Genomic DNA, 144,179 nt, shown 5'->3' on the forward strand with positions numbered 1-144,179 from the left:
AAGTAGGAACAATTCAAACGTCCAACAACTGATAAAGAGATAAACAGAAAACACAGTCTATCCAGGGAGCTTCCATGGCTGCCCAGTGGTTAAGACTCCATGCTTCCAATGCAGGGGGCATGGGTTCGATCCCTGGTCAAGAAACTAAGACTCCACATGCCACCAGGTGCAGCCAAAAATATATATATAGTAACAAACTGTTATTCAGCAATAAAAAGGAACAATGTACTGATGCATGTCACAACACTGATGAAACTTGAAGACATTATGCTTAAGACAAAGGCCATGTATGGCCTAATTCCATTCACACGGAACAACAGAATACACAAATCTATCTATAGGAAATGAAAGTGGTGCCTGGGGCTGGGGAACCTTTCTCCCAGGGAGTAAACATAAATGACTACCCACTCTAGTATTCTCCAGTGGAGTTCTGCTGGCTATGTTTCTTTTGGAAATGATGAACTTTCTGATTGTGGTGGTTGCACAACTCTGTGAATCTACTAAAAGCCATGAGTTGAATGATCTAAACAGGCAAATTTGGAGGGTATGTGAACTTTGTCTCAATACAAGTGTTACTAAAAACAGTAAATGGTGTGGGGGCGGGAGAAGCAATCTTAAAAGGCATAAGCAATTTTAAATAATTTTGAAATGCTGAAAGGTAGAGACACAGATTAAACAACAAAATAAACCAAAACAAAAATTAAAACATTCAAATCTAGGGCTGATCTCTGTTTGAGATGCCATATTCATAAAATAGCTTTTGGTTTCATAGGGCACTGGGAACTTGCCCGGTATAAGGTTTCTGTGGTCTGAATGTTTGTGTCCCTCCCAATTCATATGCTGAAATCCGAAACCCCAAGGTGATGATATTAGCAGGAAAGGGCTTTTGGGAGGTGATTGGATCATGAGGATGGAGCCCTCATGAATTGGATTTAGTGCCATATAAAAGACACCCCATAGATCTCCCCAGCCATATAAGTACACAGCAAGAAGACAGGTATCTATGAACCAGGAAGCAAGCCCTCAATAAACCCTGAATCTGCCAGCTCAATGAACTTGTACTTTCCAGCCTCCCAGAATGGCGAGACATAAATTTCCATTGTTGGGGCTTCCCTGGTGGTCTGATGGTTAAGAATCCATCTGCTAATGCAGGGGATACGGGTTCGGTCCCTGGTCCATGAGGATCCCACATGCTGCGAGGCAACTAAGTCCATGCGCCACAACTACTGAAGCCTTAACTACCTGGGGCCCATGCTCAACAAGAGAAGCCACCACAATGAGAAGTCCCTGCTCTCGGAAACTAGAGAAAGCCCACCGCAGCACCTAAGACCCAGCAAGGCCAAAAATAAATAAACATATAAATAAATACACTTTTAAAATTTCCATTGTTTATAAGCTACCCAGTCTATGGTATTTTGCTCTAGCAGCCTGTATGGACCAAGACAGAGGTCAAGTATCATGCAACCATCCTAAGACTAGTCCCAGAATAAAGGCTTCCTGCTTAGGGACTTCCGAGAAAGCTGGCAGAAACAGCAGCTTTCCTAGGGAAGAGCATGCGCTCAGGAGGCCTATGCTGGATTGGGACATTCATAATGTTTTAAAGATGCATGAAATTTCATATCAAAATCTCATGTGCCTCCACCTTTCAAAAAAAAAATCCATATACCCAGATGGGATGGAACAGGGTAGCAACTGCCTCCTGTGTAAGGCATGGCTCTCAGATCTTCCACAGTGTCCCACCACCACTCTTACCTGACTCCTGGTGGCTACTTGCACTTGCTTTACCTGTCTGGCCCTAAAGGTGCATCCCAACCCCTCAGTTAAGGTTCATAATGGGAGTCGGCTCATCAGCTCAACTCTTTGTCTTGAGAGAGAGAGAGGGGATAAATCTTCCTGTGGTTTCTTTTCTCCTTTAAAAACTGTTTGGCCAGAGCTCTAATACAGAATTGTTGCATTTGCATTCTAGTCATCTTTATGAGCCATCTTCTCATTAGACCATGAAACCCTGAAATATCCTTAATATTCTTATTTAAAACTCTACATATTTTCTAGGCAAATATCTGCCACACAGTGTTAATCACTCAGTCATGTCTGACTCTTTGCGACCCCACAGATTGTAGCCTACCAGGTACCATGGGATTTCCCAGGCCAGAATACTGGACTGGGTTGCCATTCCCTTCTCCAGAGGATCTTCCTGATCCAGGGATCAAACCCAGGTATCCTGCACTTCAAGCAGATTCTTTACCATCTGATATTTTTCAAATCAAATTTAAAAAATGCTCTCTAATTCTTGGCTAAATTTAAAATGTGAATTAGTAAAGAAAAGGCTTAGTGGGGAGAGAGGCAAGGGGCAAAATTCCTCCCTGGAGGGAAAACAAGTCTAGATTTCAAAACTACTGGGAACTGGGTTCCTCGAGCCACCTTGGGCTTGAGCGTGCTACCAGAGCTGGGCATCAGTGAGGTTTAGAGGATACTTGAGACTTCCACCCAGGGCCTCCCTGTTGGTTCAGCTGGTAAAGAAACTTCCTGCAATGCAGGAGACCTGGGTTCGATCCCTGGGTCAGGAAGATCCCCTGGAAAAGGGAATGGCAACCCATTCCAGTATTCTTGCCTGGAAAATTCCATGGACAGAGGAGCCTGGTGGGCTATAGTCTGTGGGATCAATCGCAAACAGTCAAGACAGCACGAAGCGTCTGTCACACAGACCCCGCCCCGGTGGTGACCTGTGGTTGTTACACTTTGGTTTCAGTTTTAAGCACGTGGCTTAAGAGGGGACTTTCCTCATCAGAGTAGGAAGAGTTGACAATGGGAACAGCCCTACAGCAAGGACACAGGGAGCTGATTCAAACAGCTGGCGAGCAATAAGCCTGAGATGCTCAACTGTCCACACAGCTGCCAGCAGCTGGAACCAGCCAGGGGCCCCTGAGATCGGAGACTCAGGACGTGATGCAGACCAAACCCTGAGGCTTGTGAAAGCACAGAGCCTTTTATAGGGAGTGGAACAGGAAATGAAAGCTGACATTAGACTGAGCAGCCACGGGTAACACTGAAAGTTCAGGCCAAGTCCACGTGAAGAAAGATGCCCCAGGTGGCCTTTCTGCTGCAGAATAAAGCGATCATTGCAATAGACTCACCCAGAGCAATAGCTCACCCTCCCAGAGACACAAATTGCCATCCCCATTCCCGTCCTCACCTTAGGAAAAGAAGGAGAGGGGTGTCTTTTTTAAAAAAAAAAAAAGGAAAATAGACAATATATTGAAATTTTAAGTGATAAAAGTACACACTGCAGGCTTCCTTGGTGGTCCAGTGGTTAAGAATCCGCCTTGCAATGCACGGGACACTGGTTTGATCCTCAGTCGGTCCGGGAAGATCCCACATGCTCCGGAGCAACCAAGCCCATGAGCCACAACTACTAAGCCTGTGCTCTAGAGCCTATGCCTCGTAATAAGAGAAGCCACGTCAGTGAGAAACCAGTGCACTGCAACAAAGTGTAGCAGCCCCCACTTGCTGCAACTGTGGAAAGCCGATGTGCAGCAACGAAGACCCAACACAGCCTAAAATACATAAATAAATCTTAAAAAAAAAAAAGTACACACTGAAACTTCCCTCTCATTGTCCCAGTTCCTCTTCCCAAAAGAACTATGCTTCTTTTGTTTCCTCCTAGAGCTAGTTTATACATATACAAGACATATATATATATGCATATGATTTAATATACTTAAATATTTTTTTTTCTTAAAGGGTAGCTTATTATAACACAGTTCAGACACTTGCTTTTCTCAGTGTATCATGAAGAATGCTCCCGATCAGCACAAATACAGTTCCTCTTTGATTTTATAGTTGCATAGGATTCTTTTGTGTGGTTGCACCATCTCTTTTATTCATATTGTACATTAAGATTATTTTCAGTCTTTGTTATTACTGACAGTGTTACAGTGAAAAAACCTGTGCATAGGTAACTTCTTATGCATACAAAGAAAGGTACATTCCCGGAAGGGAAAATTCTGGGAAAATTTTTGCTCCTTACTGTCAAATTTACCTACACAAAATCCATGCCAACTTTAACCCCCACTTGCAATTCAGAGCACATGTTCCAGGCAGGAATTGAGATGATTTCAACCCCACTGTGCTGAGAACCTGCCCAGGCAACTCAGCCCCAGGGGAACAGGGGATTCCTTCCTTCCTAAACTCTTCCTTTATGCCTGGAATATTCACAGACATCAAATGCCAAATAGGGTCAGTCTCTCCAACTCTGGCCTGTGAACCCCACAAGAGCTAAAACTGGGCCTTATCCACCTTTGTGGCTCCAGGGTTTGGTCCTGAGCAGGTGATCAATAAATGTTTATTAGATGAGTGAAGAAATAAATAAATTGGGCTCCTAGCTTCCATCTAGGAAGAAGAACTGGAAACTGCAGAATAAGGACTAAAGCTGTATTAACCTTAAGAGATTTCTTGACTCTACAACTTCCCCATGTTTGAGGGTTTTGTCTTCGCATCTGTATTTCCCTGGGGAGATTAACATTTAAATATCAAAACCCCTCTATTTGGCTGTTGCTGAGTCACATCCTTTATAATAAACTGGTGGAGACAAGTAAAGTGTTAGAGATCTCTGAGTTCTATGAGCCACTCTAACAAATTACTGAACCTGAAAGGCGGGGTGGGGGCGGGTAAAAAGCCACGATGCATAGCTGGTTGGTCAGGCGTACAGTTGGGAACCTGGGCCCTGCTACTGGCATCTGAAATAGAGGCATGCTTGCAGGACTGAACACTTAACTTGTGGGATCTGACACTAACTCCAGGTAAGTAGTATCAAAATTGAATTGTTGGACACCCAGCTAGTGTCTGGAGAGCTGGAGAATTGGCTATTGTGAGGAAAACACCTACACACTGATGTCAGAGAACCCTAAGGGAAAAACAGCTCAGGCCTCCCCAACTCCCAAACCAGAAAACCTGGCATGATCTTAGGTGCCACACCACACTGCCCACCCTTACCACAAACCCTGCACAATACCTTGTCAAATTATACTGATTCTACCTCCCAAATATCTCTCATCTCCCATCTTTACCTTTTATTCATCGATTTACTTATCCAGTTCAACATTTACTAATTACCTTTTCTGTGCCAGTTTTTATACCAGGGATTGGAAACCAAAGACTAGTGAGACCTGGCCCCTGCCTTAGGAAAACCACACTCTAGTGATTTAGGAACAAAAATACAATCATAAAGCAACGAGTTTCACGCAGAAACAAAAAAATGCTTCAGGCCTCATGTAGCCCAGAGCAGGAGGCCGGTTGGGAGTGGTGGGGATGTCAGTGAACGTTTCTTTTCTTTTTAAATTATTTATTTATTTATTTTTGGCTGTGCTGGGTTTTAGTTGTGGTATGCAGGATCTTTGTGGTTGCAGAATGAGGGATCTAGTTCCCTGACAAGGGATCAAACCCAGGCCCCCTCCATTGGGAGTGCAGAGTCTTAGCCACTGGACCACCAGGGAAGTCCCTCAGTGAACTTTTCTTAGTAGGATGATACCTGCATTTTAAAAGTTTAAAGGAGAACTGGCTATGCCAAGAGAAGGGAAGGGGATGTAGTGAGTAGAGTAGGCAGCTTTGAGAATGGACCAGAGGTAAGGGCAGCGTGGACAAGAGATCATTAATGGATCTCCCCACCCATTCTCCTCCGCCAGAAAATCTCTCTAAAGCTCACATTTGACTTCCTGTCTCCCCTGCTCGCAACACTCTGCTAGTTCCCCTTCCTGATCTGTGGCCTCCTCTCAGCCTCACCTCTGTTCATAAAGTTCTCAGAGTGCCCTTGACAGTATTTCCTGTCTCTGGACCTTCACCTCTGCTCTTCTGTCTGCCTGGAATTTCCTGCCCTGCTTTGGTTGACGTGGCGAACGCCTATGCACACTCCAGAGTGACTCAGCTGTGACTCAGACGTGACGTCTTACACACAGATCCCCTCCCACTCGCGCTCACCTCTGGGGTGCTCGTATTCCAGGACTGCGAACCTCACTCATTCACGAGTTCTCCTTCCTGCTCCAACCGCGGGGGTACAAGACCTTCTGCAGCCACTGGCTGGCCCACAGCAGTTCTTCAGTGAATGAGGAAACAAACGAGGGCTTCTGATCAGTGAATGTGCAGCTGATGACCCAGAAAGCAGAAACTGCTGGAACATTCCTGAGACCGTTTAGACCTAGAAGAGGTTTGATGTCAGGGGGAAGCCGGGGACGTCGTGCTGACTAAAGGAGGCCTGAGCTGAGGCTGACACCTCGGTCTTCAGCCCTGTCTCACCGCCTGGCTCCAGACACAGACTGGTGCCTTCCTACAAAGGTTCTGATCTGTCTTCTCAACCAGCCTGCCTCCTCTTTGTCCATGGATCCCTGTAGACTCTCGTATATACCCATGAGATGCCATGCCTTAGACATATTGCGTAATGGAGATTGTGTGGTTACTACAGTTATGAAACTTATGTAGTGTACAACGTATTTGCATTATGACTAGGACTAGAAAAATTCTTTTGTTTAAAAAAAAAATCCCCATTGAATTTTACTTAATTACAAAAGCAAAGCTCTCTCAGCGCACAACTTTCAACAAAGTCAAGAGGGCCTTCCCTGGCAGTCCAGGGGTTAAGACGCTGAGCTTCCACTGCAGGGGGCATGGATTCCATGCCTGGTAAGGGAACTAAGATCCTGCATGCCAGGAGGTGCAGTCAAAAACAAATAAATAAATACATAAAGTCAGGAAAAGAGCTCATCTATTTTAACCTCCCACTTCCCCAGCCCTAATCACCAGGTGTGACAACTATTAACAGTTGGGTGTGTGTCTTGGAGACTTTCTGACCCACACAAAGGTGTGTGCAATTTTATCCCCTCTCCCCATAAAAATATACATGTATATATTTAAATAACTTGATGGAAATCTTTGTCGAAACACCTAATTCTATTTGATTCTCTTTAATAGCACATAGCCACATATCATATCAGACTGTCAGCAAACCGTGGACTCCAGGCAAAGACAGCCCAGCACCTAAATAAAGCTTTACTGGCATACAGGCAAGGCCATTCATTTACATATTGTTTGTGGCGGGCTTTGCACTACAGTTGCTGAGATGAACGGTTGCATCAGAGACTCTATGGCCCACAAAGCCTAAAACATTGCTATCTGGTCCTTTGCAGAAAAAGTGTGCCAAGGAATTCCTTGGTGGTCCAGAGGTTAGGGCTCCATGCCACTGCAGAGAGCACTGGTTCTATCCCTGGTCGGGGAACTAAGATCCTTCAAGCCAAGCAGCATGGCTAATAATAATAATGATAAATAATAATAATAAAGGGTCTCTGATTTGACAGACCAAGTGGATGGCATGAAACGATTCTGGGATTAGGAGTAATCGAGAGTCCTTGAGATCTTGTTTTCATGAAAAAGAACCAGAACACCCACCAAAAAGCATCAAAGCACCCTCCAGGGGCCAGGATTAGGTGAAAACTCAGGGATATAAGACAATGAAAAAGAGATACTAGCAACTCTTGGAGATGATAGAACTCTGGCCTACTCTTGGAGATGATGGAACATAATAGAGCCCAAAAAAAGAAGGAAAGAAAAAGAAAGTTAACAATTACCAACCCTACACCAGACGCAAGCTGAATACTCTATATACAGGCATGGTGATCCAAATATTAAATAACCATTATGGCATGGACATCAACCAACCAGAACAGACACAGACCTTGCTGTTGTTAGTTGTCTAGCCACTAAGTTGTGTCCAACTCTTTGTGACCCCATGGACTGAAACAAGCCAGGCTTCGCTGTGCTTCACAATCTCAAGGAGTTTGCTCAAACTCATGTCCATTAAGTCAGTGATGCCATCCAACCATCTCATCCTCTGTCACCTCCTTTTCCTCCTGTCCTCAATCTTTCCCAGCATCAGGGTCTTTTCCAATTAGTTGGCTCTTCACATCAGGTGGCCAAAGTATTGGAGCTTTAGCTTCAGCAAAAGTCCTTCTAATGAATATTTGGGGTTGATTTCCTTTAAGATTGTTGGTTTGATCTTTAAGTCCAAGAGACTCTTTCTTGAGAGTCTTCTCCAGCACCACAATTCAAAAGCATTAGTCCTTCAGCACTCAGTCTTTTTTATGATCCAGCTCTCACATCTGCACATGACTACTGGAAAAATCATAGCTTTGACTATACAGAACTTTGTCAGGAAAGTGATGTCTCTGCTTTTTAATATGCAGACTAGGTTTGTCATAGCTTTTCTTCCAAGGAGCAAGCATCTTTTAACTTCGTGACAGACCTTATTCATCAAGAACTGGTATCACTGACCAGTGAGAGCTGCTGAATATCACACTATCCATATTAACTCCAAATTTAATCCCCCAGTAACATGCCACCTGACAGCCAAGAAAAGCAACCTTGAGGAAAAATATCAACCCACACAAAACTCCTCTTCCTTCCAAGAAGCCTCAGGGATAATCCTTTTCCCTTGGACTGCCAATGAAGCAATTATCAGAAGTTGTGCACAGTTTCAGACTATAATGGGGAATATAAATATATATGTGTAGAGTTAAAGTTATACATTGTTATAGGTATTTCCCCACAGATGATATACTAGCAGCCAATAAATGTATGAAAAGATGCTCAACATCACTGGCAATTAAAGAAGTACAAATCAAAGCCACAGTGAGGTTTAGCTTTACACTCAATAGGATGGCTCTAGTAAAAAGATGCACAATGACAAGTGTTGGTAAGAATGTGTGGACACTGGAACCCTCATATACTGATGACAGGAGCATTAAATTGTGCAGCCATTGTGGAAAACAGTTTGGTAGTTCCCCAAAAAGATAAACCTAGAACTACCTACCATAAATGACCTAGAAAGCCTACTCCTGGGTATATACTCAAGACACATAAAAATGTGTCCACACAACAACTTGTACACAAATGTTCATAGTAGTATTATTCAAGTCGCCAAAAGATGGAAGCAACACAAACATCTAACAACATACGAATGGGTAAACAAAATGTGATATATCCACATAATAAAATATTATTCAGCCATAAAGAGAAACAAAGTCTTGATAAATGCTACAACAAGGATAAGACTTGAAAACACTGTGCTAAGTGAAAGAACAGACCTGAAAGGCCCCACACATATTGTATGATTTGATTTCTACGAAATGTCCACAATAGGCAAATCCAGGGACTGGAAGTAAATTATTGGTAGCCAGGGGCTGAGGGGAGGGGGAATGGAGAGTGACCGCTAATAGACTCAGGGTGATGAAATATTCTAGAATTAGATAGTGGAGATGGTTGCACAATTCTGTGAATAAGTAAAAGCTGGTAGGGTCACCTTTTAAAATGGTAAACTTCTTGGTATGTGAAGGAAATATTTTAACAGCTACACATTGTTAGATCAATAGACTTCATTGTGGATTTGCCGTAACTGTTCATGCCAAAGAGAGAATTTTGGTACATTCCACCTGAACCTTCAGTCCAGCTAATCCTGCTAGTTCCTTTATGAAACCAAGCTCTGTGCTCGGCCCTGCTACTAAAGGGGCCTGATTCAGCCTCTGGTTCTCCCTCCTGTGGGCCCCACGTCACACACATCAGGCCCAGCCCTCTGGCTTTCTTCCCGTACACAGCGCACTACTCAGCCAGGCTGCCAATCTGGTGGGGACAAAAGTTAGAGCCACTCCAGGATGGAAAATAACCTCATTAAAGAAAGAGACAGAGGGACTTCCCTGGCAGCCCAGTGGATAAGACTCTGTGCTTCCAAACCAGGGGGCCAGGGAACTAAGATCCCACACACCACGTGGCATAGCCAAAATAAATTTTAAAAAATAAATAAACATGATTCTAACATATGAACAAGGTCAATTTAAAAAAAGAGACAGAGACTGAGAGAGAGATTGAGGGGTAGAGGGAGATGGAGAGGAGGAGGGAGACAGGGAAGGAAGGTCCCAGGTTACTGGAAGCCAGATCTTGCTATGACTCATTTACTTCTTTGATTTGTTAGATATTTTCTTTTGTATTTTATCTTTCCTTCTCTCCTGTGAGCCCATCATCCATCCAGTCTGCATCGCTCTTATGGTCCAGGCACAGAACCAGGTCCTAAGGAAGCTGCATGAGTTCTCTTTCAGGTTTGCTCTTCCCTTTGGTGAAGCTTCTCCTCCTTCTCTCTCTCTCTTTTTGAACCTGCACCCCCTGCATTAGAAGCACTGAGTCTTAACCACTGGACCACAAGAGAAGTTCCTCCTCCTCAGTTATTCTCAGCTCACATCCAGGCTGACTTTCCCCAGTGGCCATGTGACCTCAACAGTGGTCTTTCTCCCTTCCTGGAATCTGTCAGCAATGCCTCAGCAGCTCCTGACAACTCGAAGACCATTCCTCCTGTCTTCCTATTTCAAGGCCTGTGTTCACTGGAGTCCAATTCTTGCCTGAGAGACACCTCTTTCCCACAGTCTATTTACAGTGAAAGAAGCCAGGGGATGTTAGGCGCTCTCCAAGTCACCAGCTCCTCACACTGTCCAAAGTCATTAGGGGAAGGACAATTAAGAATTTTCCGTCTTCAGACAGAGGATCGTCTGTAGTGAGGAAGAGGAGAGATGACTTCATAGGGGTACAGGATTGGATAAAAGGGTCATTCATTACAAGCTGAGAGCAAAGAGGAAGAAATAGACCAAGAGAGAGCACTTGGTTTGTGAAAGGCCGTTAGTCCTACAATCCAAATGCATGGAACATAGTTTGAGGCAACATGGCAGGGGTAAGGGGATGTCCAACTACCTGTGCAGTAGGCTTTTTTTTGACTGAGATGCAAGGCTTGAAGATCTTATTTCCTTGACCAGGGACTGAACCTCAGGCCCCAACAATGAAAACTCCGAGTCCTAACCAATGGACTGCCAGGAAGCTCCCACAATAAGACTATTATTATTTTTTAAATTTTTATTTATTTTATTTATTTTTGGCTGTGCTGGGTCATTGTTGCTGCACCAGATTTTTCTCTAGTTTCTGTAAGCAGGGGCTACTCTCCAGTTGCAGTGCACAGGCATTTCATTGAAGTGGCTTCTCTTGTTGCAGAACATGGGCTCTACGGCACATGGGCTTCAGGAGTTGCAGCTGCTGGGCTTTAGAGCGCAGGTTCAATAGTTGTGATACACGGACTTAGTTGCTCCAAGGCATGTCAGATCTTCCCAGATCAGGGATCAAACCTGTGTCTCCTGCATTGGCAGGCAGATTCTTTACCATTGAGCCACCAGAGAAGCCCAGATTATTATTTTTAAAATTAATTAATTTATTCTGGGGGGCAAGTGGTATCTTTGTTGCAGTGGGCAGGCTTCTTTCCAGTTATGGCATGTGGGATCTTAACTCCCTAACCAGAGATTGAACCCGTGTCCCCTGTATTGGAAGGTGAATTCTTAACAGCTGGACCACCAAGGAAGTTCCAGGATTATTAACTGCCATGTAGGTCTTCCTCTTCCGGGGTCAAGCCATGCCTAGTTTAATTATATGAGGATAATAACAACAACCTGGTTAGACGGTTAGGTAACATCACTGTTAATCATAATTAACAGGAGTCTGAGCAAACTCCAGGAGATAATGAAGGACAAAGAAGGACAGAGAAGCCTAGAGTGCTGCAGGCTGGCATTCATATTTAGGATTTGAAATAGCTCAGCTGGAATTCCATCACCTCCACTAGCTTTGTTCATAGTGATGCTTGCTAAGGCCCATTTAATTTCACACTCTAAGATACCCAGCTCTAGGTGAGTGATCATACCATCATGGTTTTCTGGGTCATTAAGATCCTTTTTGTGTAGTTCTGTGTATTCTTGCTACCTCTTAATATCTTCTGCATCTCTTAGGTCCATACTGTTTCTGTCCTTTATCGTGCCCATCTTTGCATTAAACGTTCCCTTGGTATCTCTAATTTTCTTGAAGAGAGCTTTCCCATTCTATTGTTTTCCTCTATTTCTTTGCATTGTTCACTCAGGAAGGCTTTCATATTTCTCCTTGCTACTCTTTGGAACTCTGCATTCAGATGGGTATACCTTTCCTTTTCTCCTTTGCCTTTCGCTTCTCTTCTTTTCTCAGCTATTTGTAAGGCCTCCTCAGACAGCCATTTTCCCTTTTTGCATTTATTTATGTTTTAAAATAAATATTCATATTTACTTATTTGACAATACTGGATCTTGGGGCTTCCCAGGTGGTGCTAGTGGTAAAGAACCAGCCTACAAATGCAGGAGACATAAGAGACTTGGGTTTAATCTCTGGGTCAAGAAGATCCCCTGGAAGAGGGCATGGCAACCTGCTTGAGTAGTCTTGCCTGGGAAATCCCATGGACATAGGACACTGCTGAGCTATAATCCATAAGGTCGCAAAGAGTCAGACACAACTGAGATAACTTACCACACACACATGTACTGGGTCTTAGTTGTGGCATGTGGGATCTAATTCCTTGAGCAGGAATTGAAGCTGGGCCCTCTGTATTGGGAGCATGGAGTCTTAGCTACTTGACCACCAGGCAAGTCCCCAGCATGATAAATTTAATCCACTTCTACATCAAGAGTTCTTAGGACTGCATATGGAGTAAGATTGGGGTCTATAGGTATTGGGGGCGGGGGGCGGGATGAGGCACAGATCTGGATGTAGATCAGAGACCAGGCCAGTATGGATTTCCAAGCCTGGCTTTCTCATGAGTTCTGACGTGGCGCTGCCTGGAAGAACAAGGGCAAGAGCTGATGGTGGTGTTCAGAGTACAAAGGGAAAACACAGGAGAGAGCAAGATGGCACAGTAACACCTTAAAAAAGGCCAAGCCCAAGGACGGGGGATCGTGGACAGGGCAAGAAGTGATTTCAGAAACACATAGGCACAGTGGGTGGCCGTAGGCCAGAGTTTCCCGGGGCCAGATTATTAAACAAAGGCAAGGGGGACAGCAACACAAGAGCTCAGGGAACAGCCCAGGGCTCAGAGAGCTGTATCTGCTCCTAATGTGTCCCCAGAATGAAGGTGTGCCCTGTGGGCTGCATAACAGGAAGGGACGAGCCAGAAACCAAGTATCAGAGAGCAGGACAAGGACAAGGACATTCTGAATGGAGAAAGGAGAGAGTCCTGGAGAAATTCTCCCATGACCCTTGGAGCAGCTCAGATGTGGTTGTCTGCCCCCTGGGAAGGGGGTTCTGATGACAGCACATCACACGCTGGTTCAGACACAGACTGGGTCTTCCCTCCCTCCTCTTTCAACCCCGTGACCTGGCCTTGGGAAGGACTGGCTCAAGAACTGGATGAGAGGAACTTTCCTGGCAGTCTGGTGGTTAAGACTCTGCGCTGCCAGTGCAGGGGGTGAAGGTTCAATCCCTGGGTAGGGGACTATGATCCCACATGTTGTGCTTATTGAGCTTTTATTGTGGACAAAAGTGGTGCTAAGCATGACTCTTTAATTTATTGTTGCTGTTTAGTCGCTAAGTCATATCTGACTCTTTGTGACCCCATAGACTGCAGCCTCTCAGGCTCCTCTGTGCATGGGATTTCTCAGGCAAGAATACTGGAGTGGATTGCCATTTTCTTCTCCAGGAGATCTTCCCAAACCTGGAATCAAACCTTCAAATCTGTGTCTCCTGCATTGGCAGGTGGATTCTTACTGCTGAGCTAGCGGGGAAGCCCGACTCTTTAGTTACAGTTCATCTATCCAGACTTTCCATTCTTTCTTCCTTAAATGAAATTCCCCTTTTACAATTTTTATCAACTACAACCTCTACAAGAGCCTTTGTTTTAGGCAAAATGACAAGCATCTGTTAATAGGGTCAGTATACGGGGGAGAAAAAAAAGTTAGGTTGGTTTTTTTTCTATTCTTAGGAGGAAAAAAAAATCATAGATACTTGTCAAGCACTTCAGGAGTGGGACCTTGGTATACTTGTTATTCTTTGTTCAATTTGGGTTTTGTAGGTTTCAGTCACTGAGATTTGGGGGTTTGTTACTGTGGTGTAACTGACCTTATCTTGATTGATCTCAGAGTATGGAGAAAGGACATCAGGACAGGTTTCACAGAGATGCTTGGTAAGATGAAGCCAAGGAGCAGCAGAAAACAGAGAAAGGGACATTTTGGAGGTGGGTGGGGTGTAGAGTCACAGAGCTACACAAGCCACGGAGTTGTAACGTGGCTGTTGTACAGGACACAGAGAGGAAAGCGAGTAGGGAGAGAGAGGCTGCAGGGAAACATAGCGGCCAGATGCCAACAAATTTTAAAAATACACAAAGGAGTTGCAGAAAATGAGGCTCCAACAGAGGTTTCATTGAGTAAAACCTTAGTAGGATCATATATGTTAGGAAAACAACTAGCTGCAGAATAGAAAGAGAATAGAGTGGGAGGAAGAGCAAAGACCAGTTAGGAGGTAACTGCCAGTTGAAAGTAAAGAATCCACCTGCAATGCAGGAGACACAGGTTTGATCTGTGGGTCTGGAAGATCCCCTGGAGCAGGAAATGGCTACCCAGTCCAGTATTCTTGCCTGAGAAATCCCATGGACAGAAGAGACTGGAGGGCTATACCCCATAGGATCGCAGAGTCAGACATGACTGAAGTGATTTAGCACAGCTCAAGTTGAGAGTAAAGTGATGAAGGTCTAGATTAGAGACTGACAACATTTTAAGCTTTGTTTCCCATGCAGTCTCTTACAGCACTACTCAGCTCTTCTGTGGTAGCACAAAAACCACCAGAGACAATATGTAACAAATATACATGGCCATGGGTTTCCTAGGTAGCGCTAGTGGGAAAGGATCCAGCTGCCAATGCAGGAAACAGAAGAGGCATGTTTGATGCCCAGGCTGGAAAGATCCCCTGGAGAAGGAAATGGCAACCCACTCCAGTATTCTTGCCTGGAAAGTCCCATGGACAGAGGAGCTGGTGGGCTACAGTCCAATGGGGCCTCAGAGCATTGGACATGACTAAGCGCGCGTGCATGCGTGTGCGCACACACACACACACACAGCCATGTTTCAATAAATCTTTATTTACAAAAAAGGAAATGAAGTGAAAGTCACTCAGTCATGTCCGACTCTTTGCGACCCTGTGGACTATACAGTCCATGGAATTCTCCAGGCCAGAATACTGGAGTGGATAGCCTTTCTCTTCTCCAAGGGATCCTCCCAACCCAGGGATTGAACCCAGGTCTCCCGCATTGCAGGCAGATTCTTTACCAGCTGAGCCACCAGGGAAGCCAAAAAAAAGGAGGTAGGGGCCATATTTGGCCCATGGGCCACTGTTTGCCTAGGCTTGACCTAAAGTAATAAGAGGACAGCTAGCATTGAGACCTACCATGTAGCAGGCAGTTTTCAAACATTATTGCTGATTCTCCCAAGCTTGCACAGAGGAATATTGGCTCCATTATAAAATGGAGAAGGAAACTGAGGCTGAGAGATGTCCAAGGCTGGTATATGGCAAAATTAGGATTCAAGGTCAGGTTCAACTCTAGAACCCAGGTTCTCATCCCATGTCACCTAGAGGCAGACAAGAAAGAAAGGGTAGGGGATAAACAGGACTTGTCATTTCCTTGCGCCTGAGAGACTTCATTCACGCAGTTATTCATTCATCCATTCATCCCTTCAATAGGTATTTTGCTTTATGCTGTTTGTGACAATTCCCTGGACTGCAAGGAGATCAAACCAGTCAATCCTAAAGGAAATCAGTCCTGAATATTCATTGGAAGGACTGATGCTGAAGCTGAAACTCCAATACTTTGGCCACCTGATGCCAAGAGCCAACGCATTGGGAAAGACACTGATGCTGGGAAAGATTGAGGGCAGGAGGAGAAGGGGACGACATAGGATGAGATGGTTGGATGACATCACCAATTCAATGGACATGAATTTGAACAAACTCTGGGAGATAGTGGAAGACAGAGAAGCCTGGTGGGCTGCAGTCCACGGGGTCGCGAAGAGTTGGACACGGCTTAGTGGCTGAAAAACAATAACAAAAAATTTAAGTACTAGGGCCAAAGTACTGGAGTTTCAGCTTCAACATCAGTCCTTCCAATGAACACTCAGGACTGATCTCCTTTAGGATGGACTGGTTGGATCTCCTTGCAGTCCAAGGGACTCTCAACAGTCTTCTCCAACACCACAGTTCAAAAGCATCAATTCTTCGGCGCTCAGCTTTCTTCACAGTCCATCTCTCACATCAATACATGACCACTGGAAAAACCATAGCCTTAACTAGACAGACCTTTGTTGGCAAAGTAATGTCTCTGCTTTTTAATATGCTATCTAGGTTGGTCATAACTTTCCTTCCAAGGAGTAACCGTCTTTTAATTTCATGGCTGCAATCACCATCTGCAGTGAAGAGTTGACTCATTGGAAAAGACCCTGATGCTGGGAAGGGTTGGGGGCAGGAGGAGAAGGGGACGACAAAGGATGAGGTGGCTGGATGGCATCACCGACTCAATGGACATGAGTTTGTGTAAGCTCCGGGAGTTGGTGATGGACAGGGAGGCCTGGCGTGCTCCGATTCATGGGGTCGCAAAGAGTTGGACACGACTGAACAACTGAACTGAACTGAGGGATTCAATGATGAATGGGAGGTGATTTCTGTCCTTGAGTATCGAAGAGCCTAGCATTTGAATCTATAACCAGATGTGAGTATGAAGAAAGGGAAGTGTGATTTATCAATAAGATCAAGGAGGTAAAATATTTAAGTCACTATCATCCTGGGCTGCTTCTTTCCTCTAAGCACCCTGCTACTGCTAAGTCACTTCAGTTGTGTCCGACTCTGTGCGACCCCATCCCTGGGATTCTCCAGGCAAGATCACTGGAGTGGGTTGCCATTTCCTTCTCCAATGCATAAAAGTGAAAAGTGAAAGTGAAGTCGCTCAGTCATGTCTGACTCTGCGACCCTATGGACTGCAGCCAACCAGGCTCCTCCGTCCATGGGATTTTCTAGGCAAGAGTACTGGAGTGGGGTGCCATTGCCTTCTCCGCTAAGCATCCTGAGAAGCCTCCAATTCTTTGGGATCAGAAACACCAAATATTTTTATATTCTAGCATGAACATGTAGGTGGTTTACCATGAAACTATCGAACCTTATGCTTCAGGGTCCCTGGGTTCCTAAGACCCTGTGTCTAATCTTGTATTTCATTCTTAAGAAACAGGTAGGCCTCAGGTTCCAAAATCTGGATCTGCCTTTGAGTGAATGTTTCTCAGAGCCATGTCTATGAAACACTGTTTTTAGGAATTACAAGCAGCTTAGGATCCTGGTTTGGGCTCTCAGGGTTTCTCTCAAGGCAACTAAGAACCCGGGGCTGCCCTCAATGTCACAGGTGTGGCCATTCAAAATCATTCCTATTACTTTCTTCTTTTTTTTTTTTTAATTTATTTATTTCTTTATTTTTTCAGTGGGTTTTGTCATACATTGACATGAATCAGCAATAGATTTACATGTATTCCCCATCCCAATCCCCCCTCCCACCTCCCTCTCCACCAGATTCCTCTGGGTCTTCCCTATTACTTTCATTCTTCACTTAATATCAGCTGGTTCGGGGCTCCCCTAGTGACTCAGTGGTAAAGAATCTGCCTGCCAGTGCAGGAGACAAGGTTCAGTCCCTGATCCGGGAAGATCCCCCTGGAGGAGGAAATGGCAGCCCATTTCAGTATTCTTGCCTGGAGAACTCCATGGACAGAGGAGCCTGGTAGGGTACAGTCCATGTGGTCCGCAAAGAATCAGACACGACTTAGCAACTGAACAACAACAACAAATAGCTGGTCTTGCTCCCTTTGCCTTTTAAATCAACCCGGGGGCGCTGGGGGGTGGGGTGGGCAGCAAGCAGTGGTTTCTGCTGGCTCATCGTTTTGGAATTTAAGACACCCAGTAATTAAAAAAGATCCTCCCAACAACCTCTTAGTGGGCCACTGGGGCGGGAAAGTACACAGGCAATCCTAGCGGTGCTGGGGGTGGGGCTGAGGCTGTGCGGGAACTGAGAGCTACTAAAGCCAGGCTGCTGGCCATCACAGGGCTTACCAGGCCAGGAATATTTGTCCAGCTCATCCACAGGTCCAGAGGAAATCAAACTCTGAAGAACTGGCTATTTTACTCTCATCTGAGTCACTGTTGTTGTTGTTCAGTTGCCCAATCCTGTCCGACTCTTTGTGACCCCACGGACTTGAGCATGCCAGGCCTCCCTGTCCCTCATCTGAGTCTAAGTGACTCAAAACTAGAATGTTATTAATGTGAGAACAGGAGGCCTAATTGCAAAATAATTGGCTCTGGTCATTTGCTCAGAGTTCTCTCCCCTTACCAGGCCAGTCCACAAAGTGTTCCTAATGACAGGCTGGGAGCTGAGTGAGTGAAAACGATGGTGAGACTCTTCAAGGGCAGGTACTATGCTTGTGCTGCCCACTGTTACGTCTCCAGCAGCTGGTATAGCCCCTGACCCATGGGAAGTGCTCCATAAAGACTTGTATAAAAGAAAGTGGATGAGCTGTTATCAGGGTATACACCCATTTCTCCTAAGATGAATTGGCTGTCCTTTGAACAATTCTCTCTAAATGAACAGCTCTGACCAATCAGAGCATCTTAGTCCTTGGACAGTATGGGAGACACACTATAATTTCTAACCTTGTGGTCACCCCTCTTCTGGATTCCGTGCAAGCCTTTTGTTATGACTCATTGCCTGCTGAGCACTCACCTTATTAACTGTTACATTCCAGAGCTCTTTTTTTTTTTTTTTCCATAATATGATATTATTTATTTATTTATTTATTTTTTTAAATTTTTATTATTATTATTTTTTTTTCCAGTGGGTTTTGTCATACATTGATATGAATCAGCCATGGATTTACATGTATTCCCAATCCCGATCCCCCCTCCCACCTCCCTCTCCACCTCTGGGTCTTCCCAGTGCACCAGGCCGGAGCACTTGTCTCGTGCATCCCACCTGGGCTGGTGATCTGTTTTACCATAGATAGTATACATGCTGTTCTTTTGAAATATCCCACCTTTTCCAGAGCTTGTTTTAACTCCTTGATGGGTATTGCGGGAGACAGGTGACACTCTTGAGAGGCCCCACCAGCGGCAGCAGGGGCTGACTCATCCCTTTGGTGTGGATTGCACTCACTTCACTTTCAAAGGGTCACATTTTCTGACTTTCCTTACAGCTACTCATTCTCTTGAAGTCCCATTCTTCCCAATATCTTCCTAGGTGAGTCCATGAGGTTTTTAGTTAGCATATGATTTTTTTTGGCAAAGTTGAAGCAGGAAAGGTTCTCAAGAAGCATTCAGCGGTCTGTGGGCATAAACCATGATGTGAGAGGAGCAAGTGTGGACCTGGGGATCAGGACACCTGGGCTCGTTTTGGACATATCAGTCGTTTCATAAATTAGCACCCAAAACCCTCCGTGGTGGCCAAGTGCAGGGCTGTGCTCACTCCCTCCCAAGGGTGGCAAGCTGATAAAAGGGAATAGTTTCATTCCAATTATAGAGAATTACAAAATGAATTGGGAGCACTTTGTGGGGCTAGTCTCCAACTGTGCATGATGGCCAGGATCCTCGTGGGTGTTCTTTCAAATGCAGATCCTTGGTCCCTACCACTCAGAAATTCTGCTCCAGTAGGTCTGAGCAAGTGTTCACCCCCACCCCCACCCCACCCCCACACACACACACAAAGGTGATTTTACTGCAGGTGAACCTAGGACGCCTGAGGGAAGGGGACAGGAAATGGTTCCCAAGGGCAGAGGTCTACTGTTGTTTTGCTGGTTTTGGCTGCACAGCAGGGTGCAGCTTGTGAGATCTCTGTTCCTCCACCAGGAATTGAACCGGGGACCTCGGCAGTGAAATTGCCCAATCCTAATCAGTAGGCCATCAGGAAACCTCCTCTTTGGCTGATTTTTAAAGGAGGAAGAAGTAGAAACTTACTCAGCACAGAGGCACAAAATGGTGTGATGTTACCTTTACCTTGATTTTGAGAAAATGAAGGCCAAGAGACACAGCTCTACCTAAACTGATTTAGTTCTTCACCTCGGCTCCTCCTCTCTCCCACTTAGGCACAGACAGGAACACACACTCACATACATACATCGTATCCTCTAAGCCTCTAAAGACACTGGAGTCTCCCCCATTCCCCAAACCATAAGAACTGCCCCTTTCACTCCGGACCCCTCCATTTACCACCTTCTAGCTCCCATTTCTTTCTTTTTAAAATATTTTATTTATTTGACTGTTCCAAGTGTTAGTTGCATCATGTAAATTCTTAGTTGTGGCTTGTGGGATCTAGTTCCCTGACCAGGGATCGAACCGAGGTCCCCTGCATTGGGAGTGCAGTCTTAGCCACTGGACCACCAGGGAAGTCCCTCCCATTTATTTCAGTGAGAAGCTTCCTTAAACATAAATGAAAAAAAAGAAAAAGAAAGAAACAAAAGGGCAGGAGGCAAAAGGGCCCTTCTGAGTCTAAAACCAGTACATGTTCACTTTAGAAAATTTCAAAACTCAGGGGGAAAGGCCCTTCTTAACCACATCATAAGCTCTCAAGACACTCTGAACACTTACAACAATGGCAATTCAATTTTTTCACTAGAATGTAAAGGCCTTGAGAATAAGGACATGATTTTCTTTTTCATCCTTGTATCCTCAGTAGACACAGAAGAATCCCAATAAAGGTGTATAAATTGAACAAATAATATAAATCATTTATATTATCCATTCAGTCCTTATGTATTTGCTTTACTAGAAAACAAAAATGACATCACGCTATATATACATCATTTAGAAGAGGATCAGTGTATGTTTGAAGTCTGATTTTTTTATTGAAAACATACCACAAATATATTTCTAGCTGCTTTGAGTTTGATAAATCATAATTTATTTAGGTTGTCTGCAATCTTAAATATTAAAAAGAACATTGTGATAAACGTCCTTGTATCTAAAATCTTTGCATGTATCAATCATGATTTAAAGAGACCAAGTGGGTCCAAGTGGGATTGCTGTACCAAAGATTGGGCAAAACTCTACAGCTCTTTGAAATCCTGTTTTGGAATGGTTGTAATAATTTATGTGAATTTCTATTAATAAAATAAATGAGACTTAAAAAAAAAGAAACCTGTGGTGCGGGAAGGACCTTATATCAGATAATGTGGTCAGGAAAGGATTCCCTAAGGAGATGACTTTAGGCTAATGCTGTTCCGAGAAGAATGAGGTACAGACATTCCAGGGACAGGAAAGAAAGGAAACTACTCTGTAGACAGATTGAGGACAACCTAAATAAATTATGGTTTATCCAGACTCAGAGCAGCTAGAAATATACTCGTGGTATGCTTTCAAACTGTCTAACACGAATTATATCGTGGAGGCAGACCCTGTCAGGACTTATACTTTGGTAGGAATCTGAGTGATTTTAAGAGATGAGAGCATTGAAGGTAAACCATTTGAAGGGCTCTAAGCTGTAGAATGAAATTAAAGGATGCTTGCTCCTTGGAAGAAAAGTTATGACCAACTTAGACAGCATATTAAAAAGCAGAGACATTACTTTATCAATAAGGTCCGTCTAGTCAAAGCTTTGGTTTTTCCAGTAGTCATGTATGGATGTGAGAGTTGGACTATAAAGAAAGCTGAGCACAGAAGAATTGATGCTTTTGAACTGTGGTGTTGGAGAAGACTGTTGAGAGTCCCTTGGACTGCAAGGAGACACAATCAGTCAATCCTAAAGGAAATTAGTCCTGAATATTCATTGGAAGGACTGATGCTGAAGCTGAAACTCCAATACTTTGGCCACCTGATGTGAAGAACTGATTCAATGGAAAAGACCCTGATGCTGGGAAAGATTGAGGGCAGAAGGAGAAGGGCACAACAGAGGATGAGATGGCTGGATGGCATCACCAACTCAATGGACATGAGTTTGAGTAAACTCCAGGAGTTGGCGATGGACAGGGAAGTCTGGCGTGCTGCAGTCCATGGGGTCGGAAAGAGTCGGACATGACTGAACTGAAGCTGTGGAATGGCTTCCCCAGTAGCTCAACAGTAAAGAATCTGCCTGCCAATGCAGGAGACATGTTCAATCCCTGGGCTGGGAAGATTCCCTGGAGGAGGAAATGGCAACCTACTCCAATATTCTTGCCTGAGAAATCCCCATGGACAGAGGAACCTGGTGGACTACAGTCCATGGGGGTCTCAAAGAGTCAGACCCATGACTTAGTGACCACAGCAACAATAAGCAGTAATATATGATCCATCTGTGACTCTGAACTATAGCTCTAGTAAGAAAATATATCATAATATAACAAAATTGGGACTTCTCTGGTGGTCCAAGGTTAAGACTCCATGTTTCCAATGCAGGGAGTGTGGACTCTATCCCTGGTCGGAGAACTAGGATTCTCATATGACGTGTGGCCAAAAATATATATATGTATATAACAATGTTTAGGCTTCCCTAGAGACTCAGTGTTAAAGAATCTGCCTGCCAATGCAGACCAGGGTTTGATCCCTGGGTGGGAAAGAGCCCCTGGAGGAAGAAATGGCAACTCACTCCTTTATTCTTGCCTGGGAAATCCCATGTACAGAGAAGCCCAGTCCATGGGGTTGCAAAAGAGTCGGACATGACTTAGCATTTAAACAGTATAACGGTGTTAACCTCTGGTTGGTAAGTTTCTAAGTGATCTTTATTGTTTTCTCTTTACACTTCTCTGTCGGCCAGAATTTCTCCAATGTGTATGTATTACTTTTATAGTTTTAGAAATTTAGTCAAAAATGGAAAAAATACTAACTGGAAGTGCAGATGGTAAAGAATCTGCTTACAGTGCAGGATACCCAGGTTCAATCCCTGGGTTGTGAAGATCCTCTTGGAGAAGGAAATGGCAACCCACTCCAGTATTCTTGCCAGAATTCCACAGACAGAGGGGCCCCTGGGCTACAGTCCATGGGGTCGCACAGAGTTGGATTAAGCGACTAACACACAGACACACACAAAGTGGTACAAAGGAGAGCAAGGGGTATGAATTTGTGATCAGGAGACAAGATTCACTCTGAGGCTCAAGGAGGGAGGGTAGCAGCCTTTAATGGTTTGATTGCCATGGGGATGAAAACGGACGGATATGACCAATGTTTAATGGGTAGAATCCACTGGTGACCAATTGGCCATGGGAGGTGATGGGAAGTCTAGATGTTGGCTGGATTTCATCTTGGGTGACTGACTAGGCTGATGGTGACTCTGCTTAATCCAACAAGAGATCCAGGAAGAGCAGAGACATGGGAGGGAAGATGAGAATAGTGTCATAGGAAATGAGACTGGCCTGCAGCATCAAAAGCCAAGCAATCAGATGAATCAGGTTATAAAGCTGAGAAAGAGGAGCTACAGCTATTTTAAGAAGCTTAACTATGAAGAGAAAGAAACAACTGGGTGGTAACCAGAGGGAGTTTTACGTTGGGGTGTTTCTCAGCCAAGGGAAGCAGACTAACCAAGGCTGAGTACGTGAAAGTATAAAAGTCAAGGAAGTGGCTGAAGGAGCCCAATCTGAGATGGTGTGAATTGGGATCCTAAGCAGAGGTGGGACAGAACTGGAAAAAGGACCTCTCAGTTCTTCTGGGATGGGAGTGACAGCATGAGGCAATAGGATAGATATGTACAAATTCCTTTGGGGGTTCACAGTAGGAGGGGGAAGAAGTTCTTATTCTGTGAACTGCACTCCCCCGATGAATTGGGTGAGGTTATCTACTGGAGTTATGGATAGGTAAGTAGTTGACACCAGCTGGTGAAGGTCTAAAGAAATCTGAGAATGACAGAGGGTGCTGATCAGATAAGAAGTACTCAATATATGTAACTCCATGGCTGATTCATGTCAATGTATGACAAAACCCACTGCAATGTTGTGAAGTAATTAGCCTCCAACTAATAAAAATAAATGAAAAAAATAAAAATAAAAAGGTGGGAAAAAAAAAAAAGAAGTACTCAATGGTACTGAGGTCAAACTGCAGCTGAATCCACTAGATTTTTCTAACAGCTCCGCCCTCCATTGTGCAACCCCTGGCTCCAACTCCATATCTTTCCAGCATATTTTACATTGTGTTCTGCATGCCAATCAAACATAGGTGGTGGTGGTGTGCGGAATCGTTGTGTAATTGATTCAGGATTGGGAGTTAACCATCTAAAGAGTTGAAGGTTATGAATGAGAAGAGTTTTAGTTGACAACAGGGAATGCACTGGTCAAGAAGAGAATGGGAAGTTTCCCTGGTGGTCCAGTGGTTAAGAATCTGCCTTGCAATGCAAGGGACATATTTGATCTCTGGTACAGGAAAATTCCACATGCCATGGCTTAACTAAGCCTGTGCAACACAACTATTGAGCCAGCACTTCTAGTGCCTGTGCTCCACAACAAGAGAAGCCACCACAATAAACCCAGGGACCACAACTAGAGTAGCCCCGCTTACCTCAACTAGAGAAAGCATATGCACAGCAACAAAGACTTACCACAGCCAAAAAATAAATAAATCTTTTGGGGAAAAAAAAGAGAATGGGGTTAAAAGGGGAAAAAAAAGTCAAGTGGAAATATCAAGATTGACGGCCTGAAGAAGTAAAAGAATAGCTTTAATTCAAGGGTAAGAAAACCAGGTAAGAAGGAAATGGCAACCCACTCCAGTACGCTTGCCTGGAAAACTCCATGGACGGAGGAGCCTGGTGGGCTACAGTCCATGGGGTCACAGAGTCAGACATGACTGACTTCACTTTCACACTTAAGAAAACCAGAAAAGTAGGCAGTCACAATAAAACAGGAAGTTGTATAATAGTGTCTGGGTGTGGTCCGGAGAGAGGAATGGGTGGCTGAAGTGCAGGTGCACGTGGTTAGATTGTTAGAAACCAAGGCATTGCAAGGCTGTGCTTGAAAATACTCAGGGTGGCAGAGTCTGAAATGAAAACTGGAAAGTTGGAGGCCTCTATGACTCTTGCCTAGACTATGAGGTCAACGGAGAGCACAAAGCAGGGACATACCAGATAGCACCAGCCTTTCCGCTCCTTCCCAGGCCTCTGTTGGCAGCAGGACCTCTGAAACACATGGGGGTTCAAATCCTGACTAGGTATGTGGCCAAGTCAATTGACTTCTCTGTGCCTTACTGGTCTTAGGAGTAAAATGGAGATATAATAGCACTGACAAGTAAAGTGCTTATCACAAGGCCTGCCACATGTACCAGAGCACTACTTGAATGTCAACATCATTACCATTTCCTATCATATCCTTGAACAAGGAAGAGGTTGTAACAGTCTCTAAGGCACAGGCTCTCAAATTTTTGGTCTCAGAATCCCTTTATGCTCTTAAAAATTATTGAAGACTCCAAATAATTTAAAAAAAAAACCAAACATGTATTATATCTACTGCATTTTAATGAAAATTAAAACAGTAAAAATTTGATCATAACCCATTTCCTAGTATTTTTAAGAAAAAATAATTTTTCCAAGTAAGAAGTATTTTACATCTTTGCAAGCAATATCTTTAATGGCTGGCTTAATTGAAGACAACTGGATTCTCTTAGCTGCTTCTGCCTTCTATTGAGATGTGCTGTCTCAAGTATTTATAAGAAAACCCAAGCAACTCACGGACCCTTTGAATGGGTCTTGAAGACCCCGGACCACACTTTGAGAACAGTTGCTTTAAGCTTTTATCCAACTTCATTTCTTAAATTTTGGCTGGGCTGAGTCTTTGTTGCAGCTAGTAGACTTAGCTGCCCCAGGGCTTGGTGATCTTTGGGGTTCTTAACCACTGGACCACCAGGTAAGTTCCTTTCTTCCTGCTTTACACCATTCATTCATTCACCCATTCAACACTACTGGATCCCAGCGACAGAAAGAAATCGTGTGACTTGGCTGTCTTGGAGGAGATTAGATAAGAAACAGATGAAAAACTAAAAATTATGTACAGCATAAGTGAGCATAGGGGAAGAACTTACTGGTGGGTCTGAGAGGCAAGGGAAGGCTTAAGAGAATACAAGCAATTTGAATTTAGGCTTGAATTTCTTGTGCTCGTTTAAGCAGAGGGAACAGCACATCCACAGGACCAGAGGCAGGAATCAAAACAGTACAACAAAGCACAGGTTTAGTTAGGTACAATTTACACAGAAGTAGAATGCAACAATCTTTTATGTTTATAGACCTTCAAGTTGTGACAAAGGTATACAGAAAACACTAATAAAACCAAGACAATATGCCAATCACCTCAGTAAGTTCTATGTAGCCAATGCCCAACCCTCACCTTCTCAGCTGCAGGTAACTAGTAATCTGATTTCTGTTTTTGGTTTGTTTTTTGGCCGTTTCACACAGCTTGCAGGATCTCAGTTCTCTGACCAGGGACTGGACCTGGGCCATGGCAGTGAAGGCCTGGAATCCTAACCACTAGGCCACCAGGATATTCCCTAAGTTTTTACTTTATAAAATTAATTATACACTCACAAGAAGTTGCAGAGAGCCCATATACCCTTACCCCAGCTCCATCCAATGGTAACATCTTACAAAACTACAGAACATATCAAACCAGGAAACTGACATTAGTGCAATTAACTACAGACCTTATTCTGGTTTCACCAAAGTTTACGTGCATTAGCTTGCTTTAAGGAACATAACTGGGTTTCCCTGGTGGCTCAGACGGTTAGGAATCTACCTGCAATGCAGAAGATCGAGGTTCAATCCGTGGGTCAGGAAGATCTCCTGGAGAAGGGAATGGCTACTCACTCCAGTATTCTTCCCTGGGAAATCCCATGGAGAAAGGAACCTGGAGGGCTTCAGCCCATAGGGTCGCAGAGTCAGACATGACTGACCGACTAAACACCAGGAGGTGATACAGGTGTGCTTATCTGGCACAGTACCTGTAACTTAAATTCAAGGAATAATTTCACCATTTTTCTTCTCATTATAAAGGGAAATTTGGCTGACCACCCCAACTTGTAAGGTTACTATAATTTTTGAACATGCCTGTCTTGAATGTTTTGATGTATGCACATTGCTTCCCTGGTGGCTCAGATGGTAAAGAATCCACCTGCAATGCAACAGACCCAGGTTTGATTGCTGGATCAGGAAGATCCCCTTGAGAAGTGAATGATTACTCCAGTATTCTTGTCTGGAGAATTCTATCGACACAGGAGCCTGGTGGACTAGTCCATGGGGTCGCAAAGAGTCAGACACAACTGAGTGAGTAACACTTTCAAGGAACATGTGAGGATGTGCTAAGTCACTTCAGTCTTGTCCGACTCTCTGCGAGAGGTAAGAGGTGGATTCTTTACCACTAGTGCCTTCTGGGAAGCCCCTAATATGGATTTAGACAAGGAAGAACTCAAGGAAGTGCAGGGAAAGGACTGGAGGAGATATTTCTGAAGAACAAACATCATTTGATGAACTTGGTAAGAACGTTAACATTAATCCTTTGGCAAATGGAGTCTCCTATATGGTAGGAGAGCAAGCAGGTTGTTTTAATTGAAGGGCTGACTCTAGTTGAACTGAGGAAATATTTCGTCCAGTTATGAAAAGCCTGAATAATCATAATATTCCTGCTTACTCTTAACAAAGAGAAAAAAATATATTATTTTAATCAGATTCTTCATTTTCTTACTCTTGCCTGATTGAAAACAATAACTGTCAAACATCTGATATCCCTTTCAGGTTTAGACAGTCATCTGTATGCACTCCTTAATAGGATTAGCTAACAATTTCCCAAGCAGAAACAAACTCTTACTCCTTCCTGGAGTTCAGTTATATTTCTGTCAGCTCCCCTACCTGCTCCAGCATTTTGTCTGACTATATTATTGATAATGCCTTAATCTCTATCACTTAATATATTTACAGGCATCATTTACTTATCACAGGATTATGGGGTGTTGCTGTTTTTCCTTTTATAGGCCAAGGGTACTAAGAGTTTGGTACCTTGGATCACACACACAATACCCTAAAATGCATAGAAAGTCACTGGCAGGAGACAATCGTTCAGTTAATCTTAGTTACCCTTGATGGAAGCCCTATTTTTTTTTTCCCATGCCACAGGGCATGTGGGAAATTAGTTCCCCAACCAGGGATCGAACCATAGCCCCCTGGCTTGGAAGCACGGAGTATTAACCACTGGACTACCAGGGAAGTCCCTGGAAGCCCTATTCTTTCTATCCCACCAAACCCCGTTATAGTTGATGAACCTCTTCAAGCTGTGCGGGACTGGACTTAGGCAAAAGCTCCATACATGCATTGGAAATATTTCTGGTGACAAAGTCCTCATTTAAAGCCCTGTTTGTTTAAACCTTAGTTTGGCTGATCATTAATTACCACCAAACACACACAAGCCTTTGAGTAGAGCTGAGTGACCTAATATTTATTTCCTTGACTTTAAGATGAGCTTTTTATATTTTTGAAATCAAGACGCCTCTTAAATCAGATTTAATACTGTAACAAACTGCTTTTACTGTGTCCCCTGTTAGTTTATATACTCTTTAGCTCTTAATTCACCAAATACTTGCTGTTATTATTATCATCTGTAATCACGCCCATTTTTTTTTTTAAAGCCCATTTTAAAGATGGGAAAAGCACAAGAAGGCTCTCATTTTATCCAGGTAACACAGCTACTAACGGTGGAAAGGAATAAGAATAATCCCAAAGCAATGAGTACTTTAGAATCCAATTTAGGTAGACTTAGCTAAAGGACACAGTTCTGGTTTTTGCACACGCGCGCGCGCGCACACACACACAAAGGAATTTCAAATATAAAAGGGTAAATTAAAATAACAAAAACCAAACAAAAGACAAAGAAACGGGGACTCAGCAAGATCAATGAACTTGTCCAAGGTTATACACAGGATATCAGATCCAGAATCCATGGCAGATCTGTCTTGATTCCAAAGTGCGGCTTCTTTCTACCAAACCACGCTGCCAACAGACACGTGGTAAGGGGATGCATAAATATTTGATGAATAATGCCTGAAAACAAAGTTGACAAGGATGGTGGTAAAAATATAATAGATTAAAAACAGAAAAGTAGTTCAGGAACTGGAAAAGAGAAAAAAAAAAAAAAAGAATCACACACACCCCAATAGTTTTCTAAACAGAGCACTCAGGCTGAGCCAAGATGCTGGAACAAACTTTGCGCGGGGGCCGCCGGACACCCGAGAGCGGAGTCTTCCACCGGGATGGTTCCCAAGGAGCCAGCCGGCCGTGGGGCACAGCAGCCAAGCCCAGCAGCCTCCCGCGCCTACGCCCTCCCGACCGCGAGTCACCGGGCCGGGCAACGCGGGATAAAGCCCGAAGGTTAGCCGCCTTTCCTGCCGGGCCGCTGGCTTAAAAAGAAACACAAACACGTGTCCCCGGCCGGTGCGCAGCCTCCCGTCGGGGTTGAGGGCACCAGGGCGCTTCCCGCGGTCGGCCCGGCGGCCAAGCGCCCGAAGGCGGGAGCCTCCCGCGGTCCCAGCTCGCAGCCGGGAAGCACCTGCCGCCGCCGTCGTCCCGGCCCAACGGCGGAGCGCCTAGGGCCCGGTTCCGGGTAGGCCCCAGGCCGGGCTGGGGGCCGCGCGGGCCGGCGCCCGGGCGCTTCCTCTTCCTCCCTACGCGAGGCGCGGCGGCGCGGCGGCGGCCAGGCCGAGGCCGGGCTCGGGCGCCCGACCGCGGCCTGCCGGCGAGTGCGACCAAACGCCGCGCCCCGAGTCGCCGCCGCCGCCGCCGCCGCCGCGGCGCCCCCGCCGCGCCCTCCGGCCGCGGGGCTCCGGGCAGCTGGGCCCGGCGCGGGCAGCGAGAGGCGGGGCCGGCGTGCGGGCGGCGGAAGGAGGCGGAGGAGGAGGAAGAGGAGGAGGAGGAGGAGGCGGCGGCCGGGAGCCGGGGAAGAGGGGCGGGGGGTGGGCCGGGGGAGGGGAGGAGCGGGGTTTGCGGAGCGCGGCGCCGCAGCCGGGAGCCGGCGGGCCCGAGAGTGACCGAGTCACGGCGGGCGCCGGCGGAGCCGCGGCGTCGGACCCGCCTCCTGGAGGAGCTCAGCCCCGGCCAGGCCCGGCCCCATTCCCGCCCCGCGCCGCCTCCCCGCCGCCGCCGCCGCCGCCGCCGCCGCGGGAGCGCTCCCCTGCCCACCCCGCCCCCGCGGCCGAGCCCGGGAGTCGAGTGGGAGTCGGCCGGCCGGCGCGGGCAGCGCCGGGACCCCACAGGGGACACTGCAGCCGGAGCCCGGGAGGGGCCGCGCCGCCACCGTCTGAACTAGGATGTCCCGACATGAAGGTGAGAGGAGCCCCCGCCCCCACCCCCACCGCCCGGGCCTCGGCCTACCCCGCCCGGGCCGGGCGCCGCGGAGGGCGGCCGGGAAGCGGCGGAGACTTCGGCCGGGCCCGAGCCGGGCCCGAGGCGCCGGGCCCAAGAGCGAGCGAGCGAGGGCGGAGAGCCGCGGCGCCACCGCCGCCGCCGCCGCCGCCACGGCCGCGGCCCTGAGCTGGGCCTGGTGCCGGAGGCGGGGCGGCCGGGCCGGCCGGAGGGTTTGCACTGTCATGGGGCGGGGGAGGGGGAGGGGAGGCGGCGGGGCCCGTTACCGGCGGGAGCCCGGTCCTCGGGACTGATACCGGACGCCGTGGCCCGGCCAGCCGGCCCCGGAGCCGCGGGGCCCCGGCGCGGCCTAGAGCTCCCGCCGTCCCGGAAGGGCTCGGCGCGGTCGCCGAGCGGGGCCGCGGACGGCGGCAGGAGACCGAGGAGCCGACCCGGGACTCGGCGGGTGAGTCCGGTCACCGGGAGACGAAGGGGAGTGCCCCTGCCTGCGGGCGACCGCGGGGCGGGCGGGAAGGCTCTGCGGCCGGAGGTCGGGAAGCCCCCGTCGCCTGGAGCCCGCCCCGGCCTCGCGGCTAGGCCTCGGCGCGTCCCTGGGCTCGGGTAACCCAAGTTCCCGGGGCGGATCCGGCCCGGCCGGGCGAGCAAACTCACTGCTCGGTCACTGGGTCGGAAGGGGACTCGCTCCCGGCGGGTGGCGGGCCCCTTGCCCGGCATGCACGGTCTTCTGAAACCAGGTTTTAGTAAATGACCGTGGTGAGGTCTGGTAGTGGTTAGGGGGCGTTTGGGACTTTGTTTTGTGATTTTAAAACATGGGGGTACAGTTGCAAATCAGCAGACTGTACTAGCCCGATCCCAGGGCACAAAGAGAAAAATGTTTAGGGCCGAGGTCGAGGTGTTGAGCTGATGAAAAAATAAGTTAACTTTAATTTACTGCCATATGGTTTAGAAAAGGGGGAGGGGGTTGTGTTTTCTTTGTTTCACTACCACAGGTCTTTAAATAAGTCTTACGAGACTTGGCGGAAAAGTTTATCCTGGTAACGTTAATGCACGATTGTAGAAGTGGCTTGAAGACATTTTGTACTCTTGATGTTAAAATCCTATATAGGTGATGTAAGAGTGGAGAAAGTTTAGTGAGTCAGATTCGTGTGTGTGCACCACAACGTTGCAAAGGTATTCTTAGGGAAATATAGGCCTTAGAATTTCAAGATTGAAAAACTCAGATTGATCAAAATTATATTTAGAGCAAGTTTTAGGATTTGCATTTCTAATTATAATGTAATTTGAGATTAAATCCAAGAATATATTGTGTCCAAAGCTTCTGTATTCTAAAATCACAAAACCAATAGGAAATAGACTGTATTTTCTTCACTTACTGTGTACTAGTGTTGGACAGTTTGAAATAATAAGGTACATAGGCTCATAGAAATATTTAGAAGCTATCTATGCCTATTCCCCCTCCACCCCACCCCCCTTTTTTTTTACTTAATGGAAACATTCCTGTCTTGTAATTTAAATTTAATTAAGGTGATAATCAAATTTTAATTTGGGATGTAAAGTTTATCTTAGAGTGAAGTTGTGTGTATATTGACCACCTTCAGGACAAAATGAAAGTGAGCAATGGCTGTAGGCTCTCTTACTCATAAGAACTGGGAGAGTTAGTTACAGATTTCATAGCAATGGAAGAAGGGTGTTTGAGACCCATTCTCTGCTTCAAGAAAATATCTGGATAGTTGCAGACTGAGTTTTGTAATTGAATGGTGTCCTGGGAAAATTCCTTTACCCTCAGTAATCCTTTAGAGAAATTAAAACCCCACAGTGTGAACATTCTTGAATGTAGCACAAATTCTGTACTTTAAGCCTATTTTCCCCTGTTTGGTCCTGTGGACAGACACGTGGTCATGAAACTTACATTTACCTTTTAGTTACTTGAATATTACTGAACCCCTCAGCACAGGAATAGCACACCTTTTCTGTAACTTAGAGCATGCCAGATGTTTCTGAAAAAGGAACATTCCTACCATACATCAGTTGAAGATTTATAGTACAGTATTTGTCAAACGATTACTTTTTAAGGGTCTAGCTAATAGCCTAAGGCAGGAATGACAATCTCCTAAAGAATCACATTTAATTCATTAGATATATGGTGTGTGGAATTTTAGTTGGGGCTGCCAGTTATTTTCATTGGTTAGAATTTAACCTATCAACAAATGTAGAGATTGACACTCGGCAGTGTCGTTCTTTTCTCATCCTTTCTTCTTTGGGCCAGCTAATCCCATTTCTTTAGTGGTGGGATTTTTGAGCTCTTTTAATCATCTGTCCACCTCCAAATTCTCTGGAGTTCCCCTTTCCTTTCAGTAGTATGACCTAGAACTGGCTGTAGTAGTCTGGGAAGAAATCTGAACTGTGCTGCCCACCTCTAACCTGCTTGCGCTGTGCTTCCGCTTCAGTGCCTTCTCCATGCCAGTGCTTTGTTACTTTGTCTTTGGGCCCACCCTAATGAGTTGCACTATATTGTGTGTAACGATGTAACTTTGGACAACAGGACCCCAAGGTGGACATCTGTCAAGCTTTAGTCTATATCTTGCAAAGCAGTGGACTACCTCAGAGAAACAAGGTGCAACTGGAAGCACAGAGAAATGTTCTAGGCATGTTCTAGGGGTCAGCATGCTTTTTTTCTGTGAAGGGCTGGGGAGTATATATCATAGGCTTGGCAAGCCTATGCCCCCTCTGCCGTTGTAGTGTAAAAGCAGACAACATGTAATGAATGAGCACAGCCGTGTTCCAATGAAAACTTTATGGGACTGACATTGAATTTCATATAATTTTTATGATTCTTTGTTTTTACCATTTAGAAATGTAAAAACCATTCTTAGCTTGAGGGCTGCACAAACACTGGAGATGGCCACATTTGGCCCATTTTGGCCTGCAGGCTATCATTTGCCTACTTTAGCTCTAGACTTTAGTTTTAGAGTTGATTGAACTGGAATTGTCGAGAGTCCAGAAAGGGCCCACTCTGGTATTCCATCATTTCCTTTAGGGTATGGGGAGTGAGTCCATGGTCTGAGCCGGTTCTGTACCTGTTTCCAGCAGCACTATATAGATTGTGATCAAATTATTGTTCCTGTGGCAGGAGAAACAGACTCCCCACCCACCTTTCCAGACACTGCCGGAGTGGAGTTGGTGGTACTCTACATTGTCTCCTGCTTGCCAATCTTGACTTTCACAACCAGAATTCCAGGGCCTTTTAAAATTCACTTTGTAATGCTCTTGTCACATCAACAAACATTTTACAATGTCAGTTCCTAGTCACTTTATGTTCAACCTACCAGCACCATCTAGTTCCATGTTATACACAGTGAAACCCATCATTTTCTATTTCATTGGTAGGTTTGTTTTTTTTAATGTTTCACTACATGCTTTCTTCTTAAATACATTTAGAGTATAAATGTTATTCAGAGCTTAAAATCCATTTAATAGCTTTGCAAATGTTTTTAAGAACATATCAAATTACTCTGCTTATTAGCTAAAATGAAATTATAAATGTTCTTGCATGAGTTGGAGCCTAATTGATTACCTAGTTAGGAATATGTTTTATTGCCTTAAATCATTCACCCTTTTTTCATTTGCTGCTATGTATAAGGCCCTGGGCTAGGTACCAAGGATGAATGAAGCAGAGACAGCTCCTCACCTTAAGTCTGGTGGGGAAGACGGAAGATGCATGTGTGCACAGCTTCTCAGCACAGTGAGACATGCCATAAGGAAGGGATAAACAAATTGATGACAATATAATTACCAACTTTTTTCTTACTATTTTTGCCCAGTTTCAGAGAGAGAATTTGTTGTGATTTCTAACTCCTTTTCTTGAGTGCCTCCTAGCTTCATTTTGGATAAAATCATTTGAGCTTTCAAATAGAGTTCCTATTTGAACTAATCTCTACTTGATTTATATTTCCCCTAAGTTTTTGAAGATTTCCATATGTAAGCAATGACACTGAATAAATGGACCAGTGATCCTAACATGTTATTCTCAAAAGCATCTGAGACTATTTTCAAAATGTTAAGTACAACAGTACTTACTCTGTCATTACTCTGGTTCTTGAAAGGTGTACCATTTTTTGAAGTTGTATCACTTTTTTGTTAGATTTCTATTCTCTATGAGTGCTATCTAATGCTATAAATGAACATGCAGACAGTCCCAGCGGGAATTGCAATAGTTTTGTTTTCAGAATTTGGGGACTGGAAAGCCAGGATTGGCAATTAGCATGGGATTTTTAACGTGGTGACTCTTGCCTTCCTGTGGCAAAGTAAATTCACTCCCGCTGAAAAGTTCTTTGCTATCATGTCGGACAACTTACTTCACCAAGTGATCTGTTAAAAAGATTATGACATTCTTGCTTGACTTTAAATTTCAGTGAATCATTTATTACATTTACTTTGACTTTCAATAAAGGATAGAACATAAATATTTTAATTTCTGGAGTCTTTGATTCCATGATTTTGTATAAAGTTGATTTTGAAGTCCATTCTCCTCATCTGTTGACATCCATGTGTGAGTTAAAATATAGCAAAATATAACTTCCTTGTTTTATATTAGAAATTTAATTTGAAAGGAATTTCTGTTAGTCTTAGAACTTTAAGCGTTTATTAACAGGAGTCTTGTTTAAAGATTGAGAACTTTTTCACTGTGAAAATTAGGAAGCTTCTGATGTGAAGTGACCTTCACATTAGGTTTGCAACATTTCAAAAAAGAAATCCATGTCCTTGTGAGTAATAACTTAATTTTCAAAACATCAGCTTTATAACATCTAACATATATATCTGCTGAGGTTTGGATTTTTTACAGTGGAGGTTCCAAAAATTGTTTTTAGTGAAGATTAAGGTATCATTTAGGATATATTATCCTAAAAATAGTATGTTTTTAATTTCATTATAAGTACTGCTGTGGGGCTTCTTTCATGAATACGGAAGCATTTCCTAACCTTCATATTCATAAAATTTAAAAGTAGTGCCATTAGTAATTAAAGTCTTTGTTGGTGAAAGTTTAATTTCACATTAATTTGAGTACTGTGCTAGGAGCCATGATGTTTTTCATTTCCTTAAAATAGTATGGTATACTTTTTAGCCACTGATAGACAGTCCGTGGGTTTGCAAAGATTGAGCAACTAACACACACACACACATACTTTTTAGCCACTAAAGTTATTCATTACAATTGAGGAAAGAACCTGTAAGAGATATATAGATCAGAGCATTTTTTTAAATGTCATAATTTTTATATATTATCTGTGTCCTGATTGATGATGGAGATGTTGGATAAGGCAGACGGTTTCCAGAGGAACACATCACTTATGTTCCATGGGAAGGAAGTGAGTATTTTGTGTGAAAAGAGGGTTTGGGCAAGGGTGAGGACAAGAGACGAGGAGAGTGATGGCAGAGGAAAGTTAGGCAGGGTAGTCATGAAGCTTGGGAATGATCTGTAGCCACAGGAAGTCAGAAACTGAAAACTCTCATGCCTGATGAAATGTCTTAAGAACTGGGTACCAGGAGGTAAAAACAAGGTCCTGTGAAACTAGCAAGAGATGAATTGCTTGTTAGGCACCTTCCCGGGTGCCATCCTTGCTGCTTTTCTAACTGCCCTCCCACATGTTCGTGAATCCATGTTTTTAACTGTCTCTCTGAATAGTACCAAAGCAGAGTGTGGGTCCATCCTATTCACATACATGGTCTGTTTATCTCTTCAGGGCCATGGTACCAACTTTAGTCCAGCAGACTTGGCCAGTAGCCACAAGAGGTATCAGGGAGAAAGTATGGATGGATTCTTGCAAATCCATCACTACTGTGAGAAAAATCCAACTGAAGTCAATCACAGGAGTGGGTCAGTCAAGTCACCTTCAGCTTAGAGGGACAGACATTAAGTGGGTGAAGCCTCTTGACATCATGACTAATTAGGTTTGCACATTTTCTTCTGCTGGAATGTGTGTGTGTGTGTTTTCCTTCTCTTGCCAGTAGTCAGTGCCACTGTTATGAACTTCAGATTTTCTATAGTCAGAGAATCTTCATTCAGAGAGCCATTTTAGAGTGCTAACTTGATGAGTTGACCATTAGAACAGTTGCAGGTATATTAGACTGTAATTTTTGGTTTTGACTTCTTTTACCTTGTTCCGTAAGACTCTGTCACCCTCCCAGCCCACCCGGCAAAGTTAAGTCCTTTCAATAGCACTCGTGCATCATTCTCCAGGCATTTTTTTATGCTGTAATTGTTCACTTGTCTGGCTGCTGCACATAGGTATAGTGTTATACTTATATCTTTGTATGCTACCACCTAGCATAGGTCTGGCCTTTGGGAGGCCCAGTGAACATTTGCGAGTGACTGTTAGAGATGTTTAATACTTGTCTTAAAAAATGGTAAGACTCGAAAGTGCATCCCTGCTTTTATATGGGGGAACTGGTTAGGAGCAAAAGAAATTGTAGGAAAGAGAACTTGGAATTTTCATAAAAGTAAGAGGGGATGAATAAACTATGTGTACATAGAATGAAAATAACTTAGGGTAGCTGACTCCTTAGGGAATGGCCTGGGACTGTACACCAAGGTGCTGTTTTGTTCTCCCTCTGGCTCTGGTTTCAGAGTAACTGGCTGTGAAGATCTGCATGCTAATTGCACTGTGCGTGAGTTTCCTGCTTCATTCAGTCTTTCATTCAGAGAGTATTTATGGCTACCTACTCAAGTACCACTCGATGTCATCTCTAGAGCTGGCCACAAGTTGTTGACCCTTGCTGCAGGATGATAATATTCAGTGGGTTAGAAACACATGTGGGGGAATTAAATTCTTTCCTGTTGCATAGGTTGTGGCTCTTTTCCAGTGTGCTCGAATTAGTCCTTGAAGTTTATATTTTATGACAGGGTAATTAAATCATGTAAGTGTTTTAATGTTTTGGCAATATTTGTGCCCCCCTCCTCTTTTTTTAAACATTATTTTCATTCAAGCTTCACAATCACTTCTAATTCTGCCCAGCAGTACATTTCTTTCTCTAACAACATTATCCTTAAACTTAAGGTCTCAACACATATCTGCACACGTAAGTATCTTTTTGATACTTAGCAAAGAGAGCTCAAGGTATTAAACTTTTTATATCCCGTATAGTGGTTTTTTGTTGTTGTTGTTGTTGTTGTTTTTTCTGGCATCCTTATGGTTATATAGCAACTGTTGGGGTGAGTAACTGGACCCTACTTCCCTCTGGTACTCTTCCTCAACCAGCATTCTGCTTTGGTGTTCTCTGTGATTGTCGAGTTTTGACAGTGAGTGCAAGGAAATGAGAAACTTTCTAAATCTCAGGAGTTAAAGACACTGAAGTGAAATGGGCAGGGATTATATAAAGGAGTTGTTAGAAATGTGTCCCTTCTCTGTTAGAATGAAATACATGTTGGGAGGTGGGGGGTGGCAGGAACCACGTAGTTTTCATAGTCAGAGATCATGTTCGTTCTTATTAATACTGCTAGCGATTCTGATATAGTTAATTGCAATTTGAAATGAATTTCATGTGTTTGTATAGCTACAGATATGAATATACATAGTAGTCACTGAGTGCTTCCCTGGTGGCCCAATGGTAAAGAATCCACCTGTCAGTGGAGGAGACACTGGTTCGAACCCTGGATGGGGAAGAGCCCCCGGACAAGGAAATGGCAACCCCCTCCAGTATTCTTGCTGGGAAATCCCACAGACAGAGGAACCTGGTGGGCTACAGTCCTTGGGGGGGTCGCAAAAGAGTCAGACACAACTTAGCGACTAAACACACATGGACCGTAGTCGCTGAGGTGGAACTGGTCTTCCTTCCCCTGGGAAAAATGGTGATTAGAACCTCAGGTTACAGTGGATGAGCACCTGGCCTGAGGTGATCCTGTATTAGGCCAGGATCAAAGAACTTCACTCCATGTCAGACATACTGCATATCTGCATGCTTATTCCCTATCATTTTCTGCAAGCTTTTTAGAAACTACCCAAAGGGAAAAAGAGATAGCAAATCTTCTTGCACAATTGGGCTGCATGATCACACTGTCTAAGAGAAATCTAGTTTCAAGTCACATGTAATTTGAAATTCTCTGGGAGCTACAGTAACAAAACTGAGAAGGTGAAATTAATTTTAATTTAATGCTTTAACTCAATATATACAAAATAACAGTTTATCATGTAACCAATGTACAAATTGTGTATGAGTTATTTTTATGTTCTTTTTTCTTTACAACACTAAAAGTCTAGGATATATTCCACACTGAAACTTTTTAATTCAGATGCTAGATTTTCATTAAAAAAATTACTTGGTCTTAGCTGAGAAACACTTTAGACTTCCAGACACACTGGAAGTCTGCTAATTCATATTTTGATCATAATACTGTCTCTTTTTGTAAGTACATGTTGATGCAGTATTGCCATCTACTTAATTGTCCATTCATGAACATTCTTGATTTCTGTTTCTGAATTTCTCTCCTAAGAAGTTAGATTTTACCTTATTTTTTGACCTTAAAATTATTCTTAACCTATTCTTAACCTAAAACCTGATGGTTTTAACTACATAAAACCATCACAATACAGACTTTTGGACTCTGTGGGAGAAGGCGAGGGTGGGATGTTTCGAGACAACAGCATCGAAATATGTATATTATCAAGGGTGAAACAGATCACCAGCCCAGGTTGGATGCATGAGACAAGTGCTCGTGGCTGGTGCACTGGGAAGACCCAGAGGGATTGGGTGGAGAGGGAGGTGGGAGGGGGGATCGGGATGGGGAATACATGTAAATCCATGGCTGATTCATGTCAATGTATGGCAAAAACCACTACAATATTGTAATTAGCCTCCAACTAATAAAAATAAATGGAAAAAAAAAACCATCACAGTAGAAATCCATGTTATAAACAGTTACAAATGTATATAAATTCTAATTCCTTTGAGGGCTGTTCAGATTGATGAGGTGTAAGTAATGGCTTTGGGGTGGTTTTAATGTGAGTTTGAGGGGTTATTTTGAAGTCCCTGGAGTTGACAAATGTAGAATTTGGAAAAATTGTTGCTAGTCCATTTCAAGTTTTATTATGGTGAATTCATCGTTTGAAGAAAGTGACCCCTAGGCTTGGTCATTTATTGTTCATGTGTTTGTTGGGTTTCCTGGTGGTTTACATGGTAAAGAATCCACCTGCAGTGCAGGAGACGCAGGTTCAATTCCTGGCTCAGGAAGGTCTCCTGGAGAAGGGAATGGCTACTCACCTCGGCATTCTTGCCTGGGAAATCCCATGGACAGAGAAGTCTAGTGGGCTATAGTCCATGGGGTAGCAAAAGGGTCAAACACAACTGAGTCACTAACGCTTTCACTATATAGATTATATACCCAGTATCCATCTCTAAAAGGCTCCTGGCATCTAGCAGTAGAAAGACAGGTGGCTATGATTCTTCTTTAATTTTAAGGATATTGATTATGGAGCCAATGGAGAAGATAATCCTTAGCTCACTATCAAGGTTAGCCACCCACTGGTGGTGTCTCTCTTTTACCTATTTGGCTTATTGTTTTAGCCAGTTACAGCTAGATTTGCAAGTGAAAATAAGAGTGTTTGGAAGACAGTCTGTTAAAAATTAAAAACCTAATGTTTTTCTGTCTTGATTTTACTGGAGCAGCAGTTCCACTGAGCTGTCAGTTTTATGTTTTTGTTTTTCCTTCAGTCCCCTTCTAGCCAGATCACTGGAACATCAGGAATCTGTGGCTCTTCCCTCCCCCTCCCCATAGTATAAAAATGCTAGTACTGTTGTTTGGGGGTCTTCCCTGATGGCTCAGCAGTAAAGAATCTGCCTGCATTATAGGAGATGCAGGAGACACAAGTTCAGTTTCTGGGTCAGGAAGATCCCCTGGAGGAGGAAATGGCAACCCTCTCCAGTATTCTTGCCTGGAGAATTCTGTGAGCAGGAGCCTGGCGGGCTGCAGTCCATGGGGTCGCACAGAGTTGGACGGAACTGAGCAGCTGAGCACTCACACACTGTTGTGTTGGGACACTGTCATCCAGTGTTTCTCAGCGTGTGGTTCAGGACCAGCCTGTCAGCATCACCTGGGAACTTGCTTGAAATGCAGATTCTTAAACTCTACCCTAGACCTACTGATCACAACTTCTGGGGGTGGGGCCCAGCAGCCTGTGTTTTAACAGACTCCTTCCTGGACCTGGTTATGTAATAAAAGGCATTGTTTGCATGAGGTGGTTATTGCTGGTGACAGGCACACTATGGTTGTGCGACCACTTTTCGTGGTGTGATACTAACCAAACGGAAATGGAGCTGATGACCTTGGCCTCATGCTCCTTTAATGTCATGCTGTTGTCACCTGAGAAGGTAGAAGAGGAACATAACTCCCCACTCCAGACTAGTTCTTTTTACTCAACACATATTTATATATTGAATGTGTACTTGGGGCCAGGCATTATTCTGGCCACAAGGAAATCTTAGTGAACAAAATAGAGAAGCTTCCTGTTCCTCTGACACTCACACTCCATTAGAAGGAATATGCCAAGGGTGTATGGCCTGTGACTTGGCCCACTGCCTGTCTTGGTAAATAAAGTTTTATTGGAGCACAGCCGCATCTCCTCATTTCCATATTCTCAAAGTTGCTTTGTGCTACAATGCACAGTTGAGGAGTTATGACAGAGAAAGTTGAACATGTTTACTGTCTGGCTCTTGACAGGAAAAGTTTGTAAGTCCCTGAGAAAGACCATAAAAGAATAAGGAGATAATAGAGTGTTAGAAGGTGACAGCTGGTACAGGAGCCCGTACTGCAGACTGGGAACAGAGAATGGGGGCCTACTTTAGATAACGGTGGTCAGGGAGGGCTTTTCTGAGGACGGAACTTTGAAAGAGAGAACTTGAAATAAGTGAAGGATGTGAAAAGGAGGATACAGCAAGTCCGGAGGCCCTGAGACTTGGAATGTTCTGGGAACAGCAGTGAACCCCCTGTGGATGGAGGACCATGGTTGTTGGAGAAGAGGTAGGAAATGAAGTCTGCGTAACTAGTCCAGACACAGCATACTCTGTATTGTGGCCTGCGGTGAGGATGTTTGATTGTGAGTACTTGAAGAAATAGGCTTATAGAAGCCCTTCTTTAGAGGGATCTTTTTGGCTATATGTGGCAGAGACTGGAAGCTGAACACCTGATGTAGCACATCCCAGCATCTCTAAGAACTTTATGAACTTTCCCCAACACTCTTCACTTCAGGGATGGCCACCAAGTAGGAGAATGGCAGGGGGTAGACTGCAGAGCTGAGAAAACAAGAGCATGTTGAGAGAGGTCTGTGGGACAGTACTGAGAAGACCAGCGTTTCTAGAATAGACGCCCATTTGTGAGTCCTGACTTCTGAGTCAGTGCGAGAAATCTGTTTTCTGTAAAAGAAGGATGCAACTGCTGCTTTGGCCTCTTTCCAAGGGTCGCTGTGGAGATGAAATACCAGGGCATGTAGGGATGTTTTCTAAGTTGGATGAAGCACTGCATAAATATAAGATGATGGCTTTTTTTTTATTATGGGAGATAAGATTAGAAATGAAGACTGGAGCAAGGTAGATAGGGAAGGATTTGATTTGCAACACTAAGGTCAGTCTTTTCCTTTTTCCATAGAGATTATGGGATGGAAAAGGGGTCAAAGTTTGAAGCAAAGGAAGAGCGTGATGAGTATGTTTCAGGAAGATTAGCGTGGTAGTGTATGTGGAGTAGATTGGTGCTTGTGGCAGGAACCATTCAGAGACTGGGGGCATGAGCTTGAAGTTAAAAGGACCTGAATTAGTCAATGGTGGTAGGAACAAAAAGACAAAAAAAGCAACACTATTTGAGATAAAGTCTCATTGCAAGAGAACAAGGACTAAAGTATAATTTCAGGATGACCAGTCAACATGCTGGAAGAATAGCAGGCACTTAAGGGCATCAAGATTGCTGGGAGAAATATCAGTAACCTCACATATGCAGATGACACCACCCTTATGGCAGAAAGTGAAGAGGAACTAAAAAGCCTCTTGATGAAGGTGAAAGAGGAGAGTGAAAAAGTTGGCTTAAAACTCAACATTCAGAAAACTAAGATCATGGTATCTGGTCCCATCACTTCATGGCAAATAGATGGGGAAACAGTGGAAACAGTGGTTGATTTTATTTTGGGGGGCTCCAAAATCACTGCAGATGGAGATTGCAGCCATGAAATTAAAAGACGCTTACTCCTTGGAAGGAAAGTTGTGACTAACCTAGATAGCATATTAAAAAGCAGAGACATTACTTTGCCAACAAAGATCCGTCTAGTCAAGGCTATGGTTTTTCCAGTAGTCATGTATGGATGTGAGAGTTGGACTGTGAAGAAAGCTGAGCGCCGAAAAATTGATGCTTTTGAACTGTGATGTTGGAGAAGACTGTTGAGAGTCCCTTGGACTTCAAGGAGATCCAACCAGTCCATCCTAGAGGAGATCAGTCCTGTGTGTTCATTGGAAGGACTGATGCTGAAGCTGAAACTCCAATACTTTGGCCACCTCATGCGAAGAGTTGACTCATTGGAAAAGACCCTGATGCTGGGAGGGATTGGGGGCAGGAGGAGAAGGGGGCGACAGAGGATGAGATGGCTGGATGGCATTGCCGACTCAATGGACATGAGTTTGAGTAAACTCTGGGATTTGGTGATGGACAGGGAGGCCTGGCGTGCTGCGATTCATGGGGTCGCAAAGAGTTGGACACGACTGAGCGACTGCACTTGAATATTAGGGAAGATAGGAAGGGAGAGGTGGGGAAAAGAGTAATTTTTAGCTTTTGACATTTTGGATTTAAGGTGATGATAGGCCATTAGGTAGGCTTCCCTGGTGGCTCAGATAGTAAAGAATCTGCCTGCAGTGCAGGAGACCCCGGTTCAATCCCTGGGTCAGGAACATGCCCTGAGAAGGTAAGGCCATTAGGGAGAAATCAAAAGTTGAGAAACACAGCCCCCTACATTGAAGTCAGATAGGCTAGATTTCTGAGGAAGAGAGGATCTCGAGAATAGAGGCTCAGAGCGTGAACACAAGGTTGTTATGACCCCCTCAACATCCCCTTAAGGTATAATTGCACTTGTCATGCAAGTATTGACTTACTCCTTTAGATCTAGGCTCTTTTGAATAGGGCTGAGAGGCGGAATAGAAGAGGAGGTGGGAGGGGAGAAACACTACCAAGCAAACATCTGCTGTAGTAACAGTGATGTTTATGGAGGGCTTACCATCTGCAAGGCCCTGTTCTCAGCATTTCACAGGTGCCAACTCATTTAATTCTCACAACAGTTCTGTAAGGTGTATATTATTAGTATTATCCCAGTGTAATGAATGAGGAAATTGAAGCACTGAGAAGTTCTTCATCACACAATCTGTAATGGAGCTGGAATTCAAATCCAGGCCTGGTTTCTCAACATTGTTGTTGTTGAGTCGCTAAGTCATGTCCGACTCTTTGCAACCCCATGGACTGCAGCATGCCAGGTTTCCCTGCCCTTCACCATCTCCCAGAGTTTACTCAGACTCATGTCCCTTGAGTCAGGGATACCATCTAACCATCTCATCCTCTGTCATCACCTTCTCCTGTTCTCAATCTTTCCCAGCATCAAGGTCTTTTAAGCTGTACTCTGTACCAGGCATTTTATAGACTGGTTCCTATAGCAGGGATCTCATTTATGAGGCTTAGTAAAATTTCAAAACAATCCAGCAAGATATGTTACCATATTCTACAGATTTGGAATTTGAGTCTAAGCAAGAGAGGTTGACACAACTGAAGCACCTTAGCATGCCCCCACATGCAAGAAAGGTTAGGTTGTTTGTCATAGGTCATGCGGGGTCAGTGGTAAAGAATCTGCCTGCCAGCACAGGAGATGCAGGTTCGAACCCTGAGTCAGGAAGTTCCCCTGGCGGAGGAAATGGCAACTTACTCCAGTATTCTTGCCTGGGAAACCCCATGGACAGAGGAGCCTGGCAGGCTACAGTCCCTGGGGCTGCAAAGAGTCAGACACATCTGAGCAACTGAGTGCACACACATGCCAGGCAGTAAGTGGTAAAGCCAGGACTTGAACTGAATTCTGTCACATCCAGATGTCTGTGATTGTTTTATTTCATTCAAGTCAGTACACTTTCTATACAGGACTAGATAGCAAGTATGACTTTGCAGGCCACATGCTCTCAACTGCAACTACTCTACTCTGCTCTCCTGATTTGAAAGCAGCCTTAAGACTAAATGTAAACAGATAAGCTTGGCCATGATCCAATAAATCTTTATTTGTGGATACTGAGATTTGAATTTCATGTATTTTTCAGGCATCACTGAATATTCCTTTAAAATTTTTCTTCTTTAAACATTTTTAAATGCAAAAACCGTTCTTAGCTCACAGATTGGACAAAAACAGGTGGTAAGCCAGGTTTAGCCCATGGGCCATGGTTTTCTGACTTCTACTTTCATCCATTCATTTAATAAATATGCGCTGAATACCTTCTCTATGTGGAGACATTGTGTTGGGACTTGGGACAAAACACAAAGGGGATTCCAGTTCTAGCCTTCTAGGATAAGACATGTAACTTGATTATAAAGCGTGAACTATAATCGTATAGTTCATCACAGTATGAACTATAATAAATTTGTACTCGCAAGGTACAGTGAAGGAATTGATATGGGAGGCTGCTCAGTTTCATGGACAAATTCATGAACACATCCCAAAAGGAGTAATGTGTTTGTTTGAGTTGTCTCTGATGTTGGGGAGAGTATCCCATGGACAGAGAGATGAGCAGAAAGGATTTTCCTTTGAGGGGAAACCATAAGAAATTTAACACTGGAGCAAAAATGGAGGGGCTGATGCCAGGAAATGAACCTTGTCAATAGGGTAGAAAAATGGAAGTGAGTTTTTAAGAAATTTCAAACCAGTATGATTTTTGTGTTCTAGAAAGAGATGCTGTGAAGGATGGATTTGCAGAGGGCAGGGTGGGGAGATGAACAGGTAAGTTACCACTAGATAATTGCTGTAATGAGTGCAAATTGGGTCACAAAGAGTTAGACACGACTGAGCACGCACGTACACACATGCAAGTAGGAGACCTATTTGGTGAACAGTGAGGCATGGGGATTTAGGAATAGTGAAATGTCTAAGAAAACTCAGGGTTTGGGCTTGATTAGTCGGGCAGTGCTGTTTATCAGAATGCATATTGAGGACAAAGAAACGTGCTTTAAGGGTCAAGGTTGGAAGCAGGGAAAAGTGAAGTGACTTCCATTTTTAGCATGTTTTATTTGTGGTACCTATGGGACATCCGGGTTCAGATATCCAAGGACAGTTGAGCATGTGGATCTGGAATTCAGGTGGAATAAGTCTGGGCTAAGATAAATCCATAGTAGTAGAGTTGATTGCTCAGGGATGGTTAGAACCTATAGATTACAATGGGGAGACTGATCATTAAATTTAAGGATCAGGAGAGACTGGCTGAAGGGAGTACCTGGAGAGTAGAAGGACAATCAGGAGAGAGTATTGTCATTGAAACTTAGGAAGGTGATTTTTCTGGAAGGAGGATGTAGTCAGTATTGCTGCAGAAAGGTCAAGAAGATAAGGAGTGAGTGTTCTTTGGCTTTGGCTATTAGAGTGAGGAGGGTTGTAGAACTTAATGAGCATAGACTAGAACCCAGATTGCAGTGTATTCAATTCCAAATGAACATGAGAAACTGGGAACACTGTTACAGATTTAGCTGTGAGGGAAAGGAGAGATGTGTGCCGCTCAAGGGTAGATACTACAGACTGATACTGAAGACTGGGAAAAGTCATTCCCTCAATAAATAATGTGCCAGGTACTGGTGTTGAAACTGGAGCTAGAGTAATGGAAGGTAAGAAGGAGTTCTTATTGTAGAGCTTACATTTTAATGGGGAGGGTGTAGATAAAAGAAACATATGATTTAATTTTGGTTAGTGATAAATGTTCTGAAGAAAATAAAGCCGACTAGAGGATTAAGGATTGACTATGATGGGAGGTGAATGAATGACCTGTATGTTTATTTTTAAAAGAGTGATCACGAAAGCCTTCCACAAGAGGTAACACCTCTCAAGCAGAGGCTTGAGGTATAAAAGCTCTGGGGTCAGAATAAAGCAGGTTGTGTGAGGAACAGGGTGGCTGGAGCTGACTCAGCGAGGAGGAGGGCAAGTGAGGTACAGGTGGGGCTTTGTAGGCACTGGTGAGGCCTGGGGTTTAGTCCTCTGAATTACGCAGGATACGCACCAGCCCACTGTGTGAGAGGAGGGCCATTTACTGAGATGCAGAGGGGAGGTGCATTTTTGGAGACAGAAGTCAAGAGTTCTTTTTCAGACATATTAGGTAAGAGATGTCTGTTAGATGTTCAAGTGGAGATGTGTGATGAATAAACTGGAGCTGGTTGAGTGAGTGTGAACAGACGCACACTCAGCAATATCATTAGGGATCTTAACATCAAGACTTGATGTCATTCTGCTGCCCTTCTTTACAGTTTACTGTGGCTTGAGTCCCCAAACCTTTTATTAGGTAAATGTCTGTGTGGGGGCCTGTGAACCTTGTTTTCCTCCCCAGAGTGCCACGAGAGAGGGAGCACAGAGGTGGCAGGCTCAGCGAGTGTCCTGCGCCAGTGTTGCAGTGGTACCGGGCCAGGCCGGGAGAGCTCAGTGTGGGAATTAGGCCAGTTTGGCAGTTGGATAATTAATTTATTTTAGTCTTTTTCTCTCCAATAAAATCAAGAGAAGATAGAATAATAGACCTTTTGGTCCAGAAGGAAGTCAACCTGCTTTTTTTTTCTCTTCCAAATAAAATTGCAGTCTAGAAAGGCTGAGTCATACTACTTGAGATCACAGGGCTAAAATTCAGATCTCATGACTCTTATTCCAGACTCCTTTTGTATTGTCTATACTACTGAAATGAAATTACCCCAGACAGTAGGATCAGAGGGTTTATTAGTTTATATACTTTGAGGCTAGATTTCTTCAGTGGATAAAATTTTCTGTTTACTCAAGTATTCTCCTAAGATGCTGAATAGTAAATTCATCAATGAGACTTTGGAGCCAGACTGCTGGTGTTCAAACGCTAGCCTGGTCACTTACTTTACAAACTGTGACCATGGGTAAGTTGTTGACCTCTGTGTGTATCATTTCATGATGAAGGCATAATGCTAAGGTGGTTGTATTTGATGGTTATTATATATGTTTACAATAGTGCCAGGCATATGGCAAGCATCCATTGAGCCATCATTATCATTTTCATCTTGGACATACAGAACAGTTGTCTACCACACTTTTGTGTTCTGTGCATATAATTTGAGTGTTAATGTTATACAGAATATATGAGAAGATACAGGAAGTAAGGTAAGATAAAGTATATAAGGTAAAATAATGTCCCTGCCCTCAAGGAATTTGCATTATAATGGAGAAAGAAGTCTTACAGGCCAGGAGGCATTATCTATTTTAAATGATTTGACAGTGAAAGCTATGAATGGTCTCTTACCTTCTAACCTGCTGTGAATCTGAGGATTCAGAGGAAGGCAGAGGGACTAAGGAGAAGAGGTCTGAGCATTTTGTGGGTAAGGGATTTGTCTGGATAGAGTAGAAGCAGATATTCTGGACCAGTGGGATGGGCAGAGATGAGTGTTTAGTAAGGCCAAGGTAGGTAAACACAGGGGAGAATTTTTCAGCAGTAAACAATTTCGCTAGAGAAAAGGCCTGTGAGAGATAATAATGATTAGGATACATTGAGGATATATACCAAAACTAAGCATACCAAACTTACCTCTTGTTTGCTTGGGCTTCTAAATTAGTATATCAAAATGTTACCATAGGCACTATCTTTCACTCAGGTGTGTAAAGACTGTCATTGTCATTGTGGACAGGATATTTAATATATTAGATGATGATGTCAGAGGAGTGCATCACTGATGGAGTAGCTCACAGTGTTGATCCATAGGTTAGTGGCAACCTAGAGTAAAGAGGGGCTTCCCTGGTGGCTCAGATGGTTAAGAATCTGCCTGCAGTGCAGAAGACCCAGGTTCGATCCCTGAGTCAGAAGATTCCCTGGAGAAGGGAATGGCCACCCACTCTAGTATCCTTGCCTAGAGAACTCCATAAACAGAGGATCCTGGTGGTCTACCATCCATGGGGTCACAAAGAGTTGGAGATGACTGAGCGACTAGCACTTTGAACTTTTTAGAGTAAAGAGAGGACTAGGAGGTGATTTCTCTATCTTTTTCTGTTTCGAGTTTTTTGTTTTTTTTAATTGACTGAGATTTAACTCGTTGGTAATGTATTCTCCTGTTCTATTTCCCAGTTTCAGCATATCAGCATTTTGCCATTTTTATATCAGTTTCCTACTCACTTCCTTTAGGAGGGTTTGAACATTTTTAAAGCAAATCTAAGACCTGTGTTTTATTCTACCCACAGATATTTCAGTATTTATCCCTAGTTGCTAGGGATGCACTACACAGGCACACAGGTGCCACCATATCATTGTCACTCCTCAGAGAGTTAGTAATTCTTTTATATCATATAGTACCTGATGGTTCAGTTTTCCCAGTTGTCTCAGAAATGAGTTAGTTTGTTAAAATCAGTATCCAAAAAAAGGTCTACATAGTTATATTTGATTGTTATGTCCTTCAAAGTCTCTTTATAACGGTCTTTCCCCCCTTTAAAAAGGCTGTTTATTTGTTGAAACTGAATCATTTCTTTATGGTATTTCCTACATTCTTGTTTGCATTTTTATGATGTCATGTTAGCATATTTTTTCCTTCCCATATTTCTTTTAAGTGGTAATCAGTTCTAGAGGGTTGATTCAGATGTTTGCTTCATAGAATATTTTATAGGTGCTGATTATTTTATAATACTTATTACTATATCCTATTAAGAGGACCATAATGACTGGTGGTCTCGGTGGGTTCAAATGTCGAATGTCCCTCCCTCCATTCACAGTTACTAATGTCAGCTGGTTACATAGTGGTTGCAGGGTGTCGATTTTTCCATTTTTATTTTTCCTATGTTTATTCATTGTTATTTATAAAGAGCTCTGATTCACATACTTTCAAGAAATCACTATAAGACTTCCTTGGTGGTCCAGTGGCTAAGATTCCACATTCCCAATACAGGAGGCCCGGATTCAATCTCTGGTTGGGGACCTAGAACCTGCATGTCACAACTAAGACCTGGTCCAGCCAAATAAATTAATTAAAATAAACATTTTTTTAAAAGTAAACAAAAACCATCAATGATTAAAGTTGTTTAAAAATCACTGTAATGCCTCATAAAGGAGAAATAAAATGAAGTAATTTATAATGTTTTTCAAGATGTAAATTCTCAGACATAATTGAATTACGGGAGATAAAGAAGAGGTCAGATACTTGTACCTACATGTGACTCACTGAAATGCGTGTGTGTGTGTGTGTGTGTCAGTCGTTCATTTATGGCCAGCTCTTTGCGATCCCACGGACTTTTTGCCCGAAGCCAGGCTCCTCTGTCTGTGGAATTCTCCAGGCAGGAATACTGGAGTGGGTTGCCATTCCCTTCTCCAGCGAACTCACTGAATACCTAGCTTCAAATGCTAATCCATAGTAGACATGTTGTGTTAGAGATTGAGGTCAACAATGTTGCCATCAGTGTTTCTTTTGAACAACTCTTGGTGTCAGGTTTTAAACAGTTTACCCAAACAGTTGTATTACTGGGGATTTCAGTGTGTGTATTAAAAATCTTAAAAAAGATACTTTGTAAAATTCAGTTAGCTTCTAAGTTTGGTCACACTCTCTACACTGAGTGTCATTGGTTGAACCATCTGCCTCCTTGTCTCTGTTTATTAGTAAGCTTTTTATTTTGCAGTGATTTTAGATTTATAGAAAAGTTGCAAAGATAGGCTTCTCATGTATGTTTCACGCAGTTTCCCAAAGTGTTGGTGTGTCCCCTTGACACATTTTTGTCCTAAGAAACCAACATTGGTATATTGTTACTCTGGAAACTATAGACTTAGTCAAATTTTACCAGTTTTTCCACTTATATCCCTTTCGTGTTGTGGATCCAGTCCAGAATGCAACGTTTCTCTTTGTGCCTCTTGGTTTGGACTTGAGTCTCTGTGTGGGAAGCAGTGGGCTCCTTCTCTGCACTGGATCTGTGCAGAGCCAGCATATCCTCTCCACACTGCCTGCCCTCTGCTCTTCTGCCCACTAGTTTCTAGATCTTTCATCATTCTGCCAATATGCTGTATTAGTTTCTCCTTTTATTTTTAATGTATTGGGCTGCATCGGGTCTTAGTTGTGGCACCCAGGGTCTTCCTTGTGGCATGTGGAATCTTTTGTTGTGTGCGGGCTCAATAGCTGCCCCAGGACATGTGCAGTCTTAGTTCCCAGACCACGGGTTGAACCCTTGTCCCCTGCATTGGAAGGCGGATTCTTAACCCCGGGGCACCAGGGAAGTCCTCTCGTTTTGAAACAGGACACCAAGAACTGAATGCAATTCTTCACATGTGGTCTGACAGGAGCAAAATATTGTGGAAATGCTGCAGTTGTGTATCTTGCATGACTGTTAGTGTAGCCTAAGCCTGTTTGTTTATTTCCTGCCTGTTTTTTTTTAAAGCAACTGCATCCCATATTGATCTAACACTGAAGTTGAAGTTCTGCTTAGTTAATTCACCCAGAGTTTGTTTTTGTTTTTATATCATATGAATTGCTCTTTAATCCAACAGCAAGACTTTATGTGAATCCCTTTAAAAATTCATCTCATTTGTTCTGGCACACCCATTCGCTTCTTTGCTTTTCTATTCTGTCCGCCAGTGTTTTACTGATTTCTTTTATGCAAAGCTTGACAGAAAGTATGCTTTCTGTCATTTTCTAAAATGCTAATAAAAATATTGCATAGAGCAGGGTCAAGTCCAGGACCTTACCATGGCACAAGATGGCAAGTGAAAAGAAGTTACAGCAAGTATTTGACTGTATGAGGAAGCTAAAAAGTGCTGTTACCATAGAGTGAAGGCCTTGATTCAGTCTTCCATGTCAACTGGGGTGGTGTCTAAGCTAGAGAACTCTTGCAGAATGAGAGCAAATGAATTTTGGGAAGGTCAGTTTTACCTTTGGAGAAGCCAGCTGTGATTCATAAGATTGTTAGCTTAGCTTTCATTTAACTGGACATGCCTGCTACTTCTACTTTAAGATTGCATGAACCTTTCTTGAATCAGACCTTTTTATGAATGGAACTGAAAATTTTGGAGGGCTTTAGAAGCACTTTTTTTAAATTACCAGGGATGAATTTGAATGATACTTCCTTTTCAGTAGAGCCCAAGTCATATATCATTTCCCATTTTTCTTTTTTGTTTTTCATGTTGGTCTTTTTCTTAATCTTTAAGAGCCCATTGTTTGTTGTATCTGTTGCAGATTATCTTGCTCCATCTGTTGTAATTGACTTTTTTCTGGCTCTTTTTCATTATTTAAGTTTTGTAATTACCTCTTGTCAAATTTACATTGTGCTTCCTTGCCCATTTTATGGTTTCAAGTGTTCCCTGTATTAGAAAGTTCTCACACAGCAAGAGGTAAAATAAAAAGATCCTCTTATAGTTTCTTCTAAGAAGTTTATAGCTTTTTCAAAAAATTGAAACATATTTGCCATTTTTAAGATATACGCCAACCACTCAGTCCTTTTCTTTGAGAAAGAAATTTTTATGCATGTGTGAGAAATGTGTCATGCATTCAGAAGTATGCAGTATGTCTGTATTCACTAAAAAGACAGTAAATAATATCCATCCATATTAAAACATAGACCATCTCACAGAAATGTCCATAACCACTTATGTGTACCTTCATCTTAATCATCCTCTCGCCTTCCTCTTTAGTTTTACCCCCAGTAAGTCCCTTCCTATCTCAGCAGCGTAGCCTTTAGTTAGGAAACACAGAGGGGCAGATTCAGAGTGCACCCCGGGAGGAAGGGGCAGTGTGCACCCCGGCAGGAAGGGGCAGTGTGCACCCCGGGAGGAAGGGGCAGTGTGCACCCCGGGAGGAAGGGGCAGTGTGCACCATGGGATGCGAGCTCATAGGAGAGCAGAGGCTGAGCCCCATCTGCTGTCTGCCTCCCGCCTCCTGGGGAGCTTCCCAGAGACCCTTTGCAGAAGTCAACTGGGCGAGGTCACCAGTGAGCCTTGAAAGCTCAGGACCACCACACGGGGGATTTGGCTGGGCCTTCATGTGGACCAGGATGGATCTCCAGCAGATATGTGGTCAGAAGAAGCTGCTCCTCTTGGCCAACCCCCAGCTCTCAGGAGCAGGTCAGAGCAGAAGTGTGGGGGTGAAGCGAGAGTCCTCAGCTGAACCTCCCTCCTGAAGGGGAGAGCAGGAACTTCATCAGCCAAGTTCAGGGGAGCAGCAGACCCTGGACCAGACTCCCCAGGCATCCTCTGTCCTCGTGTCAAAAGGCAAATGTGTGATTGTCTCTCTCTCTGTGTAGTTGATTTTTGTTATTCTTGGTAGTTGTATTCTCTAAAGTTGTCATGAACACTGAATTAGCAAATACTGAACCAGAGCTCCTAATGGCGATATAGGACTGGGTTCTTGTGAGCCTTTGGTCACACTTTCATCAACAGATCAATACATAACCTTGTTTTCTATGTGTTTCTGTTGAAAGATACCTTGTTTAATATACAGTTGATTCTTAAACATAAAGTCATAGCTAACAGCACTGTACCTCATGGCTAAACAGTCTATCTATCACGTGTTGTCAGTTTTTTGGCACTTAGAAACACTAGGCAGCACTTCAGTGCTTCATCTGGGGCCATTTTAAACAGTGCAGTCACCTGTAAACAGTACAGAAAGTTGAAATGCATGACGGTACATAGACCATGAAAAGGATGTTTGTTTACAGGATGAATTGAAACAGGAAGGCAGAGCAGCCGCTTGTCTGAGCTCAGCTAGGAAAGTGCCGATTGGTAACTCAGATGTGCACAAGTGACTGAGAGCACCGCCGGTGTTGCTGTGTACGTGTGCGTGTTTATATATGTGCACACAGGGCAGGGGAAGTTACTCCAGGGTGTTAGATGCCAGGGTAGCAACTTGGGGTGGTTACTAGAGGGGGCATGAGGGAGACTTGTTCTGTTTCTTGATCTGGGTGTTGGTTACACTCTGTGAAAACCAAGCTGTGTGTTTATGATTTGTGTACTTTTCTAAATGGTGTTTCACTTTAGTAAACAGCGTAAAACAAACAGTGCTCTGGCCCCAGGGTCTGGGTGATGACCGCTTAGTGTGCATGGCTCTTGAGTGTCAGCACTCTGGTGTGGACAGGTTGTCCTCGGCTACAGCGTGGCTGTCGTTCTGGCGGTTCCCACTTCACCGTCTTCCTGGTGATTTTAGCTGCTTCTCTCTTATTTCGGATCTCCTGTTTTCCTAGATTCGATCTCCCCCATTATTTCCTCCTCTTACTCTTCATTGTTTCTGAAGAAGGGTTCACTGGGAATAATTTTTTAAAACTTAGCAAATCTGAAGGTACTGTTAACACTGTTGTTAACACCTCATACTTGAATAACAACTTTCCAAAGTATATAATTTTAATGTGGAAGTTCTTTCCTTTGGAAGTTTGATGACATTAGTGCATTACCTTTTACAGTCCAGTGTTCCTGTTGCACATATCTGATTCTTGATCCTGTGTAACCTCTAGTCCCTCCTTCCTCATTAGTGTTTTTGTTTTGTTCAGCTAATACTCAGGAGTAGAATTGCTGAATTGTATGATAGTTCTAATTTTAATTTTTTGAGGAATTTCCATACTGTTTTCCATAGTGGCTGCACCAATTTACATTCTTACCAACAGTACATGAGGATTCACTTTTGTCCCCATCCTCACCAGCACTTATTATTTGCTGTGTTTTTTTTTAAATAATAGCCATAGTGACAGATTTGAGGTAATCTCATTATGGTTTTGATTTCCATCTCTCTGATGATTAGTGATTTGAGTGTTTTTCTTCATGTCCCTGTTGGCCATCGGTATATCTTCTTTGGGAAAATGTCTATTCAGGTTTCAGTCAGGCTTTTTTTTAAAAAAATAATGTTTTGATGTTGAGCTGTATGAGTTTTTGGTATGTTTTGGATATTAACTATCTATCGGATATGTCATTTGCTAATATCTTCTCCCATTCCCTAGGGAGCTTTTTTGTTTTAGTGATATTGAAAGAAAATGAAGTTGCTCAATGGTGTCCGACTCTTTGCGACCCCAATGGCTGTAGCCTACCAGGCTTCTCCTTCCATGGGATTTTCCAGGCAAGAATACTGGAGTGGGTTGCCATTTCCTTCTCCAGGAAATCTTCCTGACCCACGGATTGAACCCAGGTCTCCTGTATTGTAGGCAGACGCTTTACCGTCTGAACCACCAGGGAAGTCCAGTGATACTGATACTTTTCTTTGTTGTGCATAAAAGCTCTTTAGTTTAGCATAGTCCCATTTGTTTACTTTTGCATTTGTTTCTCCTGCTTGATGAGACATATCCAAAGAAATAAGATTAAGACCATTAAGACCAGTGTCAAAGAGCTTACTGCCTGTGTTTTCTTGTAAAAGTTTTATGGCTTCAGGTCTTACATTTAAGTCTTTAATCCATTTTGAATTTATTTCTGTGTAAAGTGTGAGAAAGTAGTTTAATTCTTTTGCATGTAACTGTCCACTTTTCCCAACACCGTTTATTGAAGAAGCCATCTTTTCTGCATTGTGTATCTTTGCCTGCTTTGCCATAGATTAATTTCCTGTATTTGTGTGGGCTCATTTCTGGGCTCTCTATTCTGTTGCGTTGATCTTTGTGTCTGTTTTTCGTGCTAGTACCGTACTGTTTTGATTACTGTGGCTTTGTAGTATAGTCTGAAGTCAGGGAGCATGATTCATCCAGTTCTTTTCTTTCTCAAGTTGTTTTGGTTATTCAGGGTAGTTTGTGTTTATATATAAATTTAAAATTATTTTCTCTAGGTCTATAGAAAATGCCAATGGTATTTTGGTAGGGAATGCATTGAATCTGTAGACTGCCTTAGGTAATGTGGTCATGTTAGCAATATTAACTTTTCCAGTCTATAAACACAGTGTATCTTTCCATCTGTTTTTGGTGTCTTAAGTTTACTCCATCAGTATGTATGTAACAGTTTTCTGAGTACATGTCTTTTACTTCCTTAGTTAGAGTGATTCCTCGGTATTCTTTTAGATGTGGTTTTAAGTAGCATTGTATTCTTAATTTCTCTTTCTGATGATTGTTAGTGTATAGAAATGCCAGAGGTTTTTTTTGTGTCCTGCAAATTTACAGATTCATTGATGAGTAGTAGTTTTTCAGTGGTGTCTTTAGGATCGTCTGTGTGTGGTATCATGTCATCTGCAAAGAGTGACAGTTTCACTTCTTCCTTTCCAATTTGGAATCCTTTTTTAAAATTTATTTATTTATTTATGGCTGTGCTGGGTCTTTGTTGCTGTGTGTGGACTTTTCTCCAGTTGTAGTGCACAGGTTTCTCATTGTGGTGGCTTCTTGTGTTATGGAGCACAGGTTCTAGGCATGGGGCTTTCAGTGATTGCAGCATGCAAGCTCAGTAGTTGCAGCTCCCAAACTCTAGAGCACAGGTTCAGTAGTTGTGGTGCATGGGCTTAGTTGCTTCTCAACATGTGGTATCTTCTCGGACCAGGGATCAAACCCACGTCCCCTGCATTGGTTCAGTTCAGTCACTCAGTCGTGTCCAGCTGTCTGCGACCCCATGGACTGCAGCAAGCCAGACTTCCCTGTCCATCACGAACTCCCGGAGCTTGCTCAAACTCATGTCCATCAAGTTGGTGATGCCATCCAACCACCTCATCCTCTGTGGTCACCTCCTCCTCCTGCCTTGAACCTTTCCCAGCATCAGGGTCTTTTCCAATGAATCAGTTCTTCACATCAGGTGGCCAAAGTATTGGAGTTTCAGCTTCAGCATCAGTCCTTCCAATGAGTATTCAGGACTGATTTCCTTTAGGGTTGACTGGTTAGATCTCCTTGCAGTCCGAGGGACTCTCGAGAGTCTTCTCCAACACCACAGTTCAAAAGCATCAAATCTTCGGCGCTCAGCTTTCTTTATAGTCCAGCTCTCACATCCATACATGACTGCTGGAAAAACCATAGCCTTGACTAGACAGACCTTTGTTGACAAAGCAATGCCTCTGCTTTTTAATATGCTGTCTAGGTTGGCCATAACTTTCCTTCCAAGGAGTAAGCGTCTTTTAATTTCATGGCTGCAATCTCCATCTGCAGTGATTTTGGAGCCCAAAAAAATAAAGTCAGCCACTGTTTCCACATCTATTTGCCATGAAGTGATGGGACCAGATGCCGTGATCTTAGTTTTCTGAATGTTGAGTTTTAAGCCAACTTTTTCACTCTCCTCTTTCACTTTCATCAAGAGGCTCTTTAGTTCTTCTTCACTTTCTGCCATAAGGGTGGTGTCATCTACATATCTGAGGTTATTGATATTTCTCCCAGCAATCTTGATTCCAGCTTGTGCTTCATCCAGCCCTGCATTTTGCATGATGTACTCTGCATGTAAGTTAAATAAGCAGGGTGACAGTACAGCCTTAATGTACTCCTTTTCCGATTTGGAATCAGTCTGTTGTTCCATGTCCAGTTCTAACTGCATTGGAGGTGGATTCTTATTCACTGAACCACCAAATAAGTCCTGGAATCCTTTTATTTCTTGTCTAATTGTTCTGGATAGACTTCCAGTGCTATGCTGAATAAAACTGGTGAGAGTGGGCATCCTTGTCTTGTTCCTAATTTTAGAGAAAATGCTTTCAGCTTTTCACCACTGAGTATAATGCTTATGTGGCCTTTATTATAGTGATGTTTTGTTCCCTATAAACCCACTTTGTTTATAATTTTTTTTTAATTGAATGTTGAGTTTTGTCAAAAGCTTTCTCAGTATCTATTGAGATGGTCATGTCATTTTTTTTTTCCAGTTTGTTGATGTATACCACATTGATTAATTTGTTGATTTTGAACCATCCTTGCACTGCTGGGATAAATCCTGTTTGATCATGGTGTATGATCCTTTTAATGCAGGAGTCCCCAGACCCTGGGCTGCAGACCAGTGGTTCACAGCCTAATAGGAACTGGGCCACACAGCAGGAGGTGAGTGGCAGGTGAGCCAAGCACAGCTTCATCTGCCACTCCCCTTCACTAGCATTACCACCTGCAATCCATGGAAAAATTGTCTTCCGTGGAACCAATCCCTGGTGCCAAAAAGATTGTAGACTGCTGTTTTAATGTATTTTTGGATTAGATTGCTAATGTTTTGTTGAGGATTTTTGTTCATCAGTAATATTGGTCTATAATTTCCTTTTTTTGTGTGATATCTTTGTCGGGTTTTGGCATCAGGGTGATACTAAGCTTGTAGAATGAGTTCAGAAGTGTTTCTTCCAGTGAAGTTTTTTTTTCTTTTTTTTTTTTTTTTTTTTGAGTGGATTGAGAAAGATAGTTGTTAATGTTTGGTAGAAATCACTTATGAAGCTCTCTGGTCCTGGGCTATTGTTTGTTGAGAATTTTTTTTATTACTGAATCAATTTCTTTACTGATGATTGGTCTATTCATATTTTCTACTACTTCCTGATTCAGTCTTTGCAGATTGTACATTTCTAGGAATTTGTCCATTTATTCTAAGTTGTCTATTTTATTGGTGTATAATTGTAGTAATCTCTTATGATCCTTTGTGTTTCTGTGGTGTTAGTTGTAACTTCTCTTTCATTTGTGATTTTATTGATTTCAGCTTTTTTTTTCTTTGATGAGTCTGGCTAAAAGTTTAACAATTTTGTTTATCTTTTCAAAAAAAAAGTCGCTCTTAGTTTCATTGATCTTTTTTCTGTTTGTTTGTTTTTTTTTTTTTTAAGTCTCATTATTTCTGCTTTCATTTTTATGATATCATTTCTTCTACTAGCTTGTCTTTTGTTTGTTCTTTTTCTGCTTCCTTTATGTGTAAGGTTGCCTTCAGGCTATTTGACACTTGAGTTCCAGTTTTCTTCTCTTTAATGTTCTATTTTCTTTTCTCTTCACCTTTGCCTTCTGAGAATAATTTAGTTATGATTTAACACAAACTCTTCTCTTTTCAGTAAACTGCATATTACTATTTTGTCAACAGTGTCTTGAGTTCCCTAGGTCAGAGGCCCTCTGTTTTACCCTTTAATGAGTAAACTTCTTGTTTTCACTTGAAGTAGAGGATGTCTGAAAGGCAACGTACAAATTTACCTGCTTCTGGAAGAGTTTTTTACTTCTTTCATCTTTAGACAGTTCTCCTCTCTAGCCCAAGTTCCAGCAATACCTGATACTGCCAGCCCTGGACACTGTTGAATTTGTGTTGGACGTTGGGTGGTTTCTTTGCTTTCTCCTTTTTACCCTTTGCTTTTACCTTTTTATGAGGATTCATCTTTTTCCAGCCTCCTAATTCAGTTACCACTCATCCATCTGCTTTCCAGCTTCCAAATTTTTGTTACTATTGTTTACTTTTACTGTCTTTATCTTTATGAAATTGTCTTTATAAGTAAGGTGAAAAGACAGCCTTCAGAATTGGAGAAAATAATAGTAAATGAAACAACTGACAATTAATCTCCAAAATATACAAGCAGCTCATGCAGCTCAACACCAGAAAAATAAACAACCCAATTAAAAAATGGGCCGAAGAATTAAACAGACATTTCTCCAAAGTAGACATAACAGATGGCTAACAAACAGATGAAAAGATGCTCAACATCACTCATTATCAGAGAAATGCAAATCAAAAACACAATGAGGTACCATCTCACACCGGTCAGAATGGCTGCCATCAAAAAGTCTACAATGAATGCTGGAGAGGGTGTGGAGAAAAGGGAACCCTCTTACATTGTTGGTGGGAATGCACACTAGTACAGCCACTATGGAGAACAGTGTGGAGATTCCTAAAAAAAACTGGAAATAGAACTGCCATACGACCCAGCAATCCCACTGCTGGGCATACACAGCGAGGAAACCAGAATTGAAAGGGACACGTGCACTCCATTGTTCATCGCAGCACTGTTTATAATAGCTAGGACATGGAAGCAACTTAGATGTCCATCAGCAGATGAATGGATAAGAAAGCTGTGGAACATATACACCGTGGAATATTACTCAGCTATTGAAAAAGAACACATTTGAGTCAGTTCTAATGAGGTGGATGAAACTGGAGCCTATTATACAGAGCAAAGTAAGTCAGAAAATAAAACACCAGTACAGTATATTAACACATATATATGGAATTTAGAAAGATTGTAATGATGACACCACGTGCACGATAGCAAAAGAGACACAGATATGAAGAACAGACTTTTGAACTCTGGGCGAAAGCAAGGGTGGGATGATTTGAGAGAATAACATTGAAACATGTATATAACCGTATGTGAAATAGTTCGATGCATGAAACAGGGCACTCAAAGCCAGTACACCAGGATGACCCAGAGGGATGGGATGTGGAGGGAGGTGCGTGGGGCGGGGGGTGGGGGTGGGGGGTTTGGGACGGGGTGGAGGGACACATGTACACCTGTGGCTGACTCAGTGTATGGCAAAAACCACCATAATATTGTAATTAGCCTCCAATTAAATTAATTTTAAAATTCCAATACTAAATTTGATTTTCAGAAGAGAACAAAATTAGGTCTTACTTTATCTGTTCTAGACCTTATTGTCACAGAATTATGGCTCAGTGTCATATACATTGTCCAGTGCACTGTGTGAGACCCTGAAATAAGGCTGTGGAATTCAGTGTGGAACTGAATTTTTTTTATTATTATTTGTTTTGTCCATGCTGCGCAGCTTGCAAGATCTTTGTTCCCCAACCAGGGATCAAGCCTGCACCCCCTGCAGTGGAAGTGTGGCTCCCTAAGCACTGGACCACCAGGGAATTGTCTTTATTTGATTTTAACAAATGACATTTAAATGATCACATGCGGCTAGTGGCTAGCATATACTGGACAGTTCAGGTCCAGAGCTGATGATCTTAGAGTTGGAATGTAAGTTCTAGTCAGTGTATCTACTACATGGAAATTTTTTCCTTCTCCTTGACTTATTTATTTATTCATTTATATCAGTATGGACACATGGATTTCTGTACTTGTCAGTGGGCATTATTTTTCTTTATTATTGATTTTGATGCTCAAATTGTCCCAGATTTGAACCATGGAAACCTCATTCAGGTTTCTTCTGTGTCCTTTGATATGTCTCCGTCGTTCTTCCTGGATAATTCATTCTGGAACTAAACATTATAGCCTCTTTATGAGCTTGCCCTGCTGTAATGCCTCTGGAGTCATCCATTTCTCCAAGGAGCTCTAGTTCCTCCATCCATCCAGTGGAGAATGCTGTTTGGAAACCAGATCTGGTTGCCTGATAGGCTTGTTGCTGCTGGACCAGCACTGACAAGGGATTTTTACAGATTTTACAGAGCCTGGTGGCTGTTATATTGGATAGTACAGATAAACAGATATTTCTGTCATTGCAAAAAAGAAGAAGATGGGGGTACTAGAATTTTAAGAGTTCAGAGACCCCTACTTCCCTGGGCCTACCTCAGCATAGTTGGTACTTTGCGTCTGGGATATAGCCGGTTGGTGATGAGAATGCCAGAGGGATTGATGCTAGACCCCTCTGCTGGTGGAGAGATGCTCTGTCTCCCTCTCTAACCTCCCATTGGCAGATGTAAACCAGGAGCCAGCTACCGAGGGGATATGAATAATTGACATTACAGACCCTAGACCATTGTTCCTCAGCCTCAGCACCATTACATCTTGGGCCAGGTGGCTGTCTCCTGCTTCATAGGATGTTTAATAACATCCCTGGCCTTTAGCCACTTGACTCCAGTACCCACCCCACACCCAAATCTTTCCATGCGTGGCCAGATATCCCCTGGGGAGGCAAAATAACCCCATCAAGGACAACCTCCTGGGCCAGCATTGTAGGAAACAATAAGGGGAGGCTTGGAGCTGAGAAACAGTAGTACTGACCAGCACCCTATTTTACTTCACACAACTCTGGAAAGTGAAGAAGGGGAAGAGAAGTTAACACTCACGTGCTTGTTACAGTCCTGCAATACAGAGATTAGTATGTGCTTTTTTTCCTCTGGTTGATGAGGAAAGCAAAGACTAGTTAAGTAGTTTCAGGCAGGATTCACATCCTTGCTGATAAAGTTATTTATTTACATCCTCTTGAAGTTTGCACTTGAGTTTTTAGCTTGTAAGACTATGCCTTATTGCCATCCGTTTTAAGTGGGGGAACTGTTCTTTTGAGTGTTGCATTTTCAAGTCATCATGGATATATTGTCAACCTGGGTACATCTTCTGAATGTTGCCGTACCAGAGTCATGCTCAGAACCATGGCTAAAAATGTTCACAAGTGGAGGGAAGAAGAAACATGAATATTTGTGAGGGAATTTTCTAGTGGTTCAGTGATAATGCCCTCTCACTGCCGAGGGCCTGGGTTCTATCCCTGGTCAGAGAACTAAAATGTCATGAGAAGCATGGCGCAGCCAAAAAAAATTTATGTTAAAGCCAGTGTTTGGTTTTTTAGTTTTGGATACTTTGAGTACTATTTAACTTGGTTTCCTAGAGATTTGCTTCAAACTATACATGCACTGCTTATTTTTCTCATTTGCTTTTATGCTTAGTCCTTTACTTTCTTCTGTTCCATATGGTTGTGTATCACTCTCCATAACAGAAAAACATGTCCTCTCTCAAAGGAAGTCTCCCAAAGATCAGCCTAACCAGCTTATAGTATCTTTCCTGTCTCATCGTCGCCTCAGATCCAAAGTTAGGCTAGTGTGTGTTCTAAGCCAGGCATAAACTGCTTCTCTTCCATTGCCAGAGCAGTCTCTGTACTTTGTATTATTCCTAGTCCTCTCCAGAGTTTCATATCTGTTATAGGTCCCTTGGGTTCAAAATCAGTGAAGGAACTAGAGCAGACATAAACATAACCTAACAGTTGAAGGCAGGATTTTTGAAGACCTATTAGGTTTGAAATTGGTCCAACAAGAAAAGAGGACGCAGTGACTTGATTCTTGTCTTAAGCTATGCACGGGTTTCTGAGAATGGATTTAGAGTAACTGCTCTATATGGAAGAAACGTGGAACAAAGGGACCTGAAGTTATTCTTCAATGTTTTGAGGAAAAGGTGCTTGGGGCCTGCTTGGTATGGGCATTGTGTCAGGGTGGTGCTAACTGTGGGGCTCTGTTGTACCCTCTCACCAGAACAGGTCATCTTGTTGCTCTTATCTATTGATGTGTTCCCATAGTTCTCTGCCACTCACCCTTCATACTGTATTTTAATTGCCTGTTTACTTGTCTTCCCTTTTAAACTTTAGGCACAAATGGGTATTGTAGGTGCTCAGAAACTTCTGTTCGTTGAGATAATGTTGTTATGGTAATTTAATGTGAAATTATCTCCTCATATCCATGCAGGACAAATCCTTTACACTCTAGTAGAGCTGTTACATACAGACTGGGAATTTATCACAAATAAGTGTGTAGACATTTCTAGCTCAAATAACCATTCAGTTCAGTTCAGTCACTCAGTCGTGTCCAACTGTTTGCGACCCCAAGAATCGCAGCACACCAGGCCTCCCTGTCCATCACCAACTCCAGGAGTCTACTCAAACTCATGTCCATCGAGGCGGCGATGCCATCCAGCCATCTCATCCTCTGTCATCCCCTTCTCCTCCTGCTCCCAACCCCTCCCAGCACCAGGGTCTTTTCCAATGAGTCAACTCTTTGCATGAGGTGGCCAAAGTATTGGAGTTTCAGCTTCAGCATCAGTCCTTCCAATGAAGGACCAGGACTTATCTCCTTTAGGATCTCCTTGCAGTCCAAAGGACTCTCAAGAGTCTTCTCCAACACCACAGTTCAAAAGCATCAATTCTTCAGCACTCAGCTTTCTTCACAGTCCAACTCTCACATCCATACATGACCACTGGAAAAACCATAGCCTTGACTAGACAGATCTTTGTTGGCAAAGTAATGTCTCTGCTTTTTAATATGCTCTCTAGGTTGGTCATAACTTTCCTTCCAAGGAGTAAGCGTCTTTTAATTTCATGGTTGCAATCACCATCTGCAGTGATTTTGGAGCCCCCCAAAATAAAGTCTGACACTGTTTCCACTGTTTCCCCATCTATTTCGCATGAAAAATGGTGGGACCAGATGCCATGATCTTAGTTTTCTGAACATTGAGCTTTTAAGCCAACTTTTTCACTCTCCTCTTTCACTTTCATTGAGAGGCTTTTAACCATTAAGTAGTATGTTTTCTGCTCCCTCCCTATTGATCTAGTAGTTTTCTTCTGCTTACCCTAAAACGGTTACAGAAAATCAGTTTTAAAGTTGTAAAGTTTTAAACTGTTATACCCAAGGTCGGGGGGGGGGGGGGGGGGGGAGGGCACAAATCCCATTAAGCATGTTTCACCCTTTAGTTGTGACATTCTTCTCTCTAACAAATATGTGTAGTCTGTCTTTCCAGGAAAGGCAGAAAGTCCCCTACTGCTCCTTGTACTGTGTTGGCCCTGTGTGTGGGGGGAAGGCTTTCTGAACGGCAGCTTGGCCTCCTTGTCACTGCCCTCTAGTAGGCTTGCCATGTTGTCTGTGTGGGGTCCAGCATGCTCAGATGATGCATCGTGCTTGGGAGAAGTCATTCTGTGAATGCTTGGCTTGAAACTCAGTGATGAGTTTATACTTCTGCAAAAATTAACATGTATGGGATAGAGAATCCATCTCTGGGGCCAAAAAGACACTAGTTGTATTCTGTAATTGCGCTGGGTCAACTGTTTTACCCATTTATATACCTCAGTGTAAAACCAACCATCCTGACACCTTCCATGCTCCTGTACAAGTTGAGATGGGATGGCAGAGTTTTGTCTGTATTAGGTTTTGGGTTTTTTTTTCCTTAATGAAACATTGAAAACATATAGAAAGTGCTGGTGCGGACAGCTGCCACTTTGTACCCTTTCTTGATTCCATTCTGCTGCTTTTCTTTTTCTCCCTACCTCCCAGAGGTCCTTGTTTCTTGGGAGTTGGTGTGTATCCTTTCCTTCCAGGTTTCAGCCTGCTTTCTACATGCGTATGTGTCCATTCACTGTAACTATAGAGCGTTGTGTTGTGTAGTTTAAAACTTACTAAGTGCTTCCATGTGGTATGTATCCTTTTACGACCTGTTTTTGTAGGGACTTACAGGTGATAATAGCAATTTGTTGGAGCACAATGTTCTAGAATTTCGTCATGCAATTATGTCATGTGTGATAGGCTGTTAATTCCCTTGTCTGAAGATGTATGTATGTGTATTCCTTATACATTTGACAAAAACAAAATTAAAATATATATTTGAGAATCATATTGATGATATGCTGTGATTTGAAAGAGTGAGGCCAGATATGTTTCTTGCTTACTGAAATTTTAAACAAAGGAGATAGTAATGTTTTTAAATATTTACCAGTATACGACATGGATTTTCAAAAAGTTAAGAGAATAGTACTCTAGAATAAGAACTTATAAATTAGTGACTTCAGGTAGAACTGTGTTTGACTGATTATCAACCTCTGGAAATAAATAAGCAAATATCTATTAACGCCTGCCTTGAAAGTAATTCCTCAAGCTGAGTTTCGTTTTAGAGAAGTTATATGATTGGTAGAATTAAGCTGTCTTAGAAAATAAAGAATTAAGAGAAGAACAATAAACATGATATTAAATGTGTATCTCTGTGCCATAGTAAATAAAAAGTTCTGAAGACATCTACTTCTGAAACAGACTCACAAATAACAGATTTACTGTTATCAGAGGCTATGTTTGTCACTTTATGACTGTTTGCCTTTGGAGCAGGTCACTTAGTGCTTGTGGACCACAGTTTATTCACATGTAAAAGAACAACAGTTCAGTGACAAGCCCTTCGCAGGTGCCTGGGGCATCAAGTTCAGTTAAACACTAATTGGTTAGTGAAAGATCAAAGCTGTGTGGAGATGATCTGAGGAAGAGTCTCCAATGGCATTTTATACCTGTTTTAAGGGTTTAATTTTTCAGACCGGCCCCAACCGGTTTGAAACGTAATATATTTTTTATAGGTGGTGCTAGTGGTAAAGAACCCACCTGCAAATAAAGAAGACGTAAGAGACTCGGGTTTGATCTCTGGGTTGGGAAGATCCCCTGGAGGAGGGCATGGCAACCCACTCCGTATTCTTGCCTGGAGAATCCCATGGATAGAGAAGCTTGGTGGGCTACAGTCCATAGGGTCGCAAAGAGTTGGATACGACTGAAGCGATGTGCAAAATGCTTGTATGATCACTAGACATTTTCATAAAAGTCAACACTCTCTCCAAGGGCACTTGTCTTTTGAGAGGGCTGGAGCTCTCTGCCTTGCCACATAGGCCTTCCTGGAGGGTCTTTGATGGCCAGGGATGTGGGAGGGGAGTTCAGGATGGGAAACACATGTAAACCCATGGCTGATTCATATACAATATATGGCAAAAACCACTACAATATTGTAAAGTAATTAGCCTCCAATTAAAATAAATTTAAAAAAAAACAGGGCAGTGATTCTGATTAGTGTGCATTGTTTCAAGCAACTTAAATGGAGATGCACACATATTCCAAACTACTGGAGGTTTTATTTTCAGCTTTTACATGTGAAATTGTCAACACAAAATTGTGGCTGATGAGATGTAAATCCATGGCTGATTCATGTCAATGTATGACAAAAACCACTACAATATTGTAAAGTAATTAGCCTCCAACTAATAAAAATAAATGAAAAAAAAAGAAAAATGTGTTTCTCAAGAACAACCACGTCTCTTATATGGCTGGCAGCCAAGTCTTCTGGGCTGATGCTGCCGAATGGGGGCTCATGCCTAGAAGTATTTGGCACAGCATTTTCACTGATTAATTTTCTTTTCTCCTACGGGAAACAAGTACCTGTTGTTCAGTCCCTTCTTTTTCCCCCCTACTTTCATCATTGAGTCATTCTTATATCAAGAAGTCTATTATGGACACACATTAATCCCTGTTTCCCTTCTCTCTTTTGAGCTCTTATCTAATTACTCTGGGAGAATGTCCCTTTTTCTTTTCATCCACTTCATTCATTCAGCAGATACCCACTGAATTCCTACTTTGTCCCAGGCATTCCTTACACACCTCTTCTTCCTTCATTTTATGTGAGTCAGAAAATAGCTCTAATCATGGCTGAGTATAATAGTAGATTGAAGCTTCTCTATTTCCAGATAAGGGGTTCTGAAAGACAATTCCTTACTAAGCTTGCTCATGAGCAAGTATGGGTTTGTGTTCCCAGGCCAGTATTGCATTTCTATGAAATAAGAGCATGGAACAGGTCTTTAAAACTAAGCAAAACATCCAGTTGTCCCAAAATGGAGCAAATTCTGCTACACTAAAAACTTTTAGAAATGAATTAAACTTCCCTCTTTGACAGAATGCATAAGGAAGGAATGCCTTAAATACAATGTCCGGCCCCTGCCTTTCTGTCCAGTTTGTTGGGCAGATATGAACTAGCTTTGAATCATCCATAACCATGAAAGAAGTTTTATCATATTTTCCAGCTACCTCATGACTTTGATGTGAAAGTTAATGCAGTGATGAGGAAAGCTCTCTGGGCTACAAGAAGTAATGAGGGACGTTGCTGCCAGTGCCGCTGGGGTGTTAGCTCTCTGCGGCGCAGGCCTTTCCTGGCTGCTGTGTCTTGTGTCTTACACCTAATGGAAGGATAGATGGGTGCTCCTTGTGACATGTCACCACACTCATGGCATTCCACTTGAAAACAATAAAGTAAAAGAAAGCTAAATCCCAGTACAGAAAAGGTTGTTTTAAATGCCCAGCCATTTCACAGATTCAGACAAGTCTGCTCAGTGTGAAGAACACACTGCACAATCTATTTACCAAACTGTTCCGTGTTTTCCTCTTTCCTAAAGTTCCCCTCCAGCACCCAGGCCTCTTTCTTTTGAATCGTACCCTCCCCTGCTGTGTACTGTTTTTCTCCTTTCTCTTTCTCTGCCCCTTGAATTCCTTTAACTATAGGTCTTTTCTTGAAGGGTATATTTGTATGGGTCTCTCTACCCAATTTTCTCTCCTTTTGAGTTTCCCTTTGTCGTACGGCATAGTTTTTGTTTTTTTTTTTTTTAATAAACATGTATAAAGTTATGTGTGTATTTAATTGGCAGGGGAAGATTCTGTTCCTAAGTCTAAAAATAAGTAGGGTTTTTTCTGTGTCTTTTTCTTCAAAAAGAAATGAATTCCTACAGTTACCTTACCTTTGCAATGCACAATTGAGTGTATTTCCCCCTGTACGTCTTTAATAGAAGGGGGAAAGCTTTCTACTCCTGAACTAGGCTTCCAGCTTGGGAAGCATTATAAAATTTGTCTTAGGTTCCATTGGTTTTATTTCTAGTAATATTCCTTGATCATTGTCTTTAATTCTGACTGCTCCTGCCTTTCACTGAGTTACCATAGTTCATTTCTTTATTTGCTTCTGTGTTCACCTGAGAACCTCTTCAAAAGATTGCACGATTTTTCGACCATCTAAATGCAAAGAACCTCTTTGGGAATATAACATATAACACACACACACAGATTTGTTTTTTAAAAGTCACACTTATTTAAGCATCCATAGGCCCTGAAGAGAGAATTGACTGGAGTAAAAGAAAGACCTTCACTCCAGATTGCATGGCATCTGACAGTCAGGATAGCTTGTCAGTGACAAATACTGAATAATCCCAGGGCCTCAGATTAGGGGTAGAGTCTCTTCCTGTTGTGTTCTTTTCACTGTTTATCTTGGCAGGTAACTTTCCCTTTACCGACCTTCTCTTCACACTTCCTCTCTATTAAGGAAAAGCTATATCAACCTCTAGGTTTTTCTTTTAAAAGATAAATAAATGTATGTGTAATGTACATGTAATATTATATATATATAAATAAGTAAACCTTTATTTTAGAAAATTAAAAAGAGAGAAGACTATTATTTCAGTGGCTTTTTAAGCATCTCTTCCCGCTAGAGGGCGTTCTTTCCTTTAATTTTAGTTCATAAGTTTTATGTATTTATTTTATAGAACTGCTAAATATAAAAGTGTTGAGGATATGAATGTGTTTAGATACACCTTTTATAGATAGGGGTCATCAAAGATACACCATTCTTTTTATGTAAGTTTCACGTTTGGCAGTGTTGAAACTGAGGTTAAGCTATATATATATATGTATATGTATGTATGTATAGGTTATAGGTAGGGGTCATCAAATATACACCATTGTTTTTATGTAAGTTTCACACATGGCAGTGTTGACATTGCGGTTAAGCTATATTTCCCAGCTTTTTTTTTTTTTTTTGGCTGTGCAATGCAGTATGTGGGATCTTAGTTCCCCAGCCAGTGATCAGACTTGTGTACTCTGCGTTGGGAGCATGGAGTCTTAGCCACTGGACCAATAGGGAAGTCCCCTATATTTCCCAGCATTTTTTTTTGTCTTGTTAGGTGAATGTGGTCAGATGGGGAATCACATACATCCTACCATAACTTTAAGATGTGGCTTTTGCAGGTGTAGACATGGTGTGTGTGTGTGTGTGTGTGTGTGTGTGTGTGTACATAAATGGAATATTACTCAGCCACGACAAAGAATGAAGTAATGTCATTTGCAGCAACATGGATAGACCTAGAGATTATCATACTGAGTGGAGTACGTCAGAGAAAGACAATATGATATCGTTTATATGTGGAATCTAAAATATGACACAGATGAACTTACCTATGAAACAGAAACAGACTCACAGATACAGAGAACAGATTTGTAGTTGCCATTGGGGAGGGGGTTGGGGAAAGGAAGGATTGGGAGTTTGGGATTAGCAGTTGTAAACCATTATATATAGGATGAATAAACAACAAGGTCCTCCTGTACGTCACAGTGAACTATATTCAATATCCTGTGATAAACCATCATGGAAAAGAATAGGAAAGACTATGCATGTGTATAACTGGATCACTTTTCTGTATAGCAGAGATTAATACAACATTGTAAATCAGCTGTACTTAAAGTAAAATTTTTTTAAAAAAATGTAGCTTGTGCTCGTTTCCATTGTACAAAGTAATAATTGTCCGAGTTTGTTTATGACAGTATGGCTATAGCCAGATTATTCAAGGATGACTTACATATTTTATTATTTGGTTAACTCAGTTTTTGCAGGGTGTCTATTGTATGGAGTCCCTGGAGAAGGAAATGGCAGCCCACTGCAGTATTCTTGCCTGGAGAGTGGTAGTACCACTGTCCACAGTTGCCTTAAGCTTTTTAACATTAAATAACTATTAGCCCTTCAAGGAACTGGGGTTCAGGCTTCCCTGGTGGCTCAGTGGTAAAGAATCCACCTGCCAACACAGGAGACACGGGTTCGGTCCTTGATCCAGGAGGATCCCGCACACTGTGGAGCAGCTAAGCCCGTGTGCCACAACTGTTGCGCTTGTGCTCTAGAGCCTGGGAGCTGCGACTCCAAAGCCTGTGCAGGGAGAGCCCGTACTCCACAGCACGAGAGGCCACTGCAGGGAGAGCCCGTGCGCTGCAACTAAAGCCTGCTCAGCAACGCAGACTCAGTACCGCCCCCAAGACACAAACAAAAACCACCATTAAAGAAATGGAATTCTTTTTTTAAAAATTACTATTTTTGAGTCATTTTGAAATGTATGTTTTCTGGGAATTCCCTGGCAGTCCAGGGTTAGGAATTGGTGATTTCATTGCCATGGGCCTGAGTTCTATCACTGGTTGGGAAACTAAGATCCTCCAAGCCTCCTGCCCCATCCCACCCCCACCCCCAAAGTATATTTTTTAACTTCTTAAACACTGAAAGACATTTAACAACTTTTGTGATTCAAGATCACTATTTTAAACAAAAAATATATATTGCAGTCAGACTATTAAACGTTGTGTTAGGTAAATTCTCAGCAGGGTTTCTCACTATACAAGTAAAAGTAACTATAATTATCCGTGGTGGCAAGTATACTATATGGGATGTGTTTTGGTGATGAGTGTACTATGAATAAGAAGTCAGGGAAGTAAAAATATTTTCTCACATACAGTTTTCCATATATCCTGCTACTCCTTCTCATTGTAATAGCTCTGCCAATTTAACACTTCTAATTTGTCATCATAAGCTTTAGACAGTATCTGACTTGAGAGAAGATTCCATACCACCTCTCTCGATAGTAGCTCAGTTCAGTTCAGTTCAGTCGCTCAGTCGTGTCTGCCTCTTTGCAACCCCATGCACTACAGCACGCCAGGCTGATAGTAGCTCGGAGTCTCTAAAAAGCATGGAAGGGAAGCATGCATAGGCTTGCTACGGTTTCTCAGTAGCAATCCTATCTCCCTCTGCCCACACCTGTGATGACTGAACCTCATTTAGCTTAGAAAAGAACCCCAGATTTCTCACTCAGAACAGAATCTCTTTTAAGTATATTTGTCAGAATTCACTTTATAACACAGACTAGCAAAATTTGCTCCCTTCCTGTCTACCCCAGGTGCTTTCCTAACAGGGAAGACAAGCCAGCTCTTCAATGCACAGTTCCTTGGTTAATAACAGTGTTCTACCTGGTCCCAGGAGGCTCAGGAAATCTGAAACAGAACATAATGTGGCATATGTAGAATGATGAGTTCCTTGATAGGAAGAATGAAATTGCTTCTGGTGATATTGATAAGAAATATTTACAATGCTGAAAACCAAAATTCCTATAGAAAAAGTATCATGTTATAATAGAAACAAGAGTTCAAATGTTGTCAAATAAAATATCACCTTAAGAGCCAAGGCTGTAGGACCACTACAGTGAGGTCTCCTGGATTTAAAAAATGTTAGGTTTCATTTGCTCTATGCAATATGCATGCATGCTGACTCCCTTTGGTCATGTCCAACTCTTTGGGACCCCCATGGACCGTAGCCTGCCAAGGTCCTCTGTCCATGGGATTCCCAGGCAAGAATACTAGACTTGCCCTCCTCCAGGGGATCTTCCCAACCCAGGAATCAAAGTCATGTCTCTTATGTCTCCTGCACAGACAGAAGGGTTCTTTACTATTAGCGCCACCTGGGAAGCCCTTGTGTTAGATGGGACACTCCAAAAAGTTAGTGTTCAAACCTGAGCTTACCTTTCTGGCATCCTAAAGAGGTGTAGCTTTGTTCAGGCTACATTTTATTTGACCAAGTTATTATATCCTGTTAAATTAAACTTTCATTTGTGAACCTAAATAGGTACTTACCCTCTTCAGTATCTTCAGTGTTGTGCATCGTCGTGCTTGGAGGCTGCTTTGAATAGGCAAATTTTACAGTAGTCCATGTTTTTGCTCATCATCCTTTCAGTGAGCTTTCTTTGTCCACACTGTTAATCCTTTTTTACTTCTTTTTCTCCATGGCATGTATCTTCTAACTTGTTTTATAACTTAGTTTGATTTTATGCCTGTCTTCACCCACTGTTTTAGGCTGTCATTCATTATTCTTTTTCTTTTTTTAAAATATTTATTTTGGCTGCACTGTGTCTCCTTTACAGCTCGCAGAATCTCCCTTGTGGCAAGCAGGCATCTTAGTTGGGACATGCCAGATCTAGTTCCCTGACCAGGAATGAACCAGATTCCCTGCATTGGGAGGCTGGAGTCTTACCCACTGGACCACCAGGGAAGTCCCCATTATCTTTTAATTCATTCCGTAAAGGACTGTCTGATGGGCCTTTGGGTTGTTAAAAGCCTTTTTATTCAATTACAAAAACCACTGTAAAAATTCTTTTACATTCTTCTGATGCTCCTGGGCAAAAGATGCCCCAGAGAATTGATTTGAATTGAATTGCAGAGACATAGTAATTGTACATGTTTAACTTGACTAGAATGTGAACAAAATTTGCAAAATGGTTTTGCTGATACATGTCCCCATCAGTAGCATCGAAGCCTGTCTGTTGCTCCTTGTCTTCACTAGCACTTGACTATCAAGAGGCTTCTAGGATTTTGCACAGTCAGTCGATGTAAAATAATGGCTCATGGTGTTTTAATTTGCACTTATTTGATGACTAATGAGATTGAGCGTCGTTTCGTGTATCTATTGGTCAATTTTGTTTGCTCTTCTTTATAGTGCCTATTGAAGTCTTTGCCCATTTTCCTATTGGATGTTGGTCATTTTCTCCCTGATATATTTGAGTTCCTCAATGTATCCTGTATACCTAACTCTTGTCTGTCATGTATGTTGCATTTATCACCAGATTCTGGGCCTTGTCTTTTCCATCACTCTAGGATATTAAAACTGAAGGAAAAGTCATAATTTTAATGTGGTTGAGTTTATTGGGCTGTGTGTGTGTGTGTGTGTGTGTGTGTGTGTGTGTGTGTGTGTGTTAAGAAAATGGTTTCCTACTCTGAGTTTATAAAAATATTCCCCTATATTGTCTTCAGAGATTTTTCTCACTTCCCTTTCACACTTGTCTTTAAACTATCTGGAATTGATACCTGTGTGTGGAACCTGTGGGTGAGATCCAACTCTATTGTCCCCATATATGGCAAGGAGATCACCTGTCTTAGTACCATTTACTGTCTACTCCCTCTTTTCCCTACTGATCTCTAGTGACCTTACTGTTGTGACACACATTTCAACATGTGTGCATCTGTTTGTGTGTTAGTCACTCAGTCACATCCAACTCTGCGACCCCTTGGACTGTAGCCCGTCAGGCTCCTCTGTCCATGGGATTTTCCAGGCAAGAATACTGGTTCAGTTCAGTTCAGTCACTCAGTCATGTCCAACTCTTTGCGACCCCACAGACTGCAGCACACCAGGCTTCCCTGTCTATTACCAACTCCTGGAGCTTGCTCAAACTTATGTCCATTGAGTCAGTGATGCCATCCAGCCATCTCATCCTCTGTTGTCCCCTTCTCCTCCCACCTTTAATCTTTCCCAGCATCATGGTCTCTTCCAATCAGTCAGCTTTCGCATCAGGTGGCCAAAGTATTGGAGTTTCAGATTCGGCATCAGTCCTTCCAATGAGTATTCAGGACTGATTACCTTTAGGATTGACTGGTTCATAGGAAGCATCACTACAAACAAAGCTAGTGGAGGTGATAGAATTCCAGTTGAGCCATTTTAAATCCTAAAAGATGATGCTGTGAGAGTGCTGCACTCAGTATGCCAGCAAATTTGGAAAACTCGCAATGGCCACAGGACTGGAAAAGGTCAGTTTTCATTTCAATCCCAAAGAAAGGCAATGCCAAAGAATGTTCAAACTACCTCACAATTGCACTCATCTCGCATGCTAGCAAAGTAATGCTCAAAATTCTCTAAGCCAGGATTCAACAATACGTGAACTGTGAACTTCCAGATGTTCAAGCTGGATTAGAAAAGGCAGAGGAACCAGAGATCAAATTGCCAACATCTGCTGGGTCATCGTAAAAGCAAGAGAGTTCCAGAAAAGCATCTACTTCTGCTTTATTGACTATGCCAAAGCCTTTGGCTGTGTGGATCACAACAAACTGGAAAATTCTTCAAGAGGTGGGAATACCAGACCACCTGACCTGCCTCCTGAGAAATCTGTATGCAGGTCAAGAAGTAACAGTTAGAACTGGACATGGAACAACAGACCAGTTCCAAATTGGGAAAGGGGTACATCAAGGGTGTATACTGTCACCTTGCTTATTCAACTTATATGCAGAGTGCATCATGCGAAATGCCAGGCTGGATGAAGCACAAGCTGGAATCAAGATTGCCGGGAGAAATGTCAATAACCTCAGATATGCAGATGACACCACCCTTATGACAGAAAGTGAAGAAGAACTAAAGAGCCTCTTGATGAAGCTGAAAGAGGAGAGTGAAAAAGTTGGCTTAAAACTCAACATTCAGACAACTAAAATCATGGCATCCAGTCCCATCATTTCATGGCAAATAGACGGGGAAACAATGGAAACAGTGACAGACTTTATTTTCTTGGGCTCCAAAATCACTGCAGATAATGACTGCAGCCATGAAATTAAAAGACACTTACTCCTTGGAAGAAAACCTAAGACCAACGTAGACAGCATATTAAAAAACAGATGTTACTTTGCCAACAAAAAGGTCCGTCTAGTCAAAGCGTAGTTTTTTCAGTAGTCATGTATGGATGTGAGAGTTGGACCATAAAGAAAGCTGAATGCCGAAGAATTAATGCTTTTGAACTGTGGTGTTGGAGAAGACTCTTGAGAGTCTCTTGGACTTCGGGAAAATCCAACCAGTCAATCCTAAAGAATACTGGAGTGGATTGCCATTCCCTTCTCCAGGGGATTTTCCCTACCCAGGGATCAAATCTGGGTCTCCTGCATTGCAGGCAGATTCTTTACCATCTGAGCACCAGTTTAGGGGCTTTCGGTTCTGTTGCTTTGGTTAGTTTGTCTGTCTCTAAGCCAGTATCCTACTATCTAAATTACTGTAGCTGTGTTAAGTAAATCCCTCCATCTTGTTACCCTTCACGAATGTCTTGGCTATTTTTGACCCTTTGCAAATTGTGTAAAGATTTGAGTCAGCTTATTATGTTCCACAAAAAATTCTTTTGTGTTTGTTTTTTTTATTAGAATTGTATTAAATCCACCGATCAGTTTGGGGAGAATTGATATTTTATTATGTTGAACCTTCTAGTCAGTGAACCTGGTGTTTTTATTTTTTTAAAGCTATTTAATGTCTTTGAACACATTTTTACTAATTTATTTCATAAAGGGCTGCATATCTTTGGTTAGGTTTATTCATAGGCACTTTTCAGGAATACTACTGCAAATGATGTAATTTTTTTATTGTGATAAAATATGCACAACATAAAATCTGTCATTTTAACCCTTTAGCATACAGTTCAGTGAGTGGAATTAATGCATTCACATTGTTGTGCAACTATCAGCACTATCCATCTCCAGAATCTTTGCATTATCCCACGCTGAAACCCATTAAACAGCACTCCTTCTCTCCCCTTCCACCCAGTCTCTGCTAACCACTGTTCTGCCCTGGGTTTGGGAGGGGCTTGTTTTGTTCCTTGTGAATTTGACTAATCTGGGTACTTCATATGGGAGGAGGACATGGCAACCCACTCCAGTACTGTTGCCTGGAGAAGTCCATGAACAGAGAAGCCTGGCGTGCTAGAGTCCACGGGGTTGCAAAGAGTCAGACAGGACGGAAGCAACTTAGCACACAGCACGTGAATGCCTCATATAAGTCGACTCAGATGGCAGTTTTAAAATATACTTGTCTTTTTGGAATGAAAAATCAATCAGTATTTTATTAAATTGGTGTTTATGTTTGGCTACCTTGCTTAAAATACTTAATTCTAATAATTTAGCAGGAGTTTTCTACATAAACAGGCATATCACATGTAAATAAAAGGCTTTCTTGCTATTATACCTGCCCATTAAGTTTCAAATTTTGCATATCGAGATATTTGGTTCATTTTCAAATATGTTGGTTGCCTCTTCTTTTTAAGCTCCTCTTTTATTGTTTTGAGCTAGTGTTTCATATTCAGTTCTGCTGTCAACTCTGCCATTCTGATTCTGCTGCTTGTTCTTACAAACTTCTTTCTGGTGGTATCTAAGTTTTTGTTGGTATTTTGTGCATGAACTGTCATTCCTTGAAATTTTATTTCTGTCCGATGCTTGGTGCCAGTGCTTATTTAGAACTACTCTAAATTCTTAACCTGAGAACCATTTGGAAGTCTGAATTTGGATTTTTCACTTACGTGAAATCGGGACTGGTTTGTACTGATAGTTATAACTTTTCAGGGTGGTGGTGGTGGTGGTGTTTTGTGCAGAGGGGATTTCAGGGGGCAAGTTTTGTAATCCTCTAAGGATTGCTAGCTTACACGTATAGTGAGGGTGTATCAGGGTCTCACCTTTATGAGAAATTGCCTGTTCAGACCCCACCATGTCAGACCTGGCAGGTCTTTGCTACCTGGGCTTTGTCCTGCAGTGCTGTGAACATGTAAGCCCAGGCTTTCCCACGTAGTTGCCCACCTCCCTGAGTGAGACCAGCTACTCACTCCTCTTTCACTTGACTGTTGCCCTCTTGCTAGTTCATCAAAACATTTTAAAAGTTTTCTTACATTTTGTTAAACATTTTAAGTTACTTCCATGAGAAGAGTAAATTCAGGGAACAGAAATTCATATCTGATTTTACATTGTTGTTTTCAGTCATTTTGGAAAAGAAATCTGGGGTTATATGTGCATCTTTTTATTTATAAAAATGAAATGAAGAGTGGCCTTTTACAGCTCCTAATTAATGATATTTCTTTTTTTATAGGTGTCAGCTGTGATGCATGTTTAAAAGGAAATTTTCGAGGTCGCAGATACAAGTGTTTAATTTGCTACGATTACGATCTTTGTGCATCTTGTTATGAAAGTGGTGCAACAACAACAAGGCATACAACTGACCACCCAATGCAGTGCATATTAACAAGGGTAGATTTTGGTACGTATTTAAAATTTTAGTGAATTATTTAGAACTTTGTGTACGTGTATGAGGAAGTAAAGGCAAAATGTTCTAAAACTATCCCCATTGCATAATGAGGCTCCAAATTCATTAAAAATAACACATCTTACTTTTTATTCTAAGTAATTTTTTCTCTTACAGTTTGCTTATGAAAGCCATTCACGAATAAATACAGCTGGCAAAGTGTGAAATGAAAGAGTGCCTCGGTAAAGCACGAGTGAAGTTTAAATTGACTGTTCTTGCTAACAGTACAGAAATCTTCGTGCTGTAGTTATCAAGAAGCAGATTATTTGTACAGTTGATTAGAAGGCACTGTCAGTGCATAAGAAAACCTTTAAATGTTTCACGCTATAATTTCTTACCTAGTCAACACTTGTTATTATCTGTCTGACTATAGACATCTTAGTGGATGTGAAGTGGTAGTGTCTCGTGGTTTTGATTTGCATTTCTCTGATGGCCAGTGATGATGCTGACCGTCTTTTCTAGTGCTGGTCAGCCACCCACATATCTGCTTTGGAAAGATGTCTGTTCCAATCCTTTGCCCATTTTTTAATTGGGTAATACGTCTTTTATTATTGAGTTTTCATAGTACTTTGTGTATTCTGTATATAAGTTCCTTACAGGTGAATGATTTGCAGAAATTTTCTCCCTTTCTTTGGGTCGTCTTTTCACTTTCTTGATTAAATGTTTTGAAGCACATAAGTTTTGATTTTGATAATGTCAAGTTTATCTGTTTTTTAACTTTGTTGTGCTTCTAATGTCATATATATAGGAAACCATCACCTAATCCAAGATCATGAAGATGTAAAAATATGTTGTAAAAATATGTTTTCCTCTAAGGTTTTATAATTTTAGTATCGACATTTAGATCTTTGATCCATTTTGATTGAATTTTTGTGTGGCAATCTTGATTCCAGCTTGTGCTTCATCCAGCCTGGCATTTCGCATGATGCACTCTGCATATAAGTTGAATAAGCAAGGTGACAGTATACACCCTTGATGTACCCCTTTCCCAATTTGGAACTGGTCTGTTGTTCCATGTCCAGTTCTAACTGTTACTTCTTGACCTGCATACAGATTTCTCAGGAGGCAGGTCAGGTGGTCTGGTATTCCCACCTCTTGAAGAATTTTCCACAGTTTGTTGTGATCCACACAGCCAAAGGCTTTGGCATAGTCAATAAAGCAGAAGTAGATGCTTTTCTGGAACTCTCTTGCTTTTACGATGACCCAGCAGATGTTGGCAATTTGATCTCTGGTTCCTCTGCCTTTTCTAATCCAGCTTGAACATCTGGAAGTTCACAGTTCACGTATTGTTGAATCCTGGCTTAGAGAATTTTGAGCATTACTTTGCTAGCATGCGAGATGAGTGCAATTGTGAGGTAGTTTGAACATTCTTTGGCATTGCCTTTCTTTGGGATTGAAATGAAAACTGACCTTTTCCAGTCCTGTGGCCATTGCGAGTTTTCCAAATTTGCTGGCATACTGAGTGCAGCACTCTCACAGCATCATCTTTTAGGATTTAAAATGGCTCAACTGGAATTCTATCACCTCCACTAGCTTTGTTTGTAGGGATGCTTCGTAAGGCCCACTTGACTTCGCATTCCAGGATGTCTGGCTCTAGGTGTTGATCACACCATCATGGTTATCTGGATCATGAAGCTCTTTTTAATATAATTCTTCTGTGTATTCTTACCATCTCTTCTTAGTATCTTCTGCTTTTGTTAGATCCATACCATTTCTGTCCTTAATTGTGCCTGGTGGCTCAGATGGTAAGCATCTGCCTACAATGCAGGAGACCCGGATTTAATCCCTGGGTCGAGAAGATCTCCTGGGGAAGGAAATGGCAGCCCACTCCAGTATTCTTGCCTGGAAAATCCCATGGACAGAGGAGCCTGGTGGGCTAAAGTCCATGGGGTCGCAGAGAGTCGGACACTCTGAGCAGCTTCACTTTCACTTGCATGAAATGTTCCCTTGGTATCTCTAAATTTCTTAAAGAGATCTCTAGTCTTTCCCATTCTGTTATTTTCCTCTATTTCTTTGCATTGATCACTGAGGAAGGCTTTCCTTTCTCTCCTTGCTATTCTTTAGAACTCTGCAATCAGATAGGTATATCTTTCCTTTTCTCCTTTGCCTTTCGCTTCTCTTCTTTTCTCAGCTATTTGTAAGGCCTCCTCAGACAACCATTTTGCCTTTTTGCATTTTTTTTTCCTAGGGAATGGTCTTGATTACTGCCTCTTGTACACTGTCATGAATTTCCGTCCATAATTCTTCAGGCACTCTGTCTATCAGATCTAATCCCTTGAATCTATTCGTCACTTCCAGTGTATAATCGTAAGGGATTTGATTTAGGTCATACCTGAGTGATCTAGTGGTTTTCCGTACTTTCTTCAATTTAAGTCTGAATTTGGCAATAAGGAGTTCATGATCTGAGCCACAGTCAGCTCCCTGTCTTGTTTTTGCTGTATATAGACAAGAAGCTGTATAGAGCTTCTCCATCTTTGGCAGCAAAGAATATAATCAATTTGATTTCGGTATTGACCACCTGGTGATGTCCATGTGTAGAGTCTTCTCTTATGATGTTGCTGGAAGACGGATCATAGTTATATGCTGTTGTATGGTGATCATAGTTAACAATATTGTGTACTGGAAATTTTTGAAGAGGATAGATCTCAAATCTTCTCAACACATATAAATACATACACAATGGTAACTGTGAAGAGGTGATAGAAATGTTAATTAGCTTGATTGTGGTAATCTTTTCACAGTATATACATATGTCAAAACATTGTTGTATACCATAAATATATACAGTTTTATTTGTCAAAGTATATCAGTAAAGCTGTTAGAAAAGAATCAATTGACCCTAAATGTCACTTTTAATTTCTGGACTCTCAGTCTGTTCCCTTGATTTGTATGTCTGCATGCTAATACTAATGTGTCTCAGTTACATAGTAAGCTTTGGAATCATAAATTATGAGTCTTCCAACTTTGTTCATTTTCAGGCTTACTGTGGGTATTGTCAATTCCTTGAATTTTTTGTGAATTTTAGAATTGGCTTGTCAAATTTATGCAAAGAAACCAACTGGGATTTTGATAGGAATTGTTTTGTATCTGTAGATCAGTTTGGTAGTAAGTCTGCTACCCTGTAATGCAGGATGTCTTTCTGTTTATTTAGGTCATCTTTCGTTTCTTTCAACGAAAGTTTATAGTTATCAAAGGATAAGTTTTACACTTCTGCTGTTAAATGTATTTCTAAATGTTTTATTCTTTTTGCAACTGTAAATGGAATTTAAAAAAATTTTTCTTTTGGATTGCCACTCCAAGTTACAGAGAAACAATTTGTTTCTGTCATAGATCTTTTATTAAAAAAAAAAAAAAAAAACTAACAGAAGTTTGGTAACATGTCTACCTTCTGTATACATGGGTGATGCCCAGGAAAACAGTAACTCCCTGAAATGGCCCAAGCCTTCATCTTAAATACCATCTTTAGCTAAAGACAAAAGAAGATTTGGGGAAGCTGGGTGGGGAGAAGGCCAGTTATAGGAGGTAAACAAGGGTAACTTTGTTTTGCAGAGTTAAGTTGTTACATAAATTCAAATCTTTGCCTCTCCTTTGATAGCCGTTTCTAGAGGTTTAGCGCTGAACCTCTTCTCTTCCTGGTATGGAAAGGTAACTTCTCAGCTTTCAGAGCTTCTCCTGTGTCTGCTGCTTTGTTTTGTTTTTATTTTTATTAAAGTATAGTTGATTTACTGTGTTGTGTTAGTTTCAGGTGTACATTGATGTAAATCAGTTATGCGTATGCGTATGTTCACTCTTGTAGATTCTTTTCCCATATAGGTCATTACAGAGTATTGAGTAGAGTTCCCTGTGCTATACAGTAGGTCCTTATTAGTTATCTATTTTATATACAGTAGCATGTATATTAATCCTACTCTTCCAGTCCCTTCTCCCCAGGTATAGATCTTGTATCCTGTAATGTCACTGAGCTCATTTATGAGTTCTGCTAGTTTTTTAGTGGATTCATTAGGATTTTCTCTATACAGGATCCTGTCATCTGCTAATAGAGAGTTTTACTTCTTTCTTTCCATCTGGATGCCTTTCATTTCATCTTCTTGCCTACTGTGATTAGATTCTCCACTAAAATATTTAAGTACATTTATCTTCTCCTACCCCAGATTCACCTGACACATCTTATACATATAATAAATGGTCAATCGATACGTAATGGGTTTAAGTATTTTTAAGGTAGTCAAAATCTCCCAAAAAATGAAGAAATCTGTCATATAATAAACACTTTCTTTCATTTTTTCTCCTCACAGAAATGATCCTGTCCTCTTAAATTAGGTATTTGTTTCCTGTTAAATAATGAGATGTTTGTAATGAAGTGATACACTAAAAAAATAGGTGTATGTGGTCATCATGTCTGACTCTTTGCGATCCCATGGACGGTAGCCTGTCAGGCTTCTCTGTCCATGGGATTTTTCAGGCAAGAATACTGGAGTGGGTTGATATCTCCGTTTCCAAGGGATCTTCCTGACTCAGGGATTGAACCCAGGGAGAATCCTAAGGGCAGAGGAGCCTGGTGGGCTATAGTCAGTGTGGTTGCAAAAGCATCAGATATGACTGAGCTACATTTTTCTGTATTTTTTAAAAATTGGTAATTATTTCTCAATGCAGTTCCGCTCTGTTTTTCAGATTTGTACTATGGTGGGGAAGCTTTCTCCGTAGAGCAGCCACAGTCTTTTACTTGTCCCTATTGTGGAAAAATGGGCTATACGGAGACATCTCTTCAAGAACATGTTACTTCTGAACACGCAGAAACATCAACAGAAGTGGTAAGTGAAGCAGCCTTGTGTCTAAATCATCTGGTAAAGTACATTATTTCTAACACAAGATAGAGCCCTGTCACTGTGTTCTGCCTCCTTCTAAGTGTACTGATAACTGTTTGCATGATAATTGTTAAAATTATCTCTTAACGGCAACTTTTACACATCCTGGGAAGCTGCATGTGTACAAGATGGTGCCCCCTTCTTGTCCCCACTAGCCTTTCTTTCCCTGTTGCTGCTAAAAGCACAGTGTGGCATCTTAACCAAGTTCAGGAGCCTTTAGTAAACGCTTGGTGAAAAGGCTTAAAACACCCCGACTTGAAACACACCTCTCTCTCTCTCTCTTTTTTAAATTTACTTATTTATTTATTTATGGCTGTGTTGTGTCTTTGTGGCTGTGTGGGCCTGTCTCTAGTTGCAGCGAGCAGGGGCTACTCTCTAGTTGGGGGTGCTTGGACTTCTCAGTGCAGTGGCTTCTCTTGCTGTGGAGCATGGGCTCAAGGGCTCGCAGGCTTCAGCAGTTGGCAGCTCCTGGGCTCTAGAGCACAGAGCCAGTAGTGGTGGAGCACGGGCTTAGTTGCTCCATGGCATTTGGGATTTCCCGGTCCAGGGGTCAAACCCGTGTCTCCTGCATTGGCAGGTGGATTCTTTACCACTGAGTCACCAGGGAAGCCCAGCACATTGCTTTTTATAGTATTCTTGCTACCTGGTTGATTTCTCTTCTGAAAGGAAACATTCATAAGGATATTTTAAAATCTTTAGTCACATATTAAGTAGTAATCCACTGTCACATCTCACTGTAACATATCATTGACCTTACTTGGTTTTCATCAGACCATATCTCTTGCTTCATAGGTCAAAGCTTTGAGCCCTTAGAAATTCCTCCTACTTTGATCTTTGCCAGTGGCCAGGGACTCAGAATAACACACCGAGTCTTGCCTTGAAAACATTGTAGATATTTTACCTAACATCTGAGTCAGCATATTTGCAACTTTAAGAAATGATGTGTCACCCCCAAAGAGTCTGCTTCCCTCATTTCCCGTTGGTACTAGTAGATAGAGTGAGCCAGGAGAGCTGGGCGTATAGGATGGGACTTGGAGAGCTTGGGCATAAACAGCCCTACACTGCTCCAGTGCAGAAGCCCCTGAATGTACTCAGAGCACATTAAGGAAAGTTAAAGGCAGAACCAGATGTTTGAGGTCAGCCAGAGCCCCTCTGGGTTGTAGAGTCCCTGCTTAGCCACTGTCGTATTCCATCTCTGCTATAGCCCTGCTGTTATAGCTGTGAGGTTCACTCTTATTGCCACGTACACTGTTAATTTGATGTTAAAGTCGTTATAAGGTTTATAGTCCAAACAGTTGGTAAATTTCCATTATGTAGTTCTCAAATCAAATTTTACTAACAGCTCATAAGTGCTCTCATCTACACCTTGCGGAACCTTAGAACACTATTGTCACATTTGACTTAATTTGTTCTTTTTATTCTGCTAAGGTGATTTTGCTTCCTTCTGGAACAGTCCTAGATAACAGTGGGAAGAATGATGATTTGACTGCGTGTCTACCCTGGTTGCATGGAAAAGTTGGAATAATTTCTCTTTGGTTTAAATTCTGTTATGTTTGAATATTTATTTACCATAATAAGGCAGGGTTTCCCAGTTGTAAACCAGGCATTCTTAAAGTCATTGTATTAGCCAATAGACCCTAGTATAGTACTGTACTTTCATCACCCCACTGGGGCAGGACAGTGTGTCCATTTTCCATGTCTAAAATTGGAAGTCCAATGAAAATTCAAGTCCCTTCCATGAGTGAAAAACTAATTGTTCATTTTTTAAAATGAGCATTAACCACCAGCAGCCTTGCCTTTATTTTTCCAGAAAGTAAATATAATTTATTTATAGTCTTTTGTACCTACCTGATACATGTAGTTTGAAAATTAAATACCATCTACACAATGGTTTTGTGGTCTGTCTCTCAGAAGTTGTATTCAATTATATACCTTGCTTTAGTTCCCCAACTTTGGGAACATAGCTCAAGGCAGTGGCCATACTATTTCTTTCATATTCGTATATGTGGAATACTTTAAGGATTTCTCCCTCCTCATCAGCTCTTAGTCTGCATGAACACTGCATCTACCTCTGTTCCCATTCATAGAATACCAGACATTTCAAAGTGAAAAGTAGCAAGCAAACAAGAATCTTTGGTACGAGCGTGCTTGATTCTTTGAACCAAGTAGGTCGTGTCCCGGATCCAGGGCTGCATTCAGCAGGTGTACCACATGTGGCATGCTGCCGGGGGTCTGTGCTTAGGGATCACCGCTGATAACATGCCAGTTAAGTATTTTGAATGCCTCTAGGTATATATGTAAAACATGTGATGTATTACAGTTATATGTAAATATCCACCTGATTTTACTGTGTCCCTCTCAACACCCTCCCTCCCTCTGTTCTGCCAAGTCATGGTAAATCAAACATTTTTGAATTCTGGAGTTCAGTAGTGACTCATATCATTCTGGTAGGTAAGGAATTAAGAGTCACATAATAACTATCTCCTTTTCTCTTCCTACTTATATTTTTCTTTCTAAATGCTTAATGTGCTGTCCTTCTTTGCCCCTGCATTTACTGCACCTATCCTCTGCACCACCAGCTTGTACTGTCCTCTGGGACCTCACTTCTCTAACCATCACCCCTTTGAAACGTTTAGGGGCAGGAGGGTATATCACTGCAAATGTTACTGTCATCATTAGTGAGTGTTCGCTGATACCTGGCATAGCTAATACAAAAGTCTGTGGAAGGTTAATAGCTTTGTGGTCCTTCTCTGTATTTTTGCCTCTTTTTTTTCAACTTGGGACTCTAAGGCCCTCACCTAAGATTCGCCTCCCTTCTTAAGGTTAGTTTCTGATTACTTGAGCTTTTGCTGTGAGGATATGGAGGATTCTTCAAAACTAGGTATCATGAAAAACAACACGTGACATAGAATGCATAGTGAAGGTGATTAAAATTTTACAGGCGAATTGGGTATAATCTCAAAAGTCTTTTTATAAACACCAAATCTGATAAACAGTGTGATTTTTGAAATTAAGTGCAAGTTCTTAAAAACCCTAATAATTATGAAATCAAGTAGATTGGGACAACCAACTAGTTATTGGTTGTGGGAAGAGGTAAAAATGGAAGTAGTATGTAATTATCAAAATCTATCAGCTGGTAGTAGAAGTGAGCACTAGAGGGCAAATGGGATTGCAAACATGAAGGATCTGCTGAGGAGGTGGCCAAGGAGTGTGGAAGAAACATGGTAGGAAAGCCTTGAACATAAAAACGTTAAGTGTGACTCCTGATAGTTTTCTTAAGTCTCACATTTGCTGACTAGCACTGCAGCTTGTTAGAAAGCCTTCAGGGATTTTTACTGTTGTTTTTTAAGTGAAATGTAACTTTACCTCTCATTAATGATACATAATTAATCTTTCAGTTCTTTGTTTAATAAATTCTTGCAATTTTATACTAAGAATGTTACATTTTAAAAGGTAGAAGCACTTTTGGGTTCACCAAAGTTTTCTTCTCACTTCTAGAAATCTGTGTTGCAGTATATTAACGCTGTTCATAGTCGCATCAGTTCTCTAGTATTCCCTGCTGCAAGCTTTTCACATTCTGATTTTCATTTGCTTTACTCTTTGTTTTCTTCATCTCCAGAAAGGAGCATAGGGCAGTCTCCTGCTTTGAGGTGCTCTTCATGCATGGAAGTGATACAGTCCCTCCCTTTTTAGTGAAGACCTATGTGTTTTTGTAATAATAGAATGGTTTTACTGTGTTCCATTTATACCAATTAGATAAAAAAGTAAAAATCAGAGAAAAAGAATGATTTTAGAAATTTTCCATAATCAGACTTTAGACAATTTTATTCTTCTGGAGAAACATAATGACATAAAAGGTCTTTTAAATCTTTTTTTAGTGAGTCAGAATAATCTGTTTTAGCTGATAATTTATTTAATATTTAGACAATTGAATGTCAATTAAAAGGAATCATAGAGCACAGAATAGAAATTATCCTCATTAATGTGGCATTTTGTGTATAAACAGTTAGATGCATTTGATTCCTAAATTAAACAGGCAGGAAAATATTAGATGAAATAAACTGCAAACCGAAATAATGTGACAGATATGGTTTATACATCAGGGCTGTGAGAAGTTACATATTTTTTAGTTGCATATGGGACTTTTAAATTTTGACCATCAATGTAGTATCTGTATTTCATTGAAAGACCATTTTAATATGTAGATACATAGAGCTGATAACTTCCCAACACAAGTATTTCCTTATTAGAAGCAGTAATAGTGATGTAAGCCATAATTTTTACAAATCTGCGGATACAATCTTGTACGTTTTCTTAAATATTATAATTGACTATTTACTCTTATAAGCAGGTAATCAAGAAAAATAAGCATTTAAAAGCCTAATACACTTTGTTTTAAAAATAGGCTTTGACTGACTGTTTCTGCTTTTCTGTGAACTAACAGTGATATTTTACTGAATTAACATAGGACTTGAAAATACCTCTGCTGCAGGCAACTATCTTGCTGCTGCTCAACAGCACTTAGATAGATTACAGAAGACTGGTATTTGGTACTTTTGCCATTTGTGCTTTTCATTACTTTTGATGCAGAACACTTTCTATTTTATAAATCACTTTTTTCTGTCTCTAGTATTTGGCTAACTTTGCACATTTTTAATAATAGTTATTTTGAGCACATTTACTTGTTTAAAATCAGACAGTAGTAATATTCTTGCTTATTGAGGGTGGTATCTTTTTGCCTTTTCATACTGTTCATGGACTTCTTAAGGCAAAAAAATTGGAAAACTGCTCAGCAGTGGCCACAGGACTGGAAAAGGTTAGTTTTCATTCCAGTCCCAAAGAAGGGCAATGCCAAAGACTGTTCAGCTTACCACACAATTGCACTCATCTCACATGTTAGCAAAGTAATGCTTAAAATTCTGCAAGCTAGGCTTCAGCAGTACGTGAACCACAAACTCCCAGATGTTCAAGCTGGATTTAGAAAAGGCAGAGGAACCAGAAATCAAATTGCCAGCATCTGTTGGATCATCGAAAAAGCAAGAGAATTCCAGAAAAACATATACTTTTCTGCTTCATTGACTACGCTAAAGCCTTTGACTGTGTGGATCACAACAAATTATGACAATTCTTCAAGAGACAGGAATACCAGACCACCTTACCTGCCTCCTGAGAAATCTGTATGCAGGTCAAGAAGCAACAGTTAGAAATAGACATGGAACAATGGACTGGTTCCAAAAGGAGTACATCAAGGCTGTATATTATCACCCTACTTATTTATTTAACTTATATGCAGAGTATATCATGTGAAATGCTGGGCTGGATGAGGCACAAGCTGGAATCAAGAGTGCCAGGAGAAGTATCAATAACGTCAGATATGCAGATGACAGCAACCTTACGGTGAAAAGCAAAGAGGACCTGAAGAGCCTCTTGATGAAAGTGAAAGAGGAGAGTGAAAGGCTGGCTTAAAACTCGACATTCAAAAACGAAGATCATGGCATCTGGTCCCATCACTTCATGGCAAATAGTTGGGCAAATAGTGAAAACAGTGTCAGACTATTTTCTTGGGCTCCAAAATCGCTGCAGATGGTGACTGTAGCCATGAAATTAAAAGACGCCTGCTCCTTGGAAGAAAAGCTATGAGCAACCTAGACAGCATATTAAAAAGCAGAGACATTACTTTGCCAACAAAGGTCCATCTAGTCAAGACTCTGGTTTTGCCAGTAGTCATGTATGGATGTGAGAGTTGGACCATGAAGAAGACTGAGCGTCGCAGAACTGATGCTTTTGGACTGTGGAGGAGACTGTTGAGAGTCCATTGGACTGCAAGGAGATCAAACCAGCCAATCCTTAAGGAAATCAACCCTGAATATTCCCTGGAAGGACTGATGCTGAAGCTGAAAATCCAATACTTTGGCCACCTGATGCAAAGAACTGACTCATTGAAAAAGATCCTGATGCTGGGAAAGATTGAAGGCGGGAGGAGAAGGTGACGACAGAGGACCATATGGTTGGATGGAATCACCAACTCAATGGACATGAGTTTGAGCAAGCTCCAGGAGATGGTGAAGGACTAGAAGCCTGGTGTGCTGCCGTCCCTGGAGTCGCAGAGTCAGACACAACTGAGCGACTGGACAACAACAAAGGGTGATATAGCCATTGGTTTCCCAGTAGATTTTTGAGTTGATATTGATAGCAGGGAAGGAAATGATAGGAGGCGCATTGGGGATTCTAGGTTGTTCTAGGATAATTCTATTTATATGGGCGTCGTGATATTTTAAAAGATACTTCTATGAGAAATTAGTTCCTTTAGGTGATATGAAAACCAGAAGGGGAGTCATTTAAAATATTATGAGAATCAGATGATGATAGCTTTTCCAAGAAAGTGTCATGCCTAGTATTTCAGAGTATGTTGTTACTGTGGGTAGGTTTTTTTCACTCTGTACCTTCCTGTGTGTTGAAATAAACTCCCATAGGGGAGATGAGTAGGCTGTTTTCAGAATGGGAAAAGAACCCAGTATGAAGGGGAGGGCTGGGAAGAGAGCAGCGTGTGTAGAGACGTTAGTTTTGAGTTCTTTTTTTCTTTGGCCACTGGTTTGATTTCTTCTTTGTCCTGTGAAACACTGGTTTGTCTAGTTCAATGTCCAGACAGCTAATTTCAAGGTAGTGCATAGTAATGGAGCTTCTTTTCGCAAGGCTTGCAGAAAAATTTGTAGAAAGCATGGTATAAATTAAAGATTTATACATATATTTTTATATATATATATATTTTTATATATATATTTAAGTTAAAGATTATATGTCAGGAGCCCCCTGACAGCTGTTGGCAAATTGTAAGGTAGCTTGGAGGTTCCTTAAGCACTTTTCCACCTTGTCTCTTCTCCTCCTGGTGCCCCTTCTTTTCCCATTGTGCTCCTCAGGTTTAAAAAAAAAAGAAAACTGGTTAAGAAAATTATTTAAAGATGCCAATCTTGGTATTCACAGCTGAGGTGATTTTTTTCTAAGAAATCCTACCAGACTCAGCCTCACTTGACATCATTAAGCTTCTGTCATTGTCAGACTCTAACTTAAACTCATTATAAGCAATGTAAACCCTGACTAACTTCAGTTCAGTTCATTTCAGTTGCTCAGTCGTGTCTGACTCTGCGACCCCGTGAATCACAGCACACCAGGCCTCTCTTTCCATCACCATGTCTCAGAATCTACCCAAACCCACATCCATCGAGTTGGTGATGCCATCCTGCCATCTCATCCTCTGTCATCCCCTTCTCCTCCTGCCCCTAACCCCTCCCAGCATCAGGGTCTTTTCCAGTGAGTCAACTCTTTGCATGAGGTGGCCAAAGTGTTGGAGTTTCAGCTTCAGCATCAGTCCTTCAAATGAACACCCAGGACTGATCTCCTTTAGGATGGACTGGTTGGATCTCCTTGCAGTCCAAGGGATTCAAGAGTCTTCTCCAACACCACAGTTCAAAAGCATCAATTCTTCGGCACTCAGCTTTCTTCACCATCCAAATCTCACATCCCATACATGACTACTGGAAAAACCATAGCCTTGACTAGACAGACCTTGGTTGGCAAAGTAATGTCTCTGCTTTTAAATATGCTACCCAGGTTGGTCATAACTTTCCTTCCAAGGAGTAAGCATCTTTTAGTTTCATGGCTGCAGTCACCATCTGCAGTGATTTTGGAGCCCCAAAAAATTAGGTAGAGTCATTTGTGAGTTTTCACTAAAATTGTCTCTGACTTTGGGTCCAGCCTCCCTATACCTGTCCCCCTGTGGCTCGAAGGGGCTTACCAACACCACTTAACAACACGAGATGCCTCTTTCCTTTTCTTTCTCTAAGTCTGCAGGTGAAATACATAGCTTACCCCAGGATGGATGGAAACAGTAAAGCTTTGTTGTTGTTTAGTCGCTAAGTCATGTCTGACTCTGCAACCCCGTGGACTGTAGTCCACCAGGTTCCTCTCTCCAGGAATTTTCGAGGCAAGAATACTGAAATGGGTTGCCATTTCCTTCTCCAGGGATCTTCCCAACCCAGGGATCAAACTCAAGTCTCTTGCATGGGCAGGTGAATTCTTTATCACTGAGCCACCAAGGAAGCAACAATCAAGCTTACATTGGGGTTTTTCTTCTAAGTGTTCATGGACATAATTGCTCACATTCAGAGTGACCTGTGAACAGGATGAAGAAATGGAACTGCTCCAACCACTTTGGAATTATTTTTCATTATGGCTAAATTGATGTTTTTCCAAGTTTTATGAGTTCCCAACACATCAGTATACACGTAGAATTTAAATTTATGTCAGGAAACATGTTTGAAACCAAAACTTTAATTATTCAGTACTTTTAAACCATAGATAAAAATGTAAGGGAAAACTGAGATTTTTATGTTTAACAAAAACTCCCTAACATTCTCAATGCTGCTCTTTGGAAGCAGGCGACACATCGCTTCTCGGCCTTTTGGCTAAAATCAAGTGTGGAAGCAGGCGACAGTCTCAACCCAAGCGTTAAAATGGGAAAATGGAACTGAGGAGAAAAATAAATTCAGTATGAAGTAGCTCATACTTAATTATAAGTTAATTTGAGTGTTCCAGTGCAACAACAGAAAGTGAGATTATAATTGAGTTAAACAGTGTACTCCCTCAGCTCTTGAAAGAACCTGTATCTGTGTTGAACAGATGGCTAAGATGCACATAGCTACAAGCAAAATGCTTCTAGAGAAGGGCCCAAAGGTTTATTGCCCAAGTAGCACAGATTTTCCACTTTTTGTATCTTCTCAAAGCAAAACTTCACCCTTCAGTCTTATTTTCATTATATATGCAGTTTTGATAAGATAAACTACTTTTAACTTGGCAAGAGAGCCAAAACCCTGGAGTTACCAGTTAGCCTTAGCAATTGTTAGCTCAGTAGAATGTCAGTTCTGTTTTTTGTATGAGGATTAAAATGTAATGCATGTAAGGGGCTTTGTGTGTCATAGTTTTAAATTCTGATAGCTTCTTCGGGATCATCATTTTTCAGTAAAAGAAACTTTGTTAAAAACACCCCCCTGGGGACTTCCCTGGTGGTCCAGTGGTTAAGACTCTGTGCTCCCAATGAGGGAGCCAGAGTTCGATTCCTGGTTGGGAAACTAAATCCCACCTGCATCAGTGAAGATCCTGAACAGAACAATGAAGATCCTGCACAGCCAAATAAATAAAAACAGAAACACCCCCATTGTACTGCAGATGACCAGAAAATCTGCCTTACAGAATAAGCCTAGGTTATTTATAGAGGTGAATTTAAGAGCCCCTTAAAAAAGAAGACATGAATTGTGTCCCAGACGTGCTGCTCAGATGCTTAGTCGTGTCCGACTTTTTGCGACCCCGTGGATTGTAACCCGCCAGGCTCCTCTGTCCATGGGGACTCTCCAGGCAAAAATACTGGAGTGGATTGTCATGCTCTTCTCCAGGGGATCTTCCCAGCCCAGGGATCGAACCTTCATCTCTCACATCTCCTACATTGGCAGACGGATTCTTTACCACTATCACCACCTGGGAAGCCCCAGACATAAACTGTACCTAAATATTTACTCATATATATTTAATTAGTTAATCCATGTAGCAAAACTATACAGTATAACAAATATAACCAGTCAGAACTTCAACTTTACCCACTTATCTGGACTACGCAGCATAAGTTCTTTAACTTAACGGAAATTAGGACCCAGTTGAAAAGAGCAGCATAGAAAGAAGTGTGCTTATTGCGCTTCCAGGAATTGCCCCCATCTTAAACGACACACACAAGGCTTTACTTAAATGTTTTATTTGAATTTACTACATAATCTGTATCTATCTATATATATATATATATATATATATATATTGTTTTAAAAAAAGGAAGACCCACGCCAACTTTTAAAAGAGGCTATTTTTGTAAATGTCCTTTAGACACCTGGTTTGGAACTCAGAGCATGATAAGCATTTAAGTTGGCAGAACACATCAAGTGGTGAACTTTGTTTTTTGTTTTTTTCATGAAGTGAACTTTAATTTCAAAGCTAGCTTGGGAAGTCCTAAGTAACCTTATGCTAGAAAGTTAGTGTAGTATTAACACAGGAGAATTATGTGTTCTTTCTTGTCTTATTATTGGAAGGAAGAAGCACATTCACATAAAGAAGAAATAAGCAGAGCTTTTCTGAAGACAGTAGAATTATGGCAGCAGACAGCTTCTTCACTGCACTTTCATTGTGCTTTAGAACTTGTAAATCCTCAGGGACAAGGGTATTACTTGTGATCTTTTCAACCATGATTAACTTCATAAGTTGACTCACAGCTGTAATAAAGGAATGAGGAATGGAAAAGGAGTTTTCAAGAAATGACAGGGAAACATGGGGCAGGGGCTGCAGAAGGCCTTGTGTATGAGAAAAAGCGGGGGCGCCTGGGCAAAAGTTAACTGAGTTGTTAACTCTAATTGAGGAAACCGATAGAACACAGTGTTCACTTTACTCCACTTCTTTGCCCCCAGGCGGATAATGTCAGAAGAAAGGCTGTTCTAGGTCATGCCTGCGTCCGTTGTTAAGGACAGCTTGGACAAGGGAGCATTTGCTGGTCTTTCTCAAGATACTGTACGTCCTTGTATGTCCTCAGTGTGTCTCTCCAAGCATTAACCAGGAGCACTGCTTCTAATACGTCGTGTGAAGTAGCACTTTTTGAAGACATCAGATTCTGGGAGTATAAAGCACTGATGGCTGTCAGCATAGTAAACTTAAAACACGGCCTCTGGGAAAAAAAAAAACAAAAACACGGCCTCTGCCCACACACACCTTATGGCATGTCTAAAAAGCAAACTGGCTTTTCTGACACAACTGGAGAAAAATGCCAAAAGGAATCAGGATTTTGTGAATTGAGGTAGCCCTTGAGAATGGGTGTTATTTCAAAAAGTGGACAGAATGGGAAGGAATGGCATTACTCGGAGGGAAGAGACATGAAGCAGGATTCAGTAAGAGAAAGAATATGGTAGGTGGAGAGGATAGAAAGTCATTGATTGTTGCGGACTGGGGTGGGAAACAAAATCAAATACGCCAAATGGGGCCAGGTAGTAGAGAACCTTTAAAACCAGAGTATTTGTCCACTTGATCTGGTGGACAGTGAGTAGAAGTGTTTGCCCCAATACCAAGGGAATGACCTTTCTCCACCCTCATGCCATCTCGGTTCTCAACTGGGAAGGAAAGGATAGCAGGGTTAGAGTGATTCTGTAGTTCTTTTGAAACATGATGAACTTAAACATAATGATTATGTGGATGAACATGAATCCAGAAAGGGTTCGAATTTACCCTGAAGCGTTTGCTCCCTATTATAGGTGCATAATTGTCAGAGAAATGATGCCTCAGACACCCAGTGTCCTCAGAAAGTAACAGTAGAAGTTGATGTAGGGAAATCACAGCCTTTGAACCCGTATTCTCAAAAGGAAAATGTTTCTCATGGATCTAAAATTAGAACAGAAAAAGAAATCAAGCTTGTGATCCAGAAACCTAGTCAAGAAGTGCTGATTGCCAAGGCAGTTATTTCACTTAAGGCATTTGCTGTTGAGAAGAAGGATGGTGTCCCAGGATCTGAGATGAAGGGCAGAGTCAAGGGGTCTGGGAAGATGGTGCATCAAAGTGGATCGTCCTGCTGGTGAAGAAGCAGCCTGGCTCAGCAGGTGCTGAGTGATTTGGTGAAAGACCAATTTCTCTAATGCTGCAGTCTAGGTTCCAGGTTATATGCTGGATCATAAGCAGTTTTTTTTTTTTTTTTTAAGGCATTTTTCTGTAGCAGTAAACAAAATGGGCAAAAAACATATTGTGAAGTCTATCCAAAAAAGGGGAGGGAGAGAGGAAGAGAACTCACCACATCATGGGAACTTAACTCTTCCTCTCTTGTTTTAAAGCACTGAACAGAGCCAGACAGAGAACACCATCTGGAAAGGGTGTTCCAGTTCAAGAAAGAGGCTGGGGGAAATCCAAACTTGGTTTAGACTGGTTGCTAATTGTAGTGGGGGCTGGCTTAAAAGCTAGCTGATTTTATATATATTTTTTTTTTATGGACATAACCTGTCACAGGGAAAAAGATCTTGTAAGTTCAGTAGTGACTTATAGCATTTTATCTAATGACTTCAGGAGGTGTGTTCTAGACACTGGTCACACAGGTGGCCACCCATGTTAAGGATCTGCACTGACTGTTCACTCGCTGGCCATCGTGCAGTGGGACCATATGGAAAAATGGAAACTCCGTTATGTTTTTTGGCATGGGGTCTTAGCACATTGGTAGAGGCTCCCACAGGTGCTGCAGATAAAAAGCAGGACTGATGGTGACTCAGTGGCAGGATGAAGCAAAGGGGGAAGACTCTAGAGAAGGCAAAGACTGAGACTATCAAGGACGTTTGTGAATAAGGAGGTGTGGGGTAGCAGGGGACAGCATTTGGTGTTTCACACAACAGGGTAAGTGTTATTTTGCAATACCATTGTATATTTAAGCAGTGTTTACCAAGCTCTCTAATTATAAACTAAGTGGGATCCTTGTCAAAATACAGATTCTCAAACCTAGAATCACTTTCTAGGCAGGGGTCTAGGAAACTCTATTTTTAACAAATGCTCCAGATGAATGATATCCTTAGCCAAGTTTAGGAAACACTTAGGCCAATTCAGTCAGCCTTAATGTCAGCAAATTGTTGTGATTTTTTAAAAAATTGTATTTTATTAAAGTATAGTTGATTTACAATGTTAATTGTCATAATTTTGAGTTGATGTAAATTAATGGACTTTTCTTGTCCTAGTGATAGGTACTTCTGTATCATGTGGCAGTAGAAGTATGATAAATATCAGTGTTGACAGACTCATAATTTTAGGGTTGGTAGCTTATCCTTTGTGTGGAATTTGCCTGTCTTGTAAAAAAATATTAGGTGCTGTCTTGGGGAGATAAAGATGCACTCAGAGATATGCTGCATTTGTGCCCCTGGGTGCACAGTGGCATCTGCCTCTTTGCATTCTCACCTCATCTCTGTTCCCACTTCACTCTTGTTTTTCCCTCTTCCTCTTGTTCCCTGCATTGTCTCAGAAAGTACAACCTTGAGTTACCAAAGTTTTTATCCTGAAACATGAGTTCGCTTGCTCAGTATAAAATGTAAAAACTTGCAAGGTGACCAGGCCTCTGGTCCCATCAACACTTCATTTTCCCTTCCAGGTCCTCATCTGAGTTAACTTTGTGTGACCCAAGGGTGGCGGCATCTTCCACTTGGTTCTCATCTAGTCTCCTGATTGTCCTGTGCCAGCTGCCGAGCTCGGTGACCCTTCCACCCCAGTGATTCTTTACCCCCAGTTACTAGGAAGTGTTTGTTTCTATTTTATTTCTCTCTGGATGGAGTGGACTGTATACCTTCATCCTGCCTTATCCCTATAGTAAAACCTAAGATTCTAAGTCACAGAATTGAAATTCACAGACAGTAGTATATGGAAGGATCTTGATTTTTCTTTCTGTTTTATATCTCTAACTCAAGGGTGCTTTTGTAGTTTGCAAGAGATTATCAGTCTTACTAGGACATTCCTAGTATATTTGGTATTTGTGCTTCCCCATTCTGTCTTCCTTCCAGAAATGCATGTTCTCAAGGAGACTTTTCTCAGCTCAGTCCATTTACTTGCATCATCAGAGGACTGCAACTTCTGTAGCTGTCTTTGTGCAGTTCAGATTATGCGTAGATTTTATCCAAAGGCCAGTCTAAAGGGAAGTACCGTAGAAGGAAGATGCCTTCCTTTATTTTCTCTTTGAATAAAAATCTTATACGTGCAACTGGAGATTGTTTTTGCTTGTCTAAACCATGTTAATCTTTTTGCTTTTAACAAATCTGGTCACAGTTCCCACAAAGAAAGAAATCACCCTGTCCTGCATTTCTCAAAGAGTTTACAATCTGTAGACAAGGCAGAAACATGTGAAAAGTAAAATAAGTGTATCAGACTCTACCCCACAGTGTCACACAGCACAGGAAGCTACACAGTGAAAGCCAACTTTCTGGTAAGGAGAGAGTTGATCATCTATAAACATAAACAGATCCAGTTGCTTTTCTCTCTGACACAGAGAAAATGACTGCCTTTCAGCATCTTCTGGAAAAAGCATAAGCATGTCTGTCTGCTTCTTTCTCTCCTTTGCCTCAGAGGTACATCCCATCATGACCTCTCTCCTTCCTTTGCATACTGTTGTGCTTCCGTGTTTTTTCCCTGAGCATCTTTAGGGTTCTTTAGGCTGCTTCTCAGAGTCCTGAGGCAGATCATCAGGACAGCTGACTGTTTGCACACTAGGAGGAGCCAGATCACAACCGTCTCCGGGACTTCTGATTTCTAGTCAGTAGAGACGGGGATTTGTGTTCGCTCAGGCTGTAGGAATCAGACTAGTTGTCTCCCCCCCATATCCTAGTACTGTCTCTTCAGGTCTCACCTTTCTCCTGCCACCTCCTCTGCAGCGCCTCTCCTTCGCCACTCTACAGTGAGCCCGCAGTAAGGTCAGTCAGGTGCCTGGTTTTACTCCCAGCGAGAGAACTTAGGCATATGACATATACAATGGCAGAGTTGAATCTCGTATCTTACCCTCAGCTCCCCTGTCCCTGGAGGGGCACAGGCCAAAGCCTTCCACCATCCAGGTCCTGGGCTCCCTTTGGTTGTGCTCCTTAGCTCAAGCCTTCCTTCTTGGCTCTGTTCTTTAAGGCTGAAGTTCATTCTTCAGGGCTTGGCTCCCACTTTTAGGCCATCATCTGTCCAGTTGGATCTCTGAAAAAGTAAGGGCCTCAATCCTGAAAATTCCATGTTTTTTCTGTCCTGCCCTTCTCCTGCCTCCTATTTCACGACCTCTGTTGAAACTGCTGTTTCAGAAACCACACTCCCAACCTCGCAAGCCTCCTCTGCTCTGATCACAAGCTTTTGTCCTACCTCTTATCCCTCTGGGAAATAAAGTTCTAAAAATTATCTCCACCCTCTCTCCCCCCTTAGAAGTCCCATTCATGAATTAATAGAGCATATTTGCATATTATCAGTTGTCATTGTCTGTCTTACTGTACCACATTCAGAGTGTTTAAGTTTGTGCAGTTGCGTTTTTAATAAGAGCTGTGCTGTCTTGTTTGGTGATTGGCCCTCGAGTCTAGGTTACTTCAGGGAAGGTTGTGTCTCAGCGTTTGCCAGTCAGTCGGGGCTTGGGCATGAACGTGCACTACATGGCACACTGAGAAGCTTTTTGTGGAAAATGTTTTGCTAGACCACGCAGGCAGATGTGCCAGGGCTCCGGCTTGACCTCTGTGTTTAGACCCGACAAGTGGTCTGCTTCTGTGGAAAGTCTCCACATGCAGGCCTGTGGCTCTTGTTCAGCCTCCACGCTGTACAGTAGTTCAGGATCTGCGGTATTTTTGCCTGGTTAAAACCTGGTCAAGGTAAAAAATTACAATAAAATATTCATCCAGAAAGATACCTGATCAATGTTCATCGATAAGTAAATCTACTTTCTCTGCTTTCATTTCAGATTTGTCCAATATGTGCAGCGTTACCTGGAGGCGATCCTAATCATGTCACGGATGACTTTGCAGCTCATCTTACACTTGAACACAGAGCCCCTAGAGATTTAATATCCTTTTGAGATGCAACAAGGGAAAAAGTTGTTTGTAACATTTGTCATTGTGATGACTTTTAAGGGCAGTATTCCCAAGGAAAAAATTAACCTCCGAATTATCTTAGTTGATTTGACATTTTCCTAAAAGTGATACAGTGTTGAGGTGCAATTTCTTAGTTCTCTTTTCCCGAGCTGTGACCATTACATGAAAAGTGCTCAGTAAGTGAAATTCACTTGCTCATTATCTTCAGTTCTTTGCCATCAGGTTTATTATTTTTTTAAGACAATTTGACTAGGTTACGAGGGTGTTTTCATACAAAAGCGGAAAATGCTAATCCAAATTAAAGTCTAGTTAGTTCATTAACTGTATGGATGATGTACTTGCTCGCCATCCGTGTTATCTGTCGCCATAGTCTCTTATAGGCTGGAGGGTGGGCAGGTGTACCCCGTGGGGCTTTCTGCCCATCTGAGTAGGTCAGCATAAGGTCAGATCCAGTTCTAAATTTCTTTCCCACTTTGATTTCTGCTTCTCCTCCCAAGCCAGTCTCATGATGGTTCCTGACAGTATTCTCTATACTCTCCCAAGAGATTACTGGCCCACCAGAGTACATTTGTTTGTAGACTCGGTGCTTCTGGTTTCAAGTTATGAATTGTTTTTCTAAAGCTATCACCTGTTAACTTAGGACTGTGTGCTCATGGGAAGGTTTTAGTGTTCATTGCAGTCTGAAGCAATCAAGAGCTAATCACAACCTTTCTCCCTGCCAGACTTCATTCTGATACCTTTACTTGCCTCCTGGCAATCACAAGACAACCTTAGACTTGGTGTTCTGTCCTTCAGCTCTCAACCCTTGATCACAGAATGTAATTTTCTTATTAGAAATTTGACCCTTTAGAGTTTGGGGAAAGATAAGTGGAAACTAATGGAAAGTTTCCCTGGTGGCTCAGATGGTAAAGAATCCGCCTGCAATGCAGGAGACCAGGGTTCAATCCCTAGGTCAGGAAGATCCCTTGGAGAAGGGAAATGGCAGCCCATTCCAGTATTCTTGCCTAGAGAATCTCACAGAGGAGCCTGGCAGGCTGCAGTCCATGAGGTAGCAGAGAGTTGGACATGACTGAGCAACTAACACTTTCACTTTCAAGTGGAAACTACTGGAAAGATAAAGCTATGGAACCTTCCTGAGAAATAAGATCAGCCTGGTCTGAGCCACCCTGGGGCAAGTACTGAATGAACATAGGAGCCCACTCTTCCTCCCTCCTGAGTGCAGGGGACACTAAAAGCAAAATGAAGAAAGCAGTGCTTACTTACTTTTTGTTTCTCCCAAGAGAACATGAAAACCCAAATGGGTCAGGAATACTTTTAGCCTGTTAGTTACTTCCCATTTTGTATAAAAAAATTCTGTAACAATACCCAGAAGAGTTATACTTGATCCATTCTTCACTCCATCTTCATGGAGAAGCTAGGCGAAAAATTTTAAAAAACCATGCCATTATCCTGCACTTCTCCAGCAGGTTCAAGGACCTGTAGTGCAATCAGCATCCATTCAGTAGAATGTCCCATGTCATCCACATCCATTTTTTGTAGATGTGTATGAGTCTTTCATTACCAAGAAAAAATAAATTATGTAAAATATGAGAATAAGAGAAGTCATGTGCTGCATTTTAGATTACTAGCAACTATTATCTTTAAATTCTAGAAAGTAAAGTGTTGGCATAGTAGTTTTCCTGGAAATATAACTAATTTGTCAAGTTTTTCAAGTGCCACTATGTGATAATTTTGTTTGACACGAGAGAGTGGCTTTTTCTAAGCCTCTTTGTAACCAGGCTTTTTTTTTTTTTTTTTTTTTGCTACTTTGATAGAACTCTTCCTAAAGTGTACTTTTTATTATTTTTTAAAATTTTTTATTTATTTGGCAGAGCTTCCCTGATAGCTCAGCTGGAAAAGAATCCGTCTGCAATGCAGGAGACCCCGGTTGTGTCGGGCTCAGTAGTTGCAATGTGGGCTTAGTTTCTCGGAGGCATTTGGGATCTTAGTTCCCCAACCAGGTATTGAACCTGTGTCCCCTGCAGTCCAAGGCAGATTCTTAACCACTGGACCACCAGGGAAATCCCTAAAGTGTACTTTTTATACTTTTACAAATAAAGTATGATTATCATAACATCCCTTTCTGTAGAGCCCAAGCCTATGTCATGAATACCACGAAAGAGTGTGCATTATGGCTGCCCACCCTGTGCCCACATGACTCCTGAACTGGGAATCCAGCACGAAAGTTAGCCTGCATTAAAAGTAGCTGTTCTGTTGGCTGCTTTGTCTGTTTGTGTTTGGGGAATTTTTTTTTTAATTGGTGTATAGTTGATTTACAATGTTGTGTTAGTTTCTGCTGAATAACAAAGGAAATCAGTTATACATATATCCCCTCCTTTTTAGAATTCTTTTCCTATGTATTGGCAGCTTCAAAAGAAAATCTCTTCTGCTATAACATGTGGCTCCCCCGGCCCCCCCTCCCCTCCCTCCTCCCTGTATACTCACACTTGCCTGTGTAGAGACACAATGTTGTCTTCACAAGTTTTGGCTGCTGTTTGCTTCTCAGGACTTTCTTCAGTTTAACTCACACACATGTGTATAAGCTGGTTTGACTTCTTGATAAATGTGCTGTTAACTCTCTGTGTGTCCACTTAACACAAGAAATTCAAATCTAGTTTTCTGCTTAACAGCAGTATTGGCAAAAAAAAAACCCAACACATTGACAGATTAAAACTGATAGCTGAAAGGAATCTTTGACTCCTGAAATTTAAATTATTTGTACTATTCCTTTCTCATTACAGATGGTCACTGAGATTTGATTAGCCTGTATATTAGCACTGCTCTCACCAGATATAAAAACTGATGGTTATTATTTGTGGTTACTGTGATATGAATGTATATGGGTTAGGGAATATTTCCCTCTGGGTATCTGACCAGGTGGTACCTTTCACCTTGTCAGGTGATGTTAACTCTGGCCCTTGTACCTGGAACCTAGGAAGAAACTTCTTCCCATCTGGAGAAGCTTTTTTTTCTCTTTGAAAACACACACACATATACAATATATACATACAGTATACACATATGTTGCTTTATATTCCCATGTCCATTTTTAGAGTTAATAGCCTTCATAGACATAGTTGTGCCATTCGTATTCTAAATGTGCTGTTTTAAAATGCTTACAATTTGGGAAGTCTGCGTGCTTATCTTGCAAGGGCTCAAGTGACTTCTTTTATATATGTATTTTATTCTTACTATGAAATACCTGAGTCCTTTTCTTAACCTTGGAGTTATGATGAGTCGAGCGGTGTCCGACATGTACGTAGAATGTTTCACCCTGGCCGGGGGTTAGGAGGTCCTCGTGCGCGCAGATCAAACATGCACTTTACTAGCAGTTCTACTGGTGGACTTTCTTCTTCTCAGAGTTCATATTCTCCAAGCAATAGGGAAGCCATGGATCCTATAGCTGGTAAGTTAGTTTCACATCCTTAAAGGAAATGGCTGGGGATGGGGGGCTCCCTTTAAATTTGGGGAGTAGGATTTATGTCTCAGTCTCTCATCACACTCCTGTGTTCCTTGACAAAATTCCCTGAAATTCTAAAAAGTGTAAAATATGTTTAAAGTAGACAATGTGGGGAATTCCCTGGTGGTCCAGTGGTTAGGACTCGGTATTCTCACTTCTGAGGGCCCAGGTTCCATCCCGGATCCTGCAAGCCACATAGCAAAAAAAATAAAATTATTTTTAAAGTCGAGTAGACCACGTAAAGTAATTCATACTACTCTGGCATTTTTTTAAGTACGTAAAGGTTTAAAATGATAAGAACGTCTGTGTTCTATTTGTGACCTTCAATGAAACCCAAGAAAATCATAGAAGATTTCAGAGTTGAAAGACCTCCAGAATTCTGTGGTTCAACCTCCTTCATAAGCACACAGATAAGAAAACTAATTGACAAGACTAAAGAAATAAGCTCTTCTCAAGGAATGAAGTCAAGTAGGAATGTTTTGTACTTCTCTTAATTTGAGAATTATATTGTTATGAAACATTCATGTTCTAATAGCTTGGGAAAGTCTTACTTAAAAAAATGATTTGAACATGTAATTTGTACCTGGATCTAATACATGGCCAACCTGGGCAACTGGCAGCAGAGCACAAGGTTTGACAGTCAAAATGTCAGAAGTAGTAGCCAGAGACCCTGAAAGACACGCCAGCACAGGTAGGCATAATGAGTCCAGGAGCCTGTGCAAGACCAAAATGTGTGCACACAGTGGGATTTGTACCTGAAATGTGCCTAGTGTAAATCTGTCACCAAAAGTACGCACAGTGTTACTCGTAGAATCTTCTCTAAATTATGAGATATTCAGTGTAAAATCTAATTCCAAATGTGCCTTGGGCGTTTGGATGTACAAGAAGCCCCAGAAAAACTTGAGTTAGGGATTTTAAAAAACACTGCTTCATCCAAAAGGAATATATTTACCTGCTGTTTTTGGTAGCAGGCTCTAAACCTTAAGTGATTTCTGGAGGCAAAATTCAAAATTGAGACATTTTCTCTGTTCAGTTTTTTTCTGTCAGTGAAAATTATGTTAATGATGGACTAAATGAAAAAACGGTCTTAAGAACCTCAGGGATTAAACAACAGTGAGCAGTAAGGCAGAAACCTGCCCTGGAAATGAGTTTTAATGATGAAAAGCTTTGCCAGCCTGGGAATGTCCAAAAGGCAGCCATCAACTCCACATAAGCCATTGGGAGAAGGCAGGTGCTCACCTCCCTTAGCTGAGAGGCTCCCAGTGAGCACAGCCTTGTGCAAACAGTAGTCTAAGTAAAACAGGCTATGCGACTGAGAGCCAGTCAGCCTCAGCGGTCGTCACTGCAGCAGTGCCCTGTGACTCTGAGAGAGCAGTCCCAGAAGGTTCGAGAGAAAGAAGGCAGAGCGACCACAGTGAGAAATTATGCCAGTCTCTCTCTCGGATTTAATTCTGAGAGTCATTCAATCATTACATCAATATTGGAGTACCTGCTATATGTCAGGCACTGTTCTAAGAACCAGGAAAGCCATGAGCAGTAGACTTGATCCCTGCTTTCTTGGAGGTCATATTGAGAAGGTTTCTATTATGCTTAGACCAGTGGATGAAACACCTTAAATACTAAATACCAAGAGAAGGTATAACTAAATCAACCCATTATGCAAACAACTGAAAAACCAATTTGCTGTGTTTCAATTAGAAAGAATTATATGTGAGCTAATAGTCATATATATGTTTACATTTCCCTCACACAAGTCCCACCTCCAGAAGGCATCCTAAAAGGTAGTAAGCTCCAAGCTGAGACTGTATGTTGCCCCAGGTGACCTTCCCATTGATGATCGCTTTGAATGTTCGTCTGGTAAAAGGATGATGGTAGCATTTTGTTTTTCTCCTACTGCACTGGACATTAATGTCTTCATTTCCTCTGACAGAGCTTTTATCTCAGTTATCGGGAGTGAGACGTTCTGCAGGAGGACAGCTGAACTCCTCTGGCCCTTCCGCTTCTCAGTTACAACAATTGCAGATGCAGCTGCAGCTCGAACGGCAGCATGCCCAGGCGGCACGGCAACAACTGGAGACCGCACGCAATGCAACCCGGCGCACTAACACAAGCAGTGTCACCACTACAATCACGCAATCCACAGCCACGACCAACACAGCGAACACAGAAAGCAGTCAGCAAACGATCCAGAACTCCCAGTTTCTTTTAACAAGGTACTTCATTCATTAATGTGACTTCAAGAAGTATTTTGTTAGCACTGCAGTCTGAGATGACCTTTGCTCTTTTGTCCTTATGTGTGTTCTTAAAACCTCGACCTTTGCTCAAACCTTTAAAACTCACAGAAATCTAATCAAAATCTGAATTCAGTATTGCCTCAAAAATAAGAAAAATAATTGTTTACTTTAGGTAAACTGGGCTTCCCAGGTAGCACTAATGGTGATAGCCCAGCTAAAGAATCCGTCTGCAATGCAGGAGAGCCTGGTTTTATTCCTGGGTTGGGAAAATCCCCTGGAGAAGGAAATGGCAACCCACTCCAATATTCTTGCCTGGAGAATTCTGTGGACGGAGGAGCCCGGCAGGCTTTACAGTCCATGTGGTCGCAAAGAGTCAGACACAACTAGGCAACTTTCACTTAGATCAACTATGAATGCTGATAACCGTGTTCTATCAGTATCTCATCATCTGATAGGAATTTCCTTTCCTGCATTGCCCATAAAACGTAAACACAGTATCATCACATATATGGGACGTGTTAGGTATAGTTACTGTCATAATGAACACTGCCTTCCTTTTATAGCCAGTTTGAGTCTGCTCTGAAATACCCCAAAGTACAAGAGAAGATTTTATAGTGGTGGTTTTCTTCTGAGAATTTCTAAAGAAGTGGAATTTAAATGTTTGTGGTTAGCATACACAAAAGTAACTGTCTTAAAAAATGGTTTAGCACAGTGTAAAAAATACTTAGAACACACAGTAAATGGCTCTGCTGAATGGAATAGAGTTCATATTTGTTCTGAAAGCTACCATTAGCAACTGAATATGTTCCTCTGCCGAGACCTCATGGGCATGTGACTTTTAAAAATAAAAGAATTTTATAATAAAAAAATAAAAATAAATAAAAATAAATAAAAAAATAAAAGAATTTTAGAAAGAGCAGTGATGAGTAGACACAGGGTCAGCAGATAATGAACCTGGTTCTGATTTGGACTTTTAGTGGAATAAATAAGAATATAAAGTAAAAACTGCAAAAGGAAGAAAATTAGTGGAATATAGCAGTTACCTCCAAAAAGTAATGTAACAGATGTTAGAAGAAAACATTATTTCCATGTATATTTCTTTTATCTCATGCTTTTAAACTTCTTTTGTTAGTACAGTGGCACATGTGTATAGTTGTAAATAATATATTGTGGATGCAGAATAAAAAATACTTGCCAATTCCTGCAAATAGGACCCCTGTCAAGAGCCCCAGCTTTTACCAGTTTGGACCTTAGGCAAGTCACTTTACTTCTCCAGACTATCATTAAGTTCTATCTTAATATCCCTTGAGTTTTGCCTCATTTGAGTGAGAATTGTTTTGAGGATGAAATGGGAGCACTGGTATGTGTATGCCCTAGTTCAATGTCTGGCATATAATAAAGGCCCAATTAACAGTATTTACTATCATTTGTTACGGATCTAAGAAGGAAATTTCAAGTGAGAAGTTTACCTTTGGATTATTTATGTAAAGTGAGTAGCTATACCTGATTATTACCAGAAAATGTTGCTTCAGCATAGAGCAATCACAGAGCCACAGGTGGATCCATCCTTCTGCCACATAACTTAGCAGTACGGACTGACAGACTACAGGCTTCCAGCTTGTCAGGTTGGGTACCAGCCTCAGAAAGGAACCCTACCAGTGTGTTGTCTGGTGCGGGTTCACTGACCTGTGGGTGGGATAAATGTCCTGTCCCACTGCCCTTCGGAAGAGACATCTTCCACCTCTGTTCCACTCTGGTTTTATTTTGTTTTTGGAGCTCCAGCCTCAGTGAGCTTGATCTGGGGCTTTTCTCTGTGCAATTATTCTGCACCACCCCCAGCCCCACAACCAGGGAATAGTACAGTGGCCTCTGAGTGCTCTCCTTAGATCCTGGCGGTAGCTTCTGAAAGGCCCCCTTCTGTCATCTGATACTGTGCATTGCATAGTACCTAGGAATTGATAGACCACTTTCCACATCTTTCATTGTGTCATTAAATTCTGACTCATAAGGTTTATCTTAAGGCAGCATTTCCTCCAAAATATTTCCCTGGAACTTTGTATAGTCTAAGAAATAATTTTAAATAGTTATTTATGTTCAAGATTTTTTCCTGGCGAATAAGCTTGGGCAAAACTAAGTGACAAAAATAGTTTATCTACTGTTGAGCGTCTTCCAACTGCAAATAAATAAATGTGCACACTGAGAATCTTCAAGGCGAGGAGAATGGCTGTGACATTTCCAACTGGAAATCCTTGTCACTGGCCCACAACTGTAATGTGATACATGTGGGGCTCAAGCCTTGTCTTTGGTCTGTTTGACTGGGGGCAATTTCTGTTCCCATTGTCTTGGAATTGATGGTGCAACAGTTTCTTTGAGATCCAACAGTGGTGGATCTTTCAGAAACCAACCGTGTAAGTGCCTATGTCAGATTCCAGTCTCTCGGCAATGGAGCCAGCTAGTTTTGCTCACCCCCAATCTGAAGCTTCTTACAAGCTTTGCAGTTACTTCCAGATCCCAGATGAAGATTGGCCCACCAGGAAATCTAGCTCTAGTGCTGTTTTTATCTCCCCACCCCTTCAGGAGTGAAATATAGTCTCAGTTATTTCTTAAAAATCAAAACTGTAATGTTAGAATTACATGATTTCCAAAGGTTGGGGGGCCTCAGCCTGCATGTTTCTAGTTTGCCTGTTTGCTATGTAAATAGTTGCCTCTGCATCTTTTCTCTTTATAACAGGTTTGACTTCAGTTTATTTTTCTTTTTAACGCTTTTTCCAAAACTGAGAACGTGGAATGTACTTCATTTCTTAGCAGTTTCAAAGCTTTGATTGAGAATATGTAGCCTATTGCTCAGTCTCCTCTTTCAGTATATACTCTCTTGTATCCTTAATTTGGTTTTAATTATAAATGTCATCAGTCATTTCCTTTCAGTGTGGATCTAATGTCCTTACCTTCCAGAACCTTTTGTGTTCTTGCAGTTCTGAAATTTAGATCTTTTGTTTTCTGAGCCGTTAATCTAATGGTTGAGTGGTTTGAACTTGATAGCTGTGAGATTTTTGAGCATCACTTAACCTCTTCAGTTTCTTCTTCCCATAAATTGATAATAATGAAAACTAACTTGTAGGATTAGAAGAGATTATCCATACAAAAAACACTTAAAGCCCATAGTGAGTGTCCAGCACATCTCCTCCGTTGCTACTCTGAGATGCCCCCATGCCTTCCAGCCTAGGTGGACTGCAGAGAACAGGTGCCAGGTGCAGGTGAGCATGGGCTCCAAGTGCACCTGGCTGCCCCTGGGGGTCGCACGTGCCTGCTGGACCTCCCTTCACTGTTACCATCTTCTGGTTTGGTACTTTTCCTACCCCAGTGCTTCAATCAGTTTCCCTTTCTTTCTTGGACACTAAAAAATGTAGATAAATAAAATTAGCAATGAAACTAACCAGGATATTGCCTAAGTCATTTAACAGGTTAGTAATAAGAACATGTTAATATCTGTCCCGTCTCCGTGTTGATGAACCAGGTTTCCCAGCATGACACAGGTCTCAGAAGTATATGTGTCAGTTGAGCCATTATAAGTCTCAGGGTCAGCCTTGTTACAAGGTCCTTGGTAGGAGAAACGTAGGTGCACACGTACATGCTTGTGCACGTGTGTGTTTGTACATGTGTGTTTGCCCTCTCATGCTCCTGGACGTGTCTTTATTTCAGAAGAATTAGGTAGAAATAATAGAGAAAGGCCAAGAGAACTAGGATTTATTTTCAGTTGACTATTTTAGTCACTATAGATTTTGTTTTTGGGACCAGTGTTGCTACTTTTCCTCTTTTTACTACCAACTGGTGAAATTCTGGTTAAGGAAATTACTACTTCCCCAAGCATCTAATCTGTTAGAAATTTTGTTTTCCTAGAAGATTTTTCACCCCGTTTTCTCTGTAGGGAGTATGAGAAGTCCAAATGTGTTTCTTCTCATTGAATCTAATTAAAGCATAGATTTGCACCTCCGGGTAACAGTATTATTACAAGTGTGGGGAATTCACAGCCACATAATTAAGGAGGTAAATTAGAGCAGGGTATTCCAATAATATGTCTTAGACTCTGTGGAGCTCGCATAACGTAGGACATTGTAGAAACTGACCATGCCATTGTTCCTTGACTTTTTACCAATGAGATCTTTTCTTTTTAATTTACACAGGTTGAATGATCCTAAAATGTCTGAAACAGAGCGCCAGTCCATGGAAAGTGAGCGCGCAGACCGCAGCCTCTTTGTCCAAGAGCTCCTTCTGTCCACTTTAGTGCGCGAAGAGAGCTCGTCCTCAGACGAGGATGAACGGGGGGAAATGGCAGATTTTGGTGCTATGGGCTGTGTAGATATTATGCCTTTAGATGTTGCTTTAGAAAACCTAAATTTAAAAGAGAGTAATAAAGGAAATGAGCCTCCACCACCTCCTCTTTGATGACATCCCAATTCGCAGACAATGTCCTCTGTGCTGTATTTGCCAATGAAAGTGGACAACAACTATCTTGGGTTTGTTTGGTGATTGTAATTTCAGGTCTGTCACTCTTGTTACATTGTGTACATTCAAAAAGGAAGAGAGAAAAATATATATGATAATCATTTCCACTTAACTAATTTTTACTTCTAGCAGGTAAATGTAGGTAGCAGTGCAGGGGTGATCTCTGCTTCCTGCACCCTGACATGCAGAAGGCTCTCGTAATACTCCACATTCAAACTGAAGAGGAAAATGGAAATCTCTAATGAAGCTGCTGTGTGTATTTATGAATATTAATGAATAAAAACTGCTTGGATGGTTTACCTTAACTACTGCATGAGGTTTTTTGCAGCGTGCATGAGTTTTAGTGACCTTGTTATTTAAGAAATTTAAATACAAGGAGTAAAACTTAAAGCAAACATAAAAGCCCAAAGCTTTCCCAAACATTATTCAATGGTTACGAGGCAAAAGAATCCCTTGAGGAAGTAGCTTTTGAATAATGTCTGCCTGAATCACCTTTCTCTGTGTGCCTCCTCCGCACAAGCCAGCTCTGCAGTGGAGCCTGGGGTCGCAGCCGGTGTCGCTCCGCCCTGTGTGACTGTCCCGTCGCCCTGTCAGTCATCTTCCGTGTGGAGCTCAGCCTGTCTTAACTCATCCGTAGAAGATACACCAGTACAGCTGCTGTGGGAATCTGCTGCAGGCATCTGTGTGTCCTGAAAACAAGTCCTGTTCTCTTTGTTTGAAAAGTTCTTTTTGTGGTTGTTGAAAATTTTTTTCAATTGTTAAATATGTTCTATTCAGGTGTAGATGAATTTCATTTATTCACTGTTCAACAAAGTTAACCTGGATTATGTTGTCTTTGTTTTTGAAAATCTCACCTTCTCAATCATATGTTGCATTATTTATGTATTTGCTTCATAGTTTTGCTGAGACAGATCAGTATCAGGGGAGCTTTGAGGATTTGCCTTCCCAGACTTTGTCAATATATTACAACCAAATTCTTAATGCTAACTTTAGCACCTTTTTATTTATTGGGTTTTTTTTTTTTTTCAAGCATAAAAAGTAAAGCCTTTTAATTGAATCATGCCACCTATATGCCTATATTATTAATCCTATGTGTAAAAAAAAAAAAATGTACAGCTTTTTTGGGTTTGTTTTGGGGTTTGAAGGGGCCGGGATATTTTTTATTTTCTGTTCCAGTTTTTGTGCATAGACTTTCACAATAGCTCCAAGGCAGGGACAGTGGGTTTGGGGGTCGGGAGGGGCAGTTTTTGGAATGTAAATTTAGGACTTTTAAAAAAGGTGCGCACAGCTTCTGATAAATTTATAACTAGACTTAACCTAATCATGTCTTGTTCCAGAGCTCTCTGTCCTCTGAGCCCTTCCCTCCATCTCCCCTCTCTCCTCCCATCTGTGTTTCTCTGTTTCTTCAACAAGCATACACCCTCCGGTGTTCTGAGAACTGTGAAGTCCATGCTCATTCAGATGTAACCAAAAAAGATGTCACCCCACATTTCTTAAAAAAAAAAAAACAACTGTGGCTTCTCCTCCTCTGAAACTTCAGCCTCCAACAATTTCCAGATACCCTAGCTTTGTTTTCTTTAGTCTCTGTGATGGAAAATGTTTTAAAGGAAAATTTACACAGGCTTCTGGTTACACTAGAAGTCCAGTCCAGTAGGATTTTTTTTTTTTTTTTTCCAATCGGTTGTTAAGACGTTTCCAAAACCAGTTTTCAAGCTGTGGTCTTTTCACACACATCTTCTGCACATACGTCACACATTTCAATAAAGCATTTTCAAGACTGTTGGCCATTTGGATTTCTTTGGTGTTGGTGAACTAGCCTAACCATTATTCAGAGATTATGTATCTCTAACCTAGTTTTTTGTTTTTGTTTTTGTTTTTGTTATTTTCATGCTTGACTTTGGAGGTCCTGATTTTGTATGAATGCATTACTTTGGATGTGAGAAATAGAAATTGTCAATTATGTGCTTTCCCCTTTCTGCACAAATTCTGGGAAAATGTAAGATCCTTCCTTTTTTTTAAACATGGTTTGAGGGAACAGCTGTTAAGTCCAGTCAGGGCAGTTTAATTTAACTTAGATGATCAATTTGACACTTCAGAAGACCTAAAGGTTCATAAAATTCCATCTCATACAGAATACTGTATATTATTTTTTACCAGATATTTTACAAATACCTCACCTCATCCTGTATGTAATCAATAATAATGTATTAGGGTAGAAAGACACAGATTATCAATATAAAAAATATATTTAAGCCCTTCAAATTCTTGTGTCCTTTTCTTTAGTTTCTTAACTAACATCGTATTATTGGAATTACTGAATAAAAAGAATTGCGAAGACTGTGATGTAGAGGAGAGAAAATCAATATACCATTGTTTATCTTGGCTATGGCTTCAGGTTTCTAAGATCCTGAGTTCTGAGAGGTTTTGGTTTGGCTGAGTTTTGAGTGAGTTGTCTAGTGTGTAAGTTTGTAAGTGTTCTGCAGTGCTTATCTTTACTTCCTGTATGGACATCATTTAAATCTTTCTGCTCAAGATACTCTGGGAAGAAATTTAACGTCATGATTCTTATAGAACACTTTTCTCCCCCACCCCAAAAAAAAACTAGTGAAGAGGAAGACCTGCAGGGGAAGTTGAAACTATATTTGTTTCTATTTCTGTGTAATATATGGACTAGAATATACTGTGTTTTAAGAATCCAGAAGTAATTCCTGTTAAATTGTAACTGTGGGTAGGGATTCCTGGGCTTCCCACTCCTGGATATTTAATCACTGAGAACAATGGAATTTTGGAATTTGACTGAAATAGTAGAATCTACCTCATGACGTACTCAGGTAGTTTTCATTCCTTTAGTTTTCTAAAATACTAAAGTTCTCTTGAACAAATAGAAATGCCTATGCTTTTATGACTACGGTCATAAGATACAAGTTCTATGATTGGTTACAGTGAAATATTTGGATTTGTATTTAGATTGTATCAGTCTTTTGTTTATTTTCTTTTTAAATCACAGAGTTGAAGCCTAGGTTATGTAGTAGATTCTTATTTCATTTATAATTAGACTCAGGCAATATAAGAGAAGGCCTCTTTCCCAGTGAACGACCCACAAAGAAATATAGTTTAGGAAAGCAGATTCCATTACAGTCCATTACTAGACTAACAGAAGCAAGACAAAAATCCATCCGTTCCATTATCCTCCCCCCAGTTTTTTCCCTCTTGATACTTGAGTTTTCAATGACGTACAAAGAGATTTTATAATAAGCCTCTTTCTGGCCTGTGGGCCATAGTTAAAAGTAAGGAGTTCCCAGAGTTCTCTCGATGGCCCCTCATAACAAGTGATCCACTTGTGTATTTTACTCCATGGCTCTTGGGAGCCTCACAGACTTCAGAATCTCATAGCTCTTTTTAAGGCTATATAAGGAAAGGTGGTCAAGAGGAAAGATAGTGGGAGGAGGGGGTCTTGGCGAAAGGGGGTCTTCTGAATGAAGTCCCAGCCACTGGAAGTGGGAAAACAGGTAAGTGTACTGTAACTGGAGTCTCATATGGTTAGCACAGTAATGGGTAAAAACTATCTGAGTGTAACAGGAGTGAGTGCTAGAAGCTGTTTTAACAAGCGTATCTGTTTTGTAGCATGAGAGAGCTGCCATGTCTCCCTTATTTGCAGACACAGTTTTGGAGGTACATGCAAAATTGATTTCGTGTGCAATAAGTAAAATGCCAGGTATGAAACTTTCCCAGAATTATATGCTAAAGTTGGTGTTAATTCTGGCACAAGGGTCAGGCTTTCCCATGCTCTTATTTATTTTGGGGGGGCAGGGGATCAGGGAACCTTTGCCATGCGGCTTGCAGGATCTTAGTTCCCCAACTAGGGATGGAACCTGGGCCCCGGCAGTGAAAGCGATGAGACCTAACCACTGAACCGCCAGGGAACTCACTCCCTGCTCTTTTTTGAAGTTCCACTAGGCACTTAAAAACCCCCAAATAGCTCTCTCCCTGAGACATGGTTAACTGAAGCCCCAGGTCCAGGCTGAGGTGGAGAGAGGTTTAAGTTGGAACATAAGATGGAGCAGCAGTTTGCAGACTTGCGGGTCATTTGTAACAATGTTACAAGATTCTTTGGCTTTTAAACATGGCCTTAAATTCATCACAGTATCCCAAAGCCAAGTTTAGATGACTTTGTTTCTCAGAATAGTGTAAAACTCTTAATTCCTTGTGCCCATTGACCTCAACCATGCCTAAGCAATGCTTTGGCTTTGTTTCTGATTAGTACTCTTGATTTTCAACCCATCTCTCTCAAGTAATTGTTCTATAAATAAATAACATGAGCTTGGAAAGTTCCTTCTTTAAGGAACTCTACAGCAAGCCTTCATAATTTGGTTAGCAGATTCAAATATGAGAGATTATTCATCTCAGGCTGGTCCAGAACATGACATCTTAGTTGCTATCAAGTGGGTAGTGCCTTGGCTAGCCACCTCAAATTACGAAGAACAATGCTCCCCTCAAGGTTTCAGGTCTCATAAAGTCAGTAGACCTTTACAGCAGTAGTAAAAGATGATTCAAAAAAAGAAACCCTTGAGTATGATTTTGTATCCCTGGTTAGCTGTTCTTGGTGTACAGATTGTGCACAAAAGTTGAATGTGTGTGTCTGACCTGAAGCCGTGTGGGCCAGGTGTGCACACACCCTAGAGTTGCTTTCCTCAGGCCTAGACTGATGAGTTGTAGTCTGAAGAATTCACTGACCCCTTATGAACCACCAGGAACCTGGTGCATTTGCTTTGCAGACAGTGGGTGTGGCCTGCTCTGTCTGCATAAACCACCATCACCCCGTCTTCTCATTCATACATACTTACTGAGCTCTCAGTGGGTCCAGAGCTTTGGTCTAAGCCTAAGCATAATTTACAACTTGTAGTTTTTACAGATGTTCCCCCGTAAGAGGATTCTTCAGAAATGATCCTACAAGAGTCTTCCTCTATTGGGAGTGTTTTCAAAGGTCACCAAGCCTGTTGCATTTGGTAGAAAAGGTGACAGGTCTGATCTGGTGAGTGAGCTACTTCTTGAAATCTTGTTGTCAGACCGGAGTGAGTGTGTTTAGAATCCTGCTTTAGACAGGATTTGAAAGCCAAAGTGTTAGTCACTTCAACCCTGTCTGACTCTTAGAGACCCTGTGAACTGTAGCTCACTAGACTCCTCTGTCCTTAGAATTCTCCAGGCAAGAATACTGGAGTGGGTTGTCATTCCCTTCTCCAGGGGATCTTCCCAACCCAGGGATTGAACCCAGGTCTCCTGCACTGCAGGCACACACTTTTCCTTCTGAGCCACCAAGAAAGCCCAAAGCTGCACAAAAACAGTTGGGACATCCTATTCTGTAAGCTTGGATGAAGTCCCAGCTCCCTCCTTTTAGATCTTTTGACTGCAGATAAGAGATTTAAACACTTGAGGTAGAAGTAGTAATATCCTTAAGGTAAGATTTTGCAGTACTCCTAAATCAGCAAGTGTGCCAGACCAACTAGGAAGCAGGCCTCAGCCATGCTTTCTTCAAGTTGAAGATTTCATAGATTTTTTACACCCTAGTCACATAAGCTGTTCTAGCCAAGCACAACTCTTTTGTGACCATATGGATTGTAGTTCTTTACCACTAATGCCACCTGGAAAGCCCCAACAGGACACTAGTTTCACCAATAAAAAGCAACGTTTTGGGATATACAGCATGCTAATGAAAGTTTGCTGCTTCACAAAAAAGAGCTTGAGTGGACCCAAATGAATGTTGGCGACCATGTTCACTGACAACTCTGAATTAAAGTTTTTAAGTAAATTACACTGTAACAGGCTCCCAGACTAATTTACACTGAATCCTTATATGGATCATCCTTTATAACATCATCACTTGGTCACCCAGCTTATCTGTGTTCTGATTTGAATACATTTTGTGGTACATATATATAAACAAACTTTGTGTTATACACAGCACTTTTCATTTCCTTCATGGTGGAGCTTCAGGGACTGTGTTGCTCCCATCTTCATGTAATGCTCAACAACAGACATTGTGATACCAGTGTTTTAACTGTTCTATAGGGAACTTTTGTAGTTTAAAATGCCCCAGTGGATCTCTTATTCTTGGCCCTCTCTGCTTCCTCTCCTATCTCCTCTGTCTTCCATCTATGTGTGTGTTTTGTTAGTGTTTCCAGTGACCCCTGAGGTTATAGCTCCATTTGCCTGCAGAATTTTCAAGGACCCACCCAAGTTACCCTAAGACCCATTGCCGATGGCACTTGGGATGACCATGAAAACTGCTGAGCCAGAGAGGGGAAGGTGGGGCCTCTGCTCAATCCAGACAAGGACCTTGGAATAGTTACAGGCTCACAGCCTCACAGGACAAGTGAGACAACAGAGACAGAACTGGGGAGGAGACCCCAGAGCTTTATCTGCACAGCACGAATCCCACTACCAGAGAGAAGGTTCAAAGCTTGCTCCTCAGCAACTTTTTTCCCCTTCAAACTCCCTATTGGCTTTAAATATATATTTATTTATTCATTTATTTATTTATTTTTGGCTGTGCTGGGTTTTCATTGCTGAACAAGGGCTTTCTCTAGTTGCAGCGAGTGGGGGCTACTCTTCCTTGCAGTGTACAGACTTGTCATTGCAGTGGCTTCTCTTGTTGCAGAGCATGGACTCTAGACGCGTGGGCTTCAGTAGCTGCAGCACACAGGCTTAGTAATCATGGCACACAGGCTTAGTTGCAGCATTTAGGGTCTTCCCAGACCAAGGGTCGAAGTCATGTCCCCTGCATTGGCAGATGGATTCTTAACCACTGGACCAACAGGGAGGTCCCCTGTTGGCCTTTTGGTTGCTGTTGGTTTTTCCCTTTTTGAACAGCCATATGATGTTCAGCCTCCAATGAATAAAAGTGAATTGAAAGTGATTGGTGAAAATCATAAAATTTTGGCATCTCCCTGAACAAGAGCCTTTCACTTTAGCCTAGGGCTCTAGGGGTTGAGACTATTGGGAGGGGTAGGAGGGTCTTTGGGAGGGAAGATGGAGTGTATCTTTTAAGAACACCTTCAGTATATTTCAATGAGTCTTTTGATTCTTTGTAGTGTTTTTTCCAAGTGCTCACCATTCTATGGTTTGTTGTTTAGTCACTCAGTTGTGTCCTACTTTTTGTAACTCCATGGACTGCAGCACACCAGGTTACAGAGCACCAAACAGGCCCATCTGATTAAACCATAACCCACTGCATAGATTTCTAGGTGTTTGTCCAGTGGCCATGGTGCCAGACATTCTTTTCACCCTGCCCAATTAGGCACTCAATCCAGGTGTGCCTCAATCAAAAATTGGGTGCCTCAATCCAGGCACCCAAGGATTGGCTAAGCTTTGTTAAAAGTTGCAACCAAGATTACTTTTTACAACTTACTATGCTGTTATAAGGTAGACATTGTTATAGAGCATTTCACCTAGAATTTAGGGCGGTTTCGATGAAGTATTTGGAAAATGCTCAGCTTTCAAAGGGCTTCCCTTGTGGCTCAGTTGGTAAAGAATCCTGCAATGCAGGAGACCTGGGTTTGATCCCTCCGTTGGGAAGATCTGCTGGAGAAGGGAAAGGCTACCCACTCCAGTATTCTGGCCTGGGGAATTCCATGGACTATATAGTCCATGGGGTCGCAAAGAGTTGGACACTTTTCACTTTCAGCTTTTAGATGATTATAAATTCTTTAACTGCCATAACAGATGATAGTTAAGAAGAAGAGTGGAATAAGATTGGTGGAAAGGAGAAGTGTTGAAAAGATTGCAATGAATAATAAGAATGTATATGAATGTTCAGGGGATTAGGGTTCAGGACTCTCCTGGTGGTACAGTGCATAAGAATCCATCTGCCAATGCAGGGGACATGGGTTTGATCCCTGGTTCGGGCAGATTCCACATGCCCTGGAGCAACCAGAGCCCACAAGCCACAACTACTAAGGCCACATGCTAAGCCTGTGCACTTCAACAAGAGAAGCTATGCAATGAGAAGCCTGTGCATTACAATGAAGAGTAGCCTCTACTCACCACAACTAGAGAAAGCCCATGCACAGCAACAAAGACCCAGCACAGCCAAAAATAAATCAATTGTTTAAAAGAGAAGAAGTTAGAGTTCAGTTCATCACCTGAAGTTTCCCTCTCCCACCTCAAAATTACCCAAGTCAGGGAATTCCCTGGTGGTCCAGTGGTTAGGACACAGCACTTTCATTGTGGGGGTCCAGGTTCCATCCCTGGTCAGGGAACTAAGATCACACAAGTTGCATGGTACAGCCAAAGGGAAAAAAGTACCCAAACCATGACTGGACTAGAAGACAAGTCCTGGGCAATTATTGGTCAAGAGTCTGAAATTTGGGGGGATTCCTTGGATTAATGATTCCTTATTAATTAATAATTCCTTTATTAATTATTATATAATATATATATTATGATTATTGGTCAAGAGTCTGAAATTTGGGGGGATTCCTTGGATTAATGATTCCTTATTAATTAATAATTCCTTTATTAATTATTATATTATATATATTATTAATTAATAATTCCTTGTCGCTCACCTTGAGGGTGTGGGGAGATGATGGTGCTCCTTAATCAAAGGCTAGAACTTGAAATTCACCACATGGATTAAAAGATGCATGCTTTCAAATCAAGAGCAGTGGATGGGGCTTGAAAGTGAGTTGAGTTAAAAGTGAAGTTTAGAGGAGGAGCCAAGATGGCGGAGGAGTAGGACGGGGAGACCACTTTCTCTCCTACAAATTCATCAAAAGAATAACTGAACGCAGAGCAAACTTCGCAAAACAACTTCTGATCGCTAGCTGAGGTCATCAGGCGCCCAGAAAAGCAGCCCATTGTCTTCGAAAGGAGGGCTGTATAGTTGGAGAAGTCCTGAGACTACAGGAAGAATAAAACTGAAATCCAGAGGCAGGAGACTTAAGCCCAAAACCTGAGAACACCAGAAAACTCCTGACTACATGGAACTTTAAGTAATAAGTGACTGTCCAAAAGTCTTCATACCTACACTGAAACCAACCACCTCCTAAGAACCAGTAAGTTTTAGAGCAAGACATACCACGCAAATTCTCCAGCAACGCAGGAACATAGCCCTGAACATCAACATACAGGCTGCCCAAGGTCACACCTAACACATAGACCCATCTCAAAACTCATTACTGGGCACTCCATTGCTCTCCAAAAGAAGAAATCAAGTTCCACACACCAGAACACTGACGCAAGCTTCCCTAACCAGGAAACCTTGACAAGCCAATTGTCTAACCCCACCCACTGGGTGAATCCTCCACAATAAAAAGGAACCACAGACCTCCAGAATACAGAAAGCCCACTCCAGATACAGCAATCTAAACAAGATGAAAAGGCAAAGAAATACCCAACAGGTAAAGGAACATGAAAAATGCCCACCAAGTGAAACAAAAGAGGAGGAGATAGGGAATCTACCTGAAAAAGAATTTAGAATAATGATAATAAAAATGATCCAAAATCTTGAAAACAAAATGGAGTTACAGATAAATAGCCTGGAAACAAAGATTGAAAAGATACAAGAAATGTTTAATAAAGACCTAGAAGAAATAAAAAAGAGTCAATTAAAAATGAATAATGCAATGAATGAGATCAAAAACACTTTGGAGGGAACCAAGAGTAGAATAACGGAAGCAGAAGATAGGATAAGTGAGGTAGAAGATAAAATGGTGGAAATAAATGAAGCAGAGAGGAAAAAAGAAAAAAGGATCAAAAGAAATGAGGACAACCTCAGGGACCTCTGGGACACTGTGAAATGCCCGAACATTCGAATCATAGGAGTTCCAGAAGAAGAAGACAAAAAGAAAGGCCATGAGAAAATACTCAAGGAGATAATAGCTGAAAACTTCCCTAAAATGGGGAAGGAAATAGCCACCCAAGTCCAAGAAACCCAGAGAGTCCCAAACAGGATAAACCCAAAGTGAAACACCCCAAGACACATATTAATCAAATTAACAAAGATCAAACACAAAGAACAAATATTAAAAGCAGCAAGGGAAAAACAACAAATAACACACAAAGGGATTCCCATAAGGATAACAGCTGATCTATCAATAGAAACCCTCCAGGCCAGAAGGGAATGGCAGGACGTACTGAAAGTAATGAAAGAGAATAACCTACAACCTAGATTACTGTATCCAGCAAGGATCTCATTCAGATATGAAGGAGAATTCAAAAGCTTTACAGATAAGCAAAAGCTGAGAGAATTCAGCACCACCAAACCAGCTCTTCAACAAATGCTAAAGGATCTTCTCTAGACAGGAAATGCAGAAAGGTTGTATAAACGTGAACCCAAAACAACAAAGTAAATGGCAACGGGACCACACCTATCAATAATTACCCTAAATGTAAATGGGTTGAATGCCCCAACCAAAAGACAAAGATTGGCTGAATGGATACAAAAACAAGACCCCTATATATGCCGTCTACAAGAGACCCACCTCAAAACAAGAGACACATACAGACTAAAAGTGAAGGGCTGGAAAAAAATATTTCATGCAAACAGAGACCAAAAGAAAGCAGGAGTCGCAATACTCATATCAGATAAAATAGACTTTCAAGTAAAGGATGTGAAAAGAGACAAAGAAGGACACTACATAATGATCAAAGGATCAATCCAAGAAGAAGATATAACAATTATAAATATATATGCACCCAACATAGGAGCACCGCAATATGTGCGGCAAACACTAACGAGTATGAAAGAGGAAATTAATAGTAACACAATAATAGTGGGAGACTTTAATACCCCACTCACAACTATGGATAGATCAACTAAACAGAAAATTAACAAGGAAACACAAACTTCAAATGACACAATGGACCAGCTAGACCTAATTGATATCTATAGGACATTTCACCCCAAAACAATCAACTTCACCTTTTTCTCAAGTGCACACGGAACCTTCTCCAGAATAGATCACATCCTGGGCCATAAATCTGGTCTTGGAAAATTCAAAAAAATTGAAATCATTCCAGTCATCTTTTCTGACCACAGATCTCAATTACAGGAAAAAAATTGTTAAAACTTCAAACATATGGAGGCTAAATAACACGCTTCTGAATAACCAACAAATCATAGAAGAAATCAAAAAAGAAATCAAAATATGTATAGAAATGAATGAAAATGAAAACACAACAACCCAAAACCTATGGGACACTGTAAAAGCAGTGCTAAGGGGAAGGTTCATAGCATTACAGGCTTACATCAAGAAACAAGAAAAAAACCAAATAAATAACCTAACTCTACACCTAAAGCAATTAGAGAAGGAAGAAATGAAGAACCCCAGGGTTAGCAGAAGGAAAGAAATCTTAAAAAATCAAGGCAGAAATAAATGCAAAAGAAACTAAAGAGACCATAGCAAAAATCAACAAAGCTAAAAGCTGGTTTTTTGAAAAAATAAACAAAATTGACAAACCATTAGCAAGACTCATTAAGAAACAAAGAGAGAAGAACCAAATTAACAAAATTAGAAATGAAAATGGAGAGATCACCACAGACAACACTGAAATACAAAGGATCATAAGAGACTACTACCAGCAGCTCTATGCCAATAAAATGGACAACTTGGATGAAATGGACAAATTCTTAGAAAAGTATAACTTTCCAAAACTGAACCAGGAAGAAATAGAAGATATTAACAGACCCATCACAAGCAAGGAAATCAAAACTGTAATCAAAAATCTTCCAGCAAACAAAAGCCCAGGACCAGATGGCTTCACAGCTGAATTCTACCAAAAATTTAGAGAAGAGCTAACACCTATCTTACTCAAACTCTTCCAGAAAATTGCAGATGAAGGTAGGCTTCCAAACTCATTCTATGAGGCCACCATCACCCTAATTCCAAAACCAGACAAAGATGCCACAAAAAAAGAAAACTACAGGCCAATATCACTGATGAACATAGATGCAAAAATCCTTAACAAAATTCTAGCAAACAGAATTCAACAACATATTAAAAAAATCATACACCATGACCAAGTGGGCTTTATCCCAGGAATGCAAGGATTCTTTAATATCCACAAATCAATCAATGTAATACACCACATTAACAAATTGAAAGATAAAAACCATATGATTATGTCAATAGATGCAGAGAAAGCCTTTGACAAAATTCAACACTCATTTATGATTAAAACTCTCCAAAAAGCAGGAACAGAAGGAACATACCTCAACATAATAAAAGCTATATATGACAAACCCACAGCAAGCATCACCCTCAATGGTGAAAAATTGAAAGCATTTCCCCTGAAATCAGGAACAAGACAAGGGTGTCCACTCTCACCACTACTATTCAACATAGTGTTGGAAGTTCTGGCCACAGCAATCAGAGCAGAAAAAGAAGTAAAAGGAATCCAGATAGGAAAAGAAGAAGTGAAACTCTCACTGTTTGCAGATGACATGATCCTCTACATAGAAAACCCTAAAGACTCTACCAGAAAATTACTAGAGCGAATCAATGAATATAGTAAAGTTGCAGGATATAAAATTAACACACAGAAATCCCTTGCATTCCTATACACTAACAATGAAAAAACAGAAAGAGAAATTAAGGAAACAATACCATTCACCATTGCAACAAAAAGAATAAAATACTTAGGAGTATATCTACCTAAAGAAACAAAAGACCTATACATAGAAAACTATAAAACACTGATGAAAGAAATCAAAGAGGACACAAACAGATGGAGAAACATACCGTGTTCATGGATTGGAAGAATCAATATTGTCAAAATGGCTATTCTACCCAAAGCAGTCTATAGATTCAATGCAATCCCTATCAAGCTACCAACGGTATTCTTCACAGAACTAGACCAAAGAATTTCACAATTTGTATGGAAATACAAAAAACCTCGAATAGCCAAAGTAATCTTGAGAAAGAAGAATGGAACTGGAGGAATCAACCTGCCTAACTTCAGACTCTACTACAAAGCCACAGTCATCAAGGCAGTATGGTACTGGCACAAAGACAGAAATATAGATCAAAGGAACAAAATAGAAAGCCCAGAGATAAATCCACGAACCTATGGACACCTTATCTTTGACAAAGGAGGCAAGGATATACAATGGAAAAAAGACAACCTCTTCAACAAGTGGTGCTGGGAAAACTGGTCAACCACTTGTAAAAGAATGAAACTAGAACACTTTCTAACACCATACACAAAAATAAACTCAAAATGGATTAAAGATCTAAATGTAAGACCAGAAACTATAAAACTCCTAGAGGAGAACATAGGCAAAACACTCTCCGACATAAATCACAGCAAGATCCTCTATGACCTACCTCCCAGAATACTGGAAATAAAAGCAAAACTAAACAAATGGGACTTAATGAAACTTAAAAGCTTTTGCACTACAAAGGAAACTATAAGTAAGGTGAAAAGACAGCCCTCAGATTGGGAGAAAATAATAGCAAATGAAGCAACAGACAAAGGATTAATCTCAAAAATATACAAGCAACTCCTGCAGCTCAATTCCAGAAAAATAAATGACCCAATCAAAAAATGGGCCAAAGAACTAAACAGACATTTCTCCAGAGAAGACATACAGATGGCTAACAAACACATGAAAAGATGCTCAACATCACTCATTATTAGAGAAATGCAAATCAAAACCACAATGAGGTACCATTACACCCCAGTCAGGATGGCTGCTATCCAAAAGTCTACAAGCAATAAATGCTGGAGAGGGTGTGGAGAAAAGGGAACCCTCTTACACTGTTGGTGGGAATGCAAACTAGTACAGCCGCTATGGAAAACAGTGTGGAGATTTCTTAAAAAACTGGAAATAGAACTGCCATATGACCCAGCAATACCACTTCTGGGCATACACACTGAGGAAACCAGATCTGAAAGAGACATGTGCACCCCAATGTTCATCGCAGCACTGTTTATAATAGCCAGGACATGGAAGCAACCTAGATGCCCATCAGCAGATGAATGGATAAGGAAGCTGTGGTACATATACACCATGGAATATTACTCAGCCATTAAAAAGAATTCATTTGAACCAGTCCTAATGAGATGGATGAAGCTGGAGCCCCTTAAACAGAGTGAAGTAAGCCAGAAAGATAAAGAACATTACAGCATACTAACACATATATATGGAATTTAGAAAGATGGTAACAATAACCCTATATGCAAAACAGAAACAGAGACACAGAAATACAGAACAGACTTTTGAACTCTGTGGGAGAATGTGAGGGTGGGATATTTCAAAAGAACAGCATGTATACTATTTATGGTGAAACAGATCACCAGCCCAGGTGGGATGCATGAGACAAGTGCTCCAGCCTGGTGCACTGGGAAGACCCAGAGGAATCGGGTGGAGAGGGAGGTGGGAGTGGGAATTGGGATGGGGAAGACGTGTAAATCCATGGCTGATTCATATCAATGTATGACAAAACCCACTGAAATGTTGTGAAGTGATTGGCCTCCAACTAATAAAAAAAATAAAATTAAATTAAATTAAAAAAAAGTGAAGTTTAAACCTGGAGAATGGACCTGTGGGATTAAAGTTCAGAATTGGAAAGGTCCGATTGCCCTCTGAATGCAGGAGTTCCCATGGAAACACAACTTAAAAATGACAGGGAGAAGATAAAGTGCAGTGGGTACAAGCACAGATGTGGGTTTCAGTTCTAGATCCACCACTTACTAGCTGTGTGATCTTGGTTGAGATAATTAACCTTAATAAACTGTGCCAGTTTCCTCACTAATAAATGAAACTAATAATGTTAAATAATATGCTCAGTCAGTACCTGGCACAAAATAATCATTCATTAAATGTAGGTGATCAGTCAGGTGACAGAGAACAATGTGAAGATTCCCCTGGGCACATACCCCAGACAAAGGAAAACAAGAGATTCTGCAAAGGCAGCACATTGATTAACACTTGTAAGAGATTCTAGCAACCATCTCCACTGAAGCTCAGTGACCTAGTAAAAGTCACAAAAACTCAAGAGTCTTTAACTGAAGAGTTTGCAATCAGAGGACAGAGGTATCCCTCTTGGTCAGGTGACCACAAGTCTAAAGAATAAGATTAACCAACACTCTCTAAGCACCCTGCCACCTGTCCATTGACTCAGTGTGTTGAGCCCTCCTAAGTGCTGGGCACTGTTCAGGCACTTGAGTTTACAGAGGACAAAGCAGAGTTGTCCCCAGCATACCGTGTAGCAGTCTGCTTACTTTTTTTTTTTGATCACACACGGTGTATGTGAGATCTTATTTCCCAGACCAGGGATCGAACCCGTGCCCCATGCAGTAGAAGCTCAGAATCTTAACCACTGGTCCACCAGGGAGGTCCCCAGTCTGCTTTCTCTTCAGTTGCTTAGGGCAAAATCAGCTGGAATCATTTTCTTCTCTTTGTTTCCTTGTATTTCATATCCATTTATTTATTTTTTCAAGTGCCTACCATGGCACTTAAGGTGCCATGAGGCTGCCATAACAAAATACCACAAACTGAGTAGGTTAAAGTAACAGAAACGTATAGTCTCACACTTTTTCCTGGAACCAGGGATCACAAAGCCAGTGTCAGCCACCACACTCCCTCTGGAGGTGCTCCAACCCCTTCCTTGCCTCTTCCAGCTTCCAGTGGCTCCGGGCATTCCTTGGCTTGTGGCCGCATTGCTCCAGTCTCCGCCTCTGTCTTCACATTGCCTTCACCCTGTGTGTCTCCACAGCCATTTCACCTGTAAATCCTGCTGACTCTAATTCCACAGCTTGCCCAGGAACTGACCCTTCCTCACCATCTCCATTGGGCCCAGGCCACCACCATCTCCCGTGAGGCCATTGCCATGGTCTCCCCACCAGCATCCCCGTCTCCTCAGGATCAGTCCTCAATGCAGCAGCTGGGCCACCTGTTAGAACCAGGGAAGATGCAGTTCCTTGGCCCCTCAAATCCCCCCCAAGGCACCCTTTTCTCTCAGAGTGAAGGCCGAGTTCTTGCCGTGGCCCCAGGGCCCTGAAGGATGTGGTTAGCATCACTCTTCTGTGCTCATCCCCTACTGATCTCTTTACTCCCTGGCCTCAGGTTCGCTGGCACCTCCATGTCCTCAGGGAACCTTTGCATTCATACTTCCTTCTCTTGGAAGATCCGCATTCCCTCACTTCCTCCTCTTTGTCTGTGAGGCCCTTCCTGATCCTTCAGTTAAAAACAGTGATTCCCGCACCCCAGACTCCCCCACTCCCTTCCCTGCTTCACTGGTTCCCCAACATTCCTGTCACCATCTGACTCCGCCTCGTACACACACATATACACATATACATATGCACACATGCACATACCTAAACACACATATATTAGGTTAGTACAAAAGTGATCACAGTTTTAGACCGTGAGTTTTAAAATCATTATAACTAGGCTCAAATACATCTTTATTGATCAAAATAGGAACCATTAAAATCAACACATTTTTGCCAATGAGAAATAAGTTTGCTTATTCCTATAGTGTAAAAATTTATGCTTCTGGATTCAACAAACTCCTGGAAAGAATGTTCTGCCTCCTACTAGTTATGGAAGCATTTTCCCTGCAAAAAGTTTTCCAGATGCTTGAAGAAGTGGTAGTCAGTTGGCGAGAGGTCAGGTAAATACGGCAGACGAGGCAAAACTTTATAGCACAATTCAATCATCTTTTGAAGCCTTGGTTTTGTCACATGCAGTCGGGCATTGTCATAGAGAAGAATTGAGCCCAGTCTGTTGGCCAATACTGACTGCAGGTGTTGCAGTTTTTGGTGTATCTCATTGATTTGCTGAGCCTACTTCTCAGATGTAATGGTTTCTCTGGGATTCAGAAAGCTGTCGTGGATCAGACAGGCAGCAGACCACCAAACAGTGATTGTGACATTTTTTTGGTGAAAGTTTGGCTTTGGGAAGTGCTTTGAAGCTTCTTGCTCCATTCACTAAGCTGGTCATCACCAACTGTTGTGAAAATCCACTTTTCATCACACATCACAATCAAATCAAGAAGTGATACATTGTTGTTGGGTAGAATAAGAGAAGACAACACTTCAAAACAACAATTTTTTTAATTTGCTGTCAGCTCAGGAGGCACCACTTATCAAGCTTTTTTACCTTTCCCATTTGCTTCAAATGCCAAACAACCACAGAATGGTCAACACTGAGTTCTTTGGCAACTTCTCCTATAGTTGTAGGAGGATGAGCTTCAATGATAGCTCTCAACTGGTCATTGTCAACTTCCGATGGGCGACCACTGCATTCCTCATCTTCATGGCTCTCATCTCCTTTGCAAAACTTCTTGAACCACCACTGCACTGTATGTTTGTTAGCAGTTCCTGGGCCAAATGCATTGTTGATGTTGTGAGTTGTCTCCACTGCTTTATGACTCATTTTGAACTCAAATAATAAAATCGTTTGAATTAGATTTTTGTCTAACATAATTTCCCTAGTCTAAAATAAATATAAAAAACAGCAAGTAATAAGTTATTAGCAAAAAAATAAATAAATAAAGCAAGAAATGCACATTAAAATGATGTATAACATAACCACATTTATTTAAGACTATATTCCAATATCAAACAGAAAAATTCAACAATGCAAGGCCGCAATTACTTTTGCTCCAACCTAATATATACATACACATGTGTATATACATATGTATACACACAGATACATTCATACACACATATACATAAACAAAAGCCCAGGACCAGATGGCTTCACAGCTGAATTCTACCAAAAATTTAGAGAAGAGCTAACACCTATCTTACTCAAACTCTTCCAGAAAATTGCAGATGAAGGTAAGCTTCCAAACTCATTCTATGAGGCCACCATCACCATAATTCCAAAACCAGACAAAGATGCCACAAAAAAAGAAAACTACAGGCCAATATCACTGATGAACATAGATACAAAAATCCTTAACAAAATTCTAGCAAACAGAATCCAACAACATATTAAAAAGATCATACATCATGACCAAGTGGGCTTTATCCCAGGAATGCAAGGATTCTTTAATATCTGCAAATCTATCAATGTAATACACCACATTAACAAATTGAAAGATAAAAAACATATGATTATCTCAATAGGTGCATAAAAAGCCTTTGACAAAATTCAACATCCATTTATGATAAAAACTCTCCAGAAAGCAGGACTAGAAGGAACATACCTCAACATAATAAAAGCTATATATGACAAACCCACACCAAACATTATCCTCAATGGTGAAAAATTGAAAGCATTTCCCCTGAAATCAGGAACAAGACAAGGGTGTCCACTCTCACCACTACTATTCAACATAGTTTTGGAAGTTTTGGCCACAGCAATCAGAGCAGAAAAAGAAGTAAAAGGAATCCAGATAGGAAAAGAAGAAGTGAAACTCTCACTGTTTGCAGATGACATGATCCTCTACATAGAAAACCCTAAGACTCTACCAGAAAATTACTAGAGCGAATCAATGAATATAGTAAAGTTGCAGGATATAAAATTAACACACAGAAATCCCTTGCATTCCTATACACTAACAATGAAAAAACAGAAAGAGAAATTAAGGAAACAATACCATTCACCATTGCAACAAAAAGAATAAAATACTTAGGAGTATATCTACCTAAAGAAACAAAAGATCTATACATAGAAAACTATAAAACACCGATGAAAGAAATCAAAGAGGACACAAATAGATGGAGAAATATACTGTGTTCGTGGATTGGAAGAATCAATATTGTCAAAATGGCTATTCTACCCAAAGCAGTCTATAGATTCAATGCAATCCCTATCAAGCTACCAACGGTATTCTTCACAGAACTAGACCAAAGAATTTCACAATTTGTATGGAAATACAAAAAACCTCGAATAGCCAAAGTAATCTTGAGAAAGAAGAATGGAACTGGAGGAATCAACCTGCCTGACTTCAGACTCTACTACAAAGCCACAGTCATCAAGGCAGTATGGTACTGGCACAAAGACAGAAATATAGATCAAAGGAACAAAATAGAAAGCCCAGAGATAAATCCACATACCTAAGGACACCCTATCTTTGACAAAGGAGGCAAGAATATACAATGGAAAAAAGACAACCTCTTTAACAAGTGGTGCTGGGAAAACTGGTCAACCACTTGTAAAAGAATGAAACTAGAACACTTTCTAACACAATACACAGAAATAAACTCAAAATGGATTAAAGATCTAAATGTAAGACCAGAAACTATAAAACTCCTAGAGGAGAACATAGGCAAAACACTCTCCGACATAAATCACAGCAGGATCCTCTATGACCTACCTCCCAGAATATTGGAAATAAAAGCAAAAATAAACAAATGGGACCTAATTAAACTTAAAAGCTTTTGCACAACAAAGGAAACTATAAGCAAGGTGAAAAGACAGCCTTCAGAATGGGAGAAAATAATAGCAAATGAAGCAACAGACAAAGGATTAATCTCAAAAATATACAAGCAACTCCTGCAGCTCAATTCCAGAAAAATAAATGACCCAATCAAAAAATGGGCCAAAGATCTAAATAAACATTTCTCCAAAGAAGACATACAGATGGCTAACAAACACATGAAAAGATGCTCAACATCACTCATTATCAGAGAAATGCAAATCAAAACCTCAATGAGGTACCATTACACGCCAGTCAGAATGGCTGCTATCCAAAAGTCTACAAGCAATAAATGCTGGAGAGGGTGTGGAGAAAAGGGAACCCTCTTACACTGTTGGTGGGAGTGCAAATTAGTACAACCACTATGGAGAACAGTGTGGAGATTCCTTAAAAAACTGAAAACAGAACTGCCATATGACCCAGCAATACCACTTCTGGGCATACACACCGAGGAAACCAGATCTGAAAGAGACACATGCACCCCAATGTTCATCACAGCACTGTTTATAACAGCCAGGACATGGAAGCAACCTAGATGCCCATCAGCGGATGAATTGATAAGGAAGCTATGGTACATACACACTATGGAATATTACTCAGCCATTAAAAAGAATTCATTTGAATCAGTTCTAATGAGATGGATGAAACTGGAGCCCATTATACAGAGTGAAGTAAGCCAGAAAGATAAAGACCAATACAGTATACTAACACATATATATGGAATTTTAAAAAATGGTAATGATAACCCTATATGCAAAACAGAAAAAGAGACACAGATGTACAGAACAGACTTTTAGGCTCTGTGGGAGAAGGCGAGGGTGGGATGCTCTGAGAGAACAGCATTGAAACTAGTATACTATCAAGGGTGAAACAGATCACCAGCCCAGGTTGGATGCATGAGACAAGTGCTCGGGGCTGGTGCACTGGGATGACCCAGAGGGATGGGATGGGGAGGGAGGCGGGAGGGGGGATTGGGATGGGGAACACATGTAAATCCATGGCTGATTCATGTCAATGTTTGGCAAAAACCACTACAATATTGTAAAGTAATTAGCCTCCAACTAATAAAAATAAATGGGAAAAAAAAGATACATTCATATACACATACACACATATACAGACACACACACACATATATAAACATATAACCATGTACATACATGTGTACACACACACATATATATGCATCAACACATACCCCTATGCACATACATAAACATATATACATGCACACACGAGTCCCAGCTTTCTGTCAATATTATTTGTCACTAAATCCCTACATGTACAATGTTTGGCACATAGTAGTTGCCCCATAAATATTTATGGGATGAAAGGATGACTATTGAGGGCCACATGCTAATAAGAGTGATTTTTATTATTTTAAAGGTTCATACCAATATAAAATACTCAGTTTGTGGATAAGAGTTTGGTAGTTTCTCAAAAGGTTAAACATAGTTACCATTGTTGTTGTTTAGTCACTCAGTCGTGTCTGATTCTTTTGCAACCCCATGGACTGTAGCCCACCAAGCTATTCTGTCCATGGATTTCCCAGGCAAGAATACTGGAGTGGGTTGTCATTTCCTTCTCCATATGAACCATCAGTTCCACTCCTAGGTATATACTCAAGAAAATTAAGAACATTTGTTCACACAAAAATGTATATGTGAGTGTTCAGAGCAGCACTACTCATAATAACAAGAAAGTAGAAACAGCCCAAATGTCCTTTAAGTGATGAATGGATAAATAAAACAGGATATATCTGTGTGGTAGAATATCATTTGACCATAAAGAAGAAGGACCTTCTGACACATGCTACAACTTGGATGGCCCTTGAAAACTTTAAGGTAAATGAAAGAAGCTAGGCACAAAAGTCCATATGTTGTATAATTCCATTTAAATGAAATGACCAGAATAGACAAACCCACAGAGACAGAAAGTGGATTAGTGGTCACCAGGGGCCAGGGATACAGGAGAATGGAGAGTGACAGCTAATGAGTGCAGAGTTTCTTTTTGTTTTGTTTTGTTATTACTGTTTGTTTATTTGGCTGCATCGGGTCTTAGTTGTGGCATGTGGGCTGTTTGATCTTTGTGGCGACATGCGAAGGCTTAGTTGTAGCATGTGGGCTCTAGTTTCCTGCAGGGATCAAACCTGGGCCCTCTGCATTGGGAGCACAGAGTCTTAGCCACTGGATCACCAGGGAAGTCCTCAGAGTTTTTGAAGTAAAGAGAATGTTCAGAATTAGGTAGTGGAGACAGTTGCACAATTCTGTGAATATACTAAAACACTTAATTGTATACTTTAAGATGGTAAATTGTATGTGAACTTTCTCTAAATATATATATGTACATACCTGTGTTAGATATTCTTTCATCCCTATCTTACGGATGATGAAACTAAGTGCCCAGCAGAAGCTCTGCCCTGGTGCCCCCCAACTATACTCCAACCTGCGTCTTTCAGGACCATCCTGCAGTAACTTAGGTCAACAGCAGGTGAGTTGCCTAGAAAGTTGCTGCCCTAAGGCCCTTTCTAACCTGTTATTGTTATTTAGTCCCTAAGTCGTGTCCAACTCTTTGCGACCCCATGGACTGTGGCCCACCAGGCTTCTCTGTGCATGGGATCTTCCAGGCAGAGTACTGGAGTGGGTTACTATTTCCTTCTCCAGGGGATCTTCCTGACCCAGTGTTCAAACCCTGCATCTACTCCTGGCAGGCCAGTTCTTTACCACTGAGCTACCTGGGCCTCCCTATCATTCAGGAGCCTGCTGTGAGGCCATTTCTCATCCACACCCTGGTTCCCATCTGTCTCCTTGGCTTTCAGAAGGATGCGTCGGCAGCCCTTGAGTCAGTCCATAAAACTGCTTGGCTCAAGTTGAGACTGGGCTTCTGCACAGCAGAGCAGCCCACTACCCCTGCCATCTATCACTCAAACCACCAGCTCAGGGTTGTCCTGTAGCGACACCAGTTGCTGACACCACGCTGATTTTGATTTTGCTCTGTGTGTGTGTAATGTTTGATCTAAATCCACATGGGCTCAGTACCTACTTGCAGCCCAACCTGTGGAAGTGTGGCCGGCCAGCCTGGCAGCTGAAGCGGTGATCCTCATTGCCCTGTCAGCTACCATACTGCTGCCTGGGGAATGCTGGACACTGAAAAGCAGAGATGAAACAAATTTCCCCAGGCTCCACCACTGCTGGAGCTGAGAAACTGACCAGGTGGTCTGACTCGAATTAGACAAAGGAAAATTCATCTGGCATGATAGCTAATGAGACATGCATGCATGCTAAGTCACTCGAGTCATATCCAACTTTTTGAGACCCTATGGACTGTAGCACGCCAGGCTCCTCTGTCCATGGGATTCCCCAGGCAAGAGTACTAGAGTGGGTTGCCATGCCCTCCTCCAGGGGATCTTCCTGACCCAGGGATGGAACCTGGGTCTCCCGCATTGCAGGCAGATTCTTTACTGTCTGAGGCACCCAGGCTATTGCCTCTCAAATTGCCCCTGATGTTTCCAGAGGCTTGAGGTCAGCACCATGAGGAACACTAAGGTCATGACACATCACCTAGGCCTTCTTCATTTGCCAGCCTGACCTTTCAGCTGCCTCTTCCGTCCTTGAGATGGACAAGCTTGCCTCATTCTTGTGAAGTTGAGGCAGCAGATCTTGCAAAATTTCCGCTTGTCCGTGGCGGAAGGGATCGGTTCCGCAGCCATGGGAGTGATGGAGGCGCTGGCAGGGCTGCAGGACCATTGTGAATGGACTCCATGCTGATGAAGAGGCAAGGAGGGCTGGGAAGTGCCCTGTCGGGGAATGAATTCCAGTGCTGGGTGAGGCTGGGATTTCACAACATCTTTCCTCTGAGCCTGACTCTCCTGCTCTGTGAGGTCCAAGGACAAATAGCTTCCTCACAGAGACCAGCTGTGTCAATGAGCAGGAGTCAAGTCTGTGGCATCACCTGGCAGTTTCACAGCAAGAAGCCCCAACAATGGGTCCCGTGAGGAGAGGTCTGGGGCAAATGCATGCTTCCATGACCCCACCCATGGAGAAGTCTGTCCTTCTGGCTCTAAAAGCAGGCAGGCACTGTCTGGTGAGAGATTTATATATATATATATATATATATATATATATATATATATTTGGCTGCACTAGATCTTTGTTGCTTGTGTGGGTTTTCTCTAGTTCTGGCGAGCAGGGACTACTCCCTAGCTGTGGTGCACAGGCTTCTCATTGCAGTGATTTCTCTTATTTCAGACCATGGTCCCTAGGGCTCAGCAGTTGTGGCGCATGGGCTTAGTTGCCCATTACATGTGGCATCTTCTCTGGCCTGGGATCGAACCCGTGTCCCCTGCACTGGCAGACAGATTCTTAACCACTGGACCACCAGGGAAGCCCTGGTGAGAGATTTCTAAACAGTCTCAAAATCAGCTCTGAGCCAAGTTTTGCATCATTTGAGCAACTTTTATCCTTTTACTCAACTCTGTGGTCCAGTCAAGCCAGCAAGAACCAAGCAGAGTGACTTCCCTGATGGTCCAGTGGTAAAGAATCTGTCTGCCAATATAGGGAAGGGGTTTGATCCCTGCTCCAGGAAGATCCTACATGCCAAGGTGCAACTAAGCCCCTGAGCCACAACTACTGAAGTCACACTCCTAGAGCCCCATGCTCCGCAACAAGAGAAGCCACCGCAATGAGAAGCCTGTGCATCACAACACAGTATTCCCCACTCCACTCACCACAACTAGAGAATGCCTGCACATCACAGCAAAGACCCAGCACAGCCAAAAATAAGTATAAATAAATAAATAAACTTTAAAAAGAACCAAGCAGAACATTTTTCAAGGAGCCTTGAAAAGGGGGTGACCTCATATTGAATATGGATTCTGCAGAGGTGTCTCCCTATTTAGAGAGAAAAGAACTAAGCTTGGCAGCACCTTGCATGCCTGCTAAGTTGCTTCAGTCATGTCTGACTTTTTGCAGCCCTATGAACTGAAGCCCGCCAGGCTCCTCCACCCGTGGGAATCTCCAGGTAAGAATACCGGCATGAGTTGCCCTGCCCTCTTTCAGGAGATCTTCCCCACCCAGGGATCAAACCTGTGTTTCTTACACCTCCTGCACTGGTAGGTAGATTCTTTACCACTGCTCCTGCTGCTGCTGCTAAGTCACTTCAGTCGTGTCCAACTCTGTGTGGCCCCATAGACAGCAGCCCACCAGGCTCCCCTGTCCCTGGGATTCTCCAGGCAAGAACACTGGAGTGGGTTGCCATTTCCGTTTCCAATGCATGAAAGTGAAAAGTGAAAGTGAAGTCGCTCAGTAGTGTCTGACAATTAGCAACCTCATGGACTGCAGCCTACCAGGCTCCTCCTTCCATGGGATTTTCCAGGCAAGAGTGCTGGAGTGGGTTGCCATTTCCTTCTCCTTTAAACCAGGAATTTAGATGTATAATTTCATCATCTCATTTAATTCACTGTCATTACCCCATTTTACAAAGAACCTAACCCTGAGACCCAGAAGGGATACATAACCTGCCCCAGGTCACACTGGCCAGTGGGGTGAGGTATGTTCCAGCAGCGTGAGGTTGGAGGGAGGTTCTTCAGGCAGAGACAGAATCTGGAGAGCCAACCTGCATTCAAGAAATAAGGATGAAGTTCAGGATGTGGCCACCTGGGGGCAGTGCATAAACACCAAATGGAAAAGCCACCCACTGCCCAACCCTCTTGGAGGCCTCCAAGGGGTCCCTTTGTACACTTATTTTACAAATTTCCGGAGCAGTAGTGGAATCTTTCCTCCTATGCAAGGGTTCTCTCAACAATGGGCCAGGAAGGAATACAAAGCAATAGAGAATAAGTGGCAGCACTTACCACCTGAACCCCAGAGGTTGCAATACCCCGCAAGCACCAAGGCTGATGTGGCAGCCAGCAATGAATCAGAGCAGAAGGGAGCTGTGGAGATGGTGATAGAAACATTCTGGCATAGCCACGGACAAAACAGTTGGTTAGCCAGCAAGAGCAGTACTCAAACTGAAAGATCCAGGATGACGATGATGAAGTCACATGCGTGCTCAGTCGTGTGCACATCTTTGTGACCCCATGGACTGTAGCCCACCAGGCTCCTCTGTCCATGGGATTTCTCAGGCAAGAATACTGGAGTGGGTTGCCATTTCCTCCTCCAGGGGATGTTCCTGACCCAAGAATCAAACCTTCTTCTCCTGCGTCTCCTGCACTGCCGCTGGATTCTTTACCGCTGAGCCACCAGAGAATCCCTGATAAAGGCACACCCCTTTGCCTATTTCTACACAGAGGCAGTTTTTGAACCCAGAATCCATTGACTAAAGAAGAGGCTGGAGGGAACCCTGGCGGTCCAGCGGTTAGAACTCGGCATTTTCATTGCCGTGGCCTGGATTCAATCCCCAGTTACGGAACTAAGGGAACTAAGATCAAGCACTGCAGCCTGGCCAAGAAATAAAAATTAAAATATAAAAGAAGAAACTGGAACTCCAGGCAGATGGCCCTGGTGATGAATGGCAATTGAATATGGTAATGAGTCCTTTTGGCCTTCTCCCAAATGGGACCTATGGCTATTAACCTGGGTAATTAAGCATTGGGAAATACCTAAAATTTGGAGAAAATTTGCCCACAGATTCCCAGTTGACTTTGATAACCTGAGATCCACGGCCCCTAAAGGACCGGAGCCTGTAGGGCAACGGAGTAAATGGGGGTCAATGGAGCTCTAGCCAATGTCCACTTTGGAGCAGGTCCACTGAGGCTGGTAGAACCCCACAGGCATTTCCCTTGTCCCTGCTGTGTGTTGGAAATACAGTTGGTAGTTGACTTAATCCCAAGAGTTCTTTTAATTATAGTGATTTGAATGGGGATATAATGGCCTCTCAATGTGGTTTTAATTTACTTTTCCAAATTGACTAATGACATTCAACATCTTTCACATGCTTATTAGACACTCATATATCTTCTCTGGTGAAATGTTTATTTTGCCCATCCATATCTTGACTGGTTTGTTTGTCTTCTTACTGGGTTCGCTTTCCAATATACTCTGGAAACAAGCCCTTACCACATATAATTTGTGTAAATAATTTCTCCCAGTCTGTGGTTTATCTGTTCATTCTCTTAATAGTTTCTTTCACAGAGTGAAGGTTTTTATTTTTATGACATTCCATTTTTATTCATTTTAAATTCACATAACATAAAATTAATCATTTCCATTATTTTCCACAGCAGATGCACCATTTTACAATTGCAGCAACAATGCACAGTGTTCTAATTTCTCCACATTCTCACTGACACTTGTTATTTTCCATTAAAAAGAATATATCCATTCTAATTAATGTGAAGTGGTATCTCATACTGGGTTTGGTTTACATTTTCCTTATGACTAGTAATACTGAGCATCTTTTCGTGTGCTTACTGGCTAACAGTATATCTTATTGGAGAGATGTCAAGTTAAGCCCTTTGCCCATTTTTAAACTGGGCATATGATTTATATGAAATATTTTCTCTCATTCTCTGAGTTGTCTTTTCATCCTCTTGATAGTGTCCTTTGATGTATAAAAGCTTTTAATGTTGTCTCTGTAATCCATTTGACTTAACTTTAAAATATAAGGCATGAAGTTCATTTTTTTTTTGCTTATGGATATAGAATTATTCCAGTATCATTTATTGGAAATATTATCCTTCCTCCACTAAACCAATGTCAAAAATCAAATCTCCATTTTTCTCTCTATCCTGTTTCATTGATCTGTGTATCTAAATGTTCACCAATAGCACATTGTCTAGGTTATTTAGGGCTTCCCTTGTGGCTCAGCTGGTAAAGAATCCACCTGCAATGCAGAAGACCTGGCTTCAATCCCTGGGTTGGGAAGATCACCTGGAGAAGGGAAAGGCTACCCATTCCAGTATTCTGGCCTAGAGAATTCCATGGACTGTATAGTCCATGGGGTCGCAAAGAGTCAGACGCGAATGAGAGACTTTCACTTTTCATTTTCACTGGGTTATTTTAGCTTTTTTTTTTTTTTGTCTTCACCACAGAGCACGTGGGATCTTACTTCTCTGACCAGGGATCAAATGCATGCACGCCCCCTGCATTGGAAAATTGCAGAGTCTTAACCAGTGAAGCACCAGGGAAGTCCCTATTTTAAGCTTTAAAATGGGTACTGTAATTCTTTCCATTTCATTCTTGTTTTTCAACATTGTGCTAGCTATTTTTTGCCTTTATTTATTAACTTTAAAATATCATGGCTATATCTATAGAAATTCTGCTGGGGTTTTTTGTTGAATTGAGTTTTAATGAATTTGTTGTTGTTGTTCAGTCACCCAGTTGGGTTCAACTTTTTGCGAGCCCCTGGACTGCAGCATGCCAGGTCTCTCTCTCCCTTACCATCTCCCAAAGTTTTCCCAAGTTCGTGTCCATTGTATCGCTGATGCCATCCAGCCATCTTATCCTCTGACACCCTCTTCTTCTGCCTTCAATCTTTCCCAGCATCAGGGACTTTTCCAATGAGCCAGCTTTTTTGCATCAGGTGACCAAAATACTGAAGTTTCAGCTTCAGCATCAGTCCTTCCAACAAGTGTTCAGGGTTGATTTCAAGATTGACTGATTTGATCTCCTTGCTGTCCAAGGGGCTCTGAGGAGTCTCCTCCAGCATCACAGTTAGAAGGCATCAATTCTTAGGCACTCTGCCTTTTTTATGGTCCATACGTGACCCTACGTGACCACTGGGAAGACCATAGCCTTGACTATATGGACCTTTGTCAGCAGAGTAATGTCTCTGCTTTTCAACACACTGTCTAGGTTTGTCATAGCTTTCCTGCCAAGAAGCAATCATCTTCTGATTTCAGGCTGCAGTCACCATCCACAGTAATTTTAGAGGCCAAGAAGAGGAAATCTGTCACTATTTCCACCTTTTCCCCTCCTATGTGCCATGAAGTATGGGACCGGATGCCATGATATTAATTTTTATAATGTTTAGTTTTAAGCTGGCTCTTTCACTCTCCTCCTTCACCCTCATCTCTTTTTCACCCAAGGCTCTTTAGTTCCTCTTTACTTTCTGCCATTAGAGTAATATCATCTGCATATCTGAGGTTGTTGATGTTTCTCTCGCCTGTCTTGATTCCAGCTTGCAACTCATCCAGCCTGGTATTTCACATGATGTACTCAGTGTATAGATCAAACAAACAGCAGACAGCCCTGTTGTACTCCTTTCTCAATCTTGAACCAATCGGTTGTTTCATACAGGGTTCTAACTGTTGCTCCTGACCCGCATACAGGTTTCTCAGGAGACAGGTAGATGGTCCGGTATTCCCATCTCTTTAAAAGCTTTTCACAGTTTATTATGATCCACACAGTCAAAGGCTTAAAGAATTTAGGAAGAATTATTATCTGCCAACTCATGAACATGGTATGCCTTTCTATTTAGGTCTTCTTTGATGACTTTCATTAGAGTGTTATAGTTTTCAGCATACCAATCCTGTACATATATTAGATTATGCCTAAGTATTTTATATTTTTAATATCTAAAATGGTATTGATTTTTTAAAATATTTATTTATTTGCGTTTGGATTTAGTTGTGGCATGAAGAATCTTTTTTACATCAGGCAGGACATGAGGGATCTTAGTTTCCTGACCAAGGACCTGCATCTCCTGCACTGAAAGTCAGATTCTTAACCACTGGACCACCAGGCAAGTCCCGATATTGATCTTTTTTAAAATTTGAGTTTCCACTTGCACATTGGTAACAAATAAAAATATAGATTTTTGTGTGTGTATTGTCCTTGTATCCTGTGACTTTGCTAAATTCACTTATTAGTTCAAGGAGTTTCTTCTGTGGAAACCCTGAGATTTTCTATGTAGACAATCACATCATCTGATCATAGAAAGCTTTATTTCTTTTTTTTTCCAGTTGATGCCTTTTATGTCTTTTTAAAGCTATTTCCATTCATAACATCTCTAACACGAAATTTGTGCATTTTTCCATATCAACAACCAGCTCTCACACCAACTGTGTATCCTACAATTCAATTCAGTTCTGACACTGTCTAAGTTAGCACAGACCCCACAGGTTAAGGGCTCAGTCCCACAAGACTGTCCTCCTTGCCCCACACAAGTCCCAGCATTGTTATCTGTACTTCTGACAAACCAGCTATAAATCATGGGTTTCCATGGCCCCCTTATCAGGTTCACGTTTTGCTAGAATGGCTCACAGAACTCAGGAAAATATTGCACTTATTATTATGAATTTATTATAAAGATACAACCCAGGAACAGCCAAGTGGAAGAGATGCACAGGGTGAGAGATGGTGGAAGGTCTCAGAGCTTCCGTACCTTCCCCAAGTGCACCACCTTCCCAGCACCTCCATATTTTCATCAACCTGGAAAGCCATGATTTTGTGGTTTTATGGAGTTTTCTCTTTTTTTTTGCACTGTGCTGGCTCTTCCTTGTGGTGCACAGGCTGTTCATTGCACTGCATGGGCTTTCTCAAATTGTGGCACACATGAGCGTCTCTTGTTGCAGAGCAGGGGCTCGAGAGGGCACAAGCTCAGTAGTTGTGGTACACAGGCTCTCTAGTTGTTGTGTGTGGGTTTAGTTGCCCCACGATGGTGCAGAAGACTATTGCGAGTCCCTTGGACAGCAAGGAGATCACAAGGAAATCAACCCTGAATTTTCATTGGAAGGATTGATACTGAACCTCCAATGCTTTGGCCACTTGATATGAAGAGCTAACTCACTGGAAGAGACCCTGATGCTGGGAAAGATTGAGGGCAAGAGGAAAACGGTGCAACAGAGGACGAGATGGTTGGATGACATCATTGACTCAATGGAAATGAGTTTGAGCAAATTCAAGGAGACAGTGAAAGACAGGAAAGCCTGGTGTGCTTCAGTGCACGAGGTTGCAAAGAGTCAGACATGACTTAGCAACTGAACAATGAATGTGTGGCATCTTAGCTTCCCGACCAGGAAATGAACCTGCGTCCCCTAGAACCTGCGTTGAAAGGTGGATTCTTAATCACTGGACCACCAGTGAAGTCCAGCTGAGGTTTCATTATGTAGGCATGATTAACTGAATCATTGGCTATCATGATTAGCTCAGTCTCCAGCCTCTTCTTCTTCCCCAGAGACTGGGAGGATAGAGCTGAAAGTCCCGATCCTCTAATTATGCCTCTGTCTTCCTGTGACCACCATCCACCCTGAAGCTATCTAGGTGCTGCCAAGAGTTGCCTTGAAAGAACAAAAGATTGCTGTCTCTCCTACCAGGAAATTCCCTGGAATCTGGGAACTCTGTGTCAGGAACCAAAGACCCAATACATATTTCTTGTTGGTTACATGCAGCTCTGACTTCCACCTTGCAGGCACCCCCTGGCTCTCTCACTTGCTTCTAGGGAAAGCCAGATGCCATTTTGTGAGCTGCCCTGTGGAGAGGTCTCCATGGCAAAGAATTACAGTAGACCTCTAGCCAACAGCCAACAGAGACCTGAGACCTGCAGGACAACAGCCTGGAAACAACTGCTTGAGAGAGTTTGAAGCAGATAGTTCAGCCATAGCCAAGTAGTGAATGAATCCTCGAGTTCATCTCCATCTCAACAGCAGCAGGGCAGGGCTGAGAGAGGATAATGACAGAGTCGGGCCCTCAGGAGAGAACCATGGGCTTCACTGTAAGCAGGAGTGGTCTCCACACAAAGCAAGGTAGGGGGACTGGGACTTGGTTGGGACTTGGTCCTCATTCATGCCCCATAGTCAGGGGTCAGCACGCTGATTAAGCTAAAAGACCTGGCATGATGCTGTTGGAGGACCAGGAGTTGCAGTCAAGCTTTGGGGTCAGGACAGTCCCACAGTGGCCCCAGAGGGACAGGGAGGGGAATTCAGTGACCCTGAAGTCAGGTGGAGGAGGATGGCCTGTGCACAGGCCCTGAAGGTCTGCAGCGCAGTGCTCATGGGCAAAGGATAAAGGTGGTGAAAGCTGCACAGGACCTGCGGGGCCTGAGTGGTAGGCCATGTCCTGAGCCAATAGTTTGGAGTCATAACCGAAACTAGCCCCAGTTCTGACACCTGGGCCTGGGGAGATGGGGCCCCAAGTGGGCTGGGAGAGACAGAAGCAGGGGCTGAGACGGGAGCCATTGGACCCCATGACTCACCTGCTTTCACTGAGAGCTGAGCTGAATTTCAAATTTTTATTTAAAAAATATTTATTTAGAATATACTGTGGGGATTTCCCTGGTGGGATAGTGGCTAAGACTCCTTGCTCCCAATTCAGGGGGCCCCAGTTCAATCCCTGGTCAGGGAACTAGATCCCACATGCCACAACTAAGAGTTCACATGCTTCAACTAAAGATCTCCCACTCCACATGAAGACAGAAGATCCTATGTGCCACAACTAAGACCCTACACAGCCAAATAAAAATATTGTTTAAAAAATCCCTTTATAAGATGTAGTGTATATCAGTCAGAACTTTATACCCATTAACTCATTTAATCTTCACCACAATCCTCTGCCGAAGGAATGGTTATTGATTCTGTTTCACAGGTGAGAATTCTAAAGCACAGAGAGATGAAGTATTTTGCCCAAATTCACTCAGGTGAGGAATTCAAATACTGCAGCCTCCAGAGTCCTTGCTCTTGATCACCTGGAAAGAAAATAATGACCTTCCAAACTGGACGTATCTCTTGTTCTGCCAGAGGTCGCAAGTAACAAAGGAGCCATAAAATTATTAGAACAACGCAGAGTATAAACAGAAAAGGAAAATTAGGCCATGTTTGGACATAGTTATGTGGGCATGAAGTCTACAGCTAGTTTTAAACACTCTGTATCATAAGCAGGTCTTTGGAAATGAAATTAGCCAGTCAGAAACATGATAGCCCAGCTCAGGATGTCATGAGACTGGGAAATCAGGGAAGGAAAGCACTTGGATGGGGAGGAAGAAGGGTTGGGAGTGGTCCAGAGTAGCTCGTGGGGTCCCTAGCATGGAAAGCAGAGAGGGGCATGTGCCAGGGGGTCTGAGGAGACCCCTGGTCCCAGGGATGGGAAGCTTCGGTACTTAGGAATATTCCAGGCCAGCTGCTGGGCAAGAGCAGAGCCGCCCTTGGCAGTGGATTTGAGCTGGCAGGATGCAGACAGCATCTAGCCCAGGAGAACTCTTCTCCATGCTCCCCAGACTGCTGATGGGTCTGGGGTTGGCAAGAGAGGGCAAACTCTATTGGATTCCCTCATCCAATTCTCTTAATGAGCCCCATAGGAGCTCCAGCTGTCAATCATACTGGCTCCCAGCCCAACCTTTATCTTAGGGAAGAGGCTGATGAGCAGAGATGCTGAGCAGCAGGTCTGGCCAGGAGAGGGTGACTAAAGATTAACAACATTGCAGAGGACCCAGTGCCTCCTCTCACTGAGAGGATGAAGATCCTAGGACAGTTAGGGTCCCTGAACAATCAGACTATTTTCTTTCCTTTGAATTTTCAAGGCCTTGGAACTTCCCTGGTGGCCCAGTGGTTAAAACTCTGTGCTTCCAATGCAAGAGGCATTGGGTTTGATCCTTGGTTGGGGAACTAAGATCCCATGCCCCATATGGTAAGGCCAAAAAATTTAAAAAAAAAAATTTTTTTTTAATGTCCAAGAAAGCATAGACTGCTTTCCTCTTCCATATTCCTGCTGAGTGTCAGGTTTCTGGGGGAGAGAGTAAAGCTTGGGGGCCTAATTCAGATCAGGTATTGCTCTTACAGAATGAGCAAAGAGAACCTGGGAGGAGGAGTGAAGCCATCAGCAGAGAGGCTGGAGGAGACACGGAGCATAGTTTTGTTGAGTTAGGGATCTAAGCCCACAGAAACCTAAGCAGGCCTTAGCTGAGTTCTGTGGATCAGGGTCCATCACAGACTCCAGTCAGAATGTGAGTAAGGTTATGGTCTCATCTAAAGGCTTACCTATGGAAAGCATCTGTTCCAAGCTTTCATGTGGCTACTGATAGGATTCAGTTCCTCAGGGTTGGTTGGACTGAGTTCATCTCTGGCTGTTGACTGACAGTCACCCCCAGCTCCATGTCAAGTGTGTCTCTCCTTAGATCAATTCAAGCAAGATGGAAGTCACATTCTTTTTTAGCCTAAGCTGGGAAGAGACATCCATTGCATTTGCCCACTTCTTTGTTAGAATCAGGGGCTTTCCTGGTGGCTCAGAGAGCAAAGAATCTTCCTGCAATGCAAGAGTCTTGGGTTCGATCCCCTGGAGAAGGGAATGGCAACCCACTCTAGTATTCTTGCCTGTACAATTCCATGGACAGAGGACCCCAGTGGGCTACAGTCTATGGGGTGGCAAAGAGTCGGACATGACTGAGTGACTAACACCTGTTAGAATCAAGGGACTGTGTCTAGCCCATATTCCATGGGAAGTTATTACCCAAATATATAAATGCAGTAGGGGGATCAATTGGGAGCCATTTCGGAAGCTGCCTACCAAGCAAGCATTCTCAAAATTCTCTTCTTCTGAGGGTTTGTAAACACCACACTTGCTAACTCCTCCCCCTTGCAGCCTTCAGAGATGTTGGTGGACCTCAGCTGTCTTCTGTTCTCACACCACACCTTCTTCCTGACTGAACTCAACAATCTCCTTACCACTGCAGACTCTGGGGTTCACTCCATTAGAAGTACTCAGAGGTAGCAAGGTGGCTCAATGACAAGATGAGACTTAAAAAAAAATACAAAGAATAATAGAGTGAATAGTCATGTATTCATCACCTAGTTTAAGAAATGAAACAATATTAATCCAGGACTTCCCTGATGACTTAGTGGTAAAGAATCCACTGCCAATGCAGGGTTCGATTCCTGGTCCGGTAGGATCCCACATGCCACGGATCAACTAAGCCCACACGTGTGTGTTAGTTGCTCAGTTGTGTCTGACTCTTTGTGACCCCACGGACTATAGTCCACCAGGCTCCTCTGTCCATGGAATTCTCCAGGCAAGAACACTGGAGTGGGTTGCCATTCCCTTCTCCAGGGGATCTTCCCATACAGGGAAGAAACCTGGGTTTCCTACATTGCAGGCAGATTCTTTACCAACTGAGCCACCAGGGAAGCTCAACTAATCCCATTTGCCACAAACTGTTGAGCCAGTGCCCCAAAGCCCAGGAACTGCAACTGCTGAAGCCTGCTAACCCTAGAACCTGTGCTTTGCAACAAGGGAAACCACCGCAGTGAGAAGCCTGCATACTGCAGTGAAGAGTAGGCTCCTGTCCCCACCTCACTTACTCTCCACAACTAGAGAAAAGCCCACACAGCAACCAAGACCCAGCACAGCCAAAAAGAGATAAATAAATAAAATTATTTTTAAAATGTGAATTCAGTTGAAGCTCCTGGGTCCCCCTCCCCCATTTATATCCCTATCCTTCTTTCTATTGTACTTATTTATTTTATGTGCCAGGTCTTAGCTGAGGCATGCAAGATCTTCAATTTTCACTGTAGCATGCAGGATCTTTTCTTTTAGTTGTGGCATGTGGGACCTAGTTTCCTGACCAGGGATCAAACCCAAGCCCCCTGGATTGGGAGCTCAAAGTCTTAGCCACTGGACCACCAGGGAAGTCCCTTCAACCTACCTCTTAGAAGCAACTGCTGTTCTCAGTTTGGTGTTGTATTATGTATTATGTGCTTCTTCATACTCCTACTTATTTATGCATTCCTAAGTCATACTTGCTGTTGTTCTGCATGCTTTAGTCTTTATGCAAATGTAATCATATTATGTGTATTTTTCTGCAAGTCACTTTTTTTGCTCACATTATATTTGTGAGATTTATCCCTATTAATACATGTAGCTCTAGTTTGTTCATTTCCATTGCTTCCTAGTATTCCATTGTATACATATACCATAGTGTATGCTTTTGAATGAACATTGTTTCCAATGAGTTCTCTTATAAACAAAGCATGGTGGATGTTCTTATACTTGTCTATTAGGACATGTGTGGAAGAGTTTCTCTAGAGTATATACCAGGAGTAGAATGTGAGATATGTGCAACTGAAGTTTTCTAGATAATGACTAGCTCTCTGAAGTGGCTGTCCCGATTTATGCTCCAACCACTAATGTGTAAGGGTTTAACTTGCTCATGTCCTCAACACATGAAATATCAGGTTTTGAAGTGTTTGCCACTCTGATAGGTGTGAAATTGAAATCTAATTCTGCTGCCAGCACTGTAGTGGACTAGAAATTCTTAGATGACCTCAAACAAATACAAAAATCATTGTTTGTATTGTTTTTCTGGGTTTGCAAGAAGCAGAGAGAAATCTTCAAGGGGAAAATTCCTGAAAAGCAGAGTTGCCTGGAAAGTAAATGCTGACAGCCCTGCAGTTGGGAGATCAGACCATCAACAAACCGGCTGGGTGGGGAGCTGGGCCTGAAACTCTGATGGGAGGGTACAAAGGGGGCTGAAGGGACAACCAGGTTGTCCTGAAGACAACCAGGAGACTGGTTGTCTGACCGCCGCCCCCCCGCCCCCCCCCCCCCCCCCCCCCCCCGCCCCACGCCAGCACAAAGAAATGCAATTCTATTTGGAGGAAATCTTCCCCAGTGTAAACCCTTGGGATTTCCCCCAGATCAAGATAAGTCAAATATGAGCTCACAATCTCTTATCACTACAGAAACACAAAAATGAGAGAGCAACAGGAGATTGTCAGTTACATGGCAGTTTCTGAAGCAAATTAAGTAGAGTGTTTGGAAATTTAAAATATAATCAGGGGAGGGATAAATTAGGAGTTTGGGATTAACACATATACACTACTATATATAAAATGGATAACCAACAAGGACCTGCTGTGGAGCACAGGGAACTCAATACTCTGTGATAATCTGAATGGGAAAACAATCTGAAAAATAATAGATATATGTATGTGTGTAACTAAACCACTTTGCTGTACACCTCAAACTAACAACACTGTAAATCAACTATACTCCAACATAAAACTTAAAAACTTTGAAGCATAATGGTTGAAATAAACACTCAATAGGTAGACCAATATCCCCCATGAATGCAAATGTAAAATCCTTAACAAATATTAGCAAATAGAATTCAGCAATATATAAAAAGAATGATGTCCCATGACCAAGTGGAGTTCCGGGAATGCAAGGCTAGTTCAATATTCAAAAATCAATCAATGTGATCTACCATGTAAACAGACTAAAAAAGAAATATCACGTGATCAGATCAATTGATGCAGAAAAAACATGTAAAAAATTCAACACCCATACATGATTTTTTTAAAAAAATACTCAGAAAAATAAAGGGGTGAATCTCCAGAGAATTATGCTGAGTAGAAAAAGTTTATTCACAAAGAATATACACTGTATGATATAACATTAAAAGAAATTAAAGAAGGAGTATTCAATCCCTTGGTCGGGAAGATCCCCT

At 41.9% G+C, this 144,179-nt stretch overlaps 1 protein-coding gene and 1 long non-coding RNA gene across 2 annotated transcripts; one reads left to right on the forward strand and one right to left on the reverse strand.

Moving 5' to 3' along the window:
- Positions 1 to 28,274: 28,274 nt before the first annotated feature.
- Positions 28,275 to 29,536, reverse strand: LOC133064781 (uncharacterized). The gene is made up of 2 exons (XR_009694715.1): positions 29,006 to 29,536; positions 28,275 to 28,897 (listed from the first exon to the last, which is right to left on the reverse strand). It is a non-coding gene; the product is annotated as an uncharacterized LOC133064781 (long non-coding RNA).
- Positions 29,537 to 30,026: 490 nt separating this feature from the next.
- KCMF1 (potassium channel modulatory factor 1) lies at positions 30,027 to 109,683 on the forward strand. The gene is made up of 7 exons (XM_061155240.1): positions 30,027 to 30,175; positions 76,467 to 76,634; positions 81,351 to 81,490; positions 97,056 to 97,157; positions 100,456 to 100,630; positions 102,615 to 102,897; positions 107,100 to 109,683. Exons 1-7 carry the CDS (start codon positions 30,160 to 30,162, stop codon positions 107,359 to 107,361), a joined length of 1,146 nt encoding a protein of 381 aa, XP_061011223.1. The 5' UTR covers positions 30,027 to 30,159; the 3' UTR covers positions 107,362 to 109,683.
- Positions 109,684 to 144,179: the final 34,496 nt, after the last annotated feature.

This window comes from Dama dama, chromosome 11 (genome assembly GCF_033118175.1).
Source record: "Dama dama isolate Ldn47 chromosome 11, ASM3311817v1, whole genome shotgun sequence".
NCBI classification, from domain to species: Eukaryota; Metazoa; Chordata; class Mammalia; order Artiodactyla; family Cervidae; genus Dama; species Dama dama.

Excerpts from the sequence above, each read along its gene's own strand:
- KCMF1 (XM_061155240.1), top strand. Across the intron at positions 81,491-97,055 it reads CAGAAACATCAACAGAAGTG|ATTTGTCCAATATGTGCAGC; the intron begins GTAAGTGAAGCA and ends CTTTCATTTCAG. Across the intron at positions 102,898-107,099 it reads TCCCAGTTTCTTTTAACAAG|GTTGAATGATCCTAAAATGT; the intron begins GTACTTCATTCA and ends TAATTTACACAG.